This window comes from Talpa occidentalis, unplaced genomic scaffold (assembly GCF_014898055.3).
Source record: "Talpa occidentalis isolate TD23 unplaced genomic scaffold, MPIMG_talOcc4v2.1 talOcc4.9, whole genome shotgun sequence".
NCBI classification, from domain to species: domain Eukaryota; kingdom Metazoa; phylum Chordata; class Mammalia; order Eulipotyphla; family Talpidae; genus Talpa; species Talpa occidentalis.
In genome coordinates, this window is record NW_023605305.1 from 105,592,689 (window position 1) to 105,701,951 (window position 109,263).

Here is a 109,263-nt window from a genome sequence, read left to right on the forward strand (position 1 = left end):
AGTAAGGCTCTCCCCACACTTCTGAATCACTAAACAAAGACCAGCTGTTCCAACAAAATCCAGGAACTTGGATGGTGAATTTATCTCCCATCGTGTCATTTCATATACTTAAAACCTATGTATATATAGATTTTATAAATTTGTTACAGGAGTTTTTGTTTTTGCTTTGGGGGGAGAGGGGAGGTGACTACTTGCCCATCATAAAGTAAAACTTGAGAGATAAGAGCTGGTAGAAGCAGGGATTCATTGGGGGAGTGTTAAGGAAGGGGAGAGGCTAAACGGTCTGCATCAGCTCTGCATCAGCAGGATTTCAAGAAATAGGCAAGGTTTTCCAGGAACTGCACCACTGCACTTTTTCTTCCAAATTTGGTCTTGACCAAATCTGTCAAGGTGCTGGTGGGTGTGATTTTTACCAGACTACTGAGGCTGTGACTTAATCCTTGCCTCACTTCTACCTCTGTCTTTACATTATCTTTACATAATTTTCTGGTTTTGTCTGCAAGAAAAACAGGAGTAGAGCAAGGCTGGGCAAGGAAAAGGATCAGGCCAGTGGCCCCTCCCTCCTGTCTATATCCTAGTCTTTCCCTACTTACCTTGAAAGATGATAGTTGTCACTGGGTTGTAATCCCAATTGTTTATACCCTCGAATGACAAGTAGTTGGAAATTTTAATATCTCCAGCCTTCTGGAGACAAAGAGAACTAAGTCATTCATAAGACAAGGGCCAAAGATCAAAAGAAACAGATAGATAGATAGATAGATAGATAGATAGATAGATAGATAGATAGAGAGATAGATTAGATATAGATATATAGATACAGATATAGATTAGATATATATAGATATAGATATGTTAACAACCATGGGACTGAGTAGGGGCTCCATCCATCCAAACCAATTAGAAAAGACTTTATAATAGGAGTTCAGAGCCAGGATTAGTTTTTCCAAAGTGTTTCACATCTGGAATTTCTCTGTTTCCAGTTTCCACCAAGTCTTGAAACTCAGCTCAAACTTGTGTTATTACAAGCCTCAGGGAGAAAACTAAATAAATTTTTTTTTTCCTTTTCTTCTCTTCAGGGTCACAGAGCGATTTAACCAGTTAGCCTTAGTACATATGAAGAACTGCCTGTTTACTATAATCATCATGAAACCAATTTATTTGTTTACATTCCTTCCAATTTCCAGTCTTATAAGAATTATCCACTTGCCTTTGGAAAGACCTTCAAACTTTACCAAATTTTCTCTCAATCCCTGTAAATCTCCTTTAACCCCCACTGTGGATACTCTACATGAAGAGAGGTTGCTTGAAATAGTTATCCCAACTTAAATACTTTTATTTTCCCTTATTGGGAGGTAGTAATTAGAAAAATTGCCTGTCAAAATTTTGACTGGGAAAACATGTTCACACAAAAACACATATAGCAATGTCTATAGCAGTTTCATTCCTAACTGCCAATACCCAGAAGCAAGCAGAATGTTCTTGAGTGGGTAAATGGATAAGCAACATTCATATAATTGGAATACTATTCAGCAAAAAAGGAATGAAGTTGTGATACATGCAATAATACAGTATATGACATTCTGGAAAAGGGCAAAACTATAGGGACAGAAAACAGCTTTGAGGTTGCCAGAGACTGGAGGAGTGAGTGGTGCAGGAGTTAATTACATAAGCACATTTTGGGGGTGATGGAACTGTTCGACGTTTTGATTACAATGGTGCTTACATAACTGAATGAGTGTTAAAATGCACAACACTGTATACCCAAAAGTGTTCATTTTACTCCGGAAAATATATCTCAGTAAATATGAGATTTAATTACTATCTGGCTTCAGCATGAGAAAAATTCAGTAAGAATCCTTAGTTGAGATCACTGTGAGCATCAAGGTAGCTCACGATGTACAAAGACTTTAAGGCTTGTTACCCAAAGGCATGGTTGCAGCTCCCACGTCACTTGGGTGTTTGTGGGGGATGCACAATTTCAGTGCCTCCCCAGACCTACTGAGTAAGAGTCACATTTACACAAGAGTCCAGGTGACACTGTCACACTTTAAAGTTTGAACAGATCTACTAATCCTGTATAAAGCAATACCACTCAAAATAGGGTTTGCATGCCAACACCAGACTGCTAGTTGCTACCTGCTGACAAGGTAAGCTAAAGGTAAAGAGGAGGTACTCAGAAATTTAGCAGTAGTTTGAGAGAGTAATTATATGTTTGTCAAATCTCATGATAAAAACTCAAGACTTGTCTCGTTAATTTTAGTTTTCTAATAATTTATTTTTACTGCATCTTACAAAGTATCCATCCACAACTGAATTTAAAGAACAATACAGAATAGAGGTATGATTAACTAGAGCAACTTCCTGAATGAAAGAAGGAAATGTTAGAATTTAAAATGTTTTTAAGTATTTAAAATAGGCATGAGAGAGAGCATCCTTACCCAAGGTAATTCAAAAAACAAAAAAGTAGTTCACAAGAGGCCAAGAATAGAGAAATTGCACTCACACTTCATTTCTGTGGTCAGGTCAGAAGTGTGGAATTCAGCCCAGCTCAGCTTGCATCTGTTTTTCCCAGCTTCTGGGGGTCTTAAGTCCTACTGTCTTCATTGGAACAATCTTCAAATTTTATCAATTTCATTTATTTTGGTCTTCAAAGACACCTCTCAGCACATACCTTGTAATTAGAGGTGTCCGACCTGAATGATAATTCCATATTTTCATAGTTTAAGCTGTAAAACAAGCTCACCCTTTTGTCTACTGGACCACTTAGTTATTTTATGGGGTTAATAAGACCAAAGTCTGAGCCTTTCTACAAGGAGAAGAGGGTCCCCCTCTGCTCCCCTCAGCAGTGTACTTCAGTCATTCTGCCTATTCTGTTCCCACTCTGTCTCTGGTGAATCCTCTCACCTTCCACACCTGTGGCCTGTACCCCAGTTCTTGTAGACATAAATAAATAAATCCTTAAAAAAAAAACTCTATCTCAAAATCCTGGTGATTACTGCTCAAATTTAAGCCATCACAGTGTGGGCATATAAAAGAAATTGATTGACTCAATGTAAAGCCATCATTGTCAGTGGGAAGATTATTTTATCACACAGTGAATTTTGAACTTGAATATCCTGGTAGTCCTTAGGGAGACAACAATTACTTTAAGTTTTGACCCATTTATCACATTAAGCCAAGTGCATATTCTCTCCAGATCATTCAACTCATTTAGGAGACAGAATTCTAAATAAGAAGGTGAATACTGTCTCTTACTTAGTCTATCCAAATCCCCACAAGGTACACACAGACAACTCTGAACCATAAAAGCAAGTCACTTACTGGAAAAAAATGCCATCATTATTAAATCATGTGATGCTTTCCATTTCAACAGTTATGTCAAATTCAAACTGGCTTCAAAACCACATATCACTTTGAAAATAATGCTGTAAGACTATTAAGATTGTCTTGGGCCTATGAAAATTTATGCTCTTCAGAAGACTGATTGGTTTAAGATGCAAAAACAAACTTGCACATCTATCGAAGTATCAACAATGATAGAAATTGGATCAATAATCTCGACTTATATTTCTGTATAAAAGCTTCCATCTTCTTCCCTCCCACTCTTCCGTCTTCCCTTCCTGAATCACGAACTTAAAAACATTGTTTTTTAACATAATTGGCCAGAAATTAATTATGTTAATTAAGTTGCCCAGCATGGGCAAAAGTTCAAAGTTCAAAGTTCAAAGAAGGAAGGTAGCTGAGCAGAGCAGCATATGAGTCACATATGAGGATACTGAACAAATAAATACATATATTGAGGATAGCCACAGTTATGTTTGTTGCTTTAAGAGAAATGGGTTACAAATATGCAAAGGGGAAAGTTAAAATGAAGCCAGAGTATTGTATTTTAATTGGTGGTACTGGTGTGAATTCATGGTTTTCAATATTTTTTGAGTGACTTTATGTTATCAAAATAAGAACAAAATCTTATTTTACTAGATAGTCTAATAAGTAAGTAAAGGTGTCCATGTGATATTAATAAGTGAGTAAAGGTGTCCATGTGATATTAGACACCAGTCATTGTTTCCTGGTTTGATATCCAGGAATGAGGATGTGACAGATAATATACCTCCCTGCATTCTCTCCACTTCTGATGCTTTCTCCAATGTTGCTGACATCACAGAGAGGAGGTTTGGCTTTAGTTAGGAAACTGGCATGAAAATGACCACAAATATAAGCCAAGTATGAGTTATGAGTTATTCATATGAGTATGAGTTATTCATACTCAAAAATGTCTTTAAGGAGCAAAGTAAATAGTCCTAGCTACCCACCACTGTGCCTGCACACAACAGGAAAGAAAGAAATGCTTATCAGTTTTCCCTACTTTATTTCAAATTATCTCAAGCTCCACTGTGCCCAAGCCAGAAACTAAGAATAACATTTTATATGCTTTGATTAATTTCTCTATTATTTATATTGATTTTCAATCTTTTTTTCTTTTAAAAAATCTGAACTCTTACAAATTTGACATTTCAATTATTTTTCAGCAATCATATGTGCTTTTGCTAAGACCATCTAGTTTTGCCAAATGCTGAAGCAACGTGCTTCCATGGAAAGAGTGCCAAGCTGGAGTCACAGGATCTAGTTCCATACCTTGTCGATCATGATGGACAAGGCACTTCTCTAGTTCCCAATCTCCACACATTCATTATACATTCACTGAGTGGCCCTCTTGCCAAGTACTATTCCACCAGGGAAACATTGTACTTGAGTTTCTCTCTTGGATCTTTTCCTGGTTTTCTCCCAAATACTTGACACAATCTTAATTTATTCATTTCTAGTGCTTGCTTCCTCCCTTAAATCAACTTGCTAATAGCAGCAACCTGGTCTCTATTACATTGATGTAAACCTAGGACCGTGATCAGTGTAAATAAGGGGACTCAATAAATATCACCCTGGTTGATGAAGATAAGGGTGACCCATACATATTTGTTGAATTAATAAGTTAATAAGCTATGTGTTAGTATATAATGGTGCAGAAGTAAAAGTCCTTGAGGAGCTTACAGGGTAATAAGAGAGATTTAAAAAGGAAATAAGCAACTATAATACAGAGAAATAAATACAATAATAAGGGTAGCAAAAAAAAGTGTCTTAATACAGTACATGGACACTTGATGAAGTGAAGGGTTTGGGGGAGCAAAGCTTAGGGAGAAGAAGGTGAATAAAACTGTCATGGAATACTTTCCAGATTAAGTGATTTTGAAGGAGCAAAGCCTCAGTCTGAATCCACCTTCTTGTCCATTAGGAAACTAAGTTTAAAAGCAGAGAAGATGGTCCCTTGGTCTGATCCAAGGTTTAGGGTTTCCAAATTGACTGTAAAGAGCAAAAAAGTAATCTACTGAGAATATGGTCAAGAAAACAGCTTGACAATATATCAAGAAGGCATAGACCTTTCTTTGTGTCTTATATTTAACAGTATCCTATAGTATTCTTTATATAAGTTTTTCACCTCTTTTGCAAAACTGATTTCTTGATCTTCTCAATATGCTCTATTCCTTCTTGGTTTAGTATATCTGCCTTCTCCCTTTGAGTATATCAATTGTTAAGATAAAAAGCTTAAAGTGATTCTTGACTCCTCTTTCTCTTAATATCCACATCTTAATCCATCAGGAAATCCTATTGGCTTTACCTTCAAAAACAAATCACTATGGTTAGAACCACCACAACCTTCTCCTAGATCAATTCTATTACTTCCTAGTTTCTACTCTTACAACTACAGTCTATTCTCAGTTTAGTGTCTTGGGCGTTCCTCACGATTGAGAGAAGAAAGACTAACACCAGAAAAAACAGTGACAATTCAGAAAACTACAGTTAACTAAAACACTCTTAAGATGATACTAAATACTACACGTGCGCGCGTGCGCACACACACACACACACACACACACACACCAAACAAGAAAAAGATACTACAAAAAATGGGGTGAAAGGAGTTCTTGGAAAATTAATAAAAATGGTAGATTGACCACTCCTATTTATTCCCTCTCCCTCCCAAAACCACACAAAATGATAATAGAGTAATAAATAAATAAGGCAATAACTAGGGTGAGCATATATCCTGGTTTGCCCAGGCGTTGTCCCTCCATGATTACTAAGCACATTTTTTCACTTTGAAAAGTGTTTGGGTCGAAATGAAAATTATATGGTCACCCCATTACTAGCCTGCAAAGCATTTAAGTATAGTGATAATTTCAGTGGATTTGGGGAATGTTGAGAGCAAATGAGAAAATGATAACTGATTTAGCATAATAAATATTACAACTTAAATGTCTGCAGAGGGAAATGCATATACCAGTCAATTTGCCTCTGAAAACTGCTGAGACTTTATTCTCTGGAGAAAGCAAATAGGTTTGATTCAGGAGTACAGAATTCATGACTCCAGTGAGGCATAGGAATAAAAGCAGGTGAAATAGTAAAAACATGTGCACAACAGACAGTGGAGCTTCTGCCCCTTTCAGTGAACTATGGTGAAAATGAGAATGTTAGAATGTGAGGGAAAGAGGACCAGAAAAAGAGGATGTAAGGGCCAGAAGTTTGAAGAGACTGGAGAAAATAGAGCATAGTTGTTAGAAAGAATGGGAAACCTATGTTAAAGGGAAACTGAGTAAGACTGGGAGCACCTGGAGTACCAATCTGTGGTCCTGATTTATAATTTATCAATTTTTGGAATTTATTTTGCATCAGGAAGTCCAGGATTGGATGTACCAATCTCACAGTTAAAATGGGACCAGCCCATGACATCAATACCTTTGATCAGAACTACCAATATGCCAATGTCCACTCTGCTATGGCATGGACTTATTTGCTATGACATGGTCAACTCTCCAAAAAGCTTTGCATCTATTTGTTGCACGTAGTATCTGCAGCATATGCATGATGGAGCAAGAAGAGAGAAAGGGCCAGGATCCCAATGAGTATGGAGACTTCATGTCATCCCCCAGACTAAGTTTACATGAAATAGAAATAAACTCACACCTTCAGCCACCAATAAGCTTGGTTTTCTGCTCCCCACAGCTGATCCTAATTCTAAGCCAATAAACATAATCAAGTAATAATGTACAACTAGTCAGAATAACAGGTAACCAGAAAATGCCTGGGTGAAATCACAATCAGAATTACCAGGTATTAATATAGGGTTGAAGCTGTCAAAATACATTTCAGTTAAAATAACTTTAGCATTTTATATTAAATCAGTATTTTGGAAATATGTTTTACTAATTTTATGTGATTTCCTATAGTAATGATATTTATTTATAAAATAATGCTAAATGAAACTATATAATTGTGAAAAATTACCTCACCATTTCATTTATTCATTTCACTTATTTTATTTCTATATTAAGTCTGTATACCATGCTAATTAGTATGCTGGCTACAGGATGCAAAGGTAAATCAGACTCTAATCTTTATTGAGGAGCTCATTACTAATAATAGGAAAAGGAAGAACAGGTCATTTTATATACTTATTTTCAGTATGATTTTTTAAATTTATGAACAGATTTTTATAGATTTAGCAAATGAGCAATCTTTTTGTAATCTTCAGGAAAGAAATCCACTTGGCACCGAGAAAGAGGCTAAATGTAATTTGGCTCACTGATCAGCAGAGGGTGATAGAACATCAGAATGACAACTTAAGAATGTCCTGTGGAGCATATTGTGGCATTTTCTTATAAATATAATTAATGCAATTAATACTTTCCCTGGACTCATTGACATACTTAGTTGTGCATATGCAAAGTATATAAATGCATTCTAAATAAAATTACAATTGTGATTTTGAAAAAAATAACTTTCACTTACTGCTGTTTTGTTTTTCATTCTCTTTTACATTTTGTTCCTCTATATCCTCCAATATCATGAAAGTTCATCAACCCAGGAAATAGATTCCATCCATTTTTTTCCTGAAAAGTGTTGCAGGTATTGTTTATCTAACCCGTATCTTTCCAAAAGTAATCAAGCTAATGAGAATGTAATGGGCACACTGAGCCAGAGGCAGCTGTTCACAGAAGTTAAATGATAAAAGCTTTATCCGTAGGTGGCATCACTTTAAGTATTAAATTTGATGCCATCATTTATGTCATTTTCTTTCACTATAAATTCATATAAGCAATATTAATGAGATCAAAACTTTTCAAAATGCAGCTGTAGTGAAGCATTTTCTATTAAGCCACAGTACATTTTCTAGAAAAAAGGAAAGTAGAAAAGGGAAAAAAGACTTCATCAGAATACATTTTTCTCTAAAATTATTGTGGAAATCTCTTTTTAGGCTATTATAGACTCCATGAACCTTTCAAAAGGTATCTATTGGCAATTATTTATGGAGTAGCCACTAAATGCTCTGTTTATGTGCCCTAACAATTAACAAAAACCTGGTGGCTTAAAACAACAGAAATTAGCTCTCTCGTCTCATAAAGATACCATTCATTGTGATAGGCCCACCCAAACCCAATATGACCTTATCTTAATTAATTACACCTGCAAAGACCCTAATTTCCCAATAAGATCATATTCTGAGGTTCTAGGTAAATATGACTCTTGTGAGGTCACTTTCAACCCCCAGTATAAGTAATAATAATATTTTGTATGTCTGCAAAGAAATCTAAAAAGAGAAAAATACATATGGTTACCCTTTATGGAAATAATATGGAAACTGAATATATTATATTCAGAATAGACATCCTGAAGTGTACTCAACTGAGTCTTTTTATTTTACTTTCTTTTCTTTTTTTTTTTTTAAGATTTATTTATTTATTTGTGCATGCACTGGGTACAGTCAGAAGCGCGGGAGGGTGAGAGAATTCACCAGAGCCAGAGCGGGGAGCAGAGCAGGCAGAAGGACCGAAGTACACTGCTGAGGGGAGCAGCGGGCGGCAGGAGAGGTCTGCGCGCCATGTGGGACCCTCCTTTGGTGGCCGGGGAGCAGCTGGGGATCGAACTGGCGCTGCAGAGGCTGCGGGCAGCCTCGCAATCCAGCGCTCAACCGCCGCGCCACCGGGGAGGCCCTTTTACTTTATTTTCTTATTCATGTGTTTATACATGCCTGTTCTGTAATGGTTTTAATATCTTACAATAAAAAAGGTAATGTACACAGCATAAAATGTATGTGGCTCACTGTCAGAAAATAGTCTGTAATTTTTATCGAAGCTCAATAGAATTAGAGATGGAATAATAAAGGAAGACATAGTAACACTCTCTATGTACAATCCAAAAAGTTTCATCACTTAAAATTTATGCTTACATGGCTGCATGTTAGATTAAAAAAAAAAAACTTTTCAATTAGTCTTCCTGTTATAGTGTGTTTTCATTTATGAGATACATAAGAAATAGACCAATTATTGCAAAATGTATACCATGAACTGAATTGAGAAAGCCCCAAATAATCATGAGTCATTTTCTGACCCTTTAGCCTGCAGAAGATAATACCTATAACTAGTCTCTAGTTGCAAATTGCAATCCAGGAGCAAGATGGGAGACAATTGCCAATTGAGTTCCATCTGAATTCATATTGTCTCAGAGACATCATGACAGTTTTAAGATAGACTAGAAAGTCTAGAAAATGCTAAAATAAAGATGATAGAGGGAAATATGGTCAGCTGCACAATTTTGTCACAAGAAGGAAACAGATCAACTCCTTGGGAGAAACTAAAATTTTTCTAGCAATGAATTGTTTGAAAAATGACTCACTGGGTGATGAAGGGAGAAGATAATAGCCTTTAAAAATTCCTAAACAAATGGCAATATCAGGAAAGGGCTACTTCTTGTCAATCATTTTATTCAATGGAGACCATAACGCTAAAACACAACTCAGCCAACACAGTTATGGGAAGGGCTAAGAGAACACAATCTCAGAGATTGTTCCAACCTGTCCCAAAGATAGAAGTTAAAGTAACTAAAAGAGCATAATCCTTTCCAACTCCATCCATGTTGCTGTGAATGGCATGAGTTTATCCTTTTTGATTGCTGAGTAATATTCCATTGTGAATATATACCACATCATCAGATAGTTTTACTTATAGGAGGAATGTAGAGGAACCAAATAAGGGATCAGGAAAAAAAAATAACCATAATAAAGTAAAAATCAAAATCAACAGGCAACCAGAGACCAGAGACATTCTGTAGGGGAGGAGGAGGGAGAAGAATCAGGACAGGGGTGGGAAGAGCACAAGGGACTAGAGTAAACTATAGTTTACTGAATGGTGCACGGGTGAATTGGTGGTGGGAATTTCACGGAGAAATTATATGCTGTACAAAATTGAAGGATGATGTAATGTATGTATATACATATATATGTGTAACTAAAAGAGTAACTGAAGCATATACCCTTCAAACATGCCTCCCCAAACATCGACTTCTCACCTGACCTGTTGGTAGGTACTGAACAGTAGACTCTACCAACATATGCTCAATGATGAGAAGTCAGAGAGCTAATATTCTGAGCTGCCAGGTATATACATATTTTAAAAACAAGGCAGCAGATAGGAAAGTCAGATTTTTTTAAGAAAATTAAGGCTCATTCGGACCTAATCTGTGACCTAATTTTTGGCCAAATAGACCAAGAAAATCAGAGTTATTGGTAAATATGGAACCTGCTATAGTGCCTCCCTCAGGAAAATGGTGAGGAAGATTGAAATCAGCCAGCACACCAAGTACACTGTCTCCCTCAGTGGCAAAACAAAGATGAAGAGGCGAACTGTGGAGATCTGGCCCTGTGATTCCTGCCATGAAAATGGCGATTGGTGGTGCATGGACATACACCATCACTTCTGCCATCAGAGTACTGATGGATTTGAAGGACCAGTAGGAGCTCCAGAATGTGAGACATGGCTAACCTATAATCAATGGGTTAATTTATGTAGCCACAAAAAAATTTTTAATCTAAATATGACCCTGGACAGATACTTGAATGGTTCCTGCAAGGAAACTCAGAGCTCTCCTCAAGAAACAGTTCTCCAGGCTTCAAGTTCAACAGAGTAAACCCAACAACAAGAAAAAAAAAATCTTAGTCTTTTCTACCTCCCTGCCTTATTAGACCTAATAACATAGGGGGAAAATCCAGGACAGTAATAATAGTGGAGAGTTACCAGTGGAACTGAAATTAAAACAAATATATGGAAGATGGGAAAAGACTAGAAACCCATGGTTAGATAAGAGAGAAGTGACTGTCCAGAAAATACAGGAAGGGAATTCCGTGTAGGAGAGGGTCAGATCTGCATGGCAGAAACCTACAGAAGCTTCAGATGAAGCTGGCAGTTGCCTCGGAGGACAGAAGGCAGAGAGGAGGCTGAAGTGGAGGGATTAATAGAAAGTATATCTAGTACATGGCTGCACCAGACACCTTTCTACACTCCCTACCCTCTTCACCCATTCCAAAAATCATAGAATACCAATTTAGTATTTGACTCCCAGCCAAAAAAAATGGAAAGGTTTCCTGTCTTGAGAACAATTAAATAAATTGACTGAAGAGAATTGGGAATGCTGCTCAGGCAGAATGCCAGTGCCCTAAGTAAAACTCATCAGTCTTGCATTTTACAGTGCCAAGTCTTCCCCCCAGCAAACCAAAGACTCCAATTCTTACCCTAAAATGAGGACAACCGGTGGGTAAATCTATTTATAGCAACAGTAGTTGGCTGTCCACCAAGAATTTAGGCTTTGTGTTCCAAGCTCTATGGTGCCGCTTCATTTTGCAGCCTCTCTTGCACCCAGGAGTAGTCATCTGTCTAGTAGTCATCTAACTAACTATTCATCTACTAGTGAGTACAGGGTCTGTAAGTCATCACATGCAAGAAGGCCACCAGCTGCTAATTAGGAGCATCTAACTTGGACTATGCTACAGATGAAAAACAAACATTTGTTTGATAAAATCATTGCAATTTGGAGGTTTGTTTAGGTAACTAGCATTTCCATAAGCAATTATCCTTCCATATATACAGAGCTGTTCCACAGAAAACAGACCTATATATTTATAACAGTATAGAAATCATAAAAGTTATCTAGAACAGTCCATTTTCAACATGATGAGCATCTAAAAATCACAATACCTCAAGAAAGAAAACAAACAATATAAAAAAGAAGAGAGACTATCTATAGAGTAGAAAATTAAACTAATTTTCTTTAGTGTTATTGGAGATATTTGAAAAGATATTGCTTTGACAAGTTAAAACTGGATATCTTTACCTCCCACTTCAACCTCCCACCCACACACCAAAATAAAACTTCAAAAGAAAAAGGAATTCTTGGAAATTAAACTGTGATTGCTGAAATTTAAAAAATCAGAAAGGTTGAAAGATAAAGTCTAGTACATGTCCTAGAAAATAAAGCAAAACGTAAAAAGAGAATACTTTAGAGAAAATATCAAACAAATCCAGAAGCCCCAATATGTGGCAAATGAAGTTCCAAAAAGAAAAATCAGGGAGAAATTAAAGAGCTTTTTAAAATGTATGTATTTATATGAATCATCCTGCATATTTAAAGCCATAAGTACTACTAGTTAAGGGAATAAATGAGTTCCAAGCAAATAAATGGAAAAAAAATCATCTAGAGACAGTATCATTACATTTAAGAACACCAAACATTACAATAATATAAATTAATAACGAATTAATTTTGTTATTATGGTGAGGCTACATGAGCTCTACCTTAGCAAATTTTTAAATGTCCAGCAAATTTTTAAATGTCCAGCACAGTTTTTTGGTTTTTTTTTTTAAAGATTTATTTATTTATTTATTTATACAAGCACTGGGTATAGTCAAAAGCACGGGAGGGTGAGAGATTCACCAGAGCCAGAAGGGAGAGCAGAGCAGGCAGACTGACAAAGTACACTGCTGGGGGGAGCAGCGGGCGGCAGGAAAGGTCTGCGCCATGTGGGACCCCAGCCCATGGCCGGGGATCGAACTGGCGCTGCAGAGGCTGTGGGGCCAGGGATTGAAGTGGCTCTGCAGAGGCTGCGGGCAACTTCACAAACCAGCACTCAACCGCTGCGCCACCACCCGGGAGGCCCCAGCACAGTGTTGTTAACTATTGACACAACCCTATGCATCACATCTCTTCCCTCTGTCTGGAAGTCTTCCCTAAGATACTCATGTGAATAACTTCTCCTTGCCCTGAAGTTTTTGTTCAAAGGTCACCTTTCAATGAGCCAAATGTGACCATTCCTCCCTGGCTATTGATCCCTCTCATCTTGTTCTACTTTATATTATTTTCAATGTCTGTAATATAATTTATATATCTTAACAATCCTCCCCCACACTAGAATATAAGTCCAAAAGAGGCTGGAATCTTTGTTTTGTGCACTAATACACAGAGTTGGGCCTATGAACATAGTACGTGCTTAGTAAATAATCATTAAATAAATTAGTATAACTTAAGAGTCAAGAGATATTATGTACAGTTGATGGAATAAAACCTACAGGTTTAAACATACTATATAGAAATAAAAAGAAACTGAGAATAAAACTATAGTAATTATTTGTACATCACATGTCTGACAAAGCATTAATTTCCAAAATATATAAAGAACTCATATAATTTAACAACCAAAAATCAAATAAGCCAGTAAAAAAAAGTAGGCAAGAGACCTGAATAGACACTTCTGCAAAGACATTCAGACGGCCTACAGGCAGTGAGAAAATGCTGAACATCACTTATTATTAGGGAACTGCAAAGCAAAACCACAATGAGTTATCACCTCATTCCTGTGAGAATGGCCTCTATCAAAAAACAGGAAACAACAAATGTAGCGAGGATGTGGAGAAAAAGAAACATGTCCTCTCTTGGTGAGAATGCAATATGGTGCAACTTCAATGGAAAATGATGTGGATATTGCTTTAAAAAAAAAAAAACAATACCTATGACTCAGTAATACCACTACTTGGTATTTACTCAAACACTATAAGAACATTAATATGAAAAGATATGCACACTCCTATATTCATAGCAACCTTATTCACAATAGCCAGGTCATGGAACCAACCTAATTGGCCACCAACTGATGACTGGGTAAAGAAATTGTGAGATGTACACTCAGTGGGGTTGTACTCACTGTTTAAAAAAAGATGATATAGTCTTTTGGGGCAAAATGGATGAATGTTAAGATGGGAAGTTTTACACTCAAAAAAATATCTTTTAAAAATGATGGGCCTCCCCTGGTGGTGCAGCGGTTGAGCTCTGGGCTGCGAAGCTGCCTGTAGCCTCTAAAGCACAGGTTCAATCCCTGGCCACTGGTAAGGGTCCCACATGGTGCGACAGACCTCTCCTGATGTGCCCGCTGCTCCCCTCAGCAGTGTGCTTCGTCAATCTGCCTGTTCTGTTCCCCGCTCTGGCTCTGGTGAATTCTCTCACCCTCCCATGCTTCTGACTGTATCCAGTGCTTGTATAAATAAACAAGTAAATTTTAAAAATAAAAATAAATAAAAAATAAAAATAAAAATGATTGGTAAATCAATAGAGTTTGAGAGGGGAAAAAAGATAAAAAAATAAAACTAACAACCAAGATCAGGAAATGATAGCTAAATCCTTGGTTTTAATATAAATGGTAAATAATGTCTTTTTTTTTTTTTAGATTTATTTATTTATGAATACAAGAGACAGGGTACAGGCCAGAGACATGAAGGTGAGAGGACTCACCAGGGACAGAGTGGGGAACAGAATAGGAAGACGGACTGAAGTACACTGCTGAGGGGAGCAGTGGGGGAGTCAGGAGAGGTCTGCTGCGCCATGTGGGCTTCTCCTGGCTGGGGGATCGAACTCATGCTGCAGAGGGCTCAGACAGCTTCATAGGTTGCATCTCAACCTCTTGTGCCACCAGGGTGACCCCAGATAATGTCTTTTAAATTGGAAATCAAAGACATGGTAGTAACAGCCTATAATTGAAAACTTGGAAGTAATCACTGGAATACTTAAAAGAAAAAGTTTTTAAAAAGTCTCTCCCACCTGTGTGTGTGTGAATGTTTGTCATAAGCATAGACACAGAGACTTGAAAGATACATACCAGGAATAAAAAAAAAAAAAGATACATACCAGAGTACTTGCACTTGTAACTTCTCAAGAGGAGGTTTAAAAGAATAAAAAAGTAAAATATCATTCATTATTAAAAATAACTTTAATCTGTTAACCCAATAAAGGAGAATGGTTTGCCTCTGGAAAGTGGACTGAGAAGTGGGCCAGAGAGCTATTGTTTTTCAGTAGAAATTCTTCAGTATTATTTTTACGGTAGATATGAAAATTGAAAAAGTAAATTTTAAAAGAATAAACAGTTCCTGGTTCTCTCTAGCACATAAAGAGATATTGAATAGATTCCCCAAAGCACCAAAATATTATTAGCCCTGGAAATTTTCAAAGCAGGCATCACCAGCTAATCGCTATTCAATAAAAAAATAAAATGATGTGAAATAACATTCAGCATTAGTTCTGAGCACTTTAGCTTCCGTGTATGTAACATATGAATTTCAGAATGTTCCTCAATCGTCCAAAGTAGTCTCTATTTGAAAGCAAAGACCTTCTCTCCCATCCACCTGTCAGCTGCCAGAAAGTTAGTCCAGTATTTTAGCATTTGACCTTATTTTCTCCTTTCTGGAATATGTGGATTGGCTTTATGAGTTTGCCAAAAGCAAAAGAAACATGTCAAGCCAAACATCTGTCACTAAATAGTAGGAGATTTATATTTTATCTAAAAGAATGCTCGTAACAATGGAATTCTGTAATCATTAACCCTAGATGAGGCCCCAGTCCTGGTGGATGGTGTAACTGGAAACAAGGCTGTCTCGGGAAACAACCTGCTTCTCCCCACTCTCACAAACCCAACTTCCCTTTTGAGTGCTTTCAAGAAAGAACTGGGAGGAAGTTCTGGTGATGAGGGGTTGGTTACCACTTTTATAGTCTCTACACAATTCTAGGACTAAGGACTAGGACTATGAAATAAAAATGGCCCATAGCCACTTAATCATTGTCAACCCTAGCATCAGAAACCAATGCTCTTCCAATCCTAGCAAAACGGGGCAGAGGAAGGCAGTGTGGAGGCTTGATAAAGAGCTTTTGGAAAGATCTCAAGGAAAAGAGAAATTCTTGGTCTCACCACTGATTGTGTCAGAGGGCAGGGAAGAAAATAGGGAGTTAATAACAAAAAACAAAGGTTTCTTTTATCTTCACAGTATATCTTTGGGATGGAAATCGTGCTGTTACCCTGGTTACAAAGATCAACTTACTACTGCAGAGATAAAGTGGCAAACCATTCAAGGTACTTAAACCAGTAAGTGCTAAAGTTTTACCTGTGCATTTGTGTGTGTGCTTTTGAAAAAGGTCCAAGGACTGGTTAAATTTATTATGTAGTTTATTAAACATACAATAATTAAATTATAAAAGGACATCTATCAAAGGTGACAATGTTAGTTTTAGAACTGTTAACATTATACCATTTTTTCTGACAATGTTTATTATACAAGAATTGATTGCCTGTTGCAGTCATTCTTGGTTCTTGAAAGAAAAACCATATTTTCACATAATAACCTACTCTCTGTTTTCTAAAATGCTAGGGCAAAGGGTCAGAGGTATCTTTCTTTTAGAGCACTTTAAATTTCAGGAAAAAAACATTCCTGTGTTGTCCAAATCTTTCAATGCTGTTAAATGCAGCCTTTGTATATTAATAACTAATAATCTCTATGAAGCCTCTATTCAATTCCTGCCCCCAGTCTCAGGAATCTCAATTCTATCCAGCTGTCCAAGACAGAAACCGGGAGCAATTCTTGCCCTCTTCCTTTCCAGTCATCCCCTCCAAAGCCCTGTTGACTATAATTCTAAAATGTGTTGTGAGCCTTTTCATGTGCTCCAGGTAAAAGTACAATCATTATTCATTGTTCATTTTTAAACAATATTGGCTCCCCCCCAACCCCCTCAGGTGTAGTCCCCATAGGTGTAGTCCCCAACCCCCTCAGGTGTAGTCCCCATAGAGTTTCCTTCACCAATGCACCTGTGCACCATCACCTCCGTCCCCTGTGCTCCTGCCTCCCTCCCTCTGATCCCTCTCCCTCCTCCCCTGCAGGATGTCTCTGATTTATAATTGTCCATTTTTGCTTTGTTGTGTTTTGTACTGTTATTATCTTTTACACTGATATTCCCCTATATTCCTGCTATAAGTGAAGCCATCCGATATTTTTCTTTTTCCTTCTGGCTAATTTCACTGAGCACAATTCCTTCTAGCTCCATCCACATTGCTGCGAATGGCATGAGTTTATCTTTTTTGATTGCTGAATAATATCCATTGTGTATATATACCACATCTTCCTGATCCAGTCATCTATTTTGGGGCATTTGGGTTGTTTCCAGGTTTTGCCTTATAATCAGAGAAATGCAAATAAAAACCACATTGAGATACCACCTCACACAAGTGAGAATGGCACATATCAAAAAAACAAGCAACAACAAATGTTGGCGAGGATGTGGAGTAAGAGAAACTCTCCTGCATTGCTGGTGAGAGTGCAAACTGGTGCAACCACTATGGAGAGCTGTGTGGAGTTTCCTCAGTCTACAATAATATTTTAAAAGTAAGAATAATAACAGCCCATAATGCCTACTGTGGGTCAGGAACTCCTCTACGTACTTTACATATATTAATTCATTTATTCCTTTCAGCAGCTCTGTAAGGTGTTCTCATACATTGTCACATTAAGATGAGGAAACGGAACACAGGAAAGTTAAGTGACTTCCCCAAAGTCACACAAATGAAAAGTTGATGAGCCAACAATCACTTTCCTACCTCACCCACTGCATTCACGGCTCTGTGTGGGTTCTCACTCAGTAATCAGTGAGACTGCTTAAAACAAGAAACTCTTACCCACAACTATAAACTCTTTTAAGCAGAGAACAGAAAACAAACGCATTCTTTTCTTTCTGAAAGCCTGATCAAACCAGCTCTGCAGAACAGATTCATTCTTAGTTAATGAAAATTTTCCTTTGTTAATCACAATGTAATCTCATTTCAATTATGAAGTGCCTAGTCCAGTGGCCTTTGATCAGCCAAGGGAGGGCTGAGTCAGAGATGAAAGAAAGATAAAGAGCAGCAGAGTCGTGTAAACAGGCACTGATGTGATCTACCAATGGCATAACTCTAACCTCTTTCTGCTAAGGTTGTGCAGTGTAGACAAAAACATAGGCATGATTTTTTCTTTAAATGACCCCAAGGCTTCATACCTTCATTCTTACCAAGGTTTCATACCTTTGAGCTGCCAAACACATGCCCCACTGGTGTCCCATGGGTGGCAATGAGTGGGAACTCAACACATATTTGTTGAATAAAAAAATTAGCATGTACTAACGAATTATATACACATGAATATAAAACCTTCCAAATTTGACTCAGTTTTGAACCTCATTTAGAAAACCTTGATGTACAGGGATTCTGCTATTTACTGATGGTGTAACTTTGAGACAGTTGCTTCATCTGCTCAGTTTCTTCGATTACAAAATAGAAGACTATTATCGACCTCTCTGAGTGGTGAGGTTTAAATAAATAAATACATAAAAGTGCTTACACCAGAACAAATGCTGAGTATATCAAATGTCTGTTGATATAATTACTGTCATTATTACAGAATACAGATGTGCAATGTTTAAAATTGAGAAGGCAGAGGAAAGAGCCATTTTTCACGTTATAAAAGAATTTTAAAAATCATAACCAATAAAGATATACTGGGATTGAGGGTGGGGGGAAGCAAATATTGTTTAAAAATAAAAAATAAAATAAAATAAAAAAAGATATACTGGGATTAACAAAGCATGGCCTAACTACAGGAGAGATAGGAAGTAGCAGAGAAATTTAGACTCAAATTCTTAGAAACCTCTGCCAATTAATGATAAATCAGAAAGGAAAGAAAAGGAATTATGAAAATATAACATAGCTAGTCAGATTTGATTAACAACAGCCAAACAAATCAGGCTACATGTAATTTGTCCAGCACACATCTACAGTGTTAGCCAAAGTACATCTGTATTCTTCAATAGCAAATGCCATTCTTGACTAGCAAAGACAGATGGGACGTCTTTCCTCCTACCCTTGCCCATTCTATACCACATAACAGCTATACCCTATTCACTAACAACTCATGTGGTAGGGGAGCATCATCGGTCTTGCTCCAGCTCAGGACTATTATATTACTGCAAGATCATTATATTTGCCTCCCCCAACCCCAAGAAAAGGGTTCCACAAATAGCACTGCTTAATTAGCTAAGATAATGTTGAGACAGGGCAAGCTAGGGTTATTAGGAAGTTTTAGGGACAGTGCAGGAGGGGACCTCTGGAGAATTTAGGGAGGCTTCAGAGATAAGGACAACCAAAGAAATATAACCAATTCCATTAGGAAAACAAACACCCCAGGACCACGAATAATATTAATACTGTTAATGCTAGTCCTGGTTTCCTTCAGGTGGTAAAGGGAGGCGGAGATTGGAGAAATGGAGAGTGGTTTAATTTATGGACACATTAGAAGGGCAGCTGTTTAACTTCAATGCAGGGATGCCCATCCAGAAGACTGGGCCATAAATTTAAAGATGCAACTAATGGGGAAAGAGAAAGCTGTTAGATAAGGAATGTGAAGATCCCCACTCAGTTGCAAATTAAGTGAGACAGCCGAGAACTAACCAATCACAGAGAGACTGGTGAAACTTTAGAATAATGAGGGAAAAAGGTATATATTCCCTCAGACACGACTCCACTTTGGCTTCCTTGCCCCTCCCAGGCCTGGTTCCCTGGTCTGGGAGTCCCACTTTATTTCTGTTCTTTTTCTCCTCAATAAACTTTTTCATCTTCTAAACAAACTGCCTCTTCTCGCTTGCTTGCCTGAGCGTCTGCGAAGTTCCTGCTGCGGCTTCGTGAGACACCAACCCGTGGGGGGTCTAGCAGCTGGGGCTCAGCGCTGCCCTGCAGCCTGGAATCCATTCCTGGCTGGGAGACTAGGCCTGACAATTCCGGCATCAATGTGTTAAGAGGTCTGCTCAAAAAGCCAAAAGTTGAAGCAAATCACTGGATAATTCTGAAGTAACTTTTTTTAAGATTTATGCTTATTTATATTTATTTATGCATCAAGAACTGGGGTGTAGGCCAGAGTGCCAGGGAGTGAGAGGATTTACCAGAAACAGAGTGGGGAGCAGAACAGGCAGATCTACTGAAATACGCTGCTGAGGGGAGCAGCAGGCGAGACAGGAGAGGTCTGCTGGGCCATGTGGTTATCTCCCTGGCGGGGGATCGAACTTTAAATTAGTTGTGCATTTACCTTTTTCTTTTCCTATAGTTCATTGGAGGTAAAATTTTCTTTTTCATCCACACTAAATTGTTCTGGTTCTTTACTTCACAATAGAACCATCGAGTGAGGTTTTGCTACAGTCACCTTTGGCCAAACTGACTTGCAAGCTTCTAAGCTGCCCTGCTCTTCCCATTCAGCAGTCTCCATCTTCTTGGCTAATATTTTGAAGCACTAGCTAAAGAAAAGAAATAACACTGAGTGTCTTAACATACTCTAAGTCTTGGCCCTCTTCCTCTTCAAACAAAAAAGAAAAATTACCTTTCCTGAAAGGTTTGGATTCTTAATATCTAAAATGACTATTAAAGGTTCCACCAAAAGTGTCAGACCTATGTATTGAAATTGTAAAACCACGGATATGGTTAACACAGTTCTAACAGATTTTCCCTATGTACCTATTTAAAAAGAACTCTAGTAAAATAATTGTTAAACCCTTAAAACATTTTTTTATCTGCACCAGTTCTGTAAAACCCCAAATATTCCTTCTTAGAAAGACTATACAAATATAGATTGTGCTTTCCAATGGAGCAATTATATTTGATTGCATTAATCATGATAATGACAGTAATTCTCTATGAGCTATTTATTTGAAACATATTAACCACAGCAGATTTAATCTAGAAAGCCCCTAAATTTCAGTGTTTAAAGAATACGTAAGCTAAAAGCTTAAAATGTCCATTGGTGAATGAGCACTTTTTTGTTGTTAAAGATAATGATCTTTTGTGCTATTTTAGGAATCTCCTTGCCTAAGGATTTTAGAAGCTGTAAAAAATCTATATACCTCAGACACTTGGCTAAACAAGAAGGTCAGCTTAAGGTTACAAGAGGCATTTCTCCAACTCATCAATCTGAGAAAAAAAAAATATATTTAACAAAGGGAACAACATTGAATATAAGTAGCCTGAGCCCTTGTGTTTTAATAAATATATACAACATATATATATTTGTAGATACAGTGTAAATGTACTTCTTCCTTACCAGAGCATATTTTCTTCATTATTCTTAATCTGTTTCTCTTCCTTCATTCCCTAAATTTGTTGAAAGTACCACCATTCTTTCCATCATAGAGGTTTATAATACTGGAATAAATTTTTTACTATCAGAAAAGTGAAATGAGCTCATGCAATAATTAGCTGGTTTATGAACATCAATAAAAAGAAATATAAAGAGTACAGAAATTCAGAGCTTCAAGGAACTGGAAAAACTGCTCTATACTTCAAAGAGTAGGAATAGGATTGAAAAAACTCTTGAATAACAAGAGGCCATTAAAACTCAGTCTTGCAGTGAACTCAGATTTAGGGTGTGGTCTTCACATTAAGTCTGAGGGCCCTTTAACTTGAGAGAAAGAGAGGGAGGAATTGGGGTTGAAAAGCAGAGAAATTCGGGTCCAGAATTGTCTTTAGTAGAGAACTTTGGTGTTACTGACATATGAAACTGACTGGAAGCAAATATATAAGAATTCTTTCAGTTTGGGGCACTATATTGCTAAAGAAACAATGAGCCTGTATCAAAAACTGTACTCACCTCAAGAAAGTCATGCTTCCCAATGCCCACTTCAAATGTGGTTTTTAGGGGAAAAACTTCCAGAGGACTGAGCCAGTGACCGCATAGGACAATGGACAACAGAGCTTCTCACAGAGCTTGAAACAGGATTTAGTCTATGAACTTTCTCAACTTGCCATCACATAGCTTCCTCCAGAATTTTCTGTTTGCAGTGGGCTAATATGTTCCTTTCTCCCCTTCCCCACCTGGAAGTATTTATGCAGTACATTTGCTCTAATATTATATATTGGGTGTGAATGGAAAAAATACCTTATTAGTTCATAGAGTAACCCATGGCTGAAGCCAAAGACTGTTATAGGTGGTGTCCCTATAACAGGGGGGTGTTGGTGAGGGGGGGTGCTGGTGAAGATAGATAGCCCCAGGGAAAATGCTAAAAAGTATCACATTTTAGGGTGGAGACTCTGATAAGAAATATAGGGGACTGCAGAAGCAGCCCCAGGATTCAGAGTTGGGGATTCAGCATTTGAGTATTCAGCATTTGGGATTCAGAATTTTCAGATCTTCAGTGATACTGGGGTCAGTGATTTTGGGCCCCACCACACCGATCTTCCAGAAGGTTGGTAAGGGCTTCTGAAGGACCTGGAGCAGCCCCCAGCAGCCAACCTCATAGAGGAAAAGTTTGGGTTTTGCAAGTAGCTGAGCGACTGAAACCGTTCCTGGTTTTGCTGCCATTACAGTCTGGCAGAGAAGGAGAAGACCTGGAGCTGGAGCCAGGCACCTTCCTGAGCTGTGAGTATGGCCATTTGTCGTGTCATTTAGCTGCTACAGCTGCTGTTTTGAGTGTCGTTTGTCTCGTGCTGTGCTGGGGGCATCTCAACTGCTCCAGTAGCATCTCCTGTTATGTCTTCTGTTGCCTTTGTGAGTAAGAACCTGGCCTGGAGTCTGGTTGCCACATGCTCCAGGCCACAGTGGTGGGAAAGACGCCATCTTAGATACTTTTTGTTTAGGACTTGAAAACACTGGACACTGCTTCAGGTGAGGTAAATGGCCATTTTTTGGTTTCAGTAACTCTTTGTTTTTCCCTGGTTTGTTAAATAAATCCCGTGTTTGTTGCTCCTGGAGCCTGAGGTCTCTTGCAATTGTGCAGTTCCTTGAGATTGTATGCTGGGTGAGAATCCACAGACAGTGACCTGTCCTCTTATCAGGCACTGTCCTTTGTTAGGCTATAGCTCATAGGCCCCTATTGTGTGGGTGTTGGATTGCTATAGCCCTTGGTTCTGGTTTTTGGCCTTTTGGCCTTTTGGGGCTTGTTGGTGGCTCTCTGCTCTCAGAGCTCAGGCAGGTGGATGGCCGTTTCATCCTTTCATCTGGCCTCCTGCCTTTTTGCCATTTTCTGGCCTTCTCTGCCCCTGTTTCAAAATTATAGAAGAGTCCCCTGATTTATTCTCCCCACTGACCAGGTCTGTGAGTGAGAAATTAGCATTAATTTCTTGTGATTTTTTTTTCTTATTTTTTAAATTGTGGTAAAATATACATAACATAAAATTTACCATCTTAACCATTTTTAAATGTACAGTTCATTGATACTAAAGGTACATTAACATTGTTGTGTAACCACCACCATCACCTGTCTATAGAACTTTTCCATCATCCCAAACTGAAACTCCATACACATTAAATAATAACTTCCCACTCCCTCTTCCCCCAGCCCCTGGCCATCACACTCTACTTTCTGTCTCTATGAATCTAACCACTCATATGAATGGAATCATATGGTATTTGTTGATTTGTGAGAGACTTACTTCACATAAGCATTTAGCGGTTGAGCGCTGGGCTGTGAAGCTGCCCACAGCCTCTGCAGTGCTGGTTAGATCCCCGGCTGCTGGGCGAGGGTCCAACATGGCACACAGACCTCTCTTGCTGTGCCCGCTGCTCCCCTCAGCAGTGTACTTCATCAGTCTGCCTGCTCTGTTCCCTGCTCTGGCTCTGGTGAATTCTCTCACCCTCCAGCGCTTCTGACTGTTTCCAGTGCTTGTATAAATAAATAAATAAATAAATCTTTCTAAAGTTGCTGAAATTTGGGATGTGTTTGTTATACCAGTGAGAATTACATACTGTGAACCTGGAACAGAGTAGGCCCTCATTAAACGCTTGCTGTATGAAAGAACATTCAAATATTGTCATTAATTTGAAACATTGGCTTAGGACATTATAGGGTCTTTGATTTATCCACTTATACTGTTTTATGGTCACATAAAGTCATATCTGGTTTTTATGTTTATATACATTTAGGAAATGTTATAATTATAATAATTTAAGTTAGCACTGGGAGTCCATGTCATTATTTTCTGTATATCATTAATCTTTGGAAAACACCACTATAATGGGTTGTTTGAAAAGCATATTCTATGACTGTTAAATCAGTTATTTACTTTAATTTTCTGAAGCCTGAAACCAAATTGGATTACCATAATTAAGGATGAGAGGAGAAATAAATAGGCATTTGAATAACATTCCCAGGCAAGCAAAAGCCCTTTTACTTCATATCAACTGAACTACGGCTACAAAAATACACTCCTTTCTTTAATTCTGTGGTTATACAGGGTCTTTATTGATACCCACCTACTGACATTTAATTGTCCTCCATGCTAATCTGCCTGATAGATGAATAAAGACTTAAAAAAAATTATCTCTTGAGGTGCCTACTTTAATTTTTTCTTTAATCACTAGTTCTTTTTTACCTACTTTCAAAATTTTACAGAAATATGACAAATTGCCCTTGTGGTTCTTAAAAACAAACAGTAGGTTGTGCACTTTTCTTTCAAAAACCACAATGTTTATTCACCAACTTCTTTCCAGACAGGATATAACTAGCTCAGCCCTTGTGATGGCCCCACGTGCCTTTAACTGACAGCATTTGGGAGATCCTTAAACACCCATTTTGGTCCTTTCTCTTCTTGATTCCTTCATAGTCTAATGTTAAGACAGCAAGGGGAATGATCACTTACTCCCCGCTTTATCATTATTTCTATAAGGCAAAACTGGATTTCCTTTTTCAAAAATATTGGTGCTCTCAAAAATAAAAAACTGAGAAAATCTTTTAAGAATTCAACCAACCTTGAATCCAAAGTATGAAAAAATCTTACTAATTTGTTGATCTGGGTCCAAATTATTTTCATAAATTAGTAAATTTTAAAAATGCCTAAAGAAACAAATTGAAAAACAACCACTAGGCCAGAATTATTCTATTTTTTTAATTAAATTGGCACAAGACAAGAACACTACAATATTTTGTTTAAAATGAATGTTAAAAATCAGTGTATGTTAACGATCAGTGTATTTTCTCCTTTTACTCCAAAGATAGAACTTATGGATACACTTTTTTACTGGTTATATTTTTTATTTATAAAACATGCAAATTGATCAATTATAATACAAAGATAAAGTAGTATCTATGGCAGCCATAAGACAAAAGCCATACCTTGTATGCTATCACAGACAATTAGGAGTTAATCCCAGTTCTTCTTTGATGGTTTGATTTTGAGCAAATGACAACTTCCCTGAGCATATTCTGTTCTGCAAAATGAGGGAAATCATTTAGACCATCACCAGTTTAAAAAAAAAAAAAAAACTGAATTTTTTTTTCCCAATAGAAATTTCTGCAGTGATGGAAGTGTTTTCTGCTTTATTGGTCACTATATTATCTGTAATCATTATGTGGTTATTGAACACTTGAGATGTGGCTGGTGTGACTATGGAACTGGAATTTTAAATGGTATTTAATTCTAATTAATGTAAAAAGATGCATGTGGCTAATGGCTGTCATATTGGACAGCAGAGGTCTAGACTCACTCTCACACATTCGTTCAGCAAGCATTTGAGTGCCTACAGTTTGCCAAAATCAGGTTAGGTGGGAAATGTAGATCATCACAATGGCTTTGCCTCTAAAGAATTAACACAGATGAAAGCTAAATAAACACTTGCTATTTCATGTGTTTCAGTAAACAAGATTTTTTTATGTTGCCTAGGTTATAAATATTTTTTTTTCTTTTCTATGTTCTCTTTTCTTTTTTACTGGTGTCTACAATATCAAGGGCAGTATTTTTCTATGTATTAGGTCATGCCTTCATTTATATAAATTCTTATTTACCTTAAATGCATTTTATTTATTATTTACCTGTTTCCTTTTTTCTATTTTTTAAACATCCTTATTTGTTTTCTCACAATATAGGATTTCCCCTCTCAGGTGTGGTCACCATAGATTTCCCACCGCCAAAGTGCCCACAGTGCTCCACCACACTCCACCACGTTCTCCTCCCTACCTGTCCTCTGCTTTCCCTCTGCCTCCCTCTCCCTTCCTGGATGTCTCAGATCTATTATCTACTTTCAAGGGTCAGTTTTACAGTTTGTTTTTGTCTGATCCTTTGTTTGGCTTCCCTAGATTCCACATATAAATGAAACCCTATAGTATTTATCTTTCTCCTTCTGGCTCACTTCACTTAGAATAATTCCCTCCAGTTCTACCCATGTTGCCACAAATGGCATGAGTTTATCTTTTTTGATTGCTGAGTAGTATTCCATTGTGTGTAATGTATAGTGTATACATTATGCATTGTATATAGTGCTACCACAAACATAGGAGTGTAGATTTCCTTTTTTTATGCTCTTTGGATAGATACCTAGGAGTAGAATTGCTGAGTCTTGTGGTAGATCTATTTTTAGTCTATTGAGGAATCTCCACGCTTCTTTTCCTGGGGGCTGCATTCCCACCAGCAGCGTCTCTTTTTCTCCACACCCTCTCCAGCATTACTTGTTTCTGTTTTTGTTTTATATTGTTTTTTTTTTTTTCGATATGGGCCATTCTCACAGGTGTGAGGTGGTATTTCACTGTGGTTTTGATTTGCATTTCCCTGATGATAAGTGATGATGAGCATTTTTTCATATGTCTGTTGGCCCTCTTCTTGTCTTCTTTGGGTAAGTGCGAGTTTAGCTCTTCTCCAATTTTTTTGAAGGGGTTGTTTGTTTTCTTTTTGTTGAGTTGTATAAACTCTTTCTATGTCTTTAATATCAACTCCTTACTAAATATTTACCTGTTTATTCCTTCAGTTGCTTAATAAGCAACAATTCAATTTGAGTTGAATCTTCTCAATGATTTGAGGGTAGGGAAAATAAAACTTGGAGGAAAGCTAGAAAGAAGCATTTATATAACTACCAAAATACTTCAGAGGAGGAAGCAATTGCTTCCAGATGAGACATTAAGAGAAGAGTTTGTGGGAATGTGGCATTGACTTAGACCTTGAGCCTTGAAGGAAACTGCCAAATGCAGAGAAGGAAGAAAGGTCATTTCTGTCTTAAGTCAAAGAATAAAGGCAGGAAAGCGCAAAGATAGGAAGGAGAAGACTGGATTGAAACAAAGGAAAAAATAGCTTTGAAAACCAGTTCAGAAGCCTACATTATGGCCAGCACCCAGTTTTAAATGCTAACTGGGGAGTCTAGACTTTATTTTGTAGCTTGTGAAGCATTTGAGCAAGAGAATGAATAATCAGAGCTGTTCAGCAGGAACATTAATCTGACAGGAGTGTTTGAAATATATCAGGTCAGGAAGAGGCTGTGGGCAGGGAACTGTTAGAAGGCTAGTTATTACAATACTTCAGATAATGGGTTATGAAGCTCTGTATTAGGATTCTAGCAGGAACAGTAGAGAGGAGAGGACTCATAAGAGCTTATTGAGAAGTTATTAGAGTTACATGTGTCCAGTAAACACAACTTGCTGACGTTCTGTTTTCGAACATCTTTGTAGGTGCCTTACTTGCTGCTGCAGTTTTCAAAGGCAACTCTTTTTTCTTAATTATGTTCAGGTAGCGATATACAATACCATGTTTTAGGAGTATAGATTCACACCTCTACAAATGAACATTATGTGCAACACCAGAGACCCAATAATCTTCCACCATAGACAGGTAGCTCTTCTACCAACTGTATCACCACGGGCTTCCATTTTCCCACCTGTAATAATAATAGTCTTTTGTTATCTATTGCCTGCCTCACTAGTTTTAGATTTTTATAATAGCATGCTATGTCTGTAACAATTTCTATATTAGCTAAGATAATGGCAGCTGTTCTGACAAACATGCCTCAAAATGCCACAGTAAAATTGTGGCCTTTTTTCACCTAACAGTTCAGTGTCAGTGTTCTGGGTCAGGTGTGGAGAGGGTCAGAGAGTAATCACACGAGCCTAGAGATAATCCCAGGCTTGTCAGGGCTCTGTCATCTCCAACACATAACTTCTAAGGTTTCCCTTGACATCAAAATCAAACTGCAGATGTCAGAAGAGACAGAGGAGTGTGTGGGGAATGGTTCTTTGCGCCATGTTTGGAATTGGTGCCAACAGTTCTATTCACACTCCATTAGCCAATGGGATTTAAGTAAAAATGGAGTGTACATATTCCAAGTAATGACCTCAAAGGGAAGGGCCACATGCTTCTTCCTTACATCTTTTCGCTGGCTGGAATTGAGAAATGGTGGCTGGAGATATAGCAGCCATCTTAGATCACAAGTTGAAAATCACATGTTCAGGATGATGGAGCAACACAGCTTGAGTTGCTGATGACCATGGAACTCTCATAATAGCTTTGAATGGTTTGCTTCCTGACTTTATTTAATTAAGAAAGAAATGAGCTTCTGTCACATTTAAGCCACTATTGTTTTGAATTCTATTTGTAGCTGAATATAACTCTAATTTAGATAATTATTCTCTAATTGTTTGGTATGGCTACTCTTTCTTCTGCCCTTCTTTTGGAGACCCCCAATGCTCCCTTCTCATAGTGAGAGTACTACTGTTGAATCTCTGACATAAACAGTGTTAGCACATGTCTGATACTTATCAATTTAGGGTTGATCCATAAATTGAGATCACAAATTAGGAACATTTATTAAATACTATTAATGCCAAGTGATGGGCTAGATTAGAAGAAAGAGAAGATGATTGGCAAACCATCTTGCATTTCAGGAATTTTCAATATAGGTGTTGGAACGCATACTTAGATCCACTACTTCAGATGATAAACTTCCAGTCTGTTATTCTAATAGATGCACCTATGAAAAAAAAAAAAAAAAAAACAGGTATAAATGAAATGGAGGTTATCTTCCTGCTGCTGTGGTACCTGCAAGCAAGGTGTGATGGCATGTTTGTGGCATCCAGACTCCTCATGTAGAGTTGTGGTAGTGGCAGTGGCCGTAGCAACAAGTTTCTTTCTCACTGACAATAACTTTACTGCAGGTGTGGGCAATTGTTCCCCCTGTACTGACCCAGTGATCTGAGCTGCTTCAATCTGTGGCTACTACATTTTCACCCAAGGTCTCCTCTATAACTAGTGTGACAGGAAAGAGAAACTCTAAAGAATTGTTCAAAGGCTTTTCATCTCTCATACCAGCAGGGAAGCATTACTTCTCCCATTTTGTTGGCCAGAATTGGTCACATGATTCCACTAACTGTAAGGGGATCAGGAAATGTAAATTCCCCATATGCCCATGAAGGAAAGCAGGGCCAGATATTAGTGAACATTGGTAATGTTTACTACAAGTAATGTGACTTTGACTACAATAGTGTGTAGACTTCTACTCCTCTAGCCTTTCTGTGAATTTCAGAAGCACTGAATGGCCTGAATGATATCCCTTGTTTTTTTTTTTTTTAAATATCTAGAGTGGTTTTCGGTTCTTACAGTGAATGCTGACTCAATCAGGTGTGTGCTGGTACCTTTCTGTCCCCTTTTATCTTTCCACACATCAGTGTCCTGCTCTGTGCCCCAGTAGACCATCCTCTATGAACTACATTTTGCAAGCTCCTTGGCCCTCTGACTTTGCTTACTTTTAAATCATGGAAGTATTGACCTCAAACAAACAAAAAAAAAAAAACCACTCAGTCATTTCACCAAGAACATGGATTTAGGGGCCTCCCCTGTGGTGCAGCGGTTGAGCGCTGGGCTGTGGAGTACCCGTTCGATTCCCGGCCGTCCAGCGAGGGTCCAACAGGGTGCACAGACCTCTCCTGCTGTGCCCGCTGCTCCCCTCAGCAGTGTACTTCGTCAGTCTGCCTGTTCTGCTCCCCGCTCTGGCTCTGGTGAATTCTGTCACCCTCCCGTGTTTCTGACTGTTCCCAGTACTTGTATAAATAAATAAATAAATCTTTTAAAAAAAAAAAAAAAAAAAAGAACATGGATTTATTTGGAAACAACAAAAAGACAATTTGGTGTCTCATGGTGAAACTCATGTGTACTCCCCCATTGAAAAGCCAGCACCCCCTATATGTCCTTTAGGGGAAGATCTTTTGGATAATGTTGCCTCCTTCCTTCTGCCGGGACAGGGAAGCAATACCCCTTCCCTTTGGAGATGCAAGGCATGTTGTGCCCTGTAGTTTGCCGCCTGTGCTTTTGTGGACACTCTTCGAGCCTCCCAACTGCATTTAAGCAGGGTTTTTGCATCGAATCTTTTTTTTTAACACAAACTTTTTAAACTCATGTTTCTGAGAGTGGGGAATTGGAGCTTGCCGCTGCTGGTCTTGCTGGTTTCACACATCTGCATCTGTGGCCATTTGCCACACCGACTGTGGACTTGCAAGTCTGAGATAGTCTCAGCTAGAACAATTTTATCTCCTCCACTTGGTCTCATCCTACAGCAGACTGTCCTGAGTCTTCACCCCATGGCTCTGTCAGGGGTCCCAAGAGCAGCACAAGAGAAAGCCCCATTGCACAACCACTTTTCAAGTATCTGTCTTATTTGTTACTGTCCCATTGGTGATCACGAGTCAAGTGATGAAACGTGCAGCCAACCTAAGAGGAAACTACACAAGGGTGTGGATATGAGACGGCAACTATTGTGACATTTTTATAACCACTCTCTATAGATAGATAAATATAGCTATTCCCTGAACATTCATGGAGATGAAATTTCAAACAGTATTTAAAGGTACAGAAATATTTCTGTATTTCATCCAGTCCCCTCCATCATAATTCTACTCTCCAAGGTGACCACTGTTAACTGTGTTTGTACCTAGTGCTGCATAACTTTTTATCAACTTTCTATTGTATATCAACAATTAAAAAAATAGTATATTGGGGCCTCGCTGATTGCACAAGGGGTTAAGACATAACCTATGAAGCTATCAGTAGCCACTGCAGCACGAGTTCCATCCCCAGCCAGGGAGGAGACCACATGGCACAGCAGACCTCTCCTGACTCACCTGCTGCTCTCCTCAGCAGTATATTTCAATCTGCCTGTTCTGTTCCCCACTCTGTCTCTGGTGAATCTTCTCACCCCCCCCCCCACACCTCGGACCTGTACCTGAGTTCTTGTATGAATAAATAAATAAAATCTTAAAAAAATAGTATAGCTATATAAGTACACAACTTAGTCAAATTGTTTAACAGAGTTTGTTACAAACAACAAAAGCCACCTTCATTTTGCTCTCCTCAGAGGCTACTACTTTTAATTCCCTTGGCTGATTCTTTTGAGATTATCTAGATCTATCCATCTGTCTGTCTATATAGAGTGATACATATTTCAATAATACATATTATATAATAAAAGGTATATAACTCAGTAACATGGAAGTTACTATCATGTGTATATAGGTATATACACACAAATATATATTTGTTTCTCAAGCTTTTAGTATCTGTTGGTACCGGCAGGAGTTCAGAAAGCAGAAAATAAAAGAAGTCAGGGTATTTATCTCTTTTCCTTTCAACTTCCCACCAGATCTCTTGGTTCTGTAGAGTCCTCTTAAACACTTTGAGGATGATGGCTGATTCTTGCCTGGCCCTTGACTCATACAAGGTGTTTAAATAATCAAATTATGAGTCTAAAAAGACGTGCTAGAATTTTTCTACCTTTCTCTAGTTTTACTGCAGTTGGAGAACTTTATGAAATGCAAATCTGAACATGTCATTCCTTTGCTTTAAAACTTCAATGGCTCCCTGCTAAACACATCACCACACCCCACTCTAAGTTGCAGCCAGACTGAATTACTTTCAGTTCCTCCTGCAGCACGTCTCTCTCTTCCTCTGAGTCTCTGCACATGCATGACTTTTCTTCCTGGAAACTGCTCCCCCACCTCCATTCTCATCTTTCAGCCACCAGTTTAAATGTCACTTACTCTAGACAGTTTTCCAGAAACCTACTTATTTTGTTGATGTCATATGCTCTATTCTCCATCATACAAAGATAGAACTCAACATTACACTTTATTGCAATTGATTGCTTATTTATCTGTGTCCTCCAATAGATTGTAACATATAGAATATAAGGAAAGCATCTCAGATCTAGATGCACTTAATGGGCTCTCAGTAAATCTCAGTTAGTTCCTGAATGTTAATGAAAAAACATTAATGCTGTTCCTCTAGTTACTCTCCTTTCTCTTGATTCAGGAAAAAAATACTTTTTTGTTAACCACTCTTCATTAGTACTTTCTATTTACTTCCCAGGCCATTTTAGTCTTACTTTGCCACCACCTTTTATGGAGACTTCTCTTGTCAAGATTATGGATGAGGGCCTCCCTGGTGGTGCAGGGGTTAAAAACAGCGCTATCAAGGCCATAAAGCTATCCGCAGCCACTGCAGCACCAGCTCCATTCCCAGCCTGCCAGGGAGCTACCCACATGGTGCAGCAGACCTCTCCTGTCTCACCCGCTGCTCCCCTCAGCAGTGTATTTCAGCAGATCTGCCTGTTTTGCTCCCCACTCTGTCTCTGGTGAATCCTCTCACCACCCCACACCTCTGGCTTATACCCCATTTATTGTATGCATAAATAAAAATAAACCTTTAAAAAAAAGATTTATGAATGACCTCCTATCAATAGATCTTCAATTCAATAACTTCTTTTCCGTCCGAATCCTGCAAGATTGCTCTGCAGTGCTTTCTGGAAATGTTCTCTTTGCTCCCCAGAGATCGAGTCCCCTGGTCTCTTTTTCTTTCTTCAGTCTACCCATTAAATGCGCAAGTAACTCATTTTATTTCCTCTTTGGGCTTCAGCCATCAGGAAATACCCTAATTCCCAAATGCATATTTTCAATCTAAACCTTTTACTGGAGCTAACACTGCCCTTCTCTCCTTGGCTGGCTTGCAGGCAGGTCACATAAAGACTCATATCTCTTCTATTACCAGCCTGCCCTCCTCCTGCTTCCAAAGCTCAAACAATGGAATCAGCATCCATCTAGCGGCCTAGCTTACAAACCCCAAAGTCCTCTTAACTTTTCCTATTACCTATCACCATTGTCTGAATGGGCAACAAGCTCCATCCATTATAAACCCCCACCCCCAAATTCTTAAACTCTACCTCTGGGTCTTGGGTTCTACTTCTTCCACCTGGAGAACCTCCCCCCACTTTGTCCCAAGTCCATTCATTCTTTGAATTTCAGAACACTGGTTAACTTCAATTTCTTTCTCCCCTAAATTCTAGGCAGGTTATTTCTTCATTCTGAACACACCTTGATGCTAGCTATTGTTCCTTAATGACTAGTTCTCATGTATCCTTCACTCCATTATAAAATTCTTGAAGGCAGGCCATTTCGTTTTGTTTTGTTTCGTTTCGTTTCGTGAGATCACTAGATCTAGCCAAGTGACTAATGTTTGGGGCGATTAAAAATAATTGACTACGAATGAATGCATGAATAAATGATGAACTGGGAAAGAGAATCTCTTCAATTATACCCTTTCAGAGATGATCGCGAAGCAGTTTTTGAGTTAAAAGGCCAATAACTGAGTTTGAAAACACAAACATTATGTAACAGAGCTGACAACATACACTGTAATAACATGTACCTGCCCCCAGAAGGCCGATCATTGTCATGCCCCTGGGGAGATGTCTTACTTTTAAGCTTTTCAGTTCTCAGTGTGGGTAGCCAAATTTTAAAAGGGAAGCTGTTATTTCTAACCCCTCCTGTACTCTTTCTGTCCTAGGTAGCAGAAATTAAAGTATAAAGGAGAGAAAACATCTGTGTAGTCACACTGTGCCTGGCACCAGGTGGCCCCTCAATATGAGGCCGCTGGGGATTTCCCTGCCCTCACCTCATATATGAAGTTGCCTGGATTTAAAGTTGCTAAAGGCAATCACTGTTTTGGGTGATGAGTCTTTCAAGATGATGCTGAGATTCATGTCATGTAGTGTTTCGCCTATATCTCCTTCGATATATTTTATGGTTTCAGGTCTTATGTCTAGTTCTTTAATCCATTTTGAGTTGGTGTTTGTGCATAGTGTGAGGTAGTAGTCAAGCTTCATTCTTTTGATGTAGCAACCCATTTTTCCCAGCACCATTTATTAAATAAACTTTCTTTGCTCCATTGCATATTCTTTGCTCCTTTGTCAAAGATTAGCTGATGGAGCTGGAAGGGATCATGCTCAGCGAAATAAGCCAGAAAGAAAAAGAAAAATACCAGAGGGTCTCACTCATAGCAGGAATTGAGAAAACCTAAATAAGGGGCCAGGAAAAAGACTAATTATAATAAAGTAAAAATCGGCGTCCCTGTTGGCACAAAGGGTGAAGCACCGCACTATGCAGCAATCCACAGCCTCTGCAGCAGGAGTTCGATCCCCCGCCAGGGAGAAACTCACATGGCGCAGCAAATCTCTCCTGCCTTATCCGCTGATCCCCTCAGCGGTATGTTTCAGTCAATCTGCCTGTTCTGTTCCCCCCTCTGTCTCTGGTGACTCCTCTCACCGCCCTCCCCCCATCTCTGGCCTGTACCCATCTCTTGTATGCATAAATAAATAAATCTTTAAAAAACAAAGGTAAAAATCAAAATCAACTAAACTAGAGACACACTGGGTGGGTGAGGGGGGGTGTGTGTGCGCGCGGGGAGGAGGGATTAGGGTCAAAACAAGGGTGGTGGGAATTGTATGGGGACTATAACCAAGATGAAAATACACACATTGTGCAAAAATGAAAAAGGATGTAAAAAATATATTTATTAATTAAATAAACAATGATCCTACTGCAAAAGCTGCTAAAGGCAATTTCAGTTTTAGGAGTTCGATTTGACGAAAACAACGCCTGGGAGATCCAGGTTAACCCTATTAACCCACGACTCCCAAATCCCAAGGCACAAACACATCACGGGAAGGGGAGGGGGGAGGCAGGCGGAGCGAAAACTGAAAGAAAGGCCGGGAGGAAGCTGCGAAAGGAAGCTCGTCTCCGCTCGGGTTGGTCTTTTTGTAAGCTCGGGGAGGCGCGACGCCCCAACTGCCGTCGTGGGTGGGTGTTTTCGGAGAAGCGCCCGCCCGTCCTGAATCTCCTCGCCGCCCCCCTCCCCGCGCCCCACAACCCCACAGCCCCACAGCCCCTCAGCCCCTCAGCCCCTCAGCCCCTCAGCCCCTCAGCCCCACACGCCTCGCTTCCGCCCCGCGGTGCGCTGCCGGCCGCGGCCGCTGGGGGCGCCCCTGAGGCGCGGCGCTGCCCGAGCCGCTCTCCGGCGCGGAGACGGGCGGCGGCGGCGGAGCGCGCGCACCGGGAGGCGCCCCCCGCCAGGCGAGCTGCCGCGCGACCGCTCCCCGCGGGCGGGCGGGCTCCGCGCCGCGGCCGCCGCCGCTCCCTGGCCCGAGCTGCCGCGAGAGGCGGCGGCGGCGGCCCCGGCCGGCCCGCGGCGCCCCCCGGCCGTGCCCCCGCGTGGCGCGCGCGGCCCCCGCCATGGGGCGGGGCGGGCCCGGGGCCCGGCGGAGCTGAAGCGGCGGCGGCCCGCGCGCCCCTCGGGGCCGCCCCCGCGCGCGGCTCGCCGGCGCCTGCCTCTCACGATGATGAAGAAGAAGAAGTTTAAGTTTAAGGTGGACTTCGAGCTCGAGGAGCTCTCCTCGGTGCCCGTCGTGAACGGGGTGCTCTTCTGCAAGATGCGGCTGCTGGACGGCGGCAGCTTCACCGCCGAGTCCCCCAGGTAACCCGCCCCGCGCCCCCCGCGCCCCCCGCTCCGGCGCGGCCACCCCCCACCCCCCGGCGGCGGCTCGTGAGCTCGGCAGCGTCTCGGGCTTTTTTTTTTTTTAATATGATTGTACACATTTTATTTCATTTTTTAAGGTTGATTTATTTATACAAGAACTGGGGTACAGACCAGAGATGCGAGGGGTGAGGGGACCCACCAGAGACAGAGTGGGGAGCAGACAGGAGGAATGACTGAAATGCACTGCTGAGGGGAGCAGCGGGCGAGACAGGAGAGGTCTGCCGCGCCGTGTGGGTAGCTCCTTGGTCGGCCGGGACTTGAACCCGCGGTGCAGAGGCTGGGGACAGCCTCACAGCGCTGCGCTCAACCCACCGCCAGCGGCCCCAGCATCTCGGTCTTGACCCATTTGCTCCTGGAGGGCGGCCAGCCTCGTGAGCGCCTTTCTCCAGGGCCCGAGCTGAAGTCAGGCAGGAATTTATTGATCTGCACAAAGTGCTGCGCAAATGGGTTCATTTCTGTTGGGCTTGGCTCCTGCCCTCCCGGTTCCAGATGGTTCCTGGGAGCTGCTCTTTGCTCCTAAATTGTCTAGGAATGGGAACCTCCGCCAGTGGCAGCCGAGGTGTCTGATTTCTCTTAAGACGGTTCCATGTTTGCGAAAGGCAAAGTGGAACTTGAGCTATTGTTGAAACAAAAACAGAATAACCCAAACTGCAGAGTTGTCAGAGAACTCCCGCTACACAGAAGCCTGTGCTTGTCAAAATTGCTTCTCCCTTGTGGGTTGCTCGGGAGCCCGGGCAATTAGGATGTGTCTGGGGTAGGCCTGGGCTTGACTGCAGTCGACTGATTCCCTGGCAGATGGGGCAGCAGTTGACGCCTCACTAGAGAGCTGCGTCCCCAGTTAGGCCAACACTGATATTCCCCGTCTGGAAGTGGCCACTAATGGGTCTCGGCGTGGAGGACTTAAAACCAGAAGCAGGGCCCAGCCAGGCCCAGCTCTCATTTTGTTTGTTTTTTGTTTTTGTTTTTATTTTATTTTATATAATTCTTAACATCATTTTTCATTTTTGCACAATGTATACATTTTCATTGAACCCCTGGGCACACTCAGGGCGAGTCGTTGGCTGGTGAGGACTGGTAGGGTTCCTTGAAATTCGGAGCTGTTTGAGGGTGAACAGATTTACTCTAGGGTAAGTGTTCCTTAAAAAAATAGAAATAAAATATTTTAAAATGAATTTGAAAGTGCTGAGAACAGGGGAGAAAGTTGATAGTTACTGCTTATTTTGCCTAAATTTGCTGTCCATAGACTTTATTTCTACGCTAAAATATATTCTGATTTCTATTTCCTTTGATCTGTCATCCCTGTAAATGTAAATGAAATCGTGTCAGTGGGTTGTGGAATGGGCGCCAGAGAATTTTCCACGGTCGCAATATTGAAAGGCCTGGAAACCAGAAAATAGAACTATCTAGTTGGCAAAATCAATGGATGTTGAAGCACTATTGAATCTAAAAATTAAATGGTTGGCCTAGGATAGTTTTTAAAATTCGATTGTGTTGACAAAAAGCCACATCTTCTGTAGATATCCAGCTAATTAATTTATACTACCATCATTTTTAATGCATGTGTAAGAGAAAAATGTAACTTACAATGGTGCAACAAATGCTGTACTTGCTTCTTAGGGTGTTGAAAAGCCAAAGCCAGTTCTTGAATGTCTTGTAGGTGCAAGTGACAGAGTCTTACCGTTTTGCTGCAGGGTGCCACCCACCCACTCCTGGCAGCTTGACCAGCTCTTTGGGCCAGTGGTGACACCTGGTGGTTAGGGCACTTCCCTGCTGCCCCTGTGGTCCGTCAGGTTACCAGTTATCTGGTGTGGCACAGTCATTTATACAGAAAATAGTACAGGTTGGTCTCTTTAAATATGTTTTTTTTAACTCTTACAGCAAGCCTGTCAGGCAGGGGTTCCCATTTTATAGATGAACAAACTGATACCTAACTTTCTCGAGATCCCTACATCTAGTAAGTGAAATGCCAAGGTTTTGGTATAGGCTGCCTCATTTCAAACATACCAATGCAGGATGAAGGAGAAAACTGTGTGTGATGCTAAATAAGGAGTTTCTTAATGGTTTTAATTGGAAAGGAGAACACAGAGTATACAGGGTTAAGCTTACCCTTTCTCTTCCAACTGAAATTTGACTTTAATCAAGGCCGGTAACATTAAGAATAGTGTTCCATATAGCCAAGCAGACAAACAAAAAAACACCTCACATAGCCTGGAGGGAAATGATTCATAATATGGAGCCTCTGCCTTTGAAGTTAAATACAGGTGGCTGGTATAAGGCTAAGAACAAGGGTTTGAAATAAGCCATATGGGAACCTAAATCCTAGCTCCACCTTGGTAAATCTGGGTGGGTTACTTAGCCTCCCAAAGCTTCCATCTGTAAAATAGAAGCAATCACTGGCATATGGAATTGTTGTGAGGACTTCCTCAGATGATGTACCTAAAACATGATGGGACCCAGTTGACATTTAAAGAGAAGACAAGGAGTTTGTGCAAGAGGGTTTGTTTCCTTTAGCTGTTATATGTAATTCCTTTAATCTGACAACTATGAAAGTGTTGATTTGAGAAAGACACTCATTTTTCAAGATAAGAGCCTGAAATACTTAAGTACTTGAACAATTGAAAAAGTACATCAATTTTAATTCTTGGATGTCAGTCTAAGCAGTACAAGTCTAATTAAATGCTAGGTTTTAATTTTTTAAAGGTCACTTTGTCTAGTTCTTATAAGTCAAATATAGTTAACACTCTAACACTTCTCTCTAAAATTAAGAAAAAGGCTTAAAATAGTAGGCTGTAAGTCTACATTAAGTAATATTTTATTAGAGAAAATACATTTTATTAGAGAAAAACCTTAGAGGTACATAGCAAATTAGAAATAAATTTGCTTTAGTTTTTAGTGCCCCAAACTAAAGATGCCGATCATTCATTGTTCACTAAATATTAATTAAGAATGTACTGGATTTGTAGCTGACTACCCAGGGCTATGAGAAGTACAACATGAAGCCCTATAGGGTTTTATCTCTACTTCATGAAATTAGATCATAGATGTATAATTGCTTGACAGTAGGAGGAGAGAGTTGATTCAGTGCCTAATCAATCAGTCAGACAATATGTGAATGTTGTTGAAATTCTGAGAGAAAACTTATTTACAACTGCAGCAGTTACTGAAAATCATATTAGACTTAGGCTTGAGGGTGTTGAGAGGATGAATTTGCATGACAAGAAAATGAGGTGGGGGACAGATAGGTAAGTCTGCAGTAAAAGTTGGTGATGGATCAGGAGAGTTGACAGTGAACAGAAGCAAAAAATAAATGTTTCTGAATGCTTTTATAAAGAGTTTGTTTTCCACTGCTCATAGGATAAAATTCAATGTAAGATGATTGTGGTAGGTTGTAATAGGATGAAAGTGGTATTTAAGCTAGCGGTTAATGCTTTTTGGATTCAGGTGGGGATAGATGAGATTTGGGGAGACAAATTAGGAGGCTATTAAAATAACCCATGCAGTATCTAATAAGAACTTGAACTCAGAGGTTTCTCACGTGACTGATGAAATCATAATACTATCACAAATGTCTTTGTGTCATGGCAGAAGTTAAGAAGTCAAGAAGAATATTTTGTTTTGCTGAGAGTAACAGAGTATGTGGTAGGAGAGGGTAGCAGGAGGTAAGTCATATGCTTAACATACTATGCTGAGGTGACAGTAAGCATGGTGAGCAGTTGTAGACATACTTATTGTGGATTTCTTAGATTTCAGTCTTTTCTGAATAAACCTGCTTACAGAACTTTTCATCTAGAATTTCCTTAAGCAGTTTTGCCTTTTAAAGGTTATAGTGGAAATTAATTTTAGAAGGATTCAATTTCTCCTGGAAAGGTTATCCAATGAAGAGGTTAGAAAAAAACAGAAACTAAAAGGTATTTATTTGTAATAAATGTTGCTTAAATGACTGGGATAAAAGTCAGACTTGACATACCATAGTCATAAAAAATTTAGAAGATACATTATATGATTATAGTGATCTAATAAACAATTATTATCTAATAATACATTCATGAAGGCCTTTCAAAAGAAACAGAATATTGCATCTTTAAATTTTTTCAGAGCACTCTTCTCTTGTAATATCATTTAAATGGCTCTTGAGGGTAATTAAGACTGTTAAAACGGGTTTCATTCCTGGTCTGCTTTAATAAAAGAGTAGAAAGAATATTTTCAGTACTTTTTCGGATACCCAAGTTTGCGTTACTTTGGCCATCTTTTTTAATGCTCATAGCTAAATACTTTTGTATGTTTCACTTGAACTTGTGTTAAAAAAACATGTGAATTCAGGGAGTGTCCAGGAAGCTAAAGAGTACATCTGTGTATTGGATCATTTACTTTGTAAACAAGTTGAAGGGATTTCTTTTCTTTGGCCAAAGTACATCTTCATGTTTTCAAGATTTTAATTCACTGCACATTGTGTACTTTTTATTAGTAACTTTTTCCCTTATTGCAAAAATGTGGAAAACTTAGACAATAGAAAAACAAAAAGAACAAAAATTGCATATAAATAAACCTATAAGAGATAATCACTATTAATAATATTTTGCTGTATAACCTTGGAGTCTGTGTACACACACACACACACACACACACACACACCCCTATCACACATATATCCTATCATTACACACACTTGTCACATTTTTTTAAACAAAATTGAATTATACTGTATTTATTTTTTTTACTTATTGTAGCTTCATTAAATACTCAATTACAAAATTATTTTTGTTAAATGTATACCATTCCATTGTATAGATTTCCATGGTTTTATTGAACCAAATCCCTTTTTGTAATAGCCTTCCCTCTTTGCTTTCTTTTTGCTAATACTTTCATAAACACACTGCAGTGAACAACCTTATGCCAAATTTTTTATACATTTGTCATCGTTTATTTAGAATTAACACTTAGAAATGGAATTATTGCGTCAAAGGGCATGCAGATTTTTAAGATTTTTTCGTAGTCAACATACCGTTCATTGCATTAAATTGATGATATAAAATGAAAAAAATCACTAAGTAGCAACTATAAAAAGTAAGTGTTACTAGAAAATGCTGGTTGACTGTATATCATTGAATTCTTACCGTGACCAGAAATAGGGTCATCAATTCCATTATTATAATATTTTTATAATTTTTTTTAAGATTTATTTATTTATACAAGAGCTGGGGTACAGGCCAAAGGTGTGAAGGGTGAGAGGATTCACCAGAGACAGAGTGGGGAACAGAACAGCTAGATCTACTGAAATACACTCCTGAGGTGAGCAGCGGGTAAGACAGGAGAGGTCTGCTGCCCCGTGTGGGTAGCTTCCTGGCCCGGGATTGAACTCGTGGTGCAGTGGCTGTGGATAGCTTCATAGGCTGTGTCTTAACCCCTTGCGCCACCAGGGAGGCCCAAGAATGCATGTATTTGAAGAAAAGATTTATTGTAGCTTTGGCAAGGATGACAAATACAGAGATCCCTGTTTTAAATATATGGGGAAGTCGTATTGGGAAGTATATTCTGTTTTGTGTACACAGCTTATAAAGAATTAATGTTTATTTGGGATTCAGCCTTTGAGAGACATTATCAAATAGAGAGATCCAGGGGAGTATATTGAGGTTCTGAGGATTCTTGAATTATGTTAACAATCGAGGTCTGGAGTGGGTCTCAAGATGTCTTTGGGTTAAAAAATGAACTTGTATATATCTATGTTTTACATTGGTGCTTTCATTTAATTCTTACTAAGTCCCTTTTCTAGTGATGTTGCCTCCTGTTGGGTTAGGATATACATCAGGTGCTGTACCACATATGTTAAAAAAAAAACTGGCTTAAATGAAATAGTTTATTTATCTTTCATATAAAATCCAAGCTGATGTGGTGGCTCTCTTCTGTCATGTTGTCAAGGGCTTTGACTCTCATTTCTCAGTTATGCCAGATTATAGTTCTCATCTTCAGAGACTAAACTGGCTCGCCCCACATCCCAATTCCAGCCTGTATGATGAAGGAAAGGGGAAGGGTTGTCTCTTGCTCATAGACTAACCAGAACTTAAGCACACGGCCATACCCAGCCCCAAGGAAGGTTAAGAAATAACGTCTTTCTTGGGTGTCCGTATGACCCACAAAGGTTCTCTAATGATAAAGAGAAGGAAAGGACAGATGTCAGGGGACAAACTAGCCTCTGCCATACCTCTTTATTAGAAAGAAGAATTTTGATTCTCAGAAAAGGAACATCATTTGTTCAATGTCACACATCAATTAAAAAACACCAGATAAGGGCCTTCCTGGTGGCACAGGTGGTTGAGTGCCGCACTGTGAAGCTGTCCGCAGCCTCTGCAGCGCAGGTTCAATCCCGGCTGGCCGGGGAGGGTCCCACATGGCGTAGCAGACCTCTTCCGTCTCGCCTGCTGCTCCCCTCAGCAGTGTATTTCTTCAGTCTGCCTGTTCTGTTCCCTACTCTGTCTCTGGTGAATCCTCTCACCCTCCTGCACTTCTGGCCTGTACCCCAGCTCTTGTATAAATAAATAAATCTTCAAAAAAAAAAAAAAAAAACACCTGAAAGACTACCCCATAAAGAGGGAATAGACTTAGGTTGAATGCACCGGTGGGATATGTTAAAGAAGGCATGTTTCTATTCATATAACATTAAGAACAATAACCTCTAACATTTAGAAGAACACAATAGTGAATAGGTTGACTCAGTGCCTTGTCTGTTTATCAAGAGTGTTATCTGTCTCTAGAAGGACAGGTGACCTAGATGATTCTTAAGACCCTTTCTAGCCCAAGATTTTGTAATCAAGATTTGTTTTATTTCCTAATACTGTTCTTCCTCAACCTTCCATTTTAGCCAAGACTAATAAACTTAAATTAGCAAAATGTGTGTGCATTTTTGTCTTTTTGACCCCCTCTCCTCTTCCCACATTTCCTTCTTTTAGTGGATTCAAATTCCAACCTTTTCTTCAAGATCTAGGTCAAATGTCTCCTCAGCTTTATGCTCATAACCTGCCCCAGCCTACAATCCACCCACTACTTCCCTCTAACACTGATTACACACACCGTTCTTAATATATGTTGGTTATTTATTGAATGAATGAAATGTTTTTTCAATGTACCACTTTGATTTCCCTTCCCACTCATTTCCTATAGTACTTGAATCTGCCAGTCATCTCATCCAATTTTTTCTTTTAATTACTTTTATGAAAAATTCCTATGCAATGTGAAGTTCATAGTAGTAAAAATAAATATGAGAAAAGGAAGAGGAAATGTTTAACTGGTGTTTTATGCGGATCAGGGTCATGGGGGAGGCCTATGGTGATGGGTCTAAGGAGAGGGTCAGAGGAAGTATCACAGAGGAGAATTTCTTAGCAAGGTTTTGGAAAAAGTCTAACTGGAGAAGGACATAGAACGATTAAAAGAACAGTGTACACACTGGCAGCTTGAGATGTGTGTGCATATAGAAGTATATTGCCCCTGCCACACAAGGAGGAGAGAGTGGTCATTCCAAAGAGTCTGGACTTTGAGACTGTACGGTCTAAAAAATCAAAAGGAGACTCATGCAAAGTTAATAGGTTGGCTTAGGGCTGAAATTAAGAGAAATCTCATCTGACAGCCGTAGTTTCTCACTAGCAACCAAGAAAGGTGGAATAAGAGACATGGATAATGACAAAATCAGAAAAGTTTCTACAAGGACTAGGAGAGAATGCTGACTAGTGGTAACCTATAAAGAGCCAACTACAATTTAAAACATGAATTTTAGTGATAGCAAGTTGCATGTTTATGCATTTTCTCTAACAGCTTTATAGGTTTGAGATAGGAGGAAATGGATGGTAGGATTGATTCAAGTTGAGAAGTTTGTAGATAAATGGACAGGCTAAAGCAGCAAAGGAAGAAAGAGTGCTGAAAAGAAAACTATTTAAAGAATCAGTCATGTGATCCATACTTCATAAGGAGAGAAATTAGGCCAGGAAGATAAATCATAAACTATAGACTGGTTAGAAGATGGAGGCCTCCATGACTGTAAAGGAAGGTGCATATGGAAGGAATGAGTCTTGATGGAGTTAGTAGCAAATTTGATTGGTTTGTTATGTGCTCAGAAAGTTGGACATTAAAATTTGAGATTCCTTCAGGTTAGCAGTCTGGAGAGTTAGCAAAATACAGGATGTGGGTGTTACCATAGTGGTGTGCAGATAGGTAGAGGACAAAGAATTTTGGGTCTAGGCTGTTACATTATTTACATGGGGTTAAAATAGCCAGTATGATTGCAGGTGTTACAGTGAAGAAAAAAATCAAAAGTCATTTGTGACATTAACTAGCAAGGGATGACATAGCCAGATAGTGTGTGCCTCTGGCTTTTAAACCTCAAACTTGAAAATAGAAGTTACAGCTTACAAGTGGTGTTGAGGCATTAATAAAATGCTAACACTATCTCTTGAAGAAGATGGGAGTGGAAGAAAGCACTATGTACCCTACAGGGCCTCAACAATAGTGTCCTCATGCCAGGTGTGGGTTAGACAATGGGTAGGATAGTAAGTGAAGAGGTTGAGACTGTACATTTGTTTAACCCCTGGAACCAGGGTTTCAGGTGATATGGTAGAATGGGTTGGGAAAGAGTTTAGCAACAGGAGAATGAATCATAGTGAAGACTGAAACAATAGGACAAAGCAGATTAGGGATTTAAGGAAAATGGATGACCAGGACTTGCATTTTAGTCTTTTCATATGCATTACAGGGTAAGTGGTGTACATAAAACTGAATGATCTTAAGATTTCCAATATGCATATAAAATAATTTTGTGTTCTGTGACTTAGGTAATACAAGTTTCTTCACTACTTACGGGAGTACGAAATGAGGTCATGTTAGGTCTTTTTCTGCCTAGGAGACCTTGCTTCCTGTGTGTGTGTGTGTGTGTGTGTGTGTGTTTCTCACTCACACTGGCACACAAACATAATCTTCGTCCTCACCAATCTTTCTATTCTCATTTCCTAGAACAAAATATTCTCCTGTTCAGTGCCGATCTGTATCTTTTATCCCATCTCACTTCCCACTTCATTGCTTTCTATGCAATTCTGATCCAAACTTTATGAAAAAATAATCTATATTTGCTCTCTCTTTAGCATTCTTCCTCTCCCCTCAACAGCATATTTTTTGACTTCCACCCAGTAGTTTCAACAGAAACTGTACTTGCTGACATCATCAGCCTTCCCTCATTGCCATATCTAGCCAATATTTCCTCATTTGCACCTTTGTGCTCTGTTTAAAATTCTGTGATAATTACCTTTGCTTGAAGCCACTCTCTTAAATCCATGAACTTTATTCTCCACTTTTACCTCTCACTTTCCTATTCCTTGCCATGAATTCTCTGAGGGAAATTCTGCCTAACACCCTCTTTTTTTTTTTTTTTTTTTTTTTTTTAGTAGACTTTCTTCTTAGGCTCTATTTTCTCTAAAAAAATATTTTCTCCCATTTGGTAGGATGCATTTTCATTTTGTAGCTAGTTCCATTTACTTAGCTTTTTAATATTATGTAGTGTCATTTTTATTTTTGTTTTATAATTGCCTTTGCTTTTGGTTTCAATTCTAAAAAAAAAAAAAAAAATCCTCTCCAATACTGACACCAACGACCTTTATTACCTATATTTTCTTCTAAGAGTTTTATGGTTTCAGATTTTATGTTCAAATTTAATACATTTCAAGTTTATTTTTGTATAAGGTGTAAGATAGTAGTCCAATTTAAGTGTTTTGCATGTGGCTGTCCAATAGTGAACTTGAGAGAAAAGTTTCATTGGAGTCAGGGGAGCAAAAACCCAAGATTCAGGGGCCTGGGGGCGGGGTGAGCAGGTAATCAAGCAACAGAAGCAATTAATGTAATTTCTCTTTTGGGAAGTTTGCTGATGAAGAAAAAGAAAAGTAGAATTAGGCAAGGGCAGAAAACAAGAACAAGTAACAATTTTATGTATTTTTAAGATAGAGACTTGATTATTATAGGTTGGGATAGAGAAATAATGTGAGAGAAAATAGGGACACAGATATTAAAAACAAACCCCATGATTGAAAGTTTGTTTTTCTGTTATCTTTAAAAAAATTTTCTCTCCCGAAACCTGTTCTGGTTTCAGAAGAAATTCTCAGACTTTTCCTAATGAAATGCTATTTCCAAGTATTGTGGCTTAGAAACCAGCTTATATCCAAGATTTATCTTAATGAAATGAGGAATAGATATAATATTGAGTTTGGAATTTATGTGTTTGTTTCATTTCATTTTAGAGAGTCATCACTAGCATACCATCAGAATAAACTCATTTTCTTTCTTGTTAAAATTTTATGTATTTCCTTGTTCACAGAGGCAAGCACATTTCAATAGCAACTTCTGGGAATTCTCTGGTGCTAATGTCTGAAGTTATTAAGACTTTATTTTCTATAATTACCTTATTGAGGCAAGTTCAGGATTCCATACATTATTTTTAAAAATATCCTTTTTAATATCTTTTATATTTAGAAATATCTTTGCATACCTCGCAGACGTGAAGATTTCCCCAATTTTGGTCATTCCTTGTTATTAGGGAATGACTTCCAGAAAGCTCAAATGAATAATCTACATTGGACAGCCCTGTGGGCCTCACTGTTTCCTCTGTGTACAAGGCAGAGACAGTTTTAGAAATAACAGCACCAGGAACGTAGTTAGAAAAGATTGTTCATAGTCCTTGCAAAAGAAGATAATTAGTTCCAGAATTTTGTTTGTAAGCCAGATTAGGAAAGAACCTTATATAAGCAACCATAAATTACCTTTACAATTTCTGTTAATAGAACAACTCAATCATTACTTTAGTAATACAGATAATAAGCATTTATAATTAGATACAATTGAAAGCTGTAAACTTGCATTATACTCATTAAGTATCAGCGTTTTTGAAGCAACCAGGAACTCAGTGATAACTGTAATGTCAGCACTTGGCCATTCCTAATTTGAGAAACTATAAATTAATGCCAGCCAATAGCAAATAAGTAATACAGTGTGATGCATAAACCTGAAGTCTACATTGGCAGATCACACTGTCCAGAACATCAGAGCACGTATGCTCAATAACATCCTTCCATGTATAGCTCTCTTGTCACCTGGCCCTTTCACCACCACCCAGATCTCGTTCAGTCTCTTCCCCAGGACTCCCTTCAAAGTAGAGCCAACTAAGACTGTTACCGTGCCTTTGATTTTTTTTTTTTTTTATAGAGGCATGTTATTTATTTATTTATTTGTTTGTTCTGTTTATACATGCACTGGGTACAGTCAGAAGTGCGGGAGGGTGAGAGAATTCACCAGAGCCAGAGCGGGGAGCAGAGCAGGCAGAAGGACTGAAGGACACTGCTGAGGGGAGCAGCGGGCAGCAGGAGAGGTCTGCGCGCCATGTGGGACCCTCCTCCGGTGGCCAGGGAGCAGCCGGGGATCGAACCGGCGCCGCAGAGGCCGCGGGCATCTTCGCAACCCAGCGCTCAACTGCTGCGCCACCGGGGAGGCCCTACCGTGCCTTTGATTTTAATTTATTTCACTTGCACGAGTTTTTCCTCATAATTGTATCATTATTATTATTTTAAAGGATAACCAAGGCAATCAGAGTAGATAGAGCCCTCACGGTACAGTTTGTAATACTCTGTGCTATTTTGTCACATTCCAACTGTGTCACTGACTCATCCTACTCTCAGTCTCAAGAATGTAACCATTCTGCTTCTTTCTCTTCCTTATCTGTGTCCCCAAGTAGATCTTGATGACCTGAGCTTTGGAATCCACTGCTTAATAACCCTGTATGTGAAAATTTCCTCGGGTGCGATAACATTCCCTATCGATAATTATACTTGTAAAAATACCAAATAGGAATACTTTCATAACACCCTGAAAAACTTCACAAAAATCCTATTTTTCTTGTTCTCTGTATCTTTCATTTGTAAGGTGATGTCAAATGTGCATATAAAATGTGCCCTGGAGTTACAGGAACAAGAGAACAGTTTTACCCAGGGACTGGGGAAATGTATCATAGAAAAAGCTTTTGGTTGAACTCTTGATTCCTAACACTTTGTGGTTTCCACAGTGCTTTGTACTTAAATATTACATCATTTACATGTAACGAGTACCATTTACATGCTGAGATGCATTTGCCTCTCCGACCTCTCCTTTTGAGTGCTAGCTACATGTTTATATCTATTTGCCTACTGAATAGTACCAAGTGAGGAATCCTGAGGCTCCTCAACCTCAAAATGTCTAAAACTGGACTATCATTTCGCTCACTGTGTAATACCATCAGCAGAGTAAATGAAAATCTTGCATTAATTTTTTCAAGTGAGGGGGAGTACTGTCCATCCAACTTCTCAAGCCAAAAACACCTCTGGAGTATGAGGGGTTCACTTGTTATTAGCATTGAAATTAAAAGTCACAACTTTATAGATCTATTTTGTCATTGGAGTCTTAAAATATTTTTGCCTCAGTTTCCCAAAGATTTATTTCCTTAGAAATCTGTATCTTCTATAAAATGGAAATTTTTGTTGATGTTGAAGAAATTTTTCTACTCCTAAATTTAATGATTATGTCTCTCTGGATGGCAAATATAGTTGGACTTAGAACTACTTATATCCTTGATGACAACAACTTTTTACATTTATTATTGAGAGTCACTATAAGCCAGGTACTATTCCAGACACCAGGTGTGATATTCACTTGGTTTCCCAAAATTCCCATGAAGTATAGGTACTGTTACCAGTACCTGTACTTCTCCTGTTGCATGGAGAAGGAATAGGGAAAAAACAGAGAGGTTGGGGGCTGTGTCCAGCATGACAGCAGGGAAGTCACAGAGGCACGATTTGAACCCAAGCTGACTGGCTCTGGACGCAGACTGATTCTCCATACAGTAATATAGTGTAGCAAAACAGCTTGTATTCCTCATAATGGGTTTTCATCACTATTTTTTAATAGTTAAAATTACCTTGAATTGCCAAGACATGGCATAATTTTAAATATGTGCCTAGAATATACGTATGAAAGCAATTATAGCATATATGTAATCTAGTTAGCTGGTATTGTAACTAGTCACCAAAAAATAGGTCCGTAATTTTCATTTTATTTTATAGCACTTTTATCTTTTAAAGACTTTTTAGATTTTTCTTTCTCTTTTGAAGCATAAACAATTACCACAGCACCATTTATCTTCCAAATCCTCTGCTGATTTCACAATCAACAACATTATCATTTTATCTTAGAAATAGTTGGCTTTCCACAGTACCAGCACAAATCATATTCTGTTGCTTTGTTTCTTGAAAGTAGTTAAGCAACTATAAAACTCATAGGAAATTAATGACTCACATAACGGAAAGCATTTACTAATGTGACTTTCGTCCCAGTTGCCAAGTAGTCTGAGCTTGTTTCCATGGCAACCCATCAGTATAACAAACTGTCACGAACTAGCTTTGCCGTTTTTCTGTTTGTTTGTGTAGTTTGGACAGCTTTCTGACAGCTGTGTGTATGTGCGTGTGTATGCATGTGTGCGTGTGTGTGTGCACTTTAAATATTATCACCAAAGAACATTCTGTAGAATTGCCTTGGGCACACAAATATTATTTTTATTTAGAGAACTTGCTTAATCTTTGAGGACTGTTATTTTTATATTTACAAAGCTGAAACATTATTTAAATCAACATTTCTGTTTGACTTCCTACCAAAAAAGTACATCATCAACAATTTTTAAGCTTATCATATAAAAAAAATTCATGTGTAATATTGGTTCATTTCATACATGTGTAATTATAGGAGACTCTGCCAAAGACAAAGCAAGGAAAAAGGATGTTAGGACCTAGAATCTTGTCCTGGGGGTGGGTGATGGGAAAAGTTAACTCAACCAGATCTTGCCAGCCCCTCCTCGGGTGGCAGTGCCTGTAAGGTAGGGAATAGTGGACAGTAAGTATTCAGAAAATGAAGGCAGACCAGGTCCTACAGGACACCAGGCTTTCTCCTAAAAGCTGACTTAGGGAAGAATTCCTAGAGGATATAATGACTAAATTGAATGAGTTAGAATTAAACTGGTGAATGTGGGAAGTTGAAGAGGGGAGTATATAACAGGGAAGAGAAAGAACAAAAAGGAGCATTTATGTCGTAAACAAAGATATGCAAATGAGAAATAGTGTGAAGTAAATGGGGAACAAGCTGCATGAGACACAGATGGTCAAGGTAGGAGACTAAACACAGGCAGGCGCCTAATCATGGAGATGACATGTTAAGGTAGTTGGACCTCGTCCTCCAAGACATGGAGAAGCAGTGGAGGACTTTATCAAATTTACATTTAAAAAAAAAAAATGGGGTACAGGTCAGATGTGCGGGAGGTGAGAGAATTCACCAGAGACAGAGTGGGGAACAGAACAGGCAGACTGAGTGAAACACACTGCTGAGGGGAGCAGTGGGCGAACAGGAGAGGTCTGCTGCGCCATGTGGGATTCTCGCTGGCCAGCCAGGATCAAACCCGCGCTACAGAGGCTGCAGACAGCTTCACAGTGCTGCGCTCAACCGCCTGTGCCACCAGGGGAGACCCTCAAATTTACGTTTTAGAAGGAACCCTCGGGTAGCAACGAGGAAGGTAGATTTAAGCAAGCACCATTTAGAAAGCTGTTGCTGAGTTTCAGGGAAGAACTGATGAGGAACTGAGTTAGGTAGTGGTGCTAGACACAGGAAAGGCTGATTTAAGAATGTTGTTGAGTAACATAGGCAAGAAATGGTAGCAGGACTGTTTAAATGTTGACAGTCAGTCAACAATATTCATTGAGAGTTTCCTGTGGTTGGGAGTGTATTGTCTAGAGTGTCATTTCTGGGATTCATCTACAATAAGTCAAGTCCACAGACAGCAGATGTGTTGCCAGAGGCATGGACAGATAACTCACACCAAGTCCCCAGGTAGATCCCTAGGTGGGCAGAACTGCAGTAGAATAGAACTGAAGTGCAGTCACAGCCTCCTTCCAGATCCATAGTCTGGTTTAAGATTGACAGGTGTGCCTCCCACCGGGCAGGCAGGCAGGCACTACTAGACCACAGTAGAGTGGGACCAGAGCCAACGTACGAGGCTACTTCAGGGTATGCAGCCAAGTCAATAGTCAACAGGCTGAGTGCCAGGGGTGCCAAGTGGCTTGTCTTTTCTTGGTTCCTGGGCAGTGAGGACTACCTCTGGGACCATGTTTGAGCAGGTAAGAGCCAGGTCATAGGGCTATTCAGGTCCACAGCCAGTGGCCTTGTGCCTGGGGCATACATGGATGTAGTTCTTGCAGATCTTTTAGTGGATGGGGCTAGAGCCAAGTGTACAGGAGTCAGGCTGCTTCCAGATCAGCAACCAGAACTAGAGTAGGTCTTGACTATGGGCCTGGTAGCAGCCATATGGCCCAGTTCCAGCCCTGCTTGACCACAATCCCCAAGTCAATTCCATCAGTCCAGAGACCTGGCAAGAGAAGGTCTTCACCTGCCAAAACCAGTCTGTAGTCTAGGGAAGGTCTCTGCTTTTTCAAATGCACATATATCATGCAAGACTGCACAGATCACCAAGAATTACATAAACATGATACCACTAAAGAAAACTCGATCCAGACTGAATCAAGACTATGGAAACAGACTATGGATCCTGTACTAACTGAGGTGCAGACCTGCCTTCTCAAGGCAGCCCTCTTCAGTCCTGGATTCTACCAGCTTGTTATGACCTCCTATTGAGAACCCAAGACTCCCCATAAAGCCACTTTTGTCTCTGTATGTCTGTCAGATATTTGTTTCTGTGGAGAATGAAGCCTGGGGACCTCTTATTCCACTATCTTGCTCTATAGGATAATTTCAAATGAGGGGGACAGGACTCTGGGATTCTAGAAGCACCTACCGCTATGTGAATAGCATTTGAATTCTGCAGATTCTTTTATTTGGCAATAAGTCCCAGGCTCTATCTAGTAGGATTTAGTTCTTCTGCATATAACAAAGTCAAAAATAAGCATTTTAAATAATAAGGTTTTAAAAGTTTAGAGGGAGACCATCCAGGGCCACATGGTTATTGGGACCCATCTTCCTGGTCAGTGTGTCACCACATGCTTTTCCTCAGAGCGGGCTTGTGGTCCAGGTCAGGTGATAGTTTTCAAGCAGACAAAGAAGGGTAAAAAGACATCATGTCAACTATCTATTTTCCACTGTGCCTTCCAGAAGTCACACCTTATAGCCTCCATTTATATATTACTGACTTATATTATAACACACTCCCAGTTGCATGGGAGAGTGAGAAAATGCTGTTTTTTAACTGGATAGATTGCCATTGTGAATAAAATCAGTGTTCTGTTTTTAAGGAAGAAAGGAGACTGGATAAGCAACTGGCAGGCTTTGTCATATGTGACTTAGACACACTAGTTTAGCTAACTAGTCAGTGGGTAGCCACCATGCTGGTAGGTCTCATAATAGGTGAAGGTCAGAGGTCTCAAAACCTCACGTAGAGACTGGGAGTACCAGGTGGAGGTGGTGAGTGATGGGTGAATATATGTCAAAGGACTAAAGTAGAAGATCCTTAGATATGTGTGTTCTCAGTGTTTGTATAGTATTTTAAGGCCTTAAGAATAAAATGAGGGCCTCCCCTGGTGGCGCAGGGGTTGAGCGCTGGACTGCGATGCTGCCTGCAGCCTCTGCAGCGCCGGTTCCATCCAAGGCCGCTGGCGAGGGTGCCACATGGCGTGCAGACCTCTCCTGCCGCCCGCTGCTCCCCTCAGCAGTGTATTTCGTCAGTCTGTCTGTTCTGTTCCCCGCTCTGGCTCTGGTGAATTCTCTCACCCTCCCGTGCTTCTGACTGTACCCAGTGCTTATATAAATAAATAAATCTTTAAAAAAAAAAAGTAAAATGAAAGGAAAGTCACTGATGAAGAACCTTGGTGGACATAACATTTTAATGTACAAAGGAAGAAGACTCTGAGAAGACATGGTTACAGAAGAAGAGACCAGAGTGTTTCAGGCATGTCTGAAGGAGTCAACTGAGGATAAAACAGAGCCCATGGATTTAGCAGTTAGTTGCTCAGTGGTGGGCAGTGTTAGTGGAGTAGTAGGGGATAGAAGCCTGGTGTGGGGAGTTGAAAAATAATGGAGAGGTAAGGAATTGGAAAATGTAGACATTTCTTTCAATTCCAGTTCTGCCCCTTCTAGCTGAGTGACCTTGGAGAGATCACTTCATTTTCCTTTATACTTACTGTTTGTAAAATGAAGCTGATAATACACGTAAAATATTTACAAGAACGAATGGTATGTAATAAGCACTTAATAAATGCTATCATTATTGTCATCATCATTAGTATTATTCTGAAAGGAAAGGGTGGTAGTGCGTTATAAATACAGAGTCCAGACAGGAGCTGGAAGGTTTATGTCAAACCAAATTAGCCTAAAGGAGAAAGAGAAATACCAGGTGGTGTCACCTATATGTGAAATATAGAGAAACCAAACAAAAGGGTCAAAGACAAACTTTGAAACCAACCCTTGAAAGCTGATCACAGAATTTAGGCATCCAGAGGCAGAGGGGAGGGTTGAGGATGGAGTAGGGAGGGAGCACAGTGGATTGTGGTGGGGGAACTGCGGGTGCTTTGGTGGCTGTGCTGTAGTGACTACATGTGAAGGGGACGTCCCTGTACCTCCAAAACACTAACAACAATGTAAGCCAACCAGGAGCCTTCCTGGTGGCGCAAAGGGTTAAGAAGTAGTCCACAGCCACTGTGGCATGAGTTCAATCCCCGGCCAGGGAGGTGACCCACATGGCACAGCAGACCTCTCCTGACTCGCCCACTGCTCCCCTCAGCAGTGTATTTCAGTCAGTCTGCCTGTTCTGTTCCCTACTCTGTCTCTGGTGAGTCCTCTCAAACCGCCCCCCCGCCCCCCGCCCACATACACACCTCTGGCCTGCATTCCAGTTCTTGTATGCATAAATAAATAAAGATAAATCTTAGAATAAATAAATACATATATGCATTAATTTTAAGTAGGCCTGTTTTGACTATTAGTTGTGCTACCTCCTTACTTAAATGACTTTTAGTCACCGGTGCTTATTCTTCTCCATAAAGCAAGAATAATGCCAGCTACCTCCTAGGGTTGTTAGGAGATTAAATAGCACATGGTAAAAAAAATAAATAAATAAATAAATAAAAATAAAAATAAATAGCACATGGTAAGCTGTCAGTAGATGGTAGCTGCTGTTACTGTTAAGACTGGTATAGGAATAAAACTGTGACAGTTCACTTTAGAATAAGTATTTGTTTATATTTCTGTCCCTTATACAAACTGTAATCTATAAATCCTCCCACGTTAGGAAAATTGTCATTCTTATTTCATATGTTAAACACCTAGCACATATTCAAACCACCTAAAATAAATGTGTATTGTGTGTTGTTGAATGAATGATAGTGAAGCCTCAATTTATATTGCTAGAACTGATATGTCAATTCATTTTTTCACCATTTCCTGCACATAATTAAAACCTTTCAAAGATTTTCAGATGACATTGCTAGGAATTTTTTTTCTTTCTATTTCACTGTTTACAAATACTGGCCTTCAGTATATCACATCTGCATTGTAGACTTGAGTAAAAGAGTGCTTTTTTAACATGTCATCAATAAGTTAATTAACTGGTTCTTTTTTTTTTTTTTTTTTTCCCCTCTTTATCTTGCAGGGAGGTGGTGCAAGCAAATTGCGTTCACTGGAAAAAGAAGTTCTCATTTATGTGCAAAATGAGTGCAAGTGCTGCGACTGGCATCCTAGATCCTTGTATCTACAGGGTATCTGTGAGGAAGGTACAAAAATAACTTATTCCTTCTCCACTTTCAGAAACCATAATTAGTCCCATAGTCACCAACTAACTTTATTTAGCTCCACTTTATTGTTAGAACTGTTGTTTCACTTCACACTCACAGTAATAATTTAAATTGCTATGGCAAATATGATGATGAATCTGAAGTTAAAAAGTAAAATATTATTTGAGAACATTGGTCTATCATCTCTTACTACTATTGCACACATAAGTGTTAACTTTATTTATATTACTTTGGGAGGCATATATGTCTGTATCCTACCACTCATTAAATTCCTCTCTGTCAGCATTGTCTTAGGGACTTTACAGGTATTATCCAATAATACCTCTGCAAATAGTTGTGATTTTTTTTTCCATTTTCAAGAAAACTGAGGCTTAAGGAGATGATTACTTGCCCATAATCACATAGATTATAAACAGTGTATTAAGTAGAGTCTCACACACATGTCCTTCTGATTCCAAGTATGTTTTATTTTTATGTTTTCCTTTCCACATGTTAGGTTGGGCATTACTTAATTTGGACCATCTGAGAACAACCAGAAAAGCAAAGCAAAATTAAAAATAGCTGGTTAAAGGCATCAGAAGCTGCAAAGCAATAAGGATTGAGAGACCTAGAATCATAAGCAAGGCAAGCGTAAACAAAGGAGCCTTTCATTTGGAATTGCTTTTACTTTCTTTTTTTTTTAAAGATTTATTTATGCATACAAGAGTTGGGGTACAGGCCAGAGATGGGGGGGGTGAGAGGATTCACCAGAGACAGAGTGGGGGACAGAACAGGCAGATTGACCGAAGTACACTGCTGAGGGGAGCAGCAGGCGAGTCAGGGGAGGTCTGCTGCGCCATGTGGATTTCTCCCTGGCTGGCAGGGGATCGAACTCATTCTGCAGAGGCTGCAGATTGCTTCATAGTGCGGTGCTTAACCCCTTACGCCACCAGAGAGGCCCTGCTTTTACTTTCAAAGCATTTGCTAATTTGCAAACAGCGATATCGTAGCTGAGCTAAAGCAATAACTGACAGGCTAAAAAGATGAGCTGAGATTCCAGCAATTTTATAGGACTAAAGAAACAAAAATGAGTCCATTGCCCACCAGCAGGACCTCTGAGAGGGCAAGTGGTAGAAGGAGAGAAGAGCAGATACAGATCAACCCTTGTAAAGACTGAAACTCAGTTTCCAGTCAGCTTAGTTCCTATTTGGTTGGTGATCTGCCCCTGCCTTACTACCTGCCAGAAGCAAACGTACGTATTCTCTGATGGGAAGTAACATTATTCTAAGCCTCAAATTATTTCTTCAGGTTATGCACAGAACCACCAAGCATACCAAGAGACACAACTGCATGAGCGAAATCCCAAAGGAAATGGACAATAGACTGGGAAAAATATAAATTTGAGGAAACTCAGGAATAAACTTCCACAATAACTATAATTAGTGAACAATATGGAGACTTTCAGCAGAGAACTAGACGCTACAAAAATATAGATTAAATTGAATTCTAGAACTGAAAAATACAGTAAGTAAATTTTGTAGCTAAAGAGATGAGGAAAAAATCTTACACATTGACTTAGTAGCAGGTTTACCACAACTGAAGAGAATTCTAAAGAGCACGAAGATAAAGGGAAATAATGCACATTAAATCATAGAAGGAAAAAGGGTGAAATATGCAGAAAACAGTGCAAGGAGTAGGAAACAGTGTAAAGATCTAACATGTATAATTGGAGGAGAGAATCATGTCAAACAGATGAAAATATAAGACCACAGATTCAGAGCCTCCCCCATGGCGCAGCGGTTGAGCGCTGGGTGGCAAAGCTGCCCGCAGCCTCTGCAGCTCCGGTTCTATCCCCGGCCACCGGGCAAGGGTCCCACATGGCACAGCAGACCTCTCCTGCCGCCCACTGCTCCCCTCAGCAGTGTACTTCGTCAGTCTGCCTGTTCTGCTCTCCGCTCTGGCTCTGGTGAATTCTCTCACTCTCCTGTGCTTCTGACTGTACCCAGTGCTTGTATAAATAAATAAATAAATCTTTAAAAAAAAAAAAAAAAATCACAGATTCAAAAATACTGTGAACCCCATTTAATATGAGCAACAAACCTCACATGTTTAAACAGCAGAAGACTGGGGGGCTGGAACATGGAAAACGTGGAGAGGAAAAGTTCTAGATGATAAGAGTTGAGGCACTAAATTAGGGAGGGCCTTGTAGGATATGGTAATGGGTTTAGATTTTATTCTAATTATAATTGGAATCCATTTGAGTATTTAGTAAGGAGAGACATGATCTTGTAAGATCACCTTTGCTGCTGTGTAGATGATGAACTGTAGAGAAGTGGTTGGGATAACTCAGGTGAGAAATACTTAGGTTTTGCATGGAGTTAAGACCATGCAGATGGTATGGTTTAGGATGTATTTTGGATTCCCCCCTCCCCAAAATGGACTGGATGTGGTGAATTGGAGGAACGGAATTGAGGCTAACTAACTCTTGGACCTTCTACCAGAGCATATGGGTAGATGATTGTGTTATTTATTAAAATGGTAAAGACTCATAGTTACACAGTTTGGGGGGCAGATAAGCGGTAGGCTTATTTTGTCATGTTTTAGTTTGAGTTATCTGAGAGATGGCGAGATGTAAATACAAGATGGCAAGTATTTAAAAATACTTGTCTGAAAAGCAGAAGACAAGGTCAGACTAGAGAGAGAGAGTTTTGGAGTCATCAGCATATGATTTTTTTATTTAAAGCAAGAGACCCTAAACCAAATCCTAATACCTAGAGGGTACTATAAATTACTACTAAAAAATTAAATATTACTAAATAAATACTATTAAATAAATTACTACTAAATAACAAGAAAGGACAAGAATTCTACATATCACTTCTTGTATGTGTGGCCAGTTCTTAGTCACACTGCCATTGCACAAAAGGAAGACGGAAAATGTATCTGTTACTTTATTTGGGGCAGCCGGGTACCCCAACTAAAAATGGAAAATTCTGTTACTTTGGAAAGGGGGAGAATAGGTAACTAGGGTACAACTGGTATTCTTTCTATAGAGATTGAATGAAAGAGTAAGTCCAGAAAAGGAGAGTGAGGGGGATCAGCCAGTGGGACAGGAATAAAGCCAGGCAGTTTGGCACCATGGAAGTTTAGAGAAGAAAATGACATAAGAAAGGAGGTGGGCTGGCCAAGTCTGTCAAATTCTGTCAAGAGATGAAGATAGAGTCTATGGCTTTATCAAAAATGGAAACCACTGGTGACATAAGAGCTGCCCTGGAAGGCAGATGAGTGCAAAAGCCCAACCAGTAAAGGGGAGAAATATATATTAATATGTGTATTATAATTTTCATATTAATATGTTGTTAATGTTACATATTAATATTATGTTATATTATAACTTTTTACAGAGTATTATGCTTAACTTAATGAGTAAGTTAACCTTTCTTTGGTGATTCAGTTTCTTGAAGTGAGTCCAGGATACTTTTTTGCAATTTCTCTTTAGCAAATAAATACTTGTCTTCTCACCATATGTCTCTTTCAGATTTAAGTTGATTCTAAATAAAATCCAGGGGGAGGGGCATCCAATTAGTTGGATTTAAGATCATCAGAATTTTACTGTCTATGATATTTAAAACCAGCATGTGAAGATTACTTCAGAATTATCTGACATATAGTTAATTTTAAATCTTTAATCATATGATGCCCTTATACTGTTTTTTATCTTTGACAGGAATTAAAAGGTGGAAAAGCTTATGCCAAGGTAAAAAGATGTTCTTTAACTCTTTGGAAATTTGTGTTATCACTCATTGCTATTTATAAGCTTAAAAAATAAATGGTTTGCTTTTCTAGTTGCTGTTTAAGCTTGCCTGTTTTTAAATAAAGCACCTTGGAAATTGAAGAGTTGGATCCAACAATACATTACAGGCCAACTCTTTCTAAACTACTGATTATGGGATGTCACTCTTAAGTTTTAGCTTCCCTACTTAAAGATGATCTCTGGTTTGTGTTGACCATAGAAACTGCCAATTCAAACAACCCTCGAGAAAATATTTCCAATCCTACTTCCCAGTGGAATGGAACCTGTGCTCTTTTTGCGCTGTGTGTATGCTCTGCTGCCCTTTGCATATTAGCTATATGTAGCGGTGTGGTTGATGTGCAGCTAGCTAATGGTAGAGGGCTTGGTAGAGAGCATTCACAATACTACCAAAAACACTTCTTTTCTTTCCAGCCTCTGTGATGGTTGCAATGATACTCCATCAGTCCAGTCACATAAGCCACAGACTAGGGCACTGGTTTCAGCCATCAAATCTACCTAACTCCCTAAACTAGTTGGTTGCAATGTCTTTAGAATACTTTTTACTACAAGTAACAGAATACCCTCTTCATCTAGAGAATTTTTTTAATCTTATAAAACAAGTAGATTTGAGACAGAACTGTTCCAGGATTGGCAAATCCACTGACTAAAGAACATGATCAGTGACCCAAGTTACTTTTCTCTTTCCATTCTCCCATTCTCTACGTGACAGCTCTGTCCTAGGCTCACTCTCCTGGGCCACTAGATCTGGCTGCTCAAGTTTTAGTCCCTACATTCATATGTGAGAGAATCCAGCTGCCTCTCCATTATGACATTTTTTGAGCGAGAAAACTTCCTATACTTTGTACTCTGCCTCTGTCGTCTTCCTCGCCTTCGTGTGGCTTATCCTCGGCATGATCGTTCTAAAATTCAAACGCTCTTACTCTCCCACTTCTAGTCTATTACCTATAAAGAAAAACGAAGTGTTTAATCTAGCATGTAAGATCTGTGTTGGTTTGCAAATTATCTCATATACTTCTCTCCCAGCTCCCACCAACTGCCCCCTTCTCTAATCCCTGTGCCACAGACACACTGCCCTCATCTACTTCCTGAAGTGGCCCAGGCTATTTTAGCCTCCCTGCCTTGTGACTTGATGTTTTCTTTCCATGCATGTGCTTTTCCCTACTCTGGTCCTTTCAACTCCTGTATCATTAAAGACTCAGCTTAGTCATCCTTCCCCAATGAGAGATTTTCTTTCCCTCTTTCTTGTCATTGTGCCTTCTTTACTGTAGCACAGAGCATACTTTTCTATAGGAATTTGTTTTCTGCCCTCCCTTATAAACTATGAGTTCCTGAGAATACAATTGATTTACATTCCCAGTGCCTGACATCATCTGGAATATAGATGTTCTTTGCCAAATGAAATAATATCTACCTTAGAGATGCCTAGCGTTGATGTATATGTGGCATTTTGATGAGAAGGTTGTCTCAGTAAAGCCAAAGAGAAAATCATAAGGACAGTGGACTCTCTGGTACTTTGCTAAACTATAAGCTCTTTGAAGACTGTCCTTATCTGTTCTGAACATTCATCACTGTTTTCCAGTGTCAAGAACAGAGGCTGGCACAAAACTGGTGCTCAGTAAGTTGACTGCATTCATTGGTTACCTTCAGCCTAAACATCAGGTTGATATGCCCTACCTTTCAGTATGCTCTCTTAAGAGGAGCTGATCAGATTCTTAATTGTTTGGTGTTTGTTTTATTTTTTACTTGTATATGTTTAGTGATACTGGCATACCAGCATGCCAACAGTGAATGGTAAGCCAGTGGGCTGTTTTTTACTCAGCCAGTATGTATTAACTGCCTACCATGTGCCAGGCACTTTTCCTGGCACTATTCTAAGTACTAGAGATACAGCAGTGAACAAAACAGAAAATAAATCCCACGTCTGTAGACTTAACCTTCAGATGGAAGGTTGCAGAGACAGGTTGTACAGATAAATATGAAATTGTGTGTACATGATGTGTTAATCACTGCTGAAGAGAAAAATAATACCAATGAGGGTAGGGGGTAGCAACTGTAGGGGGCAGAGAGGGCAGGGAGGAGACTGGGCCTGCTTTAGGATGGTCAACGAAGGCTCCTTAGAGAAATGACATTTGACCATAGAGCTGAATGGAGTGAGAAAGCCACAAGAAGATCTAAAAGAGAACAGCTCAGGCAGAAGAACAGCAGGTACCAGAAGACTTTGATAGGGTCTTAGCATTTTCAAAGATAAGTTCATGTGACCAGACAAAGAAGGATGAGACGGCAAAATGAATTTAATGAAGGTAGCCAGGGCAGAAGGATCAGAGACATCGGATGCTGATAATGTTTTCAAGAGTTTCACTATAAAAGGGAACAGGAAAATGGTCTAGTAGACTGGAAGGAGATCTAGGGTGAGGTTTTGTTTGATTCTACTGTTCATTAAGATGAGAGAAATTTCAGCATGTTTGGGCGCTAATGGGAGTAGTGACCCAGTAGAGAAGATAAATTCTAGAATGCATAAGAGAGGGAAGAATTTAAAAAAAAAAAGAGAGAGAGAGAGAGAGAGAGAGAGGGAAGAATTCCTGAGACAATGAACCTGAGTAGGAGAAGAGCAGTTGACCTTGGGAGCAAAGCCAGTTCCCGTACAGTCAGTGGGCAGAAAAGCGTGTGGACACAGGTACAGGTAGGTGAATGGATGTGGTTGGCCATAAGAGCTTGCAGAAGTTAAGTGCTCTCTTGATTGCTTTTATGTTCTGAGTGAAATGGGAAGCAAGGGATCAGCAGACAGTGCTAATGGAAAGGAGGTGTTGGAGCTTTGACAGGAAAGGATAAGGTATGAGATAGGGTATGTGGATAATGTCTGGTCAAATAGCCACACAAGTTGCCACATGCTCAGTTAGATGTAGCTTTACCCTGGACATAGCCAGGCCTTTCTGCACATCTGTTGGTTCCCTAAAAAGGCAGTAAAACCAGAGTAACTGTATGAAAATTCTATCAGTGTTACCTGTGACTTGTACTTTTGACTTAATGCATTTGGGATTTGTGACCCTTCATTGGTCACTAAGATTTTATCCTTCATTTTTTTTCTTACCAGTTAAAAACTGCTAAAATAATTCTCCAGCCTACAATTAAAATCTTCATTCTTGATGTCATTCATATGTACCCACTGTGTGTTTTAAAGCCTTAAAGCAGTCAACATAAAATCACAGCAGTGGGCCTCCCCAGTGGCGCAGCAGTTGAGCGCTGGGTTGCGAAGCTGCCCGCAGCCTCTGCAGCGCCAGTTCGATCCCCGGCTGCTCCCCGGCCACCAGAGGAGGGTCCCACATGGTGCGCAGACCTCTCCTGCTGCCCGCTGCTCCCCTCAGCAGTGTGCTTCGGTCCTTCTGCCTGCTCTGCTCCCCGCTCTGGCTCTCGTGAATTCTCTCACCCTCCCGCACTTCTGACTGTACCCAGTGCTTGTATAAATAAATAAATAAGTCTTTAAAAAAGAAAAAAAATCACAGCAGTGTTTGAAATGCATAGTGTTTTTTACTATGTATTCAGGGAGACAGATTTTTGTTGTTAAAGATTTTATATTGTTCAGCAAATAATGGTGTAATCAGTTTGATGTGTTCCATTTGGAAATGAGAAAGTGTTAGCAACATCAGAGGTAAGACGATAGAGTCATCTTTGGTAGCTTCAGAAAACAGGGACTAAATCTAGGTACTAATAAGGGAGAGAAATATGTTTGAACTTAATTTCTGAGTAGCTGCAGAGAGACTTGATATGGGACACAGATTTGGTGAAGGGAGGAAGAGGTTTCCTATGTAAAGATTCAGGGTGATCAGCAAGGCATATGTTGTGGAAAGTGAAGAAGGAGGGCTTGTGCCAAGAAAGTATGCAGCACACTTAAATCACTCTATTTCTGTCACGGAGAGAGAGACCTTAATAAAGTGCAGCTATCTGCAGTCACCCCTGGTTAGCTGAAAACAGAGCCAGAACCAGAACAGGGAGAGACGCATCTGACCAGTTGTTTGCATGTGTGTGCAGGTGATCATGACTGGTCTGCAGGTATTTCCCAGAGTGTGGTATGAGTACCGCTGCCACTTGCAATGATTTTTCTTGTGTGATATGCATTATTTTAACCTTGCCGTTTATTTTGCATATTTTAATGTACACCGAAAAGATTAGTTTAATGTATACAGAAAAATGCATTCAGCACTTGAATATGTAATTTCAAAGATCGTATTATTTAAAAGTAGGATAGGGGATAAAATCACAAAAAATGAGCCAATTTAAAGACACATATGAAGCAAATAGTGCAACAGGTATTATTAAGATGGTAAAAGTTGCAAATGCAGCTTGAGAAAACCTGTCTAGGACGTGGGTTGAATGTTTATTTTAAGGAAAATATTGTGAAAGCCTAGTAGATAGTCTATTAATATAATTCTCTTTCTTTTCATAGCTGGGCTTTGCAGATCTAAACCTGGCAGAGTTTGCTGGATCAAGAAATACCACTCGTCGCTGTTTACTGGAAGGCTATGATACCAAAAATACAAGACAGGATAATTCCATTCTTAAAGTAAGCACGTTTCAAGATTTACATGTCAACAAATGAGATTCTCTGTCTTTAAATAAGTACAGGTGTATACTGTCAAGGGCATGATGGGAATCAGTACTGATATCATAATGAAATACCGCATGGGGAGCAAAGACCACCCAGAGCTCAAGACTGAAAAGTAACGTGTTCACTTTCATGGTTCTCAAGTGTTTCTCTCTGTGGCTGTGAGTATTTGGAGAAGAATACACACAACCACTAGAGCAGAAGGGCTCTGTGGGAGAGGGACCATGATGAATGTATACCTGAGGATGTTTATAGCTTCTAGAAGGTGACTTCCAAAGCAGCTGTGGTGGACACATAGAAGTCACTTGGTTCTCTTATACCTAGTAAAGTAGGGCAGATTCCAGGTACCATCAAGTACTTCAAATTCTGGTGACCACAAGAGAATATATGCATAAGAGAGTTGGCAGGAGCATTAAGTATGAACAGTTGAAAATATGGTTTTAAAATGCTTTGTACCTAGTAAAACTCACTGGATAAACCCTTTGCTCTATTTAGGTGGGTTACTCATGATGGTAAGTTATCTAATAAGAAGAAAGGAAAATAATTCTGATTAAAACCTGGGTGGTCAGAAATTAATGGAGCAAAGAAATATTATATACCTACAGTTTTCAATCCTCGTTTTTTCTAAATATTTAACTCTGAAGATTTGAAAAGATACAGAGGGCTATTGTAGCCAGTCTAGTCCTTGCAAAAATTTAGTAGTTTTAAAAATAAGGAGTTATGTGTAGTTAGGATCGGGAGGAAAGTGGTAAAAGAAGGTAAAGAGGAAATAAGCAAAATAAGACATACAAATGGCCAACAGGTCATGAAAAGGTGCTCAACATTAGTAATCCTCAGGGAAATTAAAACCACAATGAGATGTCACCTCCCACCTGGGATGGCTGTTATCAGAAAGAAGAGCATTAACAGGTGTCGGCAAGGATGTAGAAATAAAGGAACACTTGTACACTGTAGGTGGGAAAATAAATTGGTGGAACCACTATGGAAAATAACATGTATGTTCCTCAAAAACTTAAAAATAAAACCACCACATGATCCAGCAGTTCTCCTTCTGGGTATTTTCCCTATGAAAATGAAAACACAAACTCAAAAATCGTATCTGCAACCCCATGTTCATTGCAGCATTATTTACTACTTACAGTAGCCAAGATGTGGAAGCAATCAAGTGTCCATCAATAATGATGGGGGGTGTGAGAGAGAGAGAGAGAGAGAGAGAGAGGTTATTCAGCCATTAAAAAGAATGCTAAGTGAAATAAGGCAGCTAAAAAAGACAGAAAGATAAATACTATATGATCTCACTTATATGTGGAATCCAAAAAACAACAAAACCCTGAACTTATAGATACAGAAAACAGATTGGTCGTGGTTTGAGGGGTTCAGAGGGGGAGCAGAGATAGGTGAAGGTCGTCAAAGGGTGCAAGCTTCCTATTATAAAGTAAATCTGGGTAATGTTGATTATAGTTAGTAATACCATATTACATATCTGAAAATTGCTAAGGGTAGATCATGAAAGTTGTCGTCACAAGGAAAAAAATTATAACTGTGGAGGTGGATGTTAAGTAGGCTGTTGTAGCATTGTTTTATACTGTATACAGATGTCAAGTCATTTGTGTTACACATCTGAAACTAATGTTATATGCCAGTTATATCTCAACTAAAAATTCTGTGTTCGTCTTATATGTGTATTCATGTATATATTTACTTCTGTCCATATTCTGCACAGAAAACTAAAAAAATGATTTCAGTTTTTTGGTTATCTGTATAACTGAAAAATTTTCAGAGCACTTGAATATAGCTCTGTGAGATATACACAGTTGGTTAGATGGGGATAGATTGTCCCTTTTTTGTAGATGAAGATGCTGAGACTAAAGCTTGCATGTCTCACTAAAATACTCAGCTAAGAACAGAATGCAGTTCTCCTGTCTCCCAGCAAGTGGTCTCTCATGTTAGCTGTTGTCTAATAGACACTAGACTCACAAGAACAGGCTACACTGTTCATTTTTAAAACCATCCTGAATAAGCCACAAAATTCAGTTTATTTTTCTTTCTTTTTTTTTAAGATTTATTTTATTTATACAAGAACTGGGGTACAGGCCAGATACACGGGAGGGTGAGAGGATTCACCAGAGACAGAGCGGGGAACAGAACAGACAGACCAACGAAAAAACACTGCTAAGGGGAGCAGTGGGCAAGACAGGAAAGGTCTGTTGCATCGTGTGGGTTGCTCTGAGGCCAGCGGGGATCGAACTGGCACTGCAGAGGCTGTGGACGGCTCCTCAGCGCTGCACTCAACCGCCTGCACCACCAGGGGGGCCCAGTTTATTTTTCTTATATAAAATGGATAATCCTTTTCTGAGTTACGATGTTTTCTTTGAAAATTGAAATAACTGTTAAATTTCAGACCACCCCATCCCTCAGGATCGACTCATCCATAGTTTCCTTCTGGCTCCCCATTGATTCTTCCACAGTTTCTCCCACTCTGCCCTGTAGAAATCAGACCTTTTGTGGATCATGCCATTCAGCTCTCACACCTTCCTTTCCTCCTCTCAGTCATCACCATCTCTCTCCTACTCAGTGATGACTTGGCTTCTGGCTTACAGTTTTGCTCTCTATCCTTTCTATCATCATTTTTTTTTTTGTGACTTCACTGTCTCCGTGGGTGAGCTAACCTTGTGAACTGTCTGTTCCACTGTTCTCCCCCGCTGCGAATCCATATATGCCCAAGGCCTCTCAACCTCCTATTATTCCTCTCTCCTACCACTGTCTTTTATGTTTCTAATCCTCTTTATTTTGTCAGTACTACTCACATAGCTGTCTTTAACCTTACCACTGCCTCAATCTCTGTCAGCCTCTGCTTTTCACTTCCCTCCATAACCAGCTTAGATTGTGTGGTTAAATGGGGATCGATTGTCCCTGTGTTATGGATGAAGAAGCTGAGACGCAGAAGCTAGCGTGTCTCACTGAAATAATCAGCTAAGAACAGAATGCAGTTCCCCTGTCTCCCAGCGAGTGGTCTCTCATGTTACCTGTTGTCTAATACACACTAGACTCACAAGAACATATCCTTTAAAATACTCCCTGTGCCTTTGTCTCCTCCATTTCTCTCCCTTAATAGCCCCCAACCTTAATCAGACTCAGTTGCCCTCTCTGGGTTTGCATCCGAGATGCCAGACATTGCGGGAGGCCACAGCCGGTCTGGCTGCCATGACACAATCGTTCTGTCACCAAGCCCTTTGCTCCCCTTCCTTTGTAAGCTTCTTTCTCAGTGTCCTAGATATTCTGTTTCATGCCTTCTTTCTCCTCATATCTCCACACACCATTCTTTGCTCCCTGCTCATGATTTTGGTTTACCCCTTATTGAGAAAATAGAATCCATTAAACTCAAATTCCCTCATCTTCCCATCACAGAATTTACAATTCTTCTGTCTCTCCAATCCTTATTATTGCTCTTTGTCTCCTGTTAAAATAAGTGAAGTATCCCTCTTCCTGTCACAAGTCAACCTTTCTTAGGTTCTAGAATCTAAAACTTGCCTAATCAAGAATTTTACACATTGGGTTATCCCTTCTCCAAATTATCTCCCCCTCTAATGAACTATCCTCATCAACATATAAATGAACAGCTCTAGTATCTCCTATATTAAAGGGAAAAAAAAAAACTTCTTCTCCAACGACTCCCTCACTTTGCTCTACTTACCTACATAGTACTTAAAACTATAAGTGGCATCTCCAGTTTCTTCCTGATAATATCCAGGATATTCAAGAGTTCCATTTTGATGTAGTTGGAAACCAGAATGTAGAGTTCTATGTAAGAAGAGGTGAAACCAGCCCAATAGGTATAAATCAAGCATTTGATAAGTTTAACATTTGAAGGGGGAAAAAAGAAGAAAAGAATGGTAGTGAAGGTACTAGGAAGTGTGTGTGTGTATACATGTCAGCCATTAGGTAGAAAACACATCGTTTTATATATGGACATATGTCCTGTTGTTTATTAAGACCATGAGTTTTAGTATATTCTGCATCACTAAATAACATTTTAGTTGATGATGGACTGTGTATTCAGGGGTGGCCCAAAAGGATGCACCACACAGCTAAGGTGTGCAGTGAGTAGTGCCATTTAGGTTTGTGTGATTACTCTCTGTGACATTCACACAATGATGAAATCACCCACCAAAGCATTTCTCAGACTATGTCCCCATCATTAAGCAAGTTATGGCTGTATTATACAGTCCTGGGTTCAGATCTTAGCTTTGCCCTTTACTAGTCATCTGATCTTGAAAATACCAGCTAATCTCCTGGGCTTAAAATGAAAGTATTAATCTCCCAGGGGACTTTTAAAGATTAAATGAAATAATGCATATAAAACACTTAGTGTGCACATGGCACATAATAAATTCTCAAATCATGAGTAATGTTGTTACTTTTAAAATTATTATTCCCACTGTCATTATTTCCAGATGAACATAGTGAGATCTGATGATTGATTCTTAAAGAGTAGCAACTGGAGAACAATAGCATTTCAGAAAGCATTAGCGAAGCTTTAAATGCTGATCTAAAGCTGGAGCAAAGGCCGGAAGTATTCTACATTTAGAAGCTACCAGCAGACACCCCTTGAAGCTTCAACATGGCAGATTGGGAGGAAAGTTTCCAGACACTTAAGCACCACAGGAATCTGGGAGGAAAGACACACTCGCCCAGCATAGCCACACACTGCAGATGGTTCCTGGCGAAGCGCTTGCTTTCTGATTCCATGTTTTCCATTCTGATTTTTGCAATTACAAAGTGTTGAATGTCTGTATAAAGCAGTAATTTAATACTGAAGCTAGCCTAGCCCAGTTCAACAGTCATTTTACTTCTTTTTAAATATAAATCCCTGGACTAGGTGCTCAAGAGAATGCATTAACAAAACAAGACTTATCCTCTTAAGACATCTTTTATAATCAGGATATTTCTTTTTCTTATGTTTAGGTTTTGATCAGTATGCAGCTGATGTCTGGTGACCCATGTTTTAAAACGTAAGTTAAAGCTCAGTTAATGAATTATTTATCTGAAAATATAAGTGATTCATTTGCTTAAATATGTAATATTTTGTGGTGTTGGATGGCTAAAACCAGTGAAGGAATAGTTCTTTTCCTAGGCAGCTGACCCTACCCCCATAGAAGTCACTATTTCCAAGCATCCTGTCTATGGTAAATTATTTTAGCTGTGGATCTTTTGTCACCTGAAAGGTTTTGGGAGTATTACACAAACTAATTTTTTTATTTGACTCTGTGGTGGGTTTTCATTTCTTCGTGAAATACCTGTTACATGTCTTACCATGTGCTAAGCTCTATTCTAAACTCTACAAAGACAACAGTTAAAAAAAAGTAGACCAGGTCCCTGTTATCTTCGAGTTTATATTCTAAGAGAAAAACAGACAAGAAGCTAACAAGTGAGTATATAATATACAGTATATAATATACGTGAGAAATGTAGAGTAAGAGCACCATGGTGGGGAGAAGTAGTATTATGTCAAGGAAGTCTTCCTGGGTAAAAATGGTATTTGAGCAGAGACCTGAAGATGGGAAGCAAGCCACGCATATATTTGGGGAAAGAACATTTGAGGTAGAGGGAACCAGGACAAAGACCTTAAGAAAGGAGTATATTTGGCATGTTCAAGCAACTGCCAGGCAGTCAGTGTGTCTGAGCACAGTGAATGAGAAGGGGGGAGGTAGGAGATTAGATCAGATGATAAAAGAGTCTTGTAAGCCCCTTAATAGCTGAATGAGGTAAAAAGCTACTAGAGGGTTTAGAGCACCAATTATCTGATGGCCAGGTAGAGAAGAGACAATTTGTGGGAGCAGTTAAGGAGACAAGGGTAGAAATAGATGAGTTTGGTAAGCCAAGTTTTAGGGTTTGAGTAGCTAGAAGAATGGTGTTTCCATTCATTGAAATGATAAACTGTAAGATGAACAAGTTGGGAGCCTCGGCATTGGGCATGTTAAGTTTGATATCCTTACTTAACATCCAAGCCCTGCGGGTTAAGTAGGCAATTGGATACATCACTATAGAGTTCATTTGGGTGGCCCAGGCTGTAGATATAAATTTGGAAATCATGTCATCAGCAGCACATAAATACTTGTTAAAGCCATGTGATTTGAATAAATGACCTAGAGGGATTGAGTGTAAATAAAGAAAAGGATCACAAACTGAAGTGTGGGACATGTCAGCATGTTAGAGGTCGGGGAGATAGGAAAGAACCAGCCAAGTACTGATGAATGAGATAGGCGAAAGGAACCAGAGTGGGCATGGTCCTAAAATCCAAGTGAAGGATGTGTTTCCAAAAAGGAGCGCATAATCGACTGCCATACAGTACTGAAATAGGTCACAGGAGAAAAGGACTGAGAACTGACCTTGAATTTTGCAGTACACAGAGACCATTGATGACATTGACAAGCCCCATAGAAGAATGATCTTAGATTAAAGCCTTACTGGGGTATATTAAAGAGAGTTTTGAGTAAAAAAAAGAGACATGAACAGAAGCAATTCTTACAAGGAATTTTGTTGAAAAAAGGAACAGGAAAAATAGAAACACAAAGAGGATATGAGGTCAAGGGCCTGTTCTTGTTTTTTTTGTTTTTTTTTTTAAAGAATAAAGATAGTAGAGTATATTTGTACACTGAGATGGGTGGTGCAATTAGAGAGAGAGAAATGTGGTACAGAAGAGAAAAGGGACAATCGCTAGAACAGTGTGCTTGGATTGTCAAGAGAGGGAATGCAGGGAATATGGGCACAGATGCGGATATGTGAGAAGTGAAAGCATTCACGAGTTATTTTTGGTGGCTCTGAGAGGTGGAACTTGTCCCAACAATCAGTTAAAGCATGGTGGATTGCTGTGATGTTCTGGGACACATGCCTCAGCTGAGGACATTAAAAGGCATATTGGAAATAGGCGCTGAAGTGGCATCTAGATTAAAATCCTGAGAATAAAGAAGTAGAGAGAAAATCCAAACTAGTAGCTGAGGCTTATGTGGTGTTATCAGATGGGGGAGGGGGTGGGGAAGGACATCTGGGACAAATATGGTGAAGAAGGATTAAATGGTAGAGTTGGAGACGGGAGTCATTTCCACAGTCCATTTGAGTTTGGCTTTACATTCTGTAACCCAGATGATGTCTTGGAGGTGGGGGGGTGACGCATGGAAGCAAGAACAGAGCCACAGGGTCACTTTCCTGGATTTCCATCTTTTGGAGGGGGATTTTCTTCTTTTGATACAGGGTTTACTTTCTTTAGTACACTAGGTCATGGAGGCCTCACTTCATTCTCTTCCACATCATATGGTGGTAGTGGCATGAGTATCCTCAAATCTATATCAACTATTAAGGTAGTTAATCACAGAAAAACCAAAACAAAGAAAATTGTCAAGAATAGTCAAGAAAGAGTAGAAGCTGAAGAAGAGGGCCAGTTAAAGCCCTTAGCGATAAGTGGTACCGAGCAGCAGCTACACTTGGATAACAAGTAATTGAGTGCACATGTTCAACACAGCATGTGATGTCATTGGGCATGGAGGGAGCAGGCCCCTAACTGCTTTTCATTGAAAGCCAGGTAAGTCTTCCCCAAGGTTATGATACTGAGCTAGTTTAAAGGATGAATAGGAAATCACTAAGCAGAGAAGGTGGGTAGAGACACTCCAGGAAGAGAAAACAACTTACACAAGTCTATGGCATTGTTACAGGGCATGGAATAGTTACAAAATACTAACTAGGTGTTATCATTTTAGGAGGTCATTTTTCCCATATTTTTAGCTTTACTATGAAATTAAAGTAAAAAAATTCCATCTCTCTCATTCCAGTATTGAGCTACATTAAACAATTTCCAGTAAGGGTTATAAAAATAACTTTAGCACAAAAGGGGTAATAGAATAAAAACCAGAACATGATATGCACTCAGTGATTATTTATGAAACACAACTAGTTGAGACTGAGACAGGAAACTGCCAAGGCCCAGCTAAAATTATGGATTCTAAATCTCCTTAATATCAGTTCACATGAGGGATGAATTTCCTCCATATGCCTAAGTCTCCCAGTGTTCTTTTAATAATTTTTACTGAGGTAACATTTCATTATAAGTTTCAGGTGTCATCCTTATAAATCATATACTTTATGAATCTCATAAATCATATGTATACTGTATCAAATTCACCTCCCAAAGTACAATTCTATCCTTCAACATATAATTGCCCCCTCAAGCTTGATTCCCAGTTTTCCCCCCTTCCCTTCTGTTACCTACTCATTTGATCTCACAGTCTAAAAAGCTTATTTTTGTTTTATTTAGGTTATTCATTTGTTTGGTTTCTTTGTATATGACATACGATTTAACATAAGTGAAATCATACAGTGTTTGTGTCTCACTGCACTGAGCATAGTGCCTTCCAGGCCCATCCATGTTGTAGCAAATTCAGTTCTTTTCATAATAAGTGTTTCATCTTACAGACGTTTTCAGGATACGTGTATGTTATTTGTTGATTTTTATTACTTTCATCCTCAAAGAGGTAACGTACTAAGGCACCTTCCTAAGGCTAGGTACCCACTACATAGCCAGTCCTTAACAACATTTCAGACTTTCAAAATCACTCCTAAATCAAGCTCTGATTCTTAGAAATGTCTATTTACAGACCTCCTTCTACATCAATGTCTATACCAATTGCTGGTGAATCTGAATCTCTGGAAGAAGACAGAAAAGGTGGAGAGACTCTGAAAATCCATCTTGGAATAGCAGGTATGGATCTGTATCTTGCTGGTTTTGCAGTTTGTGAAAAACAGTACTACTTGATGTCCTAATACATTCCCAAAGTTCCTCCCAGATTGAAAATTCCGTAAGTCTATGACTTCAAATGAGCCAAAAGTTTCAATTACACAGTTTTTGGTCAATCCATTGCTTCACTTTGTCTGAAGGGTTATGCTCTGCCGATGAAATGCAGCAGTGACACACCCCCACCATTGTACACCTCTGCTCCCCAGACTTATCTATTCCACACACCAGCACTTTCCGCCCATTGCCTCCTCGGGTGTTACTTCTCTTCCATGGATCACTTCCCACTCTCAGTGGTTTTCCAACATTAGTGTACAACAGAATCACCTGGTGAGCTTGTTAAATTGTGGATTCCTGGCACCGCAGGCTGGTTTTCATTTGGCTTGGGCTTAAAATTACTTTGCTGAATTTCCCAGATGACACTGCTGCTGCTGGGCCCGAGCCATACCTTGAGGCCTGCTCCCCAAGCAAACTGTCAGTGGTAGTCAGAATCTGCTGCAGGAGTTCAAAGAAGGCAGGGGAAAATGCCAAGTTGACTGGAGGAAAAAGACTTCCTTTTTTCTCCCTGGTTATTGATCAGGATTATTATATGAAAGAATGAAAAGAAAGCTGAAGTCACATAACATTTTCTTTTAGATACAACTTTTTAGAGATTCAAAGAAGTTACCCCAAAATATCCTGATTTAGGGTCTATGACCCCTTTGTGTTCTGTCAACCTTCCCATTAGCTCCTCTCTCCAGTATTTCAATAGTCTGAATTCTTTCTCATTTTGAAAAGAAGTAAAAGCAAAGTAAAAGCAAAAACTCACTCGCCCTGATATCCCTCCGTCTCCTACTGCTGTGGACTCGAGCTTTTCTTCCCCTTTGCTCTTCTCACTCTTTTTATAGCCAACCTTCTAGAAAGATCGTGCTGCCTGGGTTTTCCTTAGCACTTGCACCCTGGCTTGCTCTTGATGGTGTCTCCATAAAATGATCATCAGATCCTGTGGGCATTTTTGCTTCTCTCATCTGTCTTGCCATTTATTCTTTTTTGCAGCTTTCTCTTCCCTTGGCTTCTAGCTCTGACATTTTCTCTCCTGGCTTATTTGTGGCTGCTGCTTCTTACACCTTCCTCTTAAATATTTACGTTCTACAGAGTTGGTTCCTTTTTCTCACTCTTCCTAGGCAATGTCGCCTATACCATTGGACTTAACGGTCACATAAATATAACTGTGATCATGTAAATGTGAGCTAAATACTTTCAATTAACAAGTTTGTGTTGACTCCAGAGCTCCTTCCTCAACAGCAGGTACATATTTCCAAATGCTTTCTGGAAAGGTCAGCTTTATGCTGCTTATTGTACTGAAGTTCATCTGTTTATCTTTCTCTTCAGCTGGACTGCAAGTTCTTCACAGTGGTGTTTTCTTTTTTTTTTTTTTTTTAAAGATTTATTTATTTATTCAAGCACTGGGCACAGTCAGAAGCGCGGGAGGGTGGCAGAAGGACCGAAGTACACTGCTGAGGGGAGCAGCGGGCGGCAGGAGAGGTCTGCGCGCCATGCGGGACCCTCCTCCGGTGGCCGGGGAGCAGCCGGGGATCGAACCAACGCTGCAGAGGCTGCGGGCAGCTTCTCAACCCAGCGCTCAACCGCTGCGCCACCGGGGAGGCCCACAGTGGTGTTTTCTTTGTGTTTGTATCCCCCAGCGTGAGGCCAGGGACACAGAAATTCAGTGAATGACACATCCTTGCATGTCTCACATTCCGCATCTCCCATCCAAGCCTTCCTAGTCTCCATCCTATATTTTCTGTTACCCCGACACAGTTCTGTTTATGCAATGAATTCTATCATTTGTGCCTGTTATTATGCATCTCATTCTCAGCTTGATTATTAGGGAAACCTTTACTCCTTCAACCTCTGTTCAACCTGTTGCCAAAGTGATCTTCCCAAACTGTAATGTGGTCATGTTGTGTGAAGCCACTGAGTTATTTCCTTCTTCAGACTCATTGGAAAAGTTCCTTCACTCACAGGCATCTGCTCATCTCTCTTTTCCCTTCAGTCATGTACACCACTACCCTGCATGCCATCTTTACCAAACTACTTACTTTTCTACCAACAGGAATGCTTTTTCTTATGCTTTCCCTGTCTCATCTAGCTGAGGAATTCCTGTGTTGAAACCTGGCGTTAGCCTCTGCTGTGAGGTCCTTCCCCTATTAGCACGTGGTGTTAGCTGCATTTGTCCCTTGGAGCTCTTGTTTCATTTTGGTTGGTATGTTTCCTTACTTGCCATATTGAATTAGAACTGCTTCTTCTCAGGGCCTCCCTGGTGGCGCAGTGGTTGAGCGCTGGGTTGCGAAGCTGCCCGCAGCCTCTGCAGCGCTGGTTCGATCCCCGGCTGCTCCCCGGCCACCGGAGGAGGGTCCCACATGGCGCGCAGACCTCTCCTGCCGCCCGCTGCTCCCCTCAGCAGTGTACTTCGGTCCTTCTGCCTGCTCTGCTCCCCGCTCTGGCTCTGGTGAATTCTCTCACCCTCTCGTGCTTCTGACTGTATCCAGTGCTTGTATAAATAAATAAATAAATAAATAAATCTTAAAAAAAAAAAAAAGAACTGCTTCTTCTCTAAATGCTGAGCATATAATTTTTCATACTTGTTTTTGCACCCCTTTTACCTTGTATCTTATTTTTTTTTAAGATTTATTTATTTAAGCATACAAGAATTGGAGTACAAGCCAGAGGTGTGGGGGGTGAGAGGATTCACCAGAGACAGAGTGGGGAACAGAACAGGCAGACTGACTGAAATACACGGCTGAGGGGAGCAGTGGGTGAGTCAGGAGAGGTCTCCTGCATCATTTCGGTAGCTCCCTGGCGGAGGATCAAACTCTTGCTACAGTGGCTGAGGAGAGCTTCATAGGTTGCATCTTAACCCCTTGCGCCACTAGGGAGGCCCACCCCTTGTATCTTAAACAGTATTGCACATCTGACTTGGTAAGAGCTTAATAATATTCATTGAATGAATAAATTTTGAAAACTAATAGAGAGGTGGAAGAATTAAGGTTTGAGCCAATCTTAGGAGTAAAGGTTATTCCTATGTAATTCTTGATGTGAATCAACTCTGTGAGCCCAAATTTTATTATAATTGATCTTCGGATTTAGAACCACTGTCATCCTTTTTTTGCCCTACAAACCCTTCCCTGTGCAAAGCAGCAGTGGCATTTCTTCTGCCCACCTGCGACTGTGCAAGTGCCTCTCTTTTTCTTTCTCATTTTCCTAGTAAACCCACCTTTTAAAATGTAAAAAAAAGAAAAATAGAACCATTATAAATATAATATAAAAACATATATAATAAATAAGGCATATAATAAAGCAGGACTGGAGGTGCTGGTTAAATTTGTACATTGCATCCTGCCCAGAAGTGAGAAACCTTTGCAGAAGGGACATGTCACGCCAGTAACTTACTTGCTTGGCATTATTTTTTGTCCAACTGCATTCAGTATCATTTAAGGAACTGCTGCTATAATTGCTGTATTACTCAATTGGTTTCCTTTTGCCTCTAAGTGAAAAATAGTTCTAGTTTTCGAATATTTCATGACAATGAAAAATGGTCACAGTTCTTCATTCTTTTGGAAGAAGTCTGGTTCTAGAAATACATAATGGGTATATTCTGGAGTGTGCACATTATCAGGGAACTGCTAGAAATGGCTTTGACATTGCTGCTTCTGTACTTTACTTTGAAACTGAATACTATAATCAGTTTTTAAGAACTTTTATTCTCCATGCTGCATTCCATGCTGTTGATTTAAACTGCAAACAATTGCCCAAATTATAGCCTAGCACTAGCAACACCAGTGTTAAATAACAAAATGCTCTTTAGTTTATTGTTGTGATGGAATTTTGAGAGCAAAACTTCTTCAAAAATCACATAAAAACCTGGCAGTTTTGTGAGAATTTATAGGAATACATTTGATATATTTTTATTAGAGAAATACTGAACGTAGGGGCCTCCCTGGTGGCACAAGGGGTTAAGCACCGCACTATGAAGCAATCCGCAGCCTTTGCAGCACGAGTTCGATCCCTGGCCAGGGAGCAACCCACATGGCGCAGCAGACCTCTCCTCTCTCGCCCGCTGCTCCCCTCAGCAGTGTATTTCAGTCAGTCTGCCTGTTCTGTTCCCCACTCTGTCTCTGGTGAATCCTCTCACCCCACACATCTCTGGCTTGTACCCCAGCTCTTGTATGCATAAATAAATAAATACTAAAAAAAAAATACTGAACCTAAACTCTGAAATAATTTTAAGATGGAATACTGTTAAATTTTATGGAAAATACTGTAGTTCTTCAGTAACCTATTGTATTTCTTGCAATCTAGTAGTTTACATTTTGCTGATTTAAAGGAATCTTTTTGTTCTCCAGATTAGAATACAAAGTAGCCATTCACTGTCAGCAGCAATAGTAACATCATGTTATGACTTATTGCAGATCTTTCAGCAAAGAGTGCCTCTGTTCCAGATGAACTTGGTGCCTGTGGACATTCTAGAACACCAAGCTATGCAAGCCAGCAGTCAAAAGTATCAGGTAGAGGTTAAAAGTGAAGTTGAATTCCTGAGACTTTTATTGCCCTAAATGGCCTCAAGGCTACTATTGGAGATGAATGTTTGATTGCAGTGTATTTGATCTGAGTGTTATATCCAAAGTGATTTTCTTTGACAGGTTATAGCTCATGCCACTCTCGGTCATCCAGTTTCTCTGAGTTCTGCCACAGGAGAAATACTTCAGTGGGAAGTACATCAACAGGCGTTGAAAGTATTCTAGAGCCATGTGATGAAACTGAGCAAAAAATAGCTGAACCAAATCTTGATACAGCTGATAAAGAAGATACAGCTCTGGAAACACTCAACAAGTATCTATCCTTTTGTTCTCAGTTTCAACTGAAAAAAAAAAAAAAAGAAAAGAAACAACAGCTATGTTTTCATAATGTAACAAAAAGGAGAAAATGTTTTTAATTCTTTTCAAGATGTCCTGTGAAACAAGATTCCGTAGAATCTCAGCTGAAACGAGTTGATGACACCAGGGTGGATGCAGATGATATTGTGGAGAAAATACTACAAAGTCAAGACTTCAGCCTAGATTCCAGTGCAGAAGGTTTGTAGATGGCCTTTAAATATACACAGATTTGCACAATCTAGGTTTGTGCGACCCACATGGTCAGCAGTATAAGAGGGAGGACATCATGATATTGATGGTTGCATGTTTGTAACATAAGTTTCTGGTCTTGAAGTTGGAAGATAACTTTGTTGCTCATTTATTTCTAAGAATGGATACTAATTTAATGACAGAATAAGATTTATAAGAGAACAGTTTTAAAAAAGCTTTCATTGCCTTTAACTATGCTTCCTTGTCTACCATGCTTACAGTAAGCGCTTCAAGTCACTATTGTAATTTGGAGGGTTGAGTGGTAACCTGGAAATGATAGTAAATAACAAATACTTCATTCCCTACTTAGCATTTTCACTGAAACTGAAAATTTACATGCCACCAATGTCAAAGGTGTAATTATTCATGCTGGTGTGAATAGAGAGCAGTTAACAATGGACTTGGTTTTATTATGTAGCTGGTGGTAAAGAGAAATAATTAAACCTTGTGGAAATTTAGAGGAAGAGCTATCTTTACTCAGTTTTAAGAAAATAGCTTTATGAAAGTTCATGAGAAATAGCTATTAGGTTGTCTTCTAAATTGCCTGTTTTAAAACTTGTATGTAGCTTTTTAAAAGTTTTTTCTTTCTTTAATAAAACAAATGTTAAATATGAAATTTACTACAATATGCATATTATTTGACAGTAACCTAATAATTTTGTGTATAACAAATATTTTAAAAATGCATTGCAGAAGAAGGACTGAGATTATTTGTGGGTCCTGGTGGAAGTACAACCTTTGGCAGTCATCATCTTCCAAATAGGTATGTAGTCCCCAGAGTCCCCTACTAAAATAATAGACTGAGTTTTTATGATGAGTTTTTATGATGAGTGAAAGGTAAAGGCTACAATGTTTGCATTAGACTGAGGCTCGAAAACACAAACATTAGTTCCTTGAGAAGAACTACATCTCTTAGGATAGCTCTTAGTTTTCCTCATTCTAAGTATGTTTGAAATTATATTTTGTAAGCTTATATGTTGATTTCCTTAGATATATTTTTACAGTGTATTAGATACCAGTAGAGCACTGGGCAATCTGTAATATAAAAAGGACATTTAAAAAAGAATTCTTAGCCTGTTATTTTAGAAAGAGCAAAGCAAAATTACATTTCTGTCATTGCTCTTACCTGTTATGAGCAGTTTACACAGCTACTCAGTAACACCTTTCTTGTACTCTCCACTTCACCACCCCATTAGAATCTCACATATGCATTAAGAAAAGTTCAGAAAACAAGACATCACTTTAGCAGTTATTTAAATTCAGATACAGAAAAGGCACTACCAAACTAAACCATTCTGATTGCTGGCACTGCAGCAAATGATAGTGAGCACACGCTAAGGACACAGTAGAAATTCTGATCACCCCATTGCTTCCCCACAGCCTGATCCCCACCCTTTTGTGTGCTCCCCTGACGCTCAGTGTTCCCATGTAGTATTTGTGTGGAGTTCTAGCAGAACCACAGAGTAAGACAGAACTACAGGGATATGGAGCCCCGTTGGTCCAAGATAGTTATTGTATTCATTAATGCTCAGAACCAGAAGAATTTTTAATTCATTTCTTCAACTAGTACTCAATGTCCTGTGTCTAGAACACTGCAGGGCAGTTTGTTTCTGTTCTTACTAATCTTTGAAATGTCCAGTAATAACTCCTGCAAAGGACATGGGTATTTGTGATAACTTTAGCAACAATACGCTTCCTCCATATAATATCTCCCCTCCTAGTCACTCAAGAAAAGTCACAGAAAGGGTAGAATGATCCTCATCCCAAAATAAATACATTGCCATCATTTTTGATATTGCTTATTTGTATAGACTTTCAGAAATCATTTAATATCCTCCCAAACCAAGAAATAGTAGAGGGAACATGTATGTACATTATTTTACACCACAAGGCTATGATACTGGGTGCATCAATAATAATAAAAAACTTTCTGTTAGTAAGTCTATTACTTAATTTAAGTATCACTTAAGTGCTTTATTTACAAAGATTGTAAATTTTAAGTCTTTCAGTAGTAGAGGTCAGGTAGCATATTAGGGCAAAGGCTAAACTGCTATTAAAAAAAAAAGAGACCCAAAAATACAATGATGGGGCTAAAAGGACAGTTTCACCCCCAGACGGTGATTCATTGACCCAAGTACTTCCATTTTGTCCTTCACTGTCCTCCATACCTGTGTTGTCAACGTTGGATCCAAGGCAGTCAATTTCCCTTTAAGATAGCCAGGCAGAAATTGATACATCTCCATGCATATTCCCTGGGGGAAAAATTTAGCACATGGATTCACCTATAAAGGATAAGAAGTGGGATCTCTAGGCCAGTCAGCCTGTACCCACCTTAAACTCTGAAGAAGGGAACAGTAGATTTGGGGGATCAACCAGCAGTCTGCCAAAGCAAGCTAATGAAGAAATAAACCCTTCTTCAAGATCATTGTCCCTTTAGATTTACTTACATAGATAATTTACAAGAATGGCTGCATAAATGATATTTGAATATTGGCTAAAAGAATTCTCACGCTTTCTAAGAAGGTACATTAAAACACTGGCCTACTGGGCCTCCCCAGTGCCGCAGTGTTTGAGCACTGGGTTGCGAAGCTGCCCGCAGCCTCTGCAGCACCGGTTCTATCCCCGGCTGCCAGGCGAGGGTCCTACATGGCACACAGATCTCTCCTGCTGCCCGTTGCTCCCATCAGCAGTGTACTTCGTCAGTCTGCCTGTTCTGTTCCCCGCTCTGGCTCTGGTGAATTCTCTCACCCTCCCGTGCTTCTGACTGTACCCAGTGCTTGTATGAATGAATAAAATAAATCTTTAAAAAAAAAAAAACAAACACTGGACTGCTAATGTAACTAAAAACTATTAGCTCTGAGCTGCCAGAATCAATATATGCTCTTTGATTATTTTAGTGTTTATATATAAAAATGTTTGCCTCAGTGTCTTAATAGAATTTGGAAACATTCCTGGGTTATTCTAAGGATATGTGTGAGAAGGTCAGGGACTAGATTAATCCTGTATATGAATTACAAATATTGCAAGGTCTGTCATCTACAGACCTTGCAGAAATTAATTAGTAGAAAATGCCTAATGTACTATCTCTTTGGGGACAAGGTTAACTAAACACTACAGCTCAAAATGTTGAAGGTTTTTGCCCTGCTATTTTAGGGTGGGGCCTGGAGCTTATGAACAAGTCGTGATCAAACGCTAAGACGTCCTGCTGATGCACTGAGGCTTCCCTGGGGCTTCAGCTGTGGGCAGTTGAGCTGTCAAGGCACCTTATTCAGGCACTTAGGAGAAAATGATCCTGTTTTTAAAATTGAAGTTTGTTCATCTATCAAGAAAGGCAACACCGAGTCTTCTCTGCAGCCCTCAACTGTCCTCCCATGCATCCTGGCAGTCTCGAGGGGTGTGGCACGTGCGCCAGTGGCATACAACTCCTAGGTCACTGCACAAGATCGGGAAAACCTGTTGTTCTTTCCAGACATCCTGATGAGGAAAACAGCGCTATACATCTGAATACAGCTTCATTGTCAAAATGTGATAGAGGTGCTCAACAGATTTGGGCTCTGATTATTTTATGTTCAAGAGACAATAAGTGAATATAACTAAAACCTTATAAATTCTGTAAAGATGGTTATTATTCCTATTAAGAAAATCTTCCATATTATACTATCTGCAGTATTGTACTAAGTTTATTATTAACTCTTTGATGCAATAATTGATATAAAGTGTGGTTGTTCATGCTTTGGGGAAATGTTATACTGCAATTTAAACATGTGAAATGCTTGATAATTCCGAATATATCAGTCATAAATTGAATAGCAAGTATAGTTTAAGTCTGAGCTTTGTGAATGGGTATGATGTCATTATTATGCAGTAGTATTGTCCCATGTGGTTAATATTAAGTGAACTGCAGAACTCCCACTGGCACTATATAGGAGATGCAAGTAAGTTTAATATTCAGTATGTCAGGCTACCATAAGGCACCCTAACAAAGTTCATTCTTTGAACTGAATAATATCTGCTGGTTTCAGGAATCAAAATTTAGAATAACAGGAGAAAAATTGTGATGTAACCAGGAACAGAGCAGCCTTCCCTCTGTAAGACCAGACTTACTGAAACTGAAAATTATTCCAAGGAGGAGGTGGATGAAAGACAAGGGACAGTTACTTGTCATTACCAACATGGATTCTGTGGTTTTCTATTTTAGCCTCCATGATCAGATACTGTGTTTTCTTCATTGCTATAGAGAAGTTAATTGTTTCGAGGGAAGAATACAATATAACATACATAAGGATATCTGATCTGGATCCAGTTTAACAACACGGAAGATAAATCTTAGTATTTTTTTGCTCTTACATGACAGTTATCACATGAAAAGTTGTGTTTCCTTGGATTCACTCAGTTATGAAGAAAAATTGTAAAATCTGGAATAATTCCCCGTCCTTATTTTTAAAACCATGTCCAGAAAATGTTATATGGTAGAAAAGAATTCCTTGGTTATAGTTTTTTCGTGTTATTAGCAAAATAAGGGAAGAAATATATTATTTTAAGAAAGTATTTTAGTATTCAAATTTAGAGATTAGGCAAAATTTGAATGGTTCATGTTAGGTGGTTTTTCTTTTTAATATTTCAAATATGGCTTTTCGAAATTAAGCCAATACTACTTTTACAAATAGGTTGAGATTTAAAGAGATGACTAAGTCCCATTTTAGAATATTTTGAATGTAGAGAGAGAGGGTTACCTGAGTCATCAGCTTACTTCCTGATGTTTTCAGACTGGTTTTGAACAGAAAAAAAACAAAATGACCTGAACATTTCAGTCTAACCAAGGAAAATGTTGCCCTAAATGGTAGACTTGCCCTCTATGAGTAAACAAGTGAACTTGTTTTCAATAGAGATATGAACATATTCTTCAGAGATATTTATTGTGATGTCTTAAAAACATATTTTTCTATTTTCAAGATATTGTTTCTAGACTATTTTTTATTGGCACTTATGCAAAAAAATTTTGTGGTTTTTTTTTTTTAATGATACTACTAACTAGATTGCAAGTGAGGTGGTTATGTGAAAGGTGCTGTTTTCAGGGCCCGGCCCCTGTCTTTGCTGGCTTTGCCCCAAAACCTTTACATAAGAATGGCTTTGAGTATTTAAAATGATACCAAATTATTTTTAAAAAATAAGATATGGACAGATTTTGAAAAGAATAAAAATTATGCCTTTATAATTTCAGCAATCAGCAAAACAACTTGATTTGTATAGTGATTATAACACAGTGACATTGATCAGGGAGGAAAAAGTGGAAGTCTAGATTCATTTTATTCTGCTGTGTTCTTCTAGCGTACTTTGCAGTCATATTTCACTACAATCCTTCCAAAGTACTTGTTAAAGGTGGCCTAAGTGTCTTGACTTATTTCCAGTTTTCCTTTCCTCAGAGATTGTACTGTTACTACCTTAACTGTGAGACTGTGAAAAATGCTTATTAAAAATACCAAATCCACTTTGGCTCTGTTTTAAGTTTAAAAAACTGAATTTGAAAAACTAAATGTTAACAGGTGGATTTTTAAATACTGAAGTCAAATTTCAAATCACCCTGTCTTGGAGAATTTGCAGGTATATAACTTTTTCTACTTCTGTCTTAGAGAAAATCGGTGGTATTTTAAAGTTATATATTTGTGAACTAATAAAAAAAGAGTCCTAAATAGCTTGTTTGAGGGAAATATCAGGGCCTTTGGGGAGCCCACTTCCTCTGACTTGAGCTGGTGACTGAGACCAGAAAGGATATGAAGGGTAGTAAAGACAGATGAGGCCCAAAACCATCTTTGATGGTTGACTCATGTGTGGTTTGCAGTGGTGTTGAAGGCTTTTATATACAAACAACTAATGTGCATTAGTTCTTACAATCTGAAAAAAATCCCTTGATCATGAAGTCCACCATCCCATTCCAGCAAAATACTATTAGAATGACAATATACAAACTAGATTCTTCATTCTGTGATTTGTTTTTTTTGCATGAAAACAGTGAGCCACAGAATTCCACCCACTTGTTGCTAGAAGGAAAATCTCCAGGTAGCCTCTGGTCAAAACACATTCAAATTCAGTAGAATTGAGTTTTAAGAAATTAAAACATCCAGAAATAATTTGAGATTTCCATGCAAAGTGGGTCACATTGAAAGCTCAAGTTGACTGTTATTAAGTATTCCATCCAAGTACTCTGAAGTGTTAGGCTTCAGTAAATAACGCTTCTGGTATAATAATGCTCTGAAGATACTGGGGTCATTGACAATGCTGCCTTTTATTTTAATAGTCTTTAACTGAGGCGGTTCAGAAATTATACTGGTCAGTTCTCTCAGATGGTACGTCATGTGACTACAGTCAAGCTCTATCTAGTTTAAATTGTGTTATGCCACTACTTGTATGTTGACTGATGTACTGTGCATAATTTTAATAGCTGAGATGTTAAAGAATATGAAATACTCTAAAAATATAAAGGATGAAGTATGCCTATATTAATCCTGTTTTAAGACTGCCCTGGAAATAAAGACCTTAGGATTACCTTATATATGTGATTTTTCATAAGGTAATAGATATACAATATATTTTAAATGGTAATATAGGTCATGTGACAAAGCTGGGAAAAAATCTTTAATTTACTCAGATAGCATACTCTGCCATTATAAATATGTTCATCTTATATATAAAACAAAAGTATCTTGCTGACCAAATCCCATGCAGAGAAAGACAGGATATATATTCAATTTCCTTTTGTTTTGGAGAAATACATCTTATTTGGGGGATCACCCTCCTCTTGTGTTTTTATTTGATCCTCTGGAAGTTGATATAATTGTGGATAATTATGTAAATGTTTATCAAAAAATGTTACTGAAGTGATTCCATTAGTATTCTGTTCTAATACTTGGGAATGACCTTCATATTATTTATATATTTGTTTTACCTATACAACTATAAGTGTGGGAAACATCCTTTTTTTTAACAAAAACTAATTTTTTATTATAAAGTATTTGCAATAATGTAAAAGTGAATCTTATATGTGTTCAATAAAATCATATCCTAAAATTTAGAGTGTCAGAAATCTGTCAGATTCTTGCCAGGGTAAGAAAAAAGAAGTGTAAAAGGACCAGAGTAATTCCTCGGAGGGTTCCCTTTTCTTCACTATCAGGTAGTTGAGCACATTGGAAAGCCCAGTGAAAGCCGTTTCTTTGAACTCTGAGCTTTGCCTGGACTTTGAGTAAGATAAACCTCGTCTGAATTCTCACTCCCCTCTGAACTTGTGTAATCTGTGATGGAGACTACACTAACTCTTTGAGTTGTGATGAAGAATGCACAAGCACTCGGTGGTTTTCAAATCAGAATTTGCCTCTTCTATAGCATCTACATACATCTGAATTCTTGTGAATATCTACATACATATCTGAATTCTTGTGAATTCAGATTCATTGAAGATACATATATTGAAGATGGTTGAAAGTGTCACTAATCAAGTCTAAAAGCATCACATACATAGTATTCACTGTCCCCTTACATGACTGAACACCCTTATACAGACTGTTCTTCCCTGTGACTAGAATCCTCAGAGAGGAAAAACAATGTCAGCACATTTCCCTCTGCTGAAATTCAATTTATTACTGCAATTTAAAGTTTAAAAACCATGGTTCATTATGAATTCAAACCCAGATCCCTGTCTAGATTATCGTGGCTTTCCTGGAAGGTTATATGAGTTAAAGCACCCTGCTGGCTGTCACAAATGGGATGGTGTTTGGACACTGAGGAAACCTTCAAACCTCCCCAGTACACAGGTTCATACAGGATCACCCAGGATGGTTATAACCTGTGCCGGATCACAAGAGAACCAGACAAGGTGCTGAGATCTGCCCCCTCAGGCCTCCCTGCCCGTGTCTCAGGTGTGGCGTCCACAGACCTAGCCTTCTTGTTAGGACTTAACCCCTTCCTCCCACTATTTGCCTCTCTCTTACCTTATTTTGGCCTCCTCTTCCCTGTACCTACAGATAGTATACCTATATTAATAGGTAGCAGCACATAAAATGAAATATAATCAGTCTGGCCATTAGCATAATAGGAAATCTTTAGTGGCGTTAATCCATCCCACGTTGCGCAAAATGTATTAATTTAGGAAACAGAAGAGACTTATACATTCCCTGAGTCTATTCCCATTCCCACAGAGTAAGTAAATGTCAGAGGAAACCTTCCTATATGAATTAGTTCAGACCCCATTCTTTTGCAATTACAACTCAGCAAGGATATCTCCTCAGTCATTTAAGAAAGTCACTTTGTTACCACATCTTCAAACTATTTCAGCAGAGAACTTCAAATCTCTCCAGAAAATTGGCGTGACTGAGTTTTATTAGGGGTCCTCAAAGCAAGCGCTTGACATGTGAAAAGTGTGCCACCTTCTGGTATTGAACCTGAGTGATTTTGTTCAAATCTACTTCTCCCACATGATCCTGTATATTTTCCCTCTACATGACATGGAGTTAAGACCAAAGGAAATAGACATTTTTTCAGTAATAATTTTAGAACATTTAAAATACTTGCAAGATTTTGAAATATTGCATACACTAAGGTAAAAGTGTTTTCCTTGGGCATAAGGTTAATGAATGCGTGTAAATTCCATTCCATGCAGATCTCTACTAGAAAGGACATAATGAGCCTTCCAGGACAAGGCTGGACAAAGCAGCGGGAAAACACAGAGCTTAATCAACCAAAGCCAAGGCTCCAAGGGGGTCAAGGATGAGGTGTGGAAGTAGGGAACAAAAAGCTATGATCAGAGTTTATCTTGACTAATTCCAGCTAAGGTCACAGCACACAGGATGAGAGACCTGCAGCAATGCAGGCTAAGCGTGCTTACGAGTTGACAGGAACATCAAGAACACAACAGATAAATGGTCAGAGGTCATAAACATTGACTTTCAAAAGATAGATGTATGGAGGCATGCCACTGGCTTCAAAACTAGTTGCAAAGGGTGAAATTAACATATACTATACAGGGCCTCCCCAGTAGCGCAGTGGGGTTCAAGTCCCAGCCGGCCAGGGAGCTACCCACATGGCACAACAGACCTCTCCTGTCTCACCTGCTGCTCCCCTCAGCAGTGTCTTCGGTCCATCTGCCTGTCCTGCTCCCCGCTCTTTCTCTGGTGAATCCTCTTACCCTCCTGCACCTCTGGCCTATACCCCAGCTCTTGTATAAATAAATCTTTAAAAAATACATATATATACTACACAAATGTATGACTTCCAGCTTCTACCAGCTCAGTTCTCTGCAATCCCCCTATGTGTTCCTTATCCCCTGGCATCCTCCATGAAGGTAGAGTCCACCTCACCTCAGCGGCGGGTCCCAGTCCCTGACCTCCTGTCACCAGCAGTGCACATACTCTCCACAGGAGCTGGTGTCATGGGGTAAATTTTATTTGGGATTCTTCCTTGATAATCACTGACAGACTGGAGAGCCTTAGGGACTGAGAGCAAGACTTTAAAAAGCTCAACTGCTGGGTGTGCTGTAGACAGGAAGGTTGGGAAAGAGTGAATGTGAGAAGGGTGGGAAGGCATGAGCAGGCACAGGAAGGAAGTGCCCTGGGTGCTGCCTGTGGAAGTTTGGGAGTCTGCTGGAGATGTCAAAGCAGGACAATTTCACAGTGCAGTGGTGTGGAAACTGAACAGGAAGTGCTGTGAACATTAAGCTAGGAAAGAGCAGAAGACTTTACAAGGATTTTGAAGTTGCCAAGACCATGGAAATGGAAATTGGAAACAAATCTTACTCAGGCCTCAAGGTCGGAGGAGGTTCCAACTAATCAAAGCTGGGTAATGTGCTTTTCACACCTACTCTGGGGTGATGGGTGGTGGGGGGTTGAGGTTAGAATCTTCTCTCCCAAGAAAAATCTGCAGATAAAAATCTGCCTCTACAGGACCACAATTTTCACTGGCATTTAGTGCTGTTTAATTCCTCAGAACAAAAACATTTTGAGTCTGGTGCTTGAAGCTTGTGTATTTACAAAACTGTGGCACATTTGTTTTCCTGGGAAAAGAAACAATTTCCCCCCATAAAAGGTCACTGGCTCTTGCAAAACTGCAGTCTAGTTGTAGTTAACTGAAAGATATATAAGAAACCTTTATAGCTGTCTCCAGGGAGTGAAATGGAGGGGCAGGGAGAGGAAGCAAGCTGGAGGGAAATTTAATTTCTTCCTTACATCCTTCCTTATGGGATTTTTCAGCAAGAACATGCAATACTATTAATGTTTTTGCAAAAAGCACATGTAACTGTCTATAAAATAGATGGCTAGTGATAATGATGCATTTAAAAATGTTTCATAAAAAATACCATTTATGTAAATTAGCATCAAAAAATGGACCTTTTGCCCATCAGAATTGTATGTGGAGCACTGGGCAGGGCTGCTCCCTTCAAGAGAAGCAGCAATTTTAAGAGGAAGTTCCCAACATGGTGTAGGAGGGCAGAGCAGTATGGAGAAAACATTTTAAAACTTAATTTAAGTTCCATGCAGTTCTCAATTATCTTTGACAGTATTACTTTTGCAATTTAAATTGTCCAGGTTATTATTTTAAAAATACAGGGTTGGTTTTGGCATTTTAGGGGCTTTTGGAGGGAGCTGATAGGGTACTAGTTTTTGGCATTTTGGGGGTTTTTGGAGGGAGACTAGGGGAAAGGTAGCAATCAAGATTTCAAACATCTGTAGGTGAAGTTTTAGCCTCATTTTAAGAAATGAGGTGTTTCTCATGTAGAAGCAACGCCTTCTCAAACCACATGACCTAAATTCAGTACTTAACCCTAGTTTCATAAAAGCAGCAGAACTGCTCTACCCAACATTTAAGGTATAATATATAACTAGTAGAGTTCTCCAACAAGAAAATAAAGGGAAAAAATTGTATTTAAAAAAATTATAAATAGAGCCTAGTAATAATATGCAGTGCACCTAATGGAAAAAAAATTTTTTTTCTTGTGGGACCCTCGCCGGCAAACAAACCGGCGCCGCAGAGGCTGTGGGCAGCCTCTCAGCCCTGCACTCAACCACTGCGCCACCAGGGGAGGCCCTGGAAAATGATTTTAAAAGACAATTTTCATCTCAAGCTTATAACTGATATATCCTATGTGAAAAGAGGATAAACTTTCAAGGATTTTTTTAAATTCCTTTTATAGCTCTCTTCTCAGGAAGCTCCTGGAAAATTCTTAGAAATGCAGAGCAGCATAAGAAAGGATTGGCCAGCCAGCTGATAGAAGTGCAAGGAGGATGTGGATACTGCAGGGAAGGGAGGGAGAGCAAAGTCAAGTTCAACAGCAGGGGCTGGAGATCACTCCCAACGCAGCAGATGGCCACACTCCCTACATGTAAGACCAAAAACCTGACCAGCAACTACTAACAACTCACTCTACAGAGAGAGAGAGAGTCTATAATGCAAAGTGTAGGAGGGTCACTGTTCTGCTCTAAAATAAACAATCAGGGTGAAGCAAGACGCCTGAGCTGGGCACCCCTGGGTGCTGTGATAAGCAACCTACCACATTTCTTGGACTGTAACTGGTGTCATGTTTGACCTTGAACAGTTACAATGTTAACCCACCCAGTACAAGATGAAATGTATATAGAAGCCCATAACTTCCTTGTCAGGGGCTCAGCCTTTGGCTGTAAATCCAGATGAGCCAAGTACCGATACAGTAAACCTGCTTTTTGTTAGACTTGGTGTCCTGGTTTCCTTAGGTACATAACAAGGGATTGGATCCTTCTGTCTCAGAAGGACTCTTACAGAATTGTGTTCACTTTGTAGGTCCACAATATGCATAGCTGTGAAAACTGGCTGCCTGGATGCAAGGATGATGCTTATTATCCAGAACAGATAGTGAAATTGTCTAACAACCCACCTAAAGTTAACACAGCTATTTGGGATGGAACACTGTCCTCTACATAGTGCTTACATCTCTATGATGTGGTTATTGAACCTGTTATATACACAAGTGGGCTAAAATTTCTCCTAGCAAGCCCAAATTGGGTTGCATTTAGAGCGGTTGGAATTCAAGTCTTCAATTTTTTCCCCTTTAAAAACTTCCATTTCTGTGCTGTTGAAGAGTAAGAGTAATTGGCTTTTTAGTTAGAGCAAGGGTCTGCAAATTACAGACAAACTCCAGCAGCTACCTTTTTTATTACATAGTATGTTTGTGGAATACAGCCACATACACTCGTTTATATACTATCTACAGCTGCTTTTCCACTTCAGCTCACACAGTTACCTGACCCAACAAGACCATTTGTTAACCCCTGGCCTGGAACATTAATGAACCTGTAATTGTGCAAAGCAAGGTCTGTATCAAGGTGTAAAGACAAATCGCACGTAGTATGTAGATACAGGAGCTGCAGAGCCATGAGAGAGGCTCCATCACCCACACAGCCACGAGCATTTTAAGGCTGCCAGGAGGGATTAAGCTTGAGTGAAGTTAATGGATAATTGTGGAGCAAGAGCTAGCCTTGGCTCGAAGTGTTGGCTCTAGCAGAGAGGAGCAATAAGAGAGAAGCCCTAAGGTAAAAGTTGTACAGCGGTCTAGAAAAATGAAGACAAACTGAGGGCCTTTTGAGGGGGTGAGGTGAGGGTGAGATGGGGAAGAAGTGCAAACCCCTCGACCACATGCATTGAGAAGGAGGAAAGAATCAATGTAAGTGTAACAGAGAACTGAAGCCAAAGACTGTTCACATAAGGATAAGGGGTTAGGGAATGTGGTAGACCTATCTATGAAATTTAAGGAGTTAAGGGGCCTCCCTGGTGGTGCAAGGGGTTAAGACACAGCACTATGAAGCATCCGTAGCCACTGCAGCACAAGTTCAATCCCCAGCCAGGGAGGTATCCCACATGGCACAACAGACCTCTCCTGACCCACCCGCTGCTCCCCACAGCAGTGTATTGCAGTCAATCCACCTGTTCTGTTCCCCACTATGCTTCTGGTGAATCCTCTCATACCCCCATCCCCTGCCCCGCACCTCTGGCCTATACCCCAGTTCTTGCATGCATAAATAAAAACAAATCTTTAAAAAAAAAAAATAAGGAAGACAAGAGCTGGTTAACAGTAGTGATATGAGTCACAGACTGTTCTGCTCCAGAATCCCTTTGTGCCCTCTCCCCTCACCAATCTACTGCCCATCTACTTAATTACTAACCCTTCAAAACCCAACTCAAGAATTAGACCCAGCAGCCTTTCCCAGGCACCAGCTCTGCACAGCCTGTTTCAGGTTACTCAGGATATTCCAGTTGTGGCTGGTTTTTTTTTGTGGCTGGTTGCTACTGACTGGTTGCTTCAATGTCCTTTCTCATCTGCCAGATCACCCAGGGGGCACATCACCTCCCAGAACCAAAGACTACACTTCCCAGCTTCCCTTGCCGCAAGGTGCTTCCTGACACTTCAACCTGGTCAACCAAAAACAGCATTTTTATGTCACAACTTGCAGCAAGCCTTCCCAGAGAACCAACATGCACTTTGTCCCTTTCTGTCCTTTTTCCCCTCTTTCTGCTGGTTTGGAACATGCAAGTGGTAGCTAAAGCTCAAACACCCACCTCTGTCTCTGAGGGGCTTGCCAAGCACAATGAATGGCCAGATCGACATACGGGTGGCTAGGAAGGCAGAGGCCCGTGGCTGGTCAGCTTACCTCTGAGCTCCCAGGGCTAAGAAATGTCTTCCCGGTGGTGCAGCAGGTTGAGCGCAGTGCTGTGAAGCTGTCCACAGCCTCTGCATTGCTGGTTTGATTCCTGGCCGGGTGGCCAGGGAGCTACCTATATGGCACAGTAAACCTCTCCTGTCTCACTTGCTGCACCCCTCAGCAGTGTTTTCAGTCCATCTGCCTGTTCTGCTCCCCGCTGTCTCTGGTGAGTCCTCGCGCCCTCCCGTGCCTCTGACCTATACCCCAGTTCTTGTATAAGTAAATAAATCTTTAAAAAAAGAAGTCTCATTTAGCCCACTGCTAAATCAGCAAGTTTCCATAGAAAAAGATGTTCAAAAGATATGAGTGATGTTTATGTCATGAGATTTCTTTCCATTCAAAAACACGCAGGGGCCTCCCTGCTGGTGCAGGCGGTTGAGTGCCACACTGTGAAGCTGTCCACAGCCTCTGCAGCATGGGTTCGATCCCGGCCGGCCAGCGAGAATCCCATATGGCAAAGCAGACCTCTCCTGTCTTGCCTGCTGCTCCCCTCAGCAGTGTATTTCGTCAGTCTGCCTGTTCTGCTCCCTGCTCTGTCTCTGGTGAATCCTCTCACCCTTCCACACATCTGGCCTGTACCCCAGTTCTTGTATAAAAATAAATGAATTAAAAAAGAAACATGCGGGCCTCCCCGGTGGCGCAGCGGTTGAGCGCTGGGTTGCGAAGCCACCCGCAGCCTCTGCGGTGCTGGTTCGATCCCCGGCTGCTCCCCGACCCTGGAGGAGGGTCCCACATGGCGCGCAGACCTCTCCTGCCGCCCGCTGCTCCCCTCAGCAGTGTACTTCGGTCCTTCTGCCTGCTCTGCCCCCCGCTCTGGCTCTGATGAATTCTCTCACCCTCCCGCGCTTCTGACTGTGCCCAGTGCTTGTATAAACAAAACAAACAAACAAATAATAAAATAAATAAAACATGCCTCTATTAAAAAAAAAAAAAAAGAAAGAAACATGCATTCCTGTTTTTTATGAAGTTTGAGGCTAAGTATTACAGGTCAGAATCTAGCCCAAAGGACACGAAGTCTCCTAGAAAAATGTTAAAGCTACTCCTGGCACCTAGGAAAAGGTTTTAAACACAATTTTCTTTAAACCTTTTTAATGTACTTTCAAAAATGACTGAACACAAAAACACATATAACCAAGAACATTATTAACAAACCCTTACCCCCTGCCAAAAAATATGTATAGATACTTAAAAAAAAAAAGAAAACCCAGCAACAAGGTTAGCCAAGTAAATTCAAAAGTAAGTTACTCGAATCATGACTACATGAAAAGTTTAAACTCTAAATGAGCCCAACTCTTACAAGACCCTGAATTTCAGGAAAAAAAGAAGGCTCAGTAATTATCAACCTCGTCAGTCAGATCAACCTTCACTGCAGACCCATCGCTGTTCAACCTCACTGAGTCAGCAATGAGTGTTTTCAAGGCCTCTATGTTATCACATAAGCGGTTCACCTTGGGATAAGCGAGAAGCCTCTCCAGGGGTACATAAAACTTATTTCCAACACAGAAAGGTTTGGGAGACTTCTCTATGTTGGTTTTTTCAGCCTCTGTGAAGACTGGCCCCACGAGTGCGATGCAGGTCTTTGAGTGACCGGTGGCTTTTGACTTGTGATCCAATTCCCTCTCATCCTCTGGTTTCAGACTCTGGACAAATTTACGTCTCATGCTTTGGATTTCTCGGAACACTTCATTAATCAACACGAGTTGGCGGAACCTTTTTTGCTGTAAACTTGGGTACGAGGCAGTAAAGACCTGTAGAAGAAAACACTTGGCATGTAGGAAAATTTTCAAAACCTTTAGTAACTTTCTCCACATTAAAAAATTAACTGCATGAAGTGCTGGCAAAGATGCAGAGAAAAAGGAACATTCTTATGCTGCTGGTGAGAATGTAGACTGTCTAGTCCCTATGGAAAACTGTCCAGAGGTTTTTCAAAATACTGAAAATAGGCCTACCGTACGATCCAGCAATTCCATTCCTAGGTGTCTACCCCCCAAAATGCAAAAACACTAACTCAAAGAGGAATATGTAATCCTGTGTCCTTTGCAGCCCTATTTACAATAGAAAATTATGGAAACAGCCTAAGTAAGTACCCAAGGACAAGTAAGTGAATTAAGAAAATATGGTGTATATACACAATGGAATACTATCAGCTATAAAAAAAAAAAAAGGATGAACTCTTGCCTTTGACCCAACATGGATGGCTCTGGAGGGAATATGCGAAGTGAAATAAATCAGGAGAAAGACACATACCGATGGTGTCAATTGGATGTGGAAGATAGAGAAACAAAACAAAGGGGCAGAGCAACAAACTAATAACAAACCCTATAAATCTGACTATAGAACTGAGACTTCCAGAGAAGAAAGTGGAGGGCAGAGAGCAGATTATGGGGGTGGCCCAATGGGCCACGGTAGAGGACTGTGGGTGCTTTGAGGGTAGGTGTGGTGTGAAACATACATCTGAAGGGTGTGAGCCTATACCTCTGAAAGCAATACTATTACCTTAGTAAAAAAAGAAACATGAAGAGTGAAATACTTCTAATCTTGAACTTTTTCTATGATTACATGCCAAGCAAGAAAGTAGATTAAAATAAAGGAAAAAAAAAGGAATTAAGTATATGGACATATGTCAAACCCCTACTATTAATGGTAAATGCCACAATTACAATGGGAGTCAAATGTTGGACCCATAAATATTTACTCTCTGATTTGCTTTCAAAATTCTAATAAGTCTCCCAGGTTTCCACCAATTCACACCAACCCAGCACTCCCACTTGATAATAGAGGATAATAGTGGGGGTTGGGGGGAGTCATCAGCTAAAAGGGAAATGCGTCCATTCTTCATGTCCTTAACCAAGAAGGTCTGAGAAGCGTGGAGGCTCAGTTCCCAAGGTCATTTCCTGAGCCAAGCCGTGCAGGAATCTCTGCTGGCTTTTCTCCTGCACGCTGACAATGCCAAGAGAGAGAAAAGGTGGAGAGAGGGGAGCAGGGGGCACTGGCCCAAACTGCTCAAGTATGTTCTAAGATACCAGAAGAACATTCTCTCTGTTATTCTTTGAGATGTGGCAAGAGACCAGAGGGTCTCACGGGTTGCAGTGGACAAACTCTCACAGCAATTGTGGGGTACGAAGGACTCCCCAAGAGTCAAGCTTAAAATAAGGTCATTTATACTTATATCTACATTAGGGAATCATGAAAAAACACTTCACCCTTCAGATAATGCACTTCCTCCCCTGTCCTGAGAGAGAGACCTCACAAAGGATACTCACAGCTTTGTAAATATGTTCTCTGCACTGCTCTGAAGCACAGGTTTCAGTCGCCTCTGTTCCGTTTTTCTGGAAGATCCCTATCTGGGTGCAGTAGCCCACCTCCTCAGCTCCGGCTGGTGGTTCCCCTACACCAGTAAATTCCACAGTGTAATTGTAGCGATTTGCTACATCTAAAGCCCTGAAGTCAAAGTAAGGAGAAAAATCATTTTCGTAAATTTGGAGATGATGGTAAATAAGCAATTTCCAGTGAAAACAATGTCCCTCCCCCTCCACCCCCACCGTGCCGCCCCAGTATAGGCCTCCCTGGTGGCCTAGGGATTAAGTCTCAATATGGTCTGAGTTCAATCCCTGGCCAAGGAGCTAACCCACATATGGCATAGCAGACCTCTACTGATCTATTTCAGTAGATCCACCTATTCTGCTCCCCACTCTGTCTCTGGTGTATCTTTTCACCTCTGCACCTCTGGCCTATTCCCCAGATCCTGTATGCATAAATAAATAAAAGTAAATCTTTAAAAAAAACCTCATTCTTTAAAAATAAATGAGGGCCTCCCCGGTGGTGCAGCGGTTGAGCGCTGGGTTGCGAAGCTGCCCGCAGCCTCTGCAGCGCCGGTTCGATCCCCGGCTGCTCCCCGGCCACCGGAGGAGGGTCCCACATGGCTCTCAGACCTCTCCTGCCGCCCGCTGCTCCCCTCAGCAGTGTACTTCGGTCCTTCTGCCTGCTCTGCTCCCTGCTCTGGCTGTGGTGAATTCTCTCACCCTCCCGCGCTTCTGACTGTACCCAATGCTTGTATATATAAATATTTTTTTTAAAAAAGAAAAAAGAAAAAAATAAATAAAAATAAATGAAATAAAGATGAGGTGCTGCTTGCTTAAACATTTCTTAAAGGGGAAAAATAATTTTCATAGGACTTTTAAAACTCCCATGGGATTCCAAAAACCAAACAAATATAAAGAAACATTATGAACTCACCAGGTCTGAAACTGCATCCTATTCCACTCAAATTTGTGATCAGCATCTCTTAGAGTCACTGCAGGAAAAAGGGGGTTGAATTCAGAGTTTGGAGTGCTGATAACAACCATAGATGGAGATAAGTATCCAAATACAACTTTAGGAAACCTGGTCAGGTCTTCTGAATCCAAATGTTCTATCCTGAAATGGTGAATGGGAGAGACATAGTAAACTCTAGCTTCACTTGCAAGTATTTTCCTAATTGATTAGCAAAACCATTTCTATCTCTATTTGATTTACCCCTCCTTTCAACATACAATAGTACATGAGTAACCTGAAATAATTATTCCTATATTTTCACTCTCCCCTTTGCCCACAGTGCCCCCTTATCCAACTACTTTGGTCTTCGCTGTGTTCCCTGGACTTATAATAAAGAATAATAAAATAAATAAAGACATGAATAAGGAGGAAGAAATATTATGACAAAGAACAGAGAGTAAGGTTCTGTGGCAGGAAATCCACTTTAAATCAAATGACCTAGATGATAATCTCGGGAAGTGGGAAGCAGTATAAAGTAGAATGCTGTTTTAAAAAAAAAAAAATTCAACCTACATTGAATTTGAAGTTTTGAAACACTAAATAGAGGAGAAACAAGACAGCAAGTTTTGAGAAGTTAAATTCAACTGAAGAGAAAAAAAAAAAAGAGTATCATGCCTGTTACCGAACAGTATTTAGCAAAAGTTACTAAATTATACTATTTCCTGTATTATCCAAGATAGAAACATTGAGAATACAGGAATGGGAGAAAATATTCACAAATCATATCTCAGGAGGGGTTAATATCCAGAATATATAAAGAACTGCTGACAATTCAACAACACTAAACAACCTGATTAAAAAATGGGCAACAGATTTGTCAATTTCTGTAAAGAAATATAAATGGCCATTAGGTATATGAAAAAGATGGCCACCTAATCATTAGGGAAAAGCAAATCAAAACCACAATGAGGGAAGGGGGCACTGGTTATTGAATACCCCTTAAGACATATGCACTTAATTTATTATGGGTAAAGTGTCATTATGGGGAAAACCTACCCTTACATGGTTCAGAAAAGAAAACTGTGTGTGTGGAGGGGGGAAAGGAAGAGGGACCACAGGTGTGAAAATGAGGGAAATGTTCACAATACATGAATCTGGATAAAGGGTATATGGGTATCTCTAGTACCATTTATTCTTTTTGCAACTTATCTGTAAATCTGAAATCACTTCCACACAAAAGGCTGAAAAAAGCCCAGCAAAAAGCCAGTCCAAACCGACTAGCAATTTTCTTTACAAATAAAAATTAACATTATAACTTAAATATCTATTTAGGGCACTAAATTATCCAGACTAATTAGATTTTTCAATTGAATTTATACAGTCAGAATTAGTTTTATACTTACAATTCAATACATGTTATCAAATCAAATCCCAGCAAACGAGAATCTCTCTCCACAGCAGAACCATGATACAAGGTTATAGTCAAATTCAGATCCCGGGGACTTAGGAAATCACCCATAAATGGAGACAATTTACTCCTGGCAAAAGCGTTATTGAAGAGTAAGGAACATTTGAACACAACAATCTATTTATAGAACTCTGCGGTTCTGATAATTATCTTCTACCCATACTGAGAAGTCTGACATGGTCTATTTCCCATGATGTGTTAAAAGCACCACGTCTTACAGTAACTTCCCCTCTGGGAAGAACAGGCCAATAACAAGAAAATTTTGAATATTTGACATTGCTCTTATTGTTAATACTTTAGGCTTCCCAGTTCACTTTGGATCAGTGATTTTCAATTCTTTGCTATTGCGAAGATATTCTTGAAACAATATGTGGAAGTCAGATAATTAATTGATAGGTAGGTAGGTAGGTAGGTAGTCAGAGAGAGAGACCAACAAATAGATAGGCAGGCAGGCAGATAGGCAGGCGAAGATTGAAGAGCTGCTTTTGTTTAAATTTGAAAACGGAGCTCTGGGGTCTTCACCCAGTACTCAGGACAATTTAAGTCCTCTACTGTAAATTATTAGGGTGTCCGGCATTAAAATGATTAAACCTTGCCATTTGAGATGGAATTTGCAATGCTTTGACTATAATAAGCATTTAATTGAGGTTATACTTTCTGCATTGGCAGAATAAAATGCAGGCATTATTCACAATGTACACAGCCAATTTTAGTGATATAACAGTCGCCTGGTGAGGTAGAGACTCTAAGAGTGCCAGTTTTTTAAAACAAGTTGTATTACACAATACTCCCTCTAAGTATACTGAACAGTGTCCCTAGTTTTAGATTAACACACAGTTCTTTCAGTAAGTAGGTATTACCCTTTCCATTGTAATTTATCTTCATCAATATCTACTCCAACAAGCAGTTCAATGCAACTGTGGAATTTTAACATCCATATGAGTGACGTATCACCACACCCCAAGTCTGCAACCTGTAGACAAGTCAGAATGTTATTTTATAGACACTGAGAGTCAGAAAAGTTAAATATGATTTTTAAAAAAATTTTTTGAGATGGCATCACTATCAGGAAAAAACCATTATATGGAAGGATCTTTTGATAGAAAAAAGTACACAAAAAAGAAATTAATCTGAGATAGGATAAACATGGGAGGCAAAAATAAGTCCTATTAATTTCCCATGACCTACCAAAAGAGTATTTACAATTCCACTGATGTGGAAAATGTCTAAAGTTATGTTGAAACAAAGACTATAGACTTTAAAGTTTCAGGGAATAAGTGATAAAGGGTCTCAAGGCCACAAGCCTGACTCATACATCCCAGATAACCGGTTAGAAGTCTCCTGCCTCTGTATCCCAGCTGGTTTTAATTGATAATGTACCCCTTCTTTAGGCAATAAACATCCTGTTGCCTAATTGCTTGGGGCTCAGGCTTTGGAGAAGGATCTCCTCTGAGCCCACCAGCATTAATAAAGAACTTCCCTCTTCCTCTCTGAGTGCTGCTTGGTTTCCTGGCAGAATTTCTGCTGTAACATTATAAGAAACTCCTCTTATTCAGGTGGGAATCATGTAGCTGAGGGGCCTGGCCCGGCACACTGCTACACAGAAAGCAGGTATCCCAGGAGAGGAAACTGTGTCCCTCTGAGCAACTTCATGAATTTTAGACCAATAAGGGTATCTACCCGTTATCAGAACAGAAGGCTGACCTTGACCAGTCCTTCACAATTCATACACACAAGTCTGTTAATCTAATACCCTTAATCTATCTTCATATGCATTCTTATACATTTTTTATTAAATCTGGTTTTCCAAATCATACAATAAAGCCATCACTAACCATAGAGGAATTATCTAAATTCTGAACTCCATTATGGGAGAAAAAGACAAATGAAAATAAAACAAACATATGAAAGTATCCACATATAAAGAGATATCACCAATCAGCTTCAAGGATAGTTGCCTCTAATCTTAAGCAGAAATCTGGAGTTATAAACTATTTCAGGATACTAGGTAAGAAACATTCCATGTATAGTCTTGAAATGCACAAATACAGAGGTTTTCAAAGGGTTAAAACTAAAACAGAATGAGGTTTAGCTCAAAATTAATTTCAACCCCACTGTAGTGCCAGGAAGAGCACAGAGCTGCTATCTTTATGATCCAAGCAGACCGGCAAAGGACAGTCCTGAAGCCCTCGGTGGCTTTCTCAGCTGTTTATTGAGGTTTTACATGCAGTGTGGCAACCAGGTACACAGCAGGCAGAGGGTGGGGGCAGGGGGTAGGAGGCCATTAGGCCTCCCTAGCCCAGGCAATCTTCACTCTTTATTGGGCTCTGTGGGGTTCTCTTGCCTGCCTCTGCTTCTCTTGGCAAATATATCAATACTGCAGCCATGGCCCACAGAAGTAAACAATACAATTGAATATAACAATGTAACAGAACACAGGAGCTCACTATCAGGTGTGCAATCCTAATTAATGGTGGGAGGGCAGAAAAGCCTGAAAATCATTTACCCTACACCCACTTTGTAAAATCAAGATCATGACTTCTGCAGCATTTGCCAGCTATTTTCCAGGAAATACTGCTAATCCCCCTGTGGAAAATTCATACTCCATCTTAGTAATAAAGGTACATTCAATCATATTTAACCTAATTTCTCCTCAAATGTGTTTAACCACAGAACCTGTTCCTTGAACATACTAGGTAGCCTTGCAATGGATCTAAAAGTTCTACCCTTGGTCACATTCATTAATATTGGTTTTTGAGGCAAGGATATTCACGGACTCTGGAGAAGGGGAACAGACAATTAGAAAATAAAAGTTAGTTTCAGAAAGAAAATGATAACCTTAGGGGGCATCAAACAGCACTACTTTTTATGTAGTACATCCAATTTTCCTCCAAGTAGGAACTGAGCTGAAACTATACTAGTAACAATCTATGAACCACATCAATAACTGCAAATAACCTAGCAAAAAAAGAGAAGTTTGTCAATTTTAACTATAGAACACATTAGAGAAAATTAAACTAACAATCATTTTCCTTAAGAAGTCTATCATTCTGGGCCTCCCTGGTGGTGCAGCAGTTGAGCGCTGGGTTGCGAAGCTGTCCGCAGCCTCTGCAGTGCCAGTTCGATCCCTGGTCGCTGGGTGAGGGTCCCACATGGCGCGCAGACCTCTCCTGCCGCCCGCTGCTCCCCTCAGCAGTGTACTTCGTCAGTGCCTGCTCTGCTCCCTGCTCTGGCTCTGGTGAATTCTCTCACCCTCCTGCACTTCTGACTGTACCCAGTGCTTATATAAATAAATAAATTTAAAAAAAAAAAGAAGTCTATCATTTTTCACCCTATAACCTTCTCTGGCGAATTCAGATGTCCACTGGACTAGCCTTTGAAGCACAGTGGCCCTAGGAAATGCACTCAGCACTGATACAGAAAGGGGGTATTACAGACAGAATTCAGTGGGGACACAGCATAGCCAAGACTGATCATGAAGCTTTGTTACAAAGCAAGAGAGGATGCCAAGGACTCCACACCTCGCCCCAATCACCCCAGGCTCACCCACACCAGCAGCTGAGTAGCAAAGCCTTCTAGAGCAAGGTGATCTTAGAGTAACTAGAGGGATTACACAGCGTACAAGACCTTAGAGATTCTAATAGTCCCTGCCTATTTACTATGTCCTTAAGAATTAGTATTTGATGAAATATTTCATCAGTCTCAATAATTATTCAGAAAAAGAAATACATACCTTCTTGGGTTTATGTTGATTCACCAAATTTTTAACAAAGTAGTAACGCTGTCTGTATAATGGAGGTTTAAACTCAATTACCTTCTTTCTGGGAACTTCTTCAAAATTATCATGTATCACACTATTGCCCTGAAAGTTTACAAACAACAACAAAAAAATAACTTCAGGAGTTAATAAGGGAAAAAAGAGCTTTCCTCCCCCACCCCCTTGTAGAACATGTTGGCCATTCCAACCCATTTGTGACCTAAAATCATTAGATAGCACTGCATTTCTTCCACAGTTCATCCAAGCCTCCTCTCACTCCTTTTAATTAAGAATCTGGCTTTATACTTCCTATAGCTTAGAGTCAGTTGAAAAGAAAATTAGTTATGTATATGTTTAATAAAGTAGTTGCAAGTCTACTACCCACAAGCCAAAGGCTGTAGTGCAGGTGAGAAGAAGGCTGGAAACTGCTAATAGCCAACAATCCCCTTGATCAAAATGCAGTTAGGTCCTCTTCTCTCTAGGCCTCTACCTGGACTTCACCCTGTCTTTCCATAGCTCGGTTTAGTAAGAATTCTGCTAATTCACTTTGGACAGCATTCACTACTTTCAACATCAGATCAAACTATAGCTGATGCAATTCTTTATCCCCCATCCTTGATATCTTATCCCCCTGGCCTGTCTTCAGCAAGGATTCCCCAAACCCTTGATGTCTCCTCTTAATACTTTTCATCCACTGACCGATCACTCTGCATATAGGCTACAAATTCCCGGCTGACCTTGCTGTGTTTGGAGTGAAGCCTAATCTCTCTCCCCTGCTGCAAAGCTCTGATTGCAATAGTCCTAAACAAAGGCTTCTTTTTTAAAATAAAGGCCTTTTTACAAGTGTTAGAATTCATTTTTCATATGATTCCACTAGAAAGAAAGAAATTATGGTGATGGGTGTTGTGTTTTAACAACACCTAAGGGGGTTATCCTATAGCTTCAAATCATATATAATGTTGTAAATCGATCTTACTTCAATAAAAAAAAAACTAAAAATGGAATTATATGATTAATCCATAACTATTTACTGCTGTTCCTAAATACCAGTAATAAAGAAATAGAGTCCAAAAGGCATTTTAAGTACCCAGAGTAATGTCCAACAGAAACAAAATATATATGCAATTTGGGCCTCCCTGGTGGCACAAGGGGTTAAGTCTCAGTACTATCTATAGAGCTACAGGCAGCCACTGCAGATCTCCAACCAGGGAGCTGACCCACATGGTCAGCAAACCTCTGTCTCACCTGCTGCTCCCCTCAGCAGTGTCTTTCAGATCTGCCTGTTCTGCTCCCCATTCTGTCTCTGGTGAATCACCTCACCCCCCGCACCTCTGGTCTACACCTCAGTTCTTGTATGCATCAATAAATAAAATTGTTAATACACATATATTCAATTCATATATTCAATGTGTTCAAAATGTTTTAAGATATAATTGTAATATTTTACTGAACCCAACATATCTGTATCATTTCAACATGAAAAAGATTCTTATTTTTCATATATCTTCAAAATCCAGTGTATATTTCACACTTAGGCATCAATGTCCAATCAGAACCACCTGATCTGTACTTGGATTTCAAAAGATTTACATAAACCATTAGATTCACATACCCAAGTTATTCCAAACACTCTTAAAACTTCCCCAATAATGAAATTGAGTGCTTAGTTTTTTAATTTAAAAGTTCAGTTCCTCACTGGCATGTTTCAAGTCCTCCATAGCCATGTGTAGTAACTGACTAACCACTGGACAGTACAGATCTAAGCCTAAATACTGTAAATGTGGTTCCCAAATCAATGGCAACTTCCTCAGGATATTTCTTAGAAATGCAGAGTCCTGGGCTTCCCCCTACACCTCCTCAAGCAGAATCTGCAGGAAAAATCCCCACGTGATCCAAAAAGCACATTAACAGTAAAAAAATACATTAGGGTGTTTTAAAGTAGATTTTGTTATTTAAAATATCAACTGATGATAAAAACACTTAGTTCACTTTACACCAAAAGTGGAATTTCACCTATGTAGATGCCTGTTTAACTCAACCAACACCCAACCCCACCCCCCACCCCCAGAAATGCCAGGAGCTAACTGTGAGGGCTTTTGCTTGTAAGTACCTCCCAGTATATTGTAGAGATAACACTTGGGAGCCACAGGAGCAGTTAAGAAGGGCAGTATTACCTCTAAATTGTTTTCTTCCATCTTGTTTCCAGGTTTTGTTGAAACACAAACACAGACGTAACCTTCAAGCTGTATGAATCAGCAATGACTCGGCTGTACACAATATTTCAGTTTTTACAAAGCGCAAACCTGAAAGAAATAACTGCTTAAATCAACAGGAGGGGTAGCGCAGGTTCCCTCCCTTGTCTTTATGTGCTAGCATTTAATCCACAGAACTTATTCCATAAGTACGGTTTCAGACAATAGCCAAAAAATAAGCACTGTTTCAGACAGTAGCAAAGAGGCTCGCAGAGCCTTAATAATTTTTCTCTCTAAGCCAAACCCAACTGAAAGTAGTAACCTGCATTCTTTCCTTGTACTTACTAGTTTAATTGGATACAAATTGAACCCCCCTGTGGGTTCAGACTCTCACTAAGGCTCTCACGCTCGCTCAGATGGCTTTCCAGTACCCCTTCATCCGTGGGGCAAAATGAAATGTCCAGGGAAAAGAACTGATAAAGTAAAATTCACTTAGCCATTTAAATTTAAACCTTGGTTTTTCTATTGCACGCCTGATTCAAATAAAATTCAGTCTACAGCCCAAATGCCCCAAAATAGATGACTGGATCAAGAAGATGTGGTCCATATACACCATGGAATATTACTCAGCATTCAAAAAAGATAAACACATGCAATTTGCAGCAACATGGATGGCGCTGGAAGGGATCATGCTCAGTGAAATAAGCCAGAAAGAAAAAGAAAAATACCGGATGGTCTCACTCATAGCAGGAATCTAGAAAACCTAAATAAGGGACCAGGAAAAAGAATAAGTATAAGAAAGTGAAAATCAAAATCAACAAAAAACTATGAACCAGAGACACTTTTGGGGGGTGGGGGGGCGGGAGGGGAGGGATTGGGGTCAGAATGGGGGGGTTGCAATTGTATGGGGAATATAAAAATAAAATTTATTAAAAAAAAAATTCAGTCTACAACGTGGGCAGGAGACTTTTGAGTTGTCCTCTTAACTCGGAATCCGCACTCTTCGTGGGAGCTAAGGTTACGGCCTCCATAGAACATGGGCCGCCCCACCTGTTACCTGCGCGTCCCAGGCACGTCCAGGTGGAGCAGCAGAGGCGCAAGCCTAGCGGGTCGCGCAGAGCCGCCGCCGCACGCACCTGCGGGCCCGCCCCCGACGCCCGCGCACGCGACGTTACCCGCCGGCGGCCACACCTGCGCCGCGCACCTGCGCCGCGGGCCCTCCCGATGCGGCCGCGGGGTCCCCTCGCCGTGCCAGGCGCGCCGGGCGCGCAGCCCCATTGCGCCAGGCTCCTGGCCCCTGGGCGTCGGTTTTGCTTCTCCCAACGGCCGCGGTGGCGCATGCCCCGGAGCCATTGCCCGGGTCTCCATCCGAACCCAGTTGGCGACCCCTGGGCTCCACATTCCCCACCCGCGCGCGCCCGCAGCGCGCCAGCGGGCCTCGAGCTGGGCGACTGCTCGGCGGCTGTTGGGTTCGGGGTTCTCCCCGTGCGCAACAAAGAGCTGCAAACGGTCCCGGCGTGGGGGAGGCGGCGGGAGGAGCCACCCGGTGGCGCGCGAGCCGGGGGCGGCCAGTGTCCAAGTCAGCGAGTCCCAGATTCATCCCCAAGGTTGGGGGGACTCGAGGCTGCGTAAAGTTGGTCTGGTAGCATCTGAACTCTGGGGGAGGTGGGGGGGGACCTTTTATGAAAGAAGGGATCAGGGGAAAAAATAATAAATAAAATTAACAGGCAACTCTAATATTCTGCAGGGAAGGGGGCGAGAAAGGGATCGAAAGGGGAGCGAGGAACAGGGGGACCATGGTGATGGTGCTCGGGTATGGTGGTGGGAATTTCAGGGGGACTACACGTGAGAAGAGAAGGCAAACATTGTACAAAATGAGCAACGATGTAAACGATGTAGGTAGGGTAATTGGTTTTCAGGCTTTTCTGCCCTCCCACCGTAAGGATTGCCCTGCCTGATGGGGCACCTGCTGTTGTTACTGCAGTTGTAGGACTAAAGGAAGGAGGAAAAAAAAGTTATTGTTTAATGAGTATAGAGCTTCATTTTGAGATGGAAAAGTTCCCCAGGTAGAAGGTGGTGATGGCTGTGCAGCAGTGTGGATGTTACATTATTGTGTTGTTTACTTCCGTGAGCAGTGGGAGGCGTATTGAGGTAGTCACCGAGAGTAGCAGAAGCAGAAAAGGCAGGACAGAGAAGGGGAGAAAGAAAGCCAGAGAAGGCCAGGGTGAAGACATGCCAGGGACTTGCAGGCCTACCTGCCTCCTGGCCCCTTGGCACCCCTGCCTGCCGTGTACCTGGTTGCTGCAATGCATGTAAAGCTCAATAAAAGTTTGAGAAAGCCACCGAGGTCTCCAGGACTCCTTTACCCGTCTGCCAGATTATAGAAAACCTGCTCAGTGGCCCATCCTGCCACTACAATATAAATAAATTTTAAAAAAGAAAACCTTTGAGCTCCCGAATTCCGAGTGGGTTATTTCTGCCAGCTGACTATGCAACAGTCAGCTCTCTTAGGAAAGTTAACTGTGTCATGCCCTTCCTTCCCTGCAAAAACTCAACTTGGTACTTCATAAATAAGTTCTTTCTAGTGTGTAGTGGACCAGCATAAGGAGGGGCAGGGGAGACCAGAAACTGCAGCCTTTAGGGAAGACAAGATTGCACTCTTATTTTTTTAACGATTTTATTTATTTATGCATACAAGAGCTGGGGTACAGGCCAGAAATGGGGGGGCGGGGGGTGAGAGGGTTCACCAGAGATAGAGTGGGGAACAGAACAGGCAGACTGACTGAAATACACTGCTGAGGTGGGCAGCCAGCAAGGCAGAATAAGTCTGCTGCCATGTGAGTAGCTCCCTGGCTGGGGATTGAACTCCTGCTGCAGAGGCTGCAGATTCCCTCACAGTGTGGTGCTTAACCCCTTGTGCCACCAGGGAGACCCTTCACTCTTATTTTGAAAGACTAAAGGAAGGGCTAATGAATGAGTGGCCATTAATATGTTGTAAATAATATATCAGAACTGTATTTTCAAGTACCCCCTTTTATATGCAAAGCATAGTGCTAACAGCTTTGGGATATCACAAAGTTAGATTTTTGGCATTGTGGAGTGTAGTCTCAGAAAAAATTTTGTAACTCATTGTAGGAGAAGGAAGGCCACTGAGCAGGTTTTCTGATCCAGCAGACGGATAAAGAAGGAGTCCTGGAGCCCTCAGTGGCTTTCTCAGGCTTTTATTGAGCTTTACATGCATTGCAGCAACCAGGTACATGGCAGGCAGGAATGCCAGGGGGCCAGGAGGCCCATAGGCCTCCAAGCCCCTGGCAAGTCTTCACTCTATTATCTATTTTTTAAGTACTTCTAGGGTATGGCTAGGTTGATCTGTAAGGACCAGTGATTCTTTACAATGGAGATTTTCCTCAGTCTCCACATCCCCACCTCTGGTCTGTGCCTGCAGATACTTTTCTGTATCATCTGATGTTAGCTAGAGCAGTTGGTGCCTAAGGATTTTTCATTTCTATAGCTATGATGTTAGTCATCTCTACCTCCACCCCCAGTTCTGGTCTTGTGATGCCTTTTCCCCAAATTTTCTACTCTTAGCCTCCAATACTTAATACCACTGAACTGTATGTTTGGAAATGGTTTATGTTATTCATTTTTTCCCAGAATTTTTAAAAAATTAAAGAAAAAAATTTAAGTTAATACATGATTGATTCATGATTCTCAGATCTAGAGTTTTTTCTTTACCTGCTAGTTGACTTGGTTATAAACTTGAATTCTCATATCCAATTTCCTCTCCATATTTGCCTATTACATCTTCTCTTGGTCTCCCACTTTCTCAGAGCCTAAAAATCATCCTTGACTCACTCATTTCCACCCTTTCCACATTTGGACAATCACCAAATCTTCACCTCTTCAAGCTGTCACTGCATCTGTTCCTTCCACCAGCCAATACCTTAATTTAACCTTTGTCATCTCATTTACTCAGCATACTGAATCTTACTTCCTCTGCTAGATTGTAAATTCCACTGAGATAAAGACCATGCTATTTATTTTCAGAATGGATTTTAGTCAGAAAGGCCTAAATTCTGATCTGACTATTTATTACTCTCTAATCTTTAGCAATTTACTTACCCCCTTGTCCGTTTCAATTGTTTGTTTGTTTTCAGTTGAAAAGTGAGAATTAAATGAGATTGCCCATCCAGCTAGTATGGGCCAAGTACTGGTCTGAGTAAAAAAGGCAGATTAAGTTCTTTCTTTCTCTTACTGCTCCTGTAGTCCAGCAAGTGTTGGTGTTGGTCACACAATGAGTCACCAAAAGTTATCCTGGATGCCAACTTGAACCTGGATGCTCAAAACATGAGGAAATACTTAGGGGACTTGGGGAGATGATGAGTGACTATATCATGCATGTGAAAGGCATGTAAACTGTGTGGTCAGAAAAAAGAGTGTGGCAGATTGAGATGCACACTCCCCTTACCACTCCTCTTGAGATGTGGGGTCTATTTCTTCTGGATCTGGAGGAACTTGGTGACTTCACCCAAGCATAGCATCTTGCCAGATTGGGGCCCAGTGTTAAGAAACTGGCAGCTTCTTAGAACACCCACTCTTGGAATCCAGATGACTTGCTGTGAGAAAGACCAAACAGCCCCATGGAGAGGCCCATGTGCAGAGAAAATAAATATTCCCTCTTCCTATCCCTGGCTGACAGCTTAGACTTATCTTGTTAACCAGGAGAGTGAATCATTTCGGGAGTGACTCCTCCTGACCCGGTTGAGCCACTTAGGCTAACTGCCTGAGGCTGCAGGAGTAGCTTTGCTTGCACAGACAATGAAGGCAGTGGCTGTATGGATGGGTCAAAGTAGCTCCTATGCCTCAAGTTGGAATAACAATGGAGTGTAATGCTCTATCAAGCTAAAGCTATTCACAGGATTTTGTTGTTCCCTTTTTTCTGTTCTGTCTTCCCTCTCCTATATCAACTTCTCCCGGGGAAATTACTTACACACAAATCTTCATATCTCAGGGTCTGGTTCTGGGAACCCGATATGATACAACCACGCTGACTGCTGGTGGAGAATGAATATGAGTGCAGCAAGAGGGGAAGCGAGGTGAGCACTTAGAAGTCCATTTCAGGGCTTCCCTGCTGGTGCAGGGATTAAGCACTGCACTATGAAGCAATCTGGAGCCTCTGCAGCACCAGTTCGATCCCTGGCCGGCCAGAGGGCAACCCACATGGTGCAGCAGACCTCTCCTGTCTCACCCACTGCTCCCCTCAGCAGTGTACTTCGGTCAATCTTCCTGTTCTGTTCCCCACTCTGTCTCTGGTGAGTCCTCTCACCCCCCGCATCTCTGGCCTGTACCCCAGCTCTTGTATGCATAAACAAATAAATCTTTTTAAAAAAAACTATCAAAAAAAAAAAAAAGAAGTTCACTTCAGTGAGTCAGGAGAAGGATGATAGTGTTTCAGACTATGAGATGACAGTGAAGAAGGATGATATAGATGGAGGCCAAAGATACCTTGAAGCTAAAACTCAGGGGACTTCAAAATAGGGTGGTTAGGGCCTCCCTGGTGGTATAGGGGTTAAGTCTCAGTGCTATCACCGCTAAGTTCTGTGTTCAATCCCAAGCCAGGGAGCTAACCCACATGGTGCAGCAGACCTCACCTGTCTCTCGCACTACTCCCCTTGGCAGTGTCTTCGGTCAGTTTACTTGTTCTGCTCCCCACTCTGTCTCTGGTGAATCCTCTCACCCCCCTCACCTCTGGCCTATACCCAAGTTCTTGTATGCATAAATAAATAAAAATAAAATCTTTGAAAAAAATAGGCTGGTTGGTTGTAAGGGGTGAAAAGAAACAGTTGAGTATATTTCCCAGATTTTTGGTATGATCAACTGGGAGGATGAAGTTACCATCACTTCGTGGGAAAGACCATGGCGATTAGAAAGTATTGAAAACAATCTGAGATATGTCAAGCTGAGATGGCCAAGTACAGGTAAAAAAAGATAAATGGGTAAAAGGGCAAGATTACATCTCAATTGCTTTTTAACTACTTGAAATAAAAATTTGATGAGTGCCTGCTACAATTCTAAGTTTTGAGTCATCAATTTTTCCAGCAAACCATTAATCTCATGCACATTTCTGAAATCTATGCAGAGCCTGCAGCTGCAGCTGCAGGAAGCAGTGTGCACATAGAACCAAAGGCTTTCTGACTATGTGTAGTTGCCCTCAACTGGTGTGATAATTAAAATTTACAAGTCAGGTTTGGTGTGCATAGTGCCTAGATATTTGGTCAAATATTATTCTGGATGTCCCCATGAAGGTATTTTTTGGAAGAGATTAATATTTAAATTGATAGACTTTGAGTAAAGCAAATGACATTCATAATGTGGGTGAACTTTACGAGAACAAACACTGACTTCCCTTGAAGTACGAAATCTGCCAGCTGACTCCCACTGGACTCCCAAATGTAGCTCTTTCCTGAGTCTCTAATTGCTGCCAGACCCTGGAGATTTGGGGCTCACCAGCTTCCGCATCACATGTGCATGTTTCTTAAAATAAATCTTGATCTGAAAAGGAAAATAGCAAACAACAAAAAAAATTCTACATACATACACATATATGTGTGTGCGCACTGTTTCTCTACATAATCCTGACTGTACAGCTTTTGATTTCTCTACTTTTCCATGTCTACACTCTCTTGACTGTCAAAAATTACCAACTGACTCCTTCTCTGCCTATGCCCTTCCATTGACCCTTATGTAATTGGATGATAACACCTCTATATTGGTGACTATTTCTGCATGACAAACCAACCTAAACTCCACAGCTCAAAACAAGAGGCATTTATTGTTGCCCAAGAGTCTGTGAGTCAGCAGATCTAAATGGGGCTCAGATACCTCTGCT

The 109,263-nt window shown here is 40.1% G+C and overlaps 2 protein-coding genes and 1 pseudogene across 6 annotated transcripts; 2 read left to right on the forward strand and 1 right to left on the reverse strand.

The window, feature by feature from the left end:
• Positions 1-35,522: 35,522 nt before the first annotated feature.
• On the forward strand, positions 35,523-84,062 carry EEIG2 (EEIG family member 2). Its single transcript, XM_037498152.2, has 11 exons — positions 35,523-35,749; positions 54,504-54,624; positions 58,352-58,381; positions 62,880-62,996; positions 68,004-68,050; positions 71,687-71,790; positions 76,275-76,370; positions 76,506-76,695; positions 76,810-76,937; positions 77,682-77,751; positions 80,142-84,062. Exons 1-11 carry the CDS (start codon positions 35,613-35,615, stop codon positions 80,182-80,184), a joined length of 1,083 nt encoding a protein of 360 aa, XP_037354049.1. The 5' UTR covers positions 35,523-35,612; the 3' UTR covers positions 80,185-84,062.
• On the forward strand, positions 68,428-71,010 carry LOC119235090 (dnaJ homolog subfamily B member 6-like; annotated as a pseudogene).
• A 7,581-nt stretch (positions 84,063-91,643) lies between the features above and the next one.
• Positions 91,644-103,626, reverse strand: HENMT1 (HEN methyltransferase 1). 5 transcript variants are annotated; one of them, XM_037500348.2, is made up of 8 exons: positions 103,579-103,626; positions 102,357-102,485; positions 100,159-100,287; positions 97,286-97,398; positions 96,361-96,495; positions 94,940-95,119; positions 93,967-94,144; positions 91,644-92,451 (listed from the first exon to the last, which is right to left on the reverse strand). In XM_037500348.2, exons 2-8 carry the CDS (start codon positions 102,375-102,377, stop codon positions 92,032-92,034), a joined length of 1,176 nt encoding a protein of 391 aa, XP_037356245.1. In that variant the 5' UTR covers positions 102,378-102,485; positions 103,579-103,626; the 3' UTR covers positions 91,644-92,031. The 5 variants fall into 5 exon arrangements, with proteins under 5 accessions (XP_037356245.1, XP_037356246.1, XP_037356244.1 ...); XM_037500349.2 differs by having other exon boundaries at positions 103,566-103,589; XM_037500347.2 differs by lacking the exon at positions 103,579-103,626 and adding an exon at positions 103,432-103,505.
• Positions 103,627-109,263: the final 5,637 nt, after the last annotated feature.

Bases quoted from the DNA above. Each gene is read 5' to 3' on its own strand.
- EEIG2 (XM_037498152.2), top strand. From the start codon at position 35,613: ATGATGAAGAAGAAGAAGTTTAAGTTTAAGGTGGACTTCGAGCTCGAG. The intron at 76,371-76,505 runs GTAGAGGTTAAA...TTTCTTTGACAG, and splicing joins CCAGCAGTCAAAAGTATCAG to GTTATAGCTCATGCCACTCT. The intron at 76,938-77,681 runs GTTTGTAGATGG...AATGCATTGCAG, and splicing joins CCTAGATTCCAGTGCAGAAG to AAGAAGGACTGAGATTATTT.
- HENMT1 (XM_037500348.2), bottom strand. From the start codon at position 102,377: ATGGAAGAAAACAATTTAGAG. The intron at 95,120-96,360 runs GTAAGTATAAAA...TCACCATTTCAG, and splicing joins TTGATAACATGTATTGAATT to GATAGAACATTTGGATTCAG. The intron at 92,452-93,966 runs GTGAGTATCCTT...TTTCTTCTACAG, and splicing joins GAGAACATATTTACAAAGCT to GTCTTTACTGCCTCGTACCC.